This window comes from Bubalus kerabau, chromosome 3 (assembly GCF_029407905.1).
Source record: "Bubalus kerabau isolate K-KA32 ecotype Philippines breed swamp buffalo chromosome 3, PCC_UOA_SB_1v2, whole genome shotgun sequence".
Lineage (NCBI taxonomy): Eukaryota > Metazoa > Chordata > Mammalia > Artiodactyla > Bovidae > Bubalus > Bubalus kerabau.
The window spans coordinates 44,098,215-44,220,110 of record NC_073626.1 but is presented as its reverse complement, the minus strand read 5'-3'; the positions used below and the strand labels follow the sequence as shown (position 1 = coordinate 44,220,110).

The following is a 121,896-nucleotide window of genomic DNA, read 5'->3' as shown; positions in this document are numbered from 1 at the left end:
ATGGAAGGAGAGAAGGACAGATGAATGACCTCATAAACAAATGAATGAGCTACTCAGCCAGATCTCCAAGGGTCTCCACCCTCTGGGCTCACTCCATCTCTCTACTTCATTTCTACTCCCAGCCACAAACCCCACTCAGAATGGTCTGGTCTGTCCACAGACTCACCAGCCCACTGGACCTTCCCCTCCCTCTACTCTGCACCCCCACCAATGCCCCAGCCCCTTCCCACTCCTGTCCCCCTTCAAGGCCTAGAGGAAGTCCCACCTCCTCCAAAGGTTTCTGTGACAACTCAGCTCTCCGCAAATGGTTCAACTTTATTACACGATTGATCACCTGTACCACGCGGGTTAATCTGCTGTATCATCAGGTATGTCCTACGTGGTTTGTGGTCAGTGCGTTTATGTTTTTCTTGCCTCCTCAACTAGAATCTAGCTCCCAAGAGCTGAATCGTCCACAGCACTTAGCAAAGAGATCAGCAGGGCACAGCCGAGCAGGACAGGCATGCACTTGCAGATTGCTGGATACCTGGGGCTCCCTCACCCTTTTGCCCTTTTTCAGTAAACGCAGACTAGAGAGCATACACGTATGCGCTCCTCCTTCTCCTCTCCGTATCTTTCTGTTCTCCCTCTTCCCAGATTTGCATACTTGGGTGGACTCATCCACCTGAGTTGCTGAATCTGCAAAGCCTGGCACAAGTTTCAGACCAGATTTGCCCCTCTGAGTCCAGGAGTCTAGGAAGAACAGTCTAGAATGGTAGCCAACTTAGCCCCTTGCAGCAAACTGCACTTTTCTTGGTGACATGTTCAGGAGGAGGAGGGAATCATTTGGGCTGGACCTCAGAAGGGCTGCAAAGGAGGAAGAAGGCCACCGTGAAGGGGACCGTGGGATAAAGAGGTGGCAGGACATCACATTGGCAGGAAGATGGAGCCACCACGGAGACCAGCTGCAGTGTAGGTGGCCACGTGGGTGGCCAGCCCTAAAAGACGTAGATTCCAGGGACTTTCCTGGTGGTCCAGTGGTTAAGAATCCATCTTGCAATGCAGGGGGCACGGGTTGGACCCCTGGTCGGGGAACTAAGATCTCACATGCAGAGGAGCAACTAAGCCGACGTGCCACAACTAGGGAGCCCACGCGATGCAACAAAAATCCTGGGTGCTGCGACTAAGACCTGACGCAGCAAATAAATATTGAAAAGAAAAAAAAGACTCAGATTCCAGCTGACATTCCCACCTCACCCTCAGGCAGCTTCTACAGCACCCAAGGCTGAGAATGGGAACAGGAATCAGAAGCTAAGCCAGGGAGTTTTGGACTTGGTTGATGCAGTACTAGGTTCTCAAGCAAGGAAGTGGCCCAGAAAAAGCGGTAGTTTGGGCTCCCTTTCATCATTAGGAAATAACTTCGTTTTCAGCTGACTTCTTTCTGCCACTCAGTATTTATTGTTCAGTCACTCAGTCCTGTCTGACTCTTTGCAACCCCACGGACTGCAGCACGCCAGGCCTCCCTGCCCATCACCAACTCCCGGAGTTTACTCAAACTCATGTCTATTGAGTTGGTAATGCCATCCAACCATCTCATCCTCTGTTGCTCCCTTCTCCTCTTGCCCTCAATCTTGCCCAGCGCAAGGATCTTTTCCAGTGAATCAGCTCTTTGCATCAGGTGGCCAAAGTATTGGAGCTTCAGCGTCAGTCTTCCAGTGAATATTCAGAGTTGATTTCCTTTAGGATTGCAGGTTTGATCTTACTGTCCAAGGGACTCTCAAGAGTCTTCTCCAGCACCACAGTTTGAAAGCATCAGTTCTTTGGTGCTCAGCCTTCTTAATGGTCCAACTCTCACATCCATACATGTCTAATGGAAAAGCCGTAACTTTGACTATATGGACCTTTGCAGGCAAAGTAATCTCTCTGCTTTTTAATATGCTGTCTAGGTTTGTCATAGCTTTTCTTCCAAGGAGCAAGCATCTTTTAATTTCATGGTTGCAGCCCCCATCCACAGTGATTTTGGAGCCCAAGAAAACCAAATCTGTCACTGTGGTTTGACTCAATTTTCTCACCAAGGATGCAGGGCATGAACCTCAGTCACAACTTTAGGAGGCCAAAGATAATCAGGTGTTACCTTGCTTGGAAATCCATACAACGTAAGCTAAAATGTAAAGAAGTTCTTATTATCCAGGCATTCTTTCTTTCTGCTGGTGTGGATTTTTTTTTTTTTTTTCTTTGCGAGAGGGGCGGAGAGGCTGTGTGGATTTTTGAAAGCTGATTGGCTATGAGAATACAAAAATTGCTTCCTTTTGCATTGTGTAAGGTTCAGATGAAGAGACCACTTACTTCTCAGGTCTGGTGCCTGCCTTGTGATACACGCACATTGTTTTATTAGCCACCATTTCTCACCCAGGTTCCCTGAAGGACTGCAGGAAATTGCGGAACTGCTCTTGCGGTGGTATACTCTAGTCACCCATAAATTGGAAATACCATACAGTGTGATGATCGGCATCAACAAACAGAAAGGGTAATGAAAGTGAAAAGTGAAAGTCGCTCAGTCGTGTCCGATTCTTTGCGACTCCATGGACTGTAGTCCATGGAATTCTCCAGGCCAGAACACTGGAGTGGGTAGCTGTTCCCTTCTCCAGGGGACCTTCCCAAAGCAGGGATTGAACCCAGGTCTCCCGCATTGCAGGAGGAAACCAGTGAACTATTCTTGTGGCGGTATACTCTAGTCACTCATAAATTGAAAATACCATACAGCGTGATGATCAGAATCAACAAACAGAAGGGGTAATAAGGCACACCAAATAATCACTGGTGACCTCAGCAATTTTATTAACAAATTTATTTCCCTAATTGGGTAATGTATCTCAGTGCTTGACTCAAGTGCATTGTAATAGGTTTCTACACTGCAGGAGAAGGAATTAATTAGAACCATTTGCTCTCGGTTCTGCATTTACACTGTCCACCCATCTTGTAAACATTGAACCTGGTTTCCTGGGTCCTCCAGGGGCCTCTCTTTTAACTCCCCCACCCTACCCACCCCACCCCCAATAAATAAATAGAAAGCAAAGAGTGTAAGTTCACATCTTCCTTCTGCGCGGTCCACCCCCACCGGAAGCTGCACTTCATGGCCAGAATCTGGCAGAATCATCACTTCCCATAGAACCTGCCCTTCCGTGGGCAAAAATGGGGAGGCTGGAGTCTCGGTTTGCCAGTGCTGTGTCTGGGATTGTCCTTGTCCATTTGGAACCTGGGGTCAGAGCTGGTGAGATGGAAGCTCTGTCTCACGTCTCCCTGCCCCACCTACCGCTTTGAGGAAGGTAAGAGACATTACTAGCCTCTGTCTGCCCCAGGAGCCAGCAGCCCATGTGAGCAGAAAAACCATAAACTCGGGAACACATTCTTTTAGGCTTCTTTAAGTAAGATCTTTTTTTTTCCCTCACAGTTTGTGAGAGTGCAGCATGACAACAAGAAAGCGTCCTTCAGTGCAAGTGCTGCAGAATCTTGCTGTGACGCTGGCCCCTAACTCCTCTGCAGCTTTCCTTGCTCCAGAAAAGCACCATTTCATACTCACGTGCAGCCTGTAAGGGCCAGCATGAGCGCAAGATGCCAGGGTACATGCATTACCTCCAGAGTTGGTGTCCTTAGCAGCTGTTAGTATAGCCTGTCATGTGGAGAGATGGCTTTTGAGCATAGATATAATTTTTACAGACACATCTCAGGGGGGTCTAGACTACCAATAGGTCCCCTGGGAGAGCTCTTCTCTGGAAAAGTCTGGATGGGCCCAACAAGTCTCATTGTCCCTCATGAATACCTTGCAGGATCTGGATGAGGTTTTCCAGGCCAAAGATATAGCCTGGATCTGGTCCATCGTAGGTGGTGTGTTCATTCCAGGAGCCTTTGTATGTTGTGTGAGCAAAGTCGATCATCCGGACGTCAACTTTGAAGACACTGCTGCCGTGGGGCGTCTGTGGAGTCTCCTGCCCATCGTAGATGATGAGAAGAGAGCTAGAGTAGAACCGGTATGAACTCTGGCTCCTAATGACCGAGAGGAGGGCCTGAAGCTGGTGCTGGATGGGCTCCAGCAGCTCCATCCGGAAGCGGGTCCCATCGTGCAGGAACTGGTAAAGCGCTTGCCTGAAGCCCTCCACTGAGAGCTTTCTTCCATAGTACTTGTCTTTGCAGAGAAAGTGCTTCTTATCAGTTTGATAAACCTTACATTAAAAAGAAGATAGAAAATGTTAAGAATTGCAAACTTAAAAAAAAAAGAAATCACATCTGCTACAGAGGCAGCATCTCAAGAAAACTTCATACAGAAACACATTTCTAGAGATGCAGAGCAGGAATGGCTGCAGTGACCGGCAAGACAATCTTTCAGCAAGCACCAGTGCTAATTTTACACTTAAAAATGTTTTCTGTGCAAGGCGTTAATAGAAATCCAAGGTCCAAAGATCCTTCATCCTACAGAGGTGACCCTCTGCCCATGAGGAAAAGGTTTGGATCTCCTTTCTTGTGAATTTCCAATGTCAACCGCCAAATCATGATTTAAGTCCTGGCTTCTGGCCCTCTTCAAACACTAGCAAACCCAAGCCAGAAAGCTTTAGTGGGAATCTGAAATCACAGCCAATGGCCTTGGGAAGCCAAGTAAATTAAAATTTCCCCCAACAAAGTTTATGAAGTCCTTTCTCTGCAGAGTCTGAGGAAACTGTAGTGCTCCAGGGGTGGAGCGGGGTGAATTGTTTGCCTATGGAAAGACAGGCTAGATCAGGTGTGCCTGGAGTTTTCAGGTGGTGGGTGATGTTGAGGGGAGCCTGGATGGAGCGGGCTCTGCGGGCTGGTGGCGCCTCTCCTTGGCACCAGCTCCTCCCCAGTCCCCTGTCACGTCTTGGCCATCAGAACGAAGCAGATGGAGGAGAGACGCTGATGGGGGGAACAGTGGCAGCCGTTCCCATTTCATTTAGATGGCAGAGGCTGAACGGAGGCCAGTGGCTGGCACAGCCAGAGGGTGGACTTGGCACCCCTCCATCTGGCACACCTGGAAGGGCTGCCTGTACCTGGCCATGACAGTTTCTCAGGTCTTCTCTGCCTTCAGATTACATGGTATCTTTACAGAAAACACGAGTGGAAAAAAAAAATCAGAAAGATACAACAGACTTGGTGTTGCCTTTGGAGGGCTGAAGATCAGCTGCTAAATTGGCCTGTCCTAAACACAGGATAGGCCTCACTTTCCAAATAAATCAGATCAATTTCAGAAGGTTTGAGGTCCAGAGAGAAATTCCATTTACACCACAGTGCATCACACTCCATCCTCTCGAGAACTACATTCCAAGCTTTCCTAGGGACATCTGTGCCTCAAATTTATAGACTCGACTTTCAGTTTCAAGGGGTGGCAGTTTCAATTAAGGAAAGCGATAGTGTTTACCATCAAATCCTTGTCTGGTTTTGCTTAGATAGATTCTAAGAGGGAACCAGTAGAGAAAGTTTATTTCCTCCTGTTCTCCTGCAGCCCCGGCCATAAGCCACAAGAGAGCAGCAAAAATGAAGCGTGGATTCTGGGCAATAAGAAGTCAGCCATTCCTTTGCTGGGCTTTGCTGTTACGACTTTACCATTGCTAACCAGAACAGGTAATAATAAGCAGCAGAAAAGGCAGAGTAAGAAGAGAGAATGGCTGATATGGACTTGAAAAGCTGACTGCCTCCCAGCATCTGAGGAGGAGAGGGTTCAGCCTCATCATTCAAGAGAATGAGGACCCCACGGAGCACATGGGGAAGCATTCCCTCAGTTCTCTCCCAGCCCTGCTCACACACTGGCATCAAAGGTCTGCTCTCAACATGGGCAGGACTCATGTGGCCAGGGCAGAAAGTTCCAGCAACCAGAGACCCTGAGATGAGTTTAAAACTGGTGGTTTAAGAAATTTTTTTTTAATTAAATATGTAAAATTTTTAAAAATTAAAAATTTTTTTATTTAAAAATTTATTGATCTACAATGTTGTGCTGATTTCTTCTGTTTAGCAAAGCAATTCAGTTATATATATAGATTCTTTTTCCTATTCTTTTCCATTGTGGTTTATCACCGGATGTTGAATATAGTTCCCTGTCCTCTACAGCAGGACCTTGTTGCTTATCATTCTATATATAACAGTTTGCATCTGCCAATCCCAAACTCCCAATCCTTTCTTTTCCCACCCCTCCCCACCTTGGGAATCACAAGTCTGTTCTCTGTGTGAGTCCATTTCTGCTTCAGTAAAGTTCATTTGTGTCATATTTTAGATTCCACATATAAGTGATATTACATAATATTTGCCTTTCTCTTTCTGACTTACTTTGCCTAGTATGATAACCTCTAGGTCCACCCATACATCTGCAAGTGGCATTATTTCACTCTTTTTTATGGCAGAGTAGTATTGCATTGTGGAGAAGGCAACGGCACCCCACTCCAGTACTCTTGCCTGGAAAATCCCATGGACGGAGGAGCCTGGTAGGCTGCGGTCCATGGGGTCGCTAAGAGTCAGGCACGACTGAGCGACTTCACTCTCACTTTTCACTTTCCTGCATTGGAGAAGGAAATGGCAACCCACTCCAGTGTTCTTGCCTGGAGAATCCCAGGGACGGGGAAGCCTGGTGGGCTGCCGTCTATGGGGTCGCACAGAGTCGGACACGACTGAAGCGACTTAGCAGCAGCAGCAGCATTGCATTGTATGTATGTTCCACATCTTCTTTATCCATTTATCTGTCAATGGACATTTAGGTTGCTTTCATATCTTGGCTGTTGTAAATAGTGCTGCTATGAACACAGCGATGCATGCATCTTTTCGAATTACAGTTTTGTCTGGGTGCATCCCCAGGAGTGGGATTGCTGGATCATATGGCAGCTCTATTTTTAGTTTTTGAGGAACCTCTGTACCATTTTCCATCGTGGTTACTCCAGTTTACATTCCTCCGCAAATGGTGGGATTTTGACACCACTGTCCTGAAACGTGCTCTTTAAAAAAAAACCCACCATGTCCTAGATCAGGATATGTGTTTCCTTGGGGAAAGGGGTGCCTGGCCACTGCTTCTGTTGCTCCCACAAAGTGAAGGCAACGGTGTCTGGTTGGGGGACACCCTTGCCTCCAGCGGACCTCCGGGGATGCGCAGTCCCGCGGTTGCCCCGCCCCCACCTACCTGCATGCCACAGACGCGCATGCCCAGAAGGGCCGAGGTGCTCTGTGCACACCTCCTCATGTGGCGGGCCTTCTTCTCCTCCGAGGCATCGTCCCCGTGCTGCCGGGTCCCCATCTTCAGGTCTAGGATGCAGGGATGCTTGTACTGCGACACGACGTTTTCCAGCAACAGGAACCCTGGTCGCGCAGCATTAAGGAAGGCTTCCTGGGACACAAAGGCCACTTTCCCGCAGGAGGTGGTCAGCGGGCCTCTGAAGCCGGCTGGAGACTACCCCCGCTGAACCCTAGCCCTTTACCCCCATTTCTTTCACTATAGACCAGCCTGTTGTCACTATGAAGAATTCACGGCATTGACTTTGCAGGCTGCTCTCATAAGTCCATTTTTTTAGGGAGAGTTTATTAGGATGTGAGCTTCTGTTCCTTTCCCTGTTTGCTCTGAGGTTGAAATTTAAATGCAGGCATGAAATCCCCGGCAGGCCATGCCCAATTTACATTTTATGGCAGAAAATATGAAGGCTAAAACCTCCAGTCACTGAATGGGCCAGTACCTTTTGGGAGAAGTGCCTTGTTATTAGCTTCAGAGATGAGTTGCAGGAATATTAATTTCAGCCAAATAATTATCCTGCAAAAAGCTTCTTAGGGATGCAGATTGCAGATGTCTTAGTAAGTACGCAAAACCAGCCACCAGTTTGTGGAGGGAGCCCAGTGGTGACAAAGGGGGCCTTCCAAGCCTGAATATGCTCCCTGAGTTTGTGGCAAGCTGAGGGGGACAGGGGAGTACCTCTCCTAAGGGTCCACCCCGCAGGTCCCTCCCTGAGAGAGGGGCCATGCTACATTCTCACCCATCAGCTCCGTGATGGCTGTGGGGAGGATTGGGAGCATAAAAAGGAGGCTGAGGTATGGGGACCCACCCACTCATTCCCCCTGGCCCTGCCTCAGCGCGGCAATCATGTTTCCTAACTGCCCACAGAGACCCCAGCCCTGCCCATCCTCACTGCCCAGGTGGCAGAGACATGACCAGTGACCCAACAGAGGCACTCAGTTCACCCCCCCACCCCACCCCCCATCTGCCTTCCCCAGCCTCTGACTTCTCTTTGCTTTCCTGGTGGCTCAGCAGGTCAAGAATCTGCCTGCAATGCAGGAGACACAGGAGATGCAGGTTTGATCCCTGGGTCAGGAAGATACTCCGGAGGAGGATATATTTGTGCCTGAAAAATCCCCTGGACGGCGGAACCTGGTGGGCTTAGGACCCAAAGGGTCATGAAGAGCCGGTCACGACTGAGCAACCGAGCACAGCACAGCTCTCCTCCAGGGGCCAACTTGGAGGGCTGTGCATCCCACTCTCCCTGACATCCCTGTCTCTCCCCGGCCCTGCCTCAACACGGTTGTCTCGGTCACCCCCCCTTGCCCCTACCTCCCCCACAGCAGCGTGCATGGTGGGCGGGCAGGCGGGGATACGGTGCCGCTTGTTCTCCGGGTACTCGGCACACAGGCGACTCAGGTGGGCCTGGTGGCAGTGGAGACCCCACGGGTTAAAGCTTCCCTTCTCCGTCAGCTTCCCATTCGCGTCTTCCACCAGCGAGGGGACTTGGGCCTTAAGGTGGAGCTCGGACCTCAGGAGCGCTGTGGCCGGGCTGTGGGCGAGGGGAGCACATGGCAGTCAGGACCTCGGTGGCTGGCAGGGCTCTCTTGGCTGGACCAGGCCGTGGACTGCCCCTGACTACCCTCCAGGATGCCCCCCAGGACCTTGGTGCCTCCCTGCCCCGCTCAGGCCCCAGGCCCCAGGCCAAGCTAGGCTGCCAGCCTCGCTAGGTCTCTCTAAAGTCCAGAATAAGTCACACAGCATAGAGGGGGCAACCCCGCCTGGGATCAGAAGGCTGGGGGTTAGGCTGTTCTGTGGCCTCATCGGGGGTGAGAACCACAGATCCACGGTCCACCCTCTCTCCTGCCCTCTACATTATAGCTCCCCGGGTCTGTAGCAGAGAGAGATAATACACACCACTTCCTGACGCCAAGCCAGGAGGCTTAATTAGATCCGCTGCACTCCCTGGGGAAGGGAGGTACTTTCGTTGTATTAGCTCCCTTTTGTTTCCCATAAATGTTTAAAATTCCCCAGGGATGCCTTTCTTCTGAGAAAGGTCAGCTAACACCATCAGAGGTTTCGGAGACCTCTCCAAGGACCTCAGGTGCCCTGAGCCGCCTGCATCTCCAGGGCCCCACTGACCCCTCTCTCCTCACCCCGACTCGACCGCTAAGGAAAAGGATTTCCAAGAGGCATTAGCCACACTTTTTCCTTTATGTCAACTATTCTGGGGCTTCTGCTCTGCACATCTCTCCCCTCCAGATACACTCCATGGTCTCAGTGAAATAGATATTTAATTAAACAAATACACACTAAATGCCTTCTCTGTACAGGACTCGGCACGCTCACCCACTTTCGAGAAGAAACGCATTGAAATCCTCCCTCTGGAAGTGGCACCAAAGAAAATGCATTCCTTTCTTTGGTCACAGGGGTTCTGCTAGACAGAGCCCTCTTCTGAATTTGTCATTTTCTCGGCTCTGGCCCCAAAGGGAAGCCGTTGGCCTTGGCACAGGCGTGAACAGTGCTGGTCCCCGCTAGGGACACGCAGCCTGGCTTCCGGCATCCTGCCACGTGGCCTCACCTCTCCTTGAGCGAGTGTGCCCGCTGGGGGTGCTGCCACTGGGCGAGGGGGAGGGCGCTACCGCCAGTGGTCTGCTGGAGGGTCTGCCATATGGCCACCGCTGCCGACTCCGTGGAGACCGTGAAGGGCCCCTGGTTCTCAGTCAGGGGGTTGGCAACCAGGCTGAGATGGCCGCGGCTGTCCTTCTGGAGGTGCACGGTGATGGTGCCTGTAGAGGGGGAGGGGTGGACATGGTGCGATGTCCTTTCGAACCACAGTTTAATGGCAGTGGTCAACCTGCCCCCTTCCCCAGCTCCTCTCTCTAGAAAGCGCTCTGGGGACTGGCCTGACACAGATCCTACTCTGGAATGAGCCAGAGCCCATGGAGCCTGCCGGAAATGGCCTTGGGCTGATGCTGGCACGGCCCCTGCTTCGCGGCCTCTCCCTGCCCCTTCACGCTTGAAACAGGGCAGCTGCGTGCATTTATTTCATCCTCACATTCTTGCTCCTTTGGGCACAGCCCACATCACCCAGGCACCCCGTGGCACCCTATTCGGGTCCAGCCTTGGGGCATCTGAGCTGGTCCTCTGCAGAGAAGAGCCCCACCTGTGAGTGGCAGTGAGGGAAGTCGGGGTGGGGGCGGGGGGGCGCATCTCTTTCTGTCTCCTTCATCACCCTTGCCTTCTCCTCCATGTAATCATTATCTGAGCAGCTTCTTCCAGGAAGCCTTCCTCTAACAGCCTCCTGCCGCCCGGGCTACCTCTTCACCATCCTTCCCGCATCCTTGGCTTTCACACTGAGACACGTGATACACACCCCATGAGGATTATGGACAGAATGTGGTTCTTTGGTAGAAAATAGAAGGAAAAGTGAGATTTTTCCAACGGTACCTCCTAACCATCCGTATTTGTGTTTGTTTATTTTGGCCACGTCACAAGGCTTGTGGGACCTCAGCCCCCCAACCAAGGATTGAACCTGCAGTTCTAACTACTGGACTGCCACGGAACTCCCTAACCCCTGGTGTTTATAATCCAAGCGTGACCTCCTCCTCTGGACGCTGGCTGTGACAGCAAAGGACACGCGGACCCCCCAGGAACCCCTGCACTAGCCGGGCTTCTCCTCTGGGACGTTGGCCAGGCCAGGTCCTAGGCTCTGGCTGCACATTCACGGCTCTGTGGTCATCCCCCATGGACTTCTTGCTCTGATGGCAGGGTCCACGCCTCCCTCCGTGGGGCCTGGCATCCAGTGGGTGCCCAGCCTTGCCAGAGTCCCGTTGAAGCCAGAAGGTACACTTGGTCACAGCCCAGGAGACTGCCACACGAGTGGATTTATGAAAACTGGCTCTCTGTAAAGTCCTTGCTCCCCCCCTCTCCCTGCAGCCGGCGCAGTGAGGACTCCTCTTGGCTTTCTCACCTACCACCCTGCTCTCCGTCTCTCTCCACCCTGCTTTGTGCCTGAGGGGCTGACTCTGGCGTGTACCCGTGGCTTCCTCGCCTGCTAGTTGGGCCAGTGAGGGTCACCGGTGATAGACAGGGGGAGAGGAGGAGAAAGGCTGGGAGCTGCATCCCGCGGCTTCCCTCCCTGCTGCCCCATGGCTCTGCGCTGTTTCGCTGTGGCCCCCTTCTCACCAGGTCAGCTACACCATGCCCTCACTTGGCCTTTCCGGCCCAGGGGTGGCTGTAGCTTTCCCGTCCTGCTGGTCCCTGGCTGCCTCACCATCCCTAGCTGTTTCCCCTCACCTCTTTTTTGTTGGCCACGTGACATGAGGGATCTTATTTCCCCAGCCAGGAGCTGAACCTGCGCCCCTTGCAGTGGAAGTGCACTCTTAACAATTGGGCCATCAGCAAAGTCCCCCTAGTTGCTCCCTTCATCCTGTGTGCAGTTCTGCTGATAGACCCTTAAAGAATAGTCTTTATTTAAACCCCCAGCACGTACCACTCATTTTCTGCTGGGACCCTGGCGGGTGGGAGGGTTGCCTGCTATCGCATCCTCCCAGGTGTTTATTACCTCCCCCAGGCACTGGGTCACCTTCCCGGCCTCTAAGTGGTCATTTCTGCTGAGCCAGCCGCCCGGGCGGCTGCTTTCTCCACGCGCGGTCCTGCCGGGCCCTCCTGGGCTGCTCAGCGCAGACACTCCTTTGCATTTGTCATTCGCTCTCCAGGCCCATCTACACCTAGCTCAGCGGTCTCCCCAGGCCAGGCCTGTCATCTCGGGTTCTCAGAGCCCTGATTCTGCGGCCTGACAGTGACCTTCATTTCCCTCCAGTTCCTTAAAAATTCTGCTCTTCCTTAGCTCATCCCAGACCCTAGTATCCCGTGGAGCAATCGTGATGCTAACGGTCACAGCGCCCCTCAGCGTGGCATGCTGTCCTTCACCGGGATGGCCGCCTGCCTCCCTAGATGGAGCCCACCCGTGCTGTTCTTGCTGGTGAGAGCAGGGGGCTGGTGGTGGCTGGAGACACAGCCCAGGAGTGATAACCGCTGCCTGCTCTTTTATACCTACTGTGTGCCCGCATTATGTGAGTTTTATTTACTGCTAAGTTAGTGTCTAACGCTAAGCCTGCAAGGCATTGACTGTGATCCCTGAGGCTCAGAGGGGTTGAATAACTTGCCCCAGGTCACACGATCAGTAAGGGTGACGGCTGTGTGAGCCGTGACTGTGGGAGAAGGAACAGGCTGCCACACGAAGCCCAGGATCTCTCGGGAGAGTCGGGGTTGTCACGCTGTTTCCCTGAGCGTGGCTGATGACATTCCTGCTGTGTCCCCAGTCACATGTGGCTGGTCATTCTGTTCTGTGGGAGCAAACAGAGAGGCCACGGAGCCACCACCTCACGAGAGGCGATCAGTGTCAAGAAGCCGAGGACATGATGCTTCATTTCCAGCCTTGACCTTGCGGTGCTCGTCCCGGGAAGGAGCCCCCCCCAGCCCAGGCCCCAGAGCCCACCCTCCAGGTGCCAGGAGAGGGGGAGCCCCACGGCCTCTGTGCTGGTTCTTGGGGAGCTTGGAGCCTCCTGCTCGCTTGGAGAGGCAGGAGGGTGTGCCGGCCAAAGGCAAGGCCCTTTTGGATCTCACCAAGCTCAAGTTACCATCCGGCGGCCCCCCGGACTTTCCCATTTTTGAGGCTAAGGTGACGGGCCTGCCAGAAACCAAGTTCCTGGGGAGCCCTGGGCCCAGGGGGCCTCCCTGGAGGGACAAGAAATGTGACCTTCACCTGCTTCTCCAGGCTCCAGCTCTGGTCTGATCTCATCTGGTCTGAGTGTCAAAATAGATGGAGGTGAGCAGAGGAGCAAATAATGCCAAACCAGTAAAATTCAAAAGTCATTTCTATTTGTCGTGTCGTCAGCGAGACACAGCCAGACTCCTGTCTCTGCCTTCTCGCTCCATCTCCCTGTGCGCCTCTGCATGGCTCCGTGTCTCTCTCTTCCTTCCCTCTCTCAGCTCAGCTCAGGCCTTCCCTCTGAAACCTGGGACCACTGCACAGAATGTTGTACTAGTCGCTCAGTCGTGTCCAACTCTGTGCGACCCCATGGGCTGTAGCCCGCCAGGCTCCTCTGTCCATGGGTTTTCCCAGGCCAGAATACTGGAGTGGGTTGCCATACCCTTCTCCAGGGGGTCTTTCCAACCCAGGGATCGAACCAAGGTCCGCTGCACTGCAGGCGGATTCTTTACCATTTGAGCCACCAGGGGAGCCCCATAGCTCACAGCGACCTTGCAGTCTCGAGTTGCCTGTCCTTGACAAGAACAGCCACTCAGTGGGATTCAGACTCCCTGAGGTTTGGATTGTTCCTTTGTCAAGAGCCTTGTTGGCCCCAGCCTGGCCTCCAGCTCACCTTGGCTGTCTCAGACGCCCACGGGCTCCCAATACACTGCTGCCCCTGCCCAGCCAGGCGGGTGGGAGACCCCAGCCCCATCTGCTTACTCACCAGCCCCCCAAGCACCTCGACTGTGACCGCGTCAGCTGGGCAGACAGGAGCGCTCCCTGACACACCCAGAGCATCTCAGCAATTCCGATTTGGCCGAGCAGCTTCCGTGAATATTCTGTCATGTATTTATTTTTAAGCTCATGAGGACATTAATTCGCCGACGTCTGTAATATGAACCTGGCTCATCCATTCACCAGCGGGACCTAGGAGCGTGTCCTCACTCGCCCGAAGCCGAGGAGAGGAGGGACAGTTTAAAGATGCTCTCATGCCCAGGGAGTCCAGGCGCTCTCCGGGTCCAGGGAGGCTGCCCCGGGGAATGCAGTGCCTGCCCAGCACTCCAAAGCCATCAGCGTGCAGGCGTGAGACGGAAGAGGGTGGGCTCCGGGGCATGTGGTGGCCACGTCAGCAATGGCCCCTCTGTCCGGGCTGGTCCCATCAGGATGGAAAGGGAGACCCCTGAAGCGGCCTTGTGGGCACTTGACTCACTAGCTAAGTGACCCTGGGCGAGTCACTTCCCCTCCCTTGTTGGGCTGGACGGCTCCAAGCACTGGCGTCTGGGGAGTTGTCTCTGCAGGATGGTCGTTGGAAGGGCGGGGCTGGGGGCCGAGTGGCCACACTCGGGAGCCAGGCTTGAATCCTGGCTCTGTTCTACTGGCTGTGTGGCCTGAGGCAAGTTGGGTGACCTTCCTGGGCCTGTTTCTTCCCCCATGAAGTGGGGACAACGGGAGTGTCTTTCTTAGAATGTTGTCAGGGTTAAACAAGTCAATCACAGAAACAACTTCTAGGGTGTTCGGCACTGAGTAAACGCTGAAGGTTGACCAATAGTACTTTTCTTGATTTTTTTTGGGGGGGGGGTGCTGCATTGAGCCATATTTGGGATCTTATTCCCCAACTAGGGATCGAACCCATGCCCCCTTGCAGTGGAAGTGCAGCGTCTTAACCACTGGACTGCCAGGGAAGTCTTGGCATTACTTTTCTTATCGGGGGAAGGAAGAAGCCTGCACAGCCCAAGGCCCTTCAAGGGACCCTTTCTCATCCCCAGACCTGACCTTCTTCCCTCCTGCCCCAGGGGTCTGAGGGCACACAGGCCTCACTTCTGGGCCTTTTTCTCGTGTCTCCTCACATGTGTGTCTCCTAGGGTGGCACCTGCACCCTGGCACCAGACAGCCTGTGGTGTGGCAGATGAGGGGATCAGCGTTCCTCATCATCCAAGCCTCGTGTTTGGGTGTCAGGCCATCCCGTGGGCTCCACCTCACCCTCACCCGCAGCCGGGCTGCATGGTCTCCCCTGATGGACATCCTGGGCCTCCCTGACCCGGCCTCTCCTGACTTGTTTGCAATCGTAGTCTCCAAGTGAGGACTCAAATTAATCTACGGAGTTAGTGGGGCTCCAAGGTGGGGCGGGGGGTGGGTACCAGGATGGGCCCAAGCTGAGAGGGATGCAAGGCAGAGGAATGGTCTGGACAGCTGACCAGTGCCCAAGGCTCCCCAGAGTGGAGGAGACGGCGCAGGCAGACGGGGAGCAGGGAGGGCCCTGGGGTGTGGTCCTGAGACCGTCAGCTCTTACACGTCCATGCTCTGCCTGAGGTGGCCCTGGGAGCCAGTCTCAGCTCCAGTGCTGCATGGGACCAGCAGGGAATGCTGCGGGCAGGAGCGCCGCCCTCCTGAGATCCGACCACTCCTTTGCTGGCTCGAGTTCACTTGTGAAGGGACAGATGTTAACTCCAGTGGATGCTCTGACAAGGTGGGTGGTGACCCACAGCTGATGGGCAGCACCGGTCAGTGGCCCCGGAGAGCCCCCGGGGAGGCTGCGCACCAGCCGTCACCCCGTCTCTCATGTGTCTTGTCTCAGCCTCTCTGGAGGTCCTGACTGCCCACGACTGAAGCAGTGCCCAGGGCTCAAGGCCTTGGGCCCCTCTCAGTGGGTCTGAATCTGGATGCTGAATACAGATTCCTGGGCTCTGACCCAGGGATTCCGATTTACAGGTCAGGAATGGGGCCTGGGAGCCTGCATTTACACACGTGCACACACACACACACACATATCCACATATATACATCAGTGATTGTGGTAAATTTGTTTGACCCCAGATCATACTTATGAGAAACACCAATGTATTAGGTTGCCCAAATTATTCGTAAGATGATATGGAAAAACCAGAATAACTTTTTTGGCAAACCAATAGACGACCCCATCCTTCCCTGTTTTCTCCATCTTTGAAATGCAGGTGTTTTTAACTGACTTGTCTAAATGTTATCATCGCTTTCACTACAGATATTTGCATAACGAGGACAGAAGCTTAAGGTCACAGGTCTAAAATCCTTTAAAGGAGGTCTCTTCTCTGAGCATTCCTTACTTTGTGGGGCTGGCGACTGGCAGAGTCATGTCCTGAGCCCTGCAAGCCACTTTTACTGAAGGCTGGGGGTGGACACAACAGCCTGCCTCATGGATGCCAGCAGCCGCCCAGAGTGCACCCCTCCCCCCGCCACCGGAGACCGGCAAACAGCAGCCCTCCCCACGCAGCCTTCTCTCCCCAGACCTTGTGCTCAGATCCGGAACACATGCTGGGGGAGCAGCCTGCACCCTGGCTTTGCCCCCGGATGACAGTGGGAATTCTGGCTTCCCAAACACACTGTGAACCGGCTCCTCCATAACCTGTCCCAGACCCAAGGCTCCCGCCATCCGCCTGGGTCACTTCAAGGGAGGTCTCCACCCGTCCTGTGTCTACCAACCACGGTTGCAAGACCTGGGCACTGCGCACCTAAGGCACAGAGCAGAATGCCCCAAGGTGGGGTGGGGCTGGGGGTCACCTTATCCCGTTCTCAATCCCTCAAAGACTGGTGGCTTGAGCTAATTTACAGGGGATGCCAAATGGCATTACACTCCAGGCCTGGGGGCTGGAAGAGTTCAGAGTACCTGGGGTGGTGAAGGCCAGCGGCTGTGCAGAGGGGCAGGTCTCCATGGCAACCCTTCAACACACCACGGCGCTTGAGGAGGTGGTGGGGGCGTGCGGAGAGGCCGGGCCCCTCGGGGGCTGCCTGGACACTCACCTTTGTACTGCGGGGTGAAGCGCTTCATGGCCAGCGGCAGGGACTCATAGAACATCTGTTCCCGGGAGATGAGGGGCTTGCATACCGTGTGCTCATCGTACTTCATCACGCTCAGGTGCCCCCCGACCTGGTGCAGGAAGGGCTCCAGCGGCACCCCGGGGGCGTCCACGCTGTCCTGCACCACCATGCTCCAGCGTGGGAGGGCGGGGTGGCTCCCTGCAGTCCACAAGAGGAGGCGGGGTCTGGGGCTGAGGTCGCAGCTTCCGGACAGAAGGTGGGCTGGTAGCAGTCCTCAACTTTCCTTTCTCAGCCTTGGCTAGAGCACAAGAGTCTTCCTAGCTGAGGGCTCTCGGCAGTGGGGGTCCCTGGAAAACAGAGGAGAAAGGGAAGGGATGTGAGGGAGACCGTTTGGAGGGGACGAGGGCACCTGAAGTTCCCAGCCACCCCCCAGGTGTTAGATAAGACCGTAAACAGGCATTGATTTCTTCTGGAATCGTCTATTACAGGCAACTAATAACAGTTTCCGCCTCGGGGGAGCAGGACTGAGAGGAAGACTTTTCACTAAATACTATTTACAAGCGCCTTTTGAGTTTAAATATTAAAACATTCAAATAACAAACAAAAAATCCAAAAGACAATCCCTAAGATTACAAGCTTGAAGAGTGTAGCGAGCATGTCTGAACTGCTCACGTCCCATGGCTGGCCTTCCCCTTTGGAAACTTTGGTCCCAGCCCCAATGAGAAGAGAGTCCCTGCTGGTGGGGACTCACCTGCAGGGGGCTGGAGGGGTGCAGGAATGTTTCATTTTGATATAGCATATACCTAAGCTGGGCACCATCTGGGCCCCACAACATCATTGCTGTGTGACCCAGGGAAGTTACTAAACCTCTCTGGGCCTCAGTTCCCCCATCTATAGGATAAGATAACAATGATACCCACTTCACAGAGTTAGGGGCAGAATTGAGATATAAAGGCTATGAAAATGTTAGCGCAGTGCCTGGAGCTAAGTGCTTGATAAATGTGATCTATCATGATTATTTCTAGCATTATTGCCCTGGGGATCAGATTTTCTTACCAGTCCTGAGAGGGCCAGCTTTATCACGGATGCTTGCAAATGAGGAAAGTGAAGCCTGCAACGGCTTGCTGGGGCCCACCTCAGGCCAGGAACAGAGGCAGAAGCTAGGCAGGGGCTCCTGATTGGGTCCCCCACCGTCCGCTTGCCCTTCACCCTCTATGAGGTCTGGCTTGCCAGACCTTAGGCAAATGCTGGAAACTCTGGCTGGAAACTTGGCCCCTAAAGACATCCTGACTTTGGGACTTCGCTGGTGGTCTAGCGGTTAGGACTCTGAGCTTGCAGTGCAGGGGACCCCGGGTTCGACCCCTGGTCAGGGAACTAGATCCCACATGCCGCAACAGAGTTCACGTGCTGCAACTGAAGGCCCCACGTGCTGCAACTAAGAGACCCAGCACAGCCAAATAAATAAGTTTTTAAAATATAAAGATGTCCTGACTTTGTCTCAGGAGAGAGCCAAGGAGACACTGCCAGGGGAGGCTCTTGTGGCCGCATTCGTCATGTTTGTGAGGACAGTCCCGCGGTGGTGCCGTCGCCATGGAGTTATTAATACCCTCGTCTGCTGGACTCCCAGCTGAGGATGCAACCAGGCCGTGCAGTGCTGGGCATGATCAACTCTCTAACTGACCTTCAGTCCAGACCATGGGCATGGCTGGCTGCCTCCACACGCAGCAGTGCCTGTCACTTTGTCCAGGCCCCCAGCTCAGAGAAGTCCCACCATCCACTTGGATCTCCAGCGCCAGGAGGCATTGAAAGCCTCAGCCTGGCCTGTTCACGGCCCTCCACGACGATGTTCCTGAATTGGTTACTGCTCGGCAGGCCACAGAGCTCCCCTCGGAAGGGAAACGGGGTGTCTTCTGCCTGTTCTGTGCAATTGCTATGCCGGATGCATGACTAAAGCGCGACTAGGGAGTCTGGGGGTGCTGGGCAAGGCCTTGGGGTGGGAAGGACTGGGGCCTGTTAGGGAGGGCTTTCCCCAGCCCTGCTCTGAGAGCCCCCTGCCCACCACCACCCGAGGTGAGTCCTCCTTGGGATGTGCCCCAGGAGCTGAGAGAAGGAGTCGGGAGGCATGTAAATGTGAGGAGAATCAGGGATGGGTTGATACTTTCGGTCTGGTTATCAGATAAGACATCGCAGTTGCTTGGCAAACCTAATCCTCCCTGCAAACTCCTGCCGAGGCAGGAAGGAGGAAGGAAGAGAAAAACCAAGACGCCTCTTCTCTCACTGGGCTCACTTGGGTGCCAGCCTTTGCCAGCTGATCTGTGCCCAGGTCAAGGAGGCAGAGGCGCTGCTGGGAGGCAGAGGGACAGCCTGCTCGTGAAGTTCATTTATAGCCACTCCCGGAAGGAGCTGAGGCCCCAGCCCGCACAGTGTCCCCGGGGGTCAGCGCTGGCCAGGCCTGGACTCACCTCTGCGAGCCCAGCTCTGCCCAGGAGCCCAGGTGGCGTCCCCAGCAAACCCTTGTGCAGCCACCCAGGGCGGCCCCCACGCTTCTCTCCCCTCACCCGGTCTCCCCGAGGAGCCCTAAGGACATAGATGTTACCTTGCAGTGTGGTGTGGGAGGAGATGGGAACAATAATGGGAACAGTAAATGGTAACAAACACAACACAGGCATGTTCCGGGTGTTCACCCACATTCACCCGTGTGAGCCGCACGGCTGCCTGATGAGGGAATCAGTGTCATCAGCCTTTTATAGGTGAGGAGAACGAGGCCCAGAGAGGTTCAGTAACTTGCCTGTGGGCACCCAGCTACTCGGGGGAGACCAGGGATTTGAACCCAGGCACACTAGCCCAGAGCACAATCACGGGTCGTCCAGCGGAAATGCCGGGGGCTCCCGTTTCTCTACTTCGAGAGTCAGGAAATAGAGCCCCAAGGAGGCTGGGACTTGGCCAAAGTCACTCACAAGTCACTGGCTGCGATGACACAGGCACTCGGGTTTTCTTGTCCCCAGGCCTGGTTTCTCCTACCCTGATACCCTTTGGCCAGGCCTCCCCCCACCTGCTACAGTGAGTGCATGTCCCAGTGGTGGCCGGGGTCCACGTGTCTGCAGAAATCAGCAGGAGGGGTCAGGTGAGGCCCCCTGGAGCTGGGCCTTGGTACTGGCCTGCATGGGGCTTTCAAGCTGAGGGGGTGTCAGCTGGATCTGAGAGGCACTGTCCGTACCCAGAGCCTCCCCATCCCGTCACCTGCCACCCGCACGGTCAGACGTTCTCAGGGGCCCTGGCCAAACCGCCTCAGGGAGCCAGGATCAGCCAGAAGTCCCTCCAAGATGGCCCCCACACAGCAACGCAAACCCTCCTGCCCCCAGGCTTGGCAGCAGCTTTTTAAAAATGCTGGACTTGAAGCTGGGGAAAACCGAGGCCCTTCCGCTTAAGGGTCACCTTAGGGTATGGCCTGGGGCAATGGCCTAGGGTCCTCGGGCTCCTGACGCAGATTGTGGGAAACTGCGGGAAAGGGGCGCAGGGAGGACGGACCGGCGCGGGGGTGGGAGACAGAGGGGCGCGGGGAGGGGCACGGAGGGGCGCGCGGGGTTGGGGGGGGAGGACGGAGGGGCGCGCGGGGGTGGGAGGGGGGGAGGACGGAGGGGCGCGCTGGGGGAGGACGGACGGGCGCGCGTGGGGGGGAGGACGAGGGGCGCGCGAGGGGGGTACAGATGGGCGCGCGGGGCGGGGCACGGAGGGGCGCGCGGCGGGGAGGACGGAGGGGCGCGCGGGGGTGGGGGACGGAGGGGCGCGCGGCGGGGGGAGGACGGGGGGCGCGCGGGGAGGACAGAAGGGCGCGCAGGAGGGGGACGGAGGGGAGCGAGGGGGTGGGGAATAGACGGGCGCGCGGGGTGGGGGGACGGAGGGGCTCGGGGCGAGGGGGGGGGCGCGGGGGATGGGGCGGGGGGGTGGGGCGCGGGGAGCGGGATGGAGAGGCAGTGGCTTAGTCCCCTGGCTTCCTGCATGAGCCGGGCAAGTGGGTTTGCTGCCGCTCAGGGAGCCGCTCTGTGGCTTCCCCCAGGCGCTGACGCTGACCTTGGATTCCCAAGGAGGCTGAAGTTCGCATCGGTCGCTGTGGGACCGAGCTAGAGAAGGCCTCCATTTCCCCCATCCCTCCTGCCGAGTCCTAAATGAATAATTCAGGCTGACAGAGCTTTCTCAGCCGACCTGCCTTTCACCACTGGACAGGCACTTCAGTCAGTGGCCAGAGCCTCAGCCCTGAGCAGTGCCTCTGGGCCCAGGAGTTCTGGGCAGGAGTGTTTGGTGCCTGGCTCTGCTCCAGGCCCCCCACCAGCTAGCTGAGACCCCTGGGGAGAACCAAGCTTTGGTTTACCGCCACTGCCACGGCCTTCGCAGGAGCTTCACAGCCCCCTTTGGAGAGCCCGTTTCCCTGGCATCCCCAGCGCTGGGGCTTTGTTACTGCATGGGCGGTGCCCAGGACCTACTCCTGTGGCTCGGCCTGGGTGCTGGGAGGGCAGGCGAGGCGCTCGCCGAGGCAGGACCTCACAGCCCCTCTGACACGCTGAGGGGCTCCCTTTAGTGCTTTGTGGGGACACACAGGGCCCTCTACCCAGCCCAGGCCTCCTCTCGCAGACTACAGCCCAGACCTCCGGCTCAGAGTCTGTCCTGAGTGCTCCCTGGGGAGGAAGAGGCTGAGGGAAGATGGAGGAGGGGAGAGGGAGGGCGAGGCACCCCAGCCTGCAGAGTTAGAGCCCCCGCCCCGGGAGGAACGGACAAACAGCCCCAGATCCCTGTGTCCTCCTGCCCCATCGCTGGGTCATGTCCTGAATGAAATGACTCCAGGAGGACTCAAGGGGCGAATTTCTCTAGTGGGGCCCAGCCATGGAGCTGGGTGTCAAAGGAGGCCCTGGACCAGCTGGTTCACTGCAGGGGTCTGAGTGACAGCCAGCCTGCACTGGGCGGCGAGACACTTCCTGGTCTGAAAGGAGGGTCACGGACAGCAGGGCCTGCCGGTGTATTTGGCTCCCTGGGTGGGGACAGATGACAGAAGCGGTGAAGCCAGGCACAGGGACAGAGGCCACCCATCGAGCTGAGGTGGAAGAGGGCGTCGTGGCTCAGGGCTCGTCACCACAGGCCAGCCCATGTTAGTTCCTCTTCCTGGGAGACTTCGTTGTGTATCTGACTTTCCCTACAGGCTTCCCAGGTGGCGCCAGTGATAAAGAACCTGCCTGCCAAGGCAGGAGACGTAAGAGACACAAGTTTGATCCCTGGGTTGGGAAGCTCCCCTGAAGGAGGGCATGGCAACCCCCTCCAGGATTCTTGCCTGGAGAATCTCATGGACAGAGGAGCCTGGTGAACTACAGTCCACGGGGTTACAAAGAGTCAGACATGACTGAAGCAACTGAGCACGCACGCACGCTCGCAACCTCTCCCCACAGGCTAAACTGGAGTTGATTAAAAATTACAGAAGGAACACCTCGTTTAGAACTTGTCTCTTCCTTTTTAGGGAAGATGGCAGGTGAAACCACAAACTAAACTTGTAAGGGTTCAACGTGGACTAAATGAGTCACGAACTCTATCTTATCAGAGGCTGTCAGCTCCTTGTATCTGGAAACTAGTTGGTTGACTGTGGTTATTGTCAAAACTGTTCACAAATATTCTGGGTTTTTTTTCCCCCTGCAGGAACGTGGTATGACTGCACTTCCCTTGTCCTCTGAAGGCACGTCGGCCAAAACATGATGTGCTTTGGCTAACACCACGTGGAAGGGAGTGACGGATGCCACTTCCGGGAGGAGGACTTAGAGCATGCGGTGCCCCGCGTACTCTTTGCCTGGCCAGGGTGATTTGGGAAGCACAGTCACTTCCTCAGTGACGGTCATGACAGAGAAAGCAATCCAGGTTATATTAGGCACTGAGGTTTGGGGGTGTTTTTGTCACACAGCACAACCTAGTCCGTCCTGACTAATTCACCAGCTGACAGCCAGATACCCAGTATGGAGCAACCTCAGGCTTGAATACATCCTCTGTGTTGTAGCCACTCCTGTGAAGCATCCATGGTGGGGCACTGGCCTTACAACGTCTCCCTCTGTTTCTCAGAATAATTTTCAGATGGAGACAAGTGGAAGAGCTTTCCCAGGGTCCAGAGAGTGAGCACCGGTGCTGAAATTCAGCCACAGTGAATCTGTCTCCTTCCAAAGCGGATGCCGCTCTGCCCTACCATGTGGTCCCCCTTCTAAGAGGGGGGGGCGGGCACTCTGGGTCCCTCTGAGAGTCCTGAGACCTGAGTGGGGCCCAGGCTCCTATCCAAGACCCTCTCTGTGCTGTGAGCCTCAGCTGCCTACATCAGCAGCAGGAGCCCACTGGGAGCTCACACTTGGCAGGGCGGTGGGGGTGCCATCCCTGGTGGCAGGGTTCCACGAGGAGCTGGGCAGTGTGGATTCACGGTGCCACGGGTGGAAGACTCCCATCTGTGGGCCACTCAAGCCCTGACCCAAAGCCACACCAGCAGCATTATCTGCAGACTAGAAAAGCAATATCCACAGCTTGTGATCATTTCTCAAATGTATCTAAATGCTTCAGTGTTTACCAAAATACAAATTCATTTAAAGGCATTATTAAGTTCCTAGTAGTTTTTATCATCATCTGTTTTCTCAAAAAACAGATACTAAAAGTCTAATGAATATCGCAGAGGGACTCCTAGGGAACAAATTAGGTTGAAAAATGAGTCCTAGTTAGAAAGGTTAGAAGAGATATTGCTGAGGGACCGGGGCAGGGGTATGAGATGGGGGAGATGGAGGCTGGGCCTAGGGGAGCTTGAGGAAGGCATGTTTCAGGGTGCGTGTGTACAGGGAGCACAGTGAGGAAGGGAAGGACAGGCAGAGAGATGGGACCAGAGGGAGGGCCGAGTGGGGAGGCAGAGGTGGGTGCTGCTGGGGTCCGGGCAGAGGAGGTCTTACCCCCCCATCAGTCTAGGCAGGAGGGGGTTGCCTGAGAACACCGAGGTATGAACGCTCTCTGGACTGCGTCTCAGTAGATCGAAGGGGGAGAGGTGCGCTCTGGGGAAGAGATAATTAAGAAACAGCTTGCAGCAAAAGAAGACTGCAAAATAAAACGCGTCGGGCAGCAGACTCAGAAGCAGCATGGTTTATGGCCTGCCCTCTCGCCTCTGAAGCTCTAAGGTACATTTCGCAGGCCACTCAGAGCCAGAGGTTTGGTACAAGTACCACTCAATGTCTCTGTGATGCCCAAGGGAGCATTTTTTAATCTATTAGAGATGAGAGGACCCGAAAACCATTTAAAACCACTTAGGTTGGAATGGGCAGGAGCATTTTGGAGTTGCTCACATGGCAGAGTGCTGTGTATCATCTGAGACCATCTAGGCTTGGAAGGCACAAGATTATTTTCTGGGGAGAAAAAAAAAATCAAGTTTTTAAATCCATCCTAGAAATGACTCAAGGGCTGTGGGACGGCAAGCCCCACGGTCCGCACGGTCCCAGTCCGGTGGGATCAATACTGAATGCTGGGGATGTCACACATCACCTTCTCAGTTGTGGCTGAAAGATGTGGCTTTGGAGAGCATCTATTTCCCGGGGAAGGCTTGATTTCCAGAGTCACAGAGCAATACTTCATCTTCCTGACTTATTTCTGAGCTGATGTTATCCTTTGAGGGAAGATATTCTTCCCCGTCTCCTTTTCTCTTAACATTTAAAATCTCCCAGCGTTCCTCCAGCTTGAGGACCTAATGCGATTTTAATACAGCTATTATTAGTTTAGAAGCCCTTCAGCCCCTGACAAATGTCCGTAGCAGCAGCGACGATGTTCTGATCTTGCTGTCAGGGCGGGAGACACATGGGGCACAGATGACTCAAAAGCCCAGCGCTCCTGGAAGGGCTGCTGGGGCCAGCGAGGGTGGGGTGGGGTGGGCTGGGGTAGGGCGGGGAGGGCTTCTATCTTCCCAACCCCAATGGAGCCGGACCTCATGATAGCACCTTGGGACCTCGGCCCCGCCATCCCCCAGGCACGCTGGGCACCTCGCCTACAGCCCCTCCCAGTCAGGCTTGTCTCCTGGAAACTGCTGCCCCTGGAAGCTTGGATACTGGAGAAGCTTGACGGGACCTTGGACCCTCCTCCCAGGGTCTGGATATCGCTAGACGTCCAGACCACATTTTCCAGCCTCTGACACCCTTCCCCACACCTTTCTCCAAGTCACATGACCAGCCACCCGCTGAGCCAGAGATAGACGGTCTTGTCGGTGGTTACTATGGAATCTTTAGGACTCTAACAAGAGATACGTTTTTTAAGGTCAAAACACAACAGTGGGGGGTGGAACAAGCCTACATGTGCGTGCGCGCAGTCACCGTCCTTCAGGCCGAGGAGCTGAGCTGGGCAAGTGTGAAGCGTGAGGCTTTGCCCAGCAGAGGGCAGCAGCAGACGGGCCAGAACCGCCCAGAGAGGAAGCACTTGGACCGGCACTGCCTTGGCCCAGCGACTAGGGGCCCTTCTCCAACGGCCCTGAGTTTGTTCGGCCTGTCCTCAGAGAGCTGGGACAGCGGCTGAAGGGCCGGTGAGGAGCACTGCTGAGGATCAGGGTGCCTGGCTCAACTCACAGGGGAAGGACCTCAAAACCAGAGATGGGGGCCGGCCGAGGAGGTGGCTGAGCAGAGCGGAAGCGTCTTCAGCATCTACACCCCACTGGCTCCTTCCCCCGGGATGGGCGGACCCCATGCCCCCTTCGGCTGCCCGCCTGGCCGGCCTCTCCCACCTGCTCCCTGAACAAGCTGGTGCTTGATTCTCATGAGGTTGACTCCTCTTCCCAGGTGGCTGCTGATGAACGAGACAGCAACCACGCGGGAAGGACATCTTAGGCACTGTGCTTGGAGCTGGAGGACGCAGGAGCAGGCTGTCGACCACGAGGGGGTAGGGGGCCTCAGCCTGGCCTGCTGCCCCCAGGGTGTCCTGGGGCAGAGCACTGGGAGGACCCCCAGGGGCCGCAGCCCCGTTGCAGAAGAGGGGTTTCTCAGATCCCCGATAAGAAGCTGACTTTGTAGGGGCACGAGGGGGCGAGGGTGCCTGGACGCCACGCAGTGGGGCCCGGAGCCCTGGGTCTGCCTAGACTCCTGACCCCTTCCCCTCCAGGCCTCAGTCTCCCTCTTCGGAATGAGCTGCTGAGCCAGCCCTGTTCTCACCCTCCTGTGGGGCAGCTGGCCATTCAGTTCAGCCGGTCACTGTCGGGGGCGGGGTGGGAAACGGGGGTGGGGAGGGTGGGGGTTGGCTGAGATGCTACCAGACTGAAAGCGGGGGTGCTCCCCCTGCCCCATTGGATCCTCGTCTAAACAAAGCATTGAACACCATTTAGGAACAACTGGGGAAATTGGAACATGGCCTGGACGTAGCCATCCTTGGGGAGCCAATAATATCGTCAGTGGGGTGAAGCACTGGGGTTACATAAGGACCTGAACTGAGGTGCTTTGAGGGGAAATGCTGTGACGTCCATAGGTTACTTCAAAATACCTTAGCCTTAGAGAATACAATGAAGCAAATGCGGCAAAACTCAAACAAACTGTGTAAATCCAGCCGCAGAATATGCAAATGTTCATTGTGTCATTCCTTCTATTTTTTTCTTGTAGGCTTAAAGTTTTTCATAGTAAAAAGGCTAAAAAAATAAACCAGCAGCTCTTAAAAACCGTAGAAGCCTGACTCTTGCCTGGTGGGATCCAAATCTCCTGGGAGGGACCCACCCTGGATGTTTTCAAGGCCCCCAGAGAGCCTGAGGACGGTGGCAGGCTCAGGTTCAAGTCTCAAGTTCCCTGAGGGTGGCCCCAGGAGAGCCCATGGGAAAGGGGCCCCTAAAGACTGCCCCTGCCCAGGGCAGGGGGTGCCCTGGCAGTGACATACCTCCTGGCCATGTCCACGCCCTTCCCCGCTCCACCGAGGCGCCCGCGCCCGCGCCCCAGCCCCAGCCCCAGCCCCAGCCCCGGCCCCGGCCCGAAGGTGCTGATGTCATCCGGTCCCGGGGCCCCTCCCGGCTGGCTGCTGGGATGAGATGTGCCATTCCTGGGGCCCTTGCTGCCCAAAGCTCCTGGGACAGCTGCCCAGCGTGAAGGGTTAAACCCAGCGAGGGCTCCAGTCCCTGAACCTGCCCTCACAGCGTCCCTGAAGCCCAGCCCTGCCACCTTCACGCAGGAGCCCAGATTCCAGAACAACATAGGAGGGGGCCGGAGGGAGTGACTCCTGGGGGAGGGGAGGACAAACGGAGAGGATCCAAGGACAGAATTTCTATGCTGCTGAGCTGTGCCAACAGCCCCTATACCCCCAACACAGACGCACATGGACACACTGGGGCCCCTCTAGTCGGGGGGTCCACCCCTGAGTCCACAGTGTGAACAGGCCTCGCCGCAGCCCTGGCACCATCGGGGCCCTCCCTGCCCACGCTTATTCCCCACGGCAGCACTCACCGGAGCCGCACCCCGGGCTGAACTGGGGGGCTGTGCGGGAGACAGGGGTCCAGCGGAGAGCAGTCTTCCCAGTCAGTGATCGCCGGCTGGCGTGTTGGGCAAAGGCCCTTCCCAGTGCCCCAGCATGGAGAAGTCAGTGTCCACAGTAGCACTGGCAGAGCGGGCTGCCCAGACTCAGGTCAGCCCGCAGGGCTGGACTGCAGAGGCCTGGGGCGGGGGGGTCACCTGACCCTCGGGGAGGGCCAGCAGGGGCTGGCTGTCCTGGGCAGCTGTCAGCTGGTGTCGGGCTGCCCTGGGGCAGGGCCAGAGGACCTGGGAGGGAGAGGGAGGAAGGGGAGGAAGGGAGGAGGGGTCTGGAGGGATGTCAGGCCCTGGGCACCAAGGGCCAAGTGCCTCAGGCCCGTGGTTAGCTTTTGATTCCCTGTGTATGGGGTCAGGCTGGCGTGGGGCTCGTGTTCTCCCTTCCGCTCGTCTCCCCACCTCCACCCTGCTCCCGACAACGTCATTGCCAGTTTGCCCCGAGCAGCGGCTGCCAGAGGACAGTCTTGGGCAAGACATTCAATCAAGAGTCAGCTTGAGGACAGTCAGTGCTTCAGGTGTTTTTGAGGCCCTCGTGGGTACAGGATACTCGGCTAGGCTGAGCCAGGAACCTGCCGGAACAGGGCCTGAGGTCAGGGCCTCCGGCAAGTCACAGGGCAGTTCCAGGGTAAGTGGTGAGAGGACGGGGTGTGGTGTGCGTGTGTGTTCAGGGGGCGTGGTGTGCGTGAGTGTTGGTGGGGGGGCGTGGTGTGCGTGTGTGTTGGGGGGGTGTGGTGTGCGTCTGTGTTGGTGGCGGGGGAGCGTGTGTGTTGGTGGCATGGTGTGCGTGTGTGTTGGTGGCGGGGGGGCGTGTGTGTTGGTGGCGGGGGGGGCGTGTGTGTTGGTGGCGGGGGGGTGTGTGTGTTGGTGGGGGGGAGCGTGTGTGTTGGTGGCATGGTGTGCGTGTGTGTTGGTGGCGGGGGGGCGTGTGTGTTGGTGGCGGGGGGGCGTGTGTGTTGGGGGCGTGGTGTGCATGTGTGTTGGTGGCGGGGGGCGTGTGTGTTGGTGGCGGGGGGGCGTGTGTGTTGGTGGCGGGGGGCGTGTGTGTTGGTGGCGGGGGGCGTGTGTGTCGGTGGCGGGCGGGGCGTGTGTGTCGGTGGCGGGCGGGCGTGTGTGTCGGTGGCGGGGGGGGGCGTGTGTGTTGGTGGCGGGGGGGTGTGTGTGTTGGTGGCGGGGGGGCGTGTGTGTTGGGGGGCGTGGTGTGCATGTGTGTTGGTGGCGGGGGGGCGTGTGTGTTGGTGGCGGGGGGCGTGTGTGTTGGGGGGCGTGTGTGTTGGTGGCGGGGGGGGCGTGTGTGTTGGTGGCGGGGGGGGCGTGTGTGTCGGTGGCAGGGGGGGCGTGTGTGTTGGTGGCGGGGGGCGTGTGTGTTGGGGGGCGTGTGTGTCGGTGGCGGGGGGGCGTGTGTGTCGGTGGCGGGGGGGGCGTGTGTGTCGGTGGCGGGGGGGCCGTGTGTGTCGGTGGCGGGCGGGCGTGTGTGTCGGTGGCGGGGGGGGGCGTGTGTGTCGGTGGCGGGGGGGCGTGTGTGTCGGTGGCGGGGGGGGCGTGTGTGTCGGTGGCGGGGGGGGCGTGTGTGTCGGTGGCGGGGGGGGCGTGTGTGTCGGTGGCGGGGGGGCGTGTGTGTTGGTGGCGGGGGGCGTGTGTGTTGGGGGGCGTGTGTGTCGGTGGCGGGGGGGGCGTGTGTGTCGGTGGCGGGGGGGGCGTGTGTGTTGGTGGCGGGGGGGCGTGTGTGTTGGTGGCGGGGGGCGTGTGTGTTGGGGGGCGTGTGTGTTGGTGGCGGGGGGGCGTGTGTGTTGGTGGCGGGGGGGGCGTGTGTGTCGGTGGCGGGGGGGGCGTGTGTGTTGGTGGCGGGGGGGGCGTGTGTGTTGGTGGCGGGGGGGCGTGTGTGTTGGGGGGCGTGTGTGTTGGTGGCGGGGGGGCGTGTGTGTCGGTGGCGGGGGGGGGCGTGTGTGTCGGTGGCGGGGGGGCCGTGTGTGTCGGTGGCGGGCGGGCGTGTGTGTCGGTGGCGGGGGGGGCGTGTGTGTTGGTGGCGGGGGGGCGTGTGTGTCGGTGGCGGGGGGGCGTGTGTGTCGGTGGCGGGGGGGCGTGTGTGTTGGTGGCATGGTGTGCTTGTGTGTTGGTGGCGGGGGGGCGTGTGTGTTGGTGGCATGGTGTGCTTGTGTGTTGGTGGCGGGGGGGCGTGTGTGTCGGTGGCAGGGGGGGCGTGTGTGTCGGTGGCGGGGGGGCGTGTGTGTCGGTGGCGGGGGTGGGGTGCCTGTGCTGTCTCCAGGCTGGGGGAAGCAGGGAAGGCATCCTGGAGGAGGTGACCTACAGAAGGAGACCTGAAGGAGAAGGAGTGTCATCGGGTTTGGTGTGGGAGAGCATGGCGAGGGGAGAGCTCAGAGGGGCGGGCATGGGGGTGGGTAGGGATGCCTTACAGCCCTCTGTCCTCAGCTTCTCGGGAGGCTCCCGAGGGCTTCCTACCGGAGAGAGCGAGTGGGGCTCCGCTGTGTGCAGAGGGCTCGCTCTGGCCCGCTTTGGGGAGAGGGTTTGAGGATCCCAGGCAGACGGGCAGGTGCTGAGCCGCAGCTGCTGTCCTCCAGGTGCGCCCTGGCCCGGCAGGGAGAGCGGGAGCGGGGTGGAAGCCGCAGGCGGGTTCCTTAGATGTTGAGGAGGCAGGCTGGACAAGGTCTGGGGGTGGGGTGAGCAAAGGACAGGGACTCAGCAAGGGGCAGACTTCAGGTCCGAGTAACGCCGGACCAGGTATCAGGAAGGCCTGAAGTCCGCCCTTCAGGTCCCTGCAGCCAGCCTGCACTCCTGGCCGTGGTGCCTCTGAGTGCTGAGCGGCCCACTCCCACTGACCCACCCATCCCTTCTCGGTGTGTGAGCGCTTGGTCTCCTGAGGCTCTGCCCAGTCCCCTCTGCCAGCTTCCCTCTTGGCGGGTCCTGCCCCTGTCTCACTCTGGGCCACGTCCCCCACGTCCTGGTTCCCCAGGGCCCCCTCCCCCGCCTCCTGCTCTGACAAGCCCCCTCCCGCCGCCCCTCGAAGGGCTGCCGCTGCAGCACCAGGTGCCTGGCTTTCCCCCGCGCCCCTCCTGCGTTTCCCTGTGTCCGTGGAGCCCCTCTCCCAGTCTCCTTCACTGCTCACTCAGAGCAGGGGAGCCGGGGGATGAGGCAGGGCCAGAATCCCAGTCTCCTGATCCTCCTCCCAGAGGCTTCCTCGGTCCCTGTCCACGCAGTGCCTGCTGCACCCACTCTGGGGCCTGGCACATCACGTGCTGCTGGACAGATGTGTTATTGGCAGAAAGAGGGGGCTGGGGGCCCCCCACCCACCAACCCAGCCCAGCTGCCCTTCCTGCCGATGAACTCTTTTCCAGTTTCCCCCCGCGGGTCCTCCCCTTCCCCGAACAGGGATTCCTGGGGCACCCTGAGGCCTGGTTTAAAGCAGAGTGAGGATCCCAGGCACCCTCGCCCTTTGTTCCCCAGCCCAGACTGGCGAATTCCATTTCAGCAGGGAAAGCAGGTCCAGCTAAAAGGCTGGGGTCTGGTTGCCTGGCCATGACCTTCCTTCCCCACCACCCTCCCTCATTCCCCTTTCCTTCCTGGCTGGGCTCAGATCCCTGTTTGGGAACCTCACAGCAACACAGGCTGAGCAGAGGGGCCCGTAGAAGGGCAGAGGGGAGGGCCCACCATAGCCCTGAGGGGCAGATTCTAGGGGAACTCAGGGCCTCAGGAGGGTTAGTTCACCTTCCAGTGGTTTCTGTTTTTGTTTTGTTGTTGTAAAGAGCAAGATGCCACACTGACTCCTCATTCACTCATTAATTCAACAACGTTTCTGAGCACCTAGGATGTGATCTGAGACACAGCAGTGAGCAAAAGCACCCATGATGTGGGCCTTTCTGTTGCGCAATCAGAGGCCACTCTATTTCTGTTTCCGGCTGCTGCCAAGTTCTCTCCGTGGTCACTTTCCCGAAGCTTGGCCTCGCCTGCAAGATGCCTGATCCCTGCCTCTTTCCCCAGCCACATCCGGGACCCTGTGACGCTGGGCCTGGTTCCTGTCTCTCCTCCAGGAAATCAACCCTGACCAGCACCTGGCTCTTCTGTGCACCGAATATTCCAGACTAGCTCTTAGTGGCCACCATTTGGAGGCAGAAAGTGCCTGGGCTCATAAGCATGCTCCGGGCTTCCTGGTGGCTCAGATGGTAAAAAGTCTCCCTGCAGTGCAGGAAGCCTGGTTTCAATCCCTGGGTCGTGAAGGTCCTCTGGAGAAGGGAAATACTCCAGTATTCTCGCCTGGAGAATCCCATGGACAGAGGATCCCATGGCAGGCTACGGTCCCTGGGATGGCGAAGAGTCGGACACAACTGAACGACTAACACTGCTGCCATGGGCACACTGCAACCATCTGGGGCCCATCCTCAAGTCAAAGGGGTGGGCTGGTCCCTCCCTGGCTTGTTCCCCCTTCGCCCTCTGCCCACAGCCTCCCCTGACCTTTTCAGGATGCCCCTCCCCCGGCCCTTCCCTGCTGCCTGCCCAGCAGTCTATCCAGCTCCAGGTCTTGTGGATTTCAAGTCCCAGGCTGGTCCCCTCGGCTCCATCTCCATGGCTACCACCCTGCCGTCTCCCGCATGATGGTGCTATAGCTCCTCGTGCTGTCCTCCCAATAGCCATCCTCCCTAGACTAACGATTTAGAACAATTTGGGTCACGTCACTTACCTGCTTAATACTCTTCCGTGACTCCCGGTCCTAAGAAAAAAAGTCCAAATGCCTCCCTGGTGCCCAGCTCCCTGGCCCCAGTTCAACTCTGTGGTCCAGCCACACCTTGCATGGGGCCTTGGCACCAGCTGTTCCTTCTGCCTGGGATGCCCTTCCCTCATCCCTCTGCCTAGTTAACTCCTCTTCACCCTTCAGAGGCCAGCTCAAGCATCACCTCCACCAGGAAGCCCTCCCTGAGGGCTCTGATGTGGGCCCTCTCTGATGTGGGCCCCCAACCAGTACCTTTTGTACTTGCGCGATTATTTGCTCCGGCATGTTCTCCTTCCTCGAGAATGGTGACTTGGCTCATTTTGTTTGACAGTATGTGCCCAGCATGTGGCTCAGCGCCAGTCTCCTGGTGTACATGTTTGATGAATGAGTGAAGGGGTGAGCTCGTTCTGGGTCTCTGGCTCCCCCTTCCAGCCTCTTCCTCTCCCAGCTCTGGCTCTCACAGCTGGGGGTGTGTGCAGCCATGAGCCTTCAGGGATTCCCTCTCCTTTCCCTGGCCTGGGGCGTGGGGTCCTCAGCCTGGTCACTGTGATAGTTTTCCTTAGCAGCTCCCCCTGTGACCCAGTTTCCTTGCTCTGGAGACAACGACCCTTGGTGTTCCAGGACGTGTCATCACCCCTCCCATGGGGTAGACATCACAGTGCCATGGGTCCTGCCAACTCACCCAGTTTCCAGAAAAAGCCCCTCCACCCCCCCCACCCCCGCATGGGCCCCAGCTGGGCATCCCACCCTCTCCTTCCTTCCCTGCCCCTTCTCTGGTGGTGTGGTATCCTCCAGGACAAGTGTGCAGACCGCTTCCTCCACCACGCCCCCGCTGCGTGAGGAGCTCCATTTTACAGGCAGGAGCGTCGAGGCTCAGGGAGGAAGTACCCGCGGTCCTGTGAGCTCCTCCACGGTCTCTTTCTGTCTCCCTCTTTCTCTTCTTGTCAGTTAGGGCCTGGGCTGTCTTAGCTTTTTATTCACTTGCTCATTTTTTTTTTTTTCTTTGCTGTGCTATGGGCTTGCAGGGTCTTAGTTCCCCGACCAGGGATTGAACCCGGGCCCTGCAGTGAGAGGGTGGAGTCCTAGCCACTGGACCACAAGGGAATCCCTAGTCTTAGCTCTTTCTGTCTCAGGTTTTCCCTTTTCCCTCACATTCTCTTGCTTCCTTTTCTGTTTCTGCTGATACTTCTTGTTCTCATTCTGCTGTGTTCAGGCCATATGTGAGTTTACATGTGTGTGTGCATGTATCTGTGTGTATGTGTGACTACAAGTGTGTGAACATGCATGTTTATGGGAGCAGGTGTGATCCAGATGTGGGTGTACAAGCAAGTTGAGTAGGGGACAGTCTGGGCTCAACAGGAATGTCCTGATTAGCAGGCCTTTGGGATTGGGTTCTCTGCAGAGGGCAGGGGAATGGATTTTTCCCAGAGACTTGGGCCCCGAGGGACCCCACAGAGGCCCCAGGTGCCCCAAAGGGAACCAGAGAGGAAGGTCCTGGGCACAGCGGCCCTGGGCTTCCTTCGAGGCTGGCGTGTGGCTCTAGCTTACCTGCCCCCCCAGGTCTCCCAGACTCTCCCCGAGCCGCCCAAGCCCTCTGGTATTTGGCTGCCTTGTCCATCAGCTGCCGCCCCCTCCCTAGAAAGCCCAGGAGGGACCACGTGCTGAAAGACGGTGCTCGTCGCCGGCAGCTTCTCACGGTCTTAGGAAGCTGGGCGGCTGGCAACTGCCCCTGAATTGGGCCTGTACTGGCCTGACTGCCTTGCCTCCCACCCTGACCCCACCTGGGAGGGAACGTATAGCCTGGATCCCATCCCGGACTCGGCATCACGGGAGGCCTGGGCTTCCCTGGGATCCCAAACGGCTGATGAGCTATGACCTCCAGGGCTGCAGGGGCCACGACTGACCTTCCTCAGCCTCCAAGGGAACCTGAAACTTTGAGGCGACTGCACCCAGCAGGGCAGGCGCCAAACCCTCTGTCAGTCGGCTGGGCTCCACTGACAAGGTCACCCAGGGATGCCACCCGCCAGTCCCGGGAGGAACGTCAGGGGAGGTGAGAGCGTGGGGTCAGGGGTGGGGGAGTGCTAGGGAGCCCCCAGTGTGGCCACCCCCCAGCAGCAAGCTGTCGGGGGCACCTGCTCTTCACATGCACACATTCCCTCATCTCACCCTCACATCCAGGGTGGGGTTGGGGCCATTATACCCTCGGTCACAGCTGAGAAACAGCGGCCCGGAGAGGCCGCGTGAGTGGTACAGCTGGGGTTTGCACACGGGGCCCGCTCTCAGCCGCTAGCTTATTCATCAATCAGCCCCACGGTCACACCCGCTAAGGCAAGGATACCTCTCCATCAAGGAGAGGCCAGATGCCCGAGTGAGCCCCCACTCCCCCAGGCCAGTCCGGGGCCGGGTCTGGGCTGGGGAGGAGGCAGGAGGGAGGTGTGACTGGGTCCCCATGCGGGGACACAGGCAGGGCATGCGGCACGGGGCTGGTTACTTCCCCAGCTAGCATTTGGCCAGGGCTCAGCAAGGACCGCTTCCCCAGACAGCACTCAGGAGGGTGGATGCTCATGGGCTGTTAATCCAAGAAAGAGCCAGTGTGTGACGAGGACCGAGATTCCAGTTACATGTCAGGACTCTGGGGTCTGACTCCTCTGGGCTTAACTTGCATGAGGTCTCCCCGGAGGCCAACATCAAAGGCCACCAGAGGAAGGCGCCTGCCGTGCCCTGAGCCCCGGAGACTCTGCCACTGTTCCTAGAGTGGAGGGCGGCCCTCCTGGAGGGCACAGGCTGCCGCCGGCCATCTGGGCATGAGAGGAGGGGCGTGGGGAGGGGCTGCCCTGGAGTAGCCCCCCAGAGGGTGACCCCACCATTTGTGCCTTTAATTTTCACAGCTTCGTTGGTTCTGCTGGTCAGAGCAACGCTTTCCGGACAGAAGTGAAATCTCAGAACATCCGAGCTGGAGGGGCCCTCAGAGGCCACCAGCTATCATCTTTTCATTTTACAGCGGAGGAGAGACAAAGCAAGGCTGCAAAGAGATGAAAGGTCTTGCCCAGAGTCACATAACGGTCAGTGGAAGAGCCAGACTTGAACCTGCGGCCTGTGCTGCAGGGGATGGAGGGCTGGTGAGGAGCATGGATGGTGAGGTGCACACACCTGGGTTCCAGTCTCAGCTCTGCCATTTCCTGGTGATGTGACCTGGGACAAGCATCTCAAGCTCACCAAGCCTCAGTTTTTGCATCTGTGAAGTGGGCATAATTTTCTTAGGGCTATTGTGATGTTTTGATGACGTTGTACAAATAAAAAACGTTTAGCACAGTGTTTGACACAAGGTACCCCAGATGTTGGCTGTTATTATTATAAATTCCAGTAAGGCCTTACATGAATGGGCCTCTGTCGGGGAGGGGAACCACAGTGACCACATTTTCCAACTCTGAGTTCAGCTTCTTGCCCTGAAATGGTTATATGGAGACAGCAGCCCAGAATATTTGAATTTGAGCCTGTCCCCCAATGCAGGACACGTGGGTACCACTGGGGCATGTGTGAAGTGCTGGGGAGCGTAAGAAGGGCGAGGTTAATCAGCTTGCCATGGGGTGAGCTTCAAGGCATCCAAGCTGAACCCTTAAGGACACATAGGAGTCCTGGGCAGAAAAGAGAATGGAGGGAACAGCAAGGTGAAGAGCATCCATAGAAGTCCAGAGAGTGTGGAGAGCATGGAGTTCCCAGAAACCTTCAGAGTGGCTGGAGTGGCTTGGGTGGGGGGACAGTGGAGACAGGACCCCTCATCTCTCCCCCCACTTTGAGAGGTGCTGCATTTTGACTCTGAAGCTAAGACCACAGTTCCAGGCAAGGGCCACCCTTCAGAGCTAACATAATTTTTCTGCCATTTCACAGGTGAGGAACAGGAGACCCGCAGAGGGGGTGGCCTCCTGGGGACACCAGCTGCGCGGGTAGAAGCAGGTAATGGCCCCCTCTCAGGCCAGCTGTGGGTGGTGGGAGCAGGGGAGGACTGACTTGGGGAACCGGGGCTCCCGGGTGATGGACTGGTGCTGGCAGGAAGGGCCGGCCTGGGCCTGTAAGAGTGATGGGCAGGGGTGACAGCCAGGGGCAGCTGATGCACATTATTTATGGCTGCTTCTCCACGAGTCCTTCAGGGCCGTGAAGGTAATTGAATAAGTGAGCGTGAGCAAACGTGGGCGATCGTTTAATTGTGGCAGAAAATGAAGTTGGTTGCAGCTGGGGGCCGCCAGCCCATTACCGTCAGCCGTGGTTTCTGCTGAGCTGAGCACACGGGGCTGGGCGGCCATCCATCCTTGGCCCACCCCCGCCCCAGCCCTGGGCGGCCCACCCCAGGCCAGCAGGGCCCCGGCAGGCTGGTGATCGGGGAGTCTGTTCTTCGGGCAGCTGCTCCCCAGAACCCTTTCTCTGCCCCAGGAAGGCCCTGGAGGCTGCTACAGGTGGCGAGGGGCCTGGGACGAGCCGGGAGGGCAGGGGCGAGGCCTGGGCCTGGTGGCAAGAACGGGGTGGGGGGTTCAAATCATGACATTTGGCACAGAATGTCAACAGACACAGATAAAGCCCTTGTCAAGCGCCGGGCACTGTTCTAACTACTAGTTGTTATCAACTTGGGTTAATCCTCTGATCACCCTGTGAGGGAAGTGCTCTTCTTATGCCCGGATTTCACAGATAAGGAAGCTCTGGCTGCTGACTCCTTGCCCTGGATTGAGAAGCTCTGAGATTCCAGGGCGGGGGGTCCTGATGTGTGAGGGCTGCCGCGGCAGCGATAAAGGGAAATGCAGTCAGGACCTGATCATGATGGTTCCACGGGCCTCTTGGGCGTTCTCTTCCTCACCACTTGCCCTGTTTCAGTGTGGCTGGCCACCCGCTGTCTGCCCCTCTGAGCAAGACCAGTGCAGAAGCCTGGACCCCAAGTTCCGAGGCAGGGGGAGGCCCTCGAAGGCCTGGCTAGCTCACCTCCAGAGCTCTGGCCCTCTGGCCTTTGCTGCTCTGGTGACCTTTCCAGCCCTCCTAAGGGAGCAGAGAAAATTAGGCTTGGGGACTTCCCTCGTGGTTCAGTGGCCAAGACTCCACACTCCCCATGCAGGAGCCCTGGGTTCAATCCCTGGCCAGGGAACTAGATCCCACATGCTACAAGTAAGATGCGGCAAAGCCAAATAAATAAATAAAAATAAATATTAAAGAAGAAAGAAAGAAAATCAGGCCTGAGATGTGAGTAGCCAGTTCACCCTCCCCAGCAGAGGGGCAGCCACATGGCCCCAAGGTGATCCATGCCAGGAAGGCAGTCCAGCTGCCTGGGGGGCCAGGGCAGGGCTGGGGGCTGGGTCTAGATCTCGGGGGGCCCTGGGCTTCCTGCGTTTTATCTGACACTCCCACTCTGGCACCAGGCTCACTCTCATGTCGGGGGCACCCCATCTCCTCCGTGCACCCAGGCTGCGGTGGGGCCCAGCGTGGGGCAGGGCCGGATTGTCAGCCTTGAGTTGGACCTCCTGGCTGCCCTGCCTGTGCCTGGAGCTTGGCTGCCCGGATGGCCTTGGGTGGCCACTCCCTCCAGCTTCTTGTCACGGCGCCTCTGTCCTCCCTGCTGGGGCGGGTGACGTACTCATGGCGGCCGCCCCGAATTTCCATGGCCTGTGGGCTGCATGGCCGCTTGCACGATCAGCCCCACTCTGAGTGCTGAGGCATGGATCTATCGACTTCCTCCTCCCTCCAACCTGCATCCTCCACCCAGCTGTGCTGTGAGGTTTTTGAGGGCAGAGGACCCTGTCCTTTTGCCTTTCACTCATTCGTTTAGCCAGGCGGCACCTGCCACGTACCAGTGTTGTGCTGGGTTTTGGGACTTTACAGAAATGAGTCAATAATGCCCTTGCAGTTGATCCACACAGTGGAGTGAACACTGGGTCCCCAATCCCCCCTAAATGATGGCAAAGGGGGCAAAAAGAGGCGCTTTGAGGACAGAGGATGAGCCAGGGGAGGACTGCACGGGAGACTCAGCCTTGGGAGATGCAACTAACATCTAGCTATCCTCACTTTGGGGAAGGCCTGCCGTTGAAGGGATTGAACAAGGAAGACGGGATCCAACAAGGAAAAAGTTGGGAGGCCTCTGAAATGAGGCAGCTTGTCCTCCTGATGCAGGAGGATGGGCTGAAAGCTCAAGAGTCACCAGGCTCTGGGGGCTGGCGACGCCCTGCTTCTAGACCCAGGCACTGCCCGCAGGTTGGGGCTCCCACAGTCAGAACAAGACAGAGTGCCGGGAGGCCCAGCCTCAAGGCCAAGTCTGGAAGAGGCGATCTTAAAGGATGATTTCCGACAAAGTGAGGATAGAAATCAAGAAAGAAAGCAACCCCGGACCCGGCAAGCAGGGGTCCAGCGTTGGAAGGTGGTGCAGGGGAGGCCTAGGACCCCAAGGTTCTGTAGGGAGGGTCCCGCAGGACTGGTCCGATTACCAGAGGGATATGACCACCTCAAGAGGAGGGTTTTTTGTCGTTGCTGCTGTTTTTGCTGTGCCGCTCAGTTTGCAAGATCTTAGTTCTCTGACCAGGGGTTGAACCCAGGCCCTGGCAGTGAAAGCGCTGAGTCCTAACCAGTGAACCTTCAGGGAATTTCCCTGAGAGAAGGTTTAAAGTCTGGTCAGAGGCTCTGGCGTAGATTGATGACGGGAACACAGAAATTTGAAGGAACAAATAAAAAGCCTCAAAAGGTAACTTGATTAACTTTAGGAAACAAAGAGTTTTCTAGGAGAGAAAATCTAATCCTGAGACACTGCATGATTCAGATTCAATCATATCGACATGCTGTAGCAGGAATGTACGCCTGAGATGCTGATTTCATAGAAATGGTAGTAGACGTTTAGAGGTTGGGAGGGGGAGGGGAAATGGGTGATGGAGTACTTGAATCTTAATGGGAAGTAAAATTCTAATCGACAGTAAGAAATCAATAGATACAATCCAAAATAGAAAAATCGCGAATTTGTAGTATCTGCACATCAGGTAGAAGAGAGACACCCGAGAGCAGAAGAAACTGACCAAAGGAGGTGAAAGTTGGCCTGGAGGCGGGCAGGGGCGGGTTTCTTCATCAGCTGTGAAATACTGTTTGATTCTTAAAATTATGTCCACATGTGACTATAAACGTTAAACTTACTTAAAAAGGAGAGGAGGATGTTTTGCCACAATTTAAAAAGAGGAAAGGGAAGGAAGATCTAATGCACCAACATAAAGATCTAATGCACCAAGGCGGCCCCCCACTCCCACCCCCACGCCCCACCTCGGGCTCAGCTGAAACCAGCGGGGGGACCCGGGCAGGTGGGCGGCTGTGGAAGCACAGAGCCAGCTCACAGGAGGTCCCAGGCAGATTTCAGTGTGAGAAGCTAATCCTCGCTAATGGGTTAATTGCTCCACCTCTCAGATGTCACAAGGGCCCTTCAGCAGCTTCCAGCAGATTCTCCAAAGATTCACTGGCTGGAAGCAGTGACCCTAAAGCAGAAAAGCAACTCCTGGGGGACGCAGCTCCGGCACAACTCTGGGGAGGTATGGGGGGTGGGCGCTGGAGGCCCAGAGCCTTCCCTGTTCTGGATTCCATGTCACGTGCAGGAGCCGGAGAGTGAGTGCGGTGGTGTGTGTGTGTGTTGGGGCGGGACATGTGTGCACGAAGCACGCACAGGTGTGCGCACAGGAGTGCATACGAGCCCGCGGGTGTGCGTGCACGCGCATGTGTGCATGGCGTCTGCTTGGAGGGCTGTGGTCTGTTCCGTCCAGTCTCACACCCTGAACCCGGGGGCCGCCCTGGGAGACTCGCCTCCCTCCCCGGCAGGAGTCCGGGAGCCGGGGAAGGAAATCCCGGGAAATCCGCTTCCACTTGGCTCTCTGCCTCGGTCTCCTCACGTGTTTCTTCTCCAGGACTTGAAGCATTCTCTCTCTTCCTTCCTTGGACACACCTACTTGGAGGTGAGGCTCTGATGGGCTTTTATGTTTAAAAAGGACAAAGTGTTAAGCTAAAGGAATGAATTTTTAATGGTGGGATTTCAGGCCTTTTTCTCTCAGGAGAAGTTCTGTTTGTTTTGGCTTCGGTTTGGTTTTGTCAGAGAAGTTTCCCCACGTCCCTGGAGCCACTCTGAAGCCCCAGGCTCCCTCCTGGATGCTGTCGGCCAGGGCCCTCTCCCAACTGGTGCCCTGGGGTGGGCGTGTGGGGGATCATCATCTTCCTCTGGCTCCAGAATGGGCCCCAGGCAGGGAGGGTTAGGGTTAGGGTGGGCGCACGGACCCTCTGCTCTGCCTTCAGCCCGCCCGGCCCTGGCGCACCCTCCCCAGAGGGAGGCAGGGGGCATCCCAGGGGGCCAGGAGTGACCTGCACCCCCTCCCAAGCAGTGGGGGCCAGGCAGAGGGCAGCATGACCACCCCGAATCTGGCCAACAACGGTGACACCCAGGCTGGCTCCCCTTGCTCTGTCAGGGGCGGCAAGCGCCCTCTCTGTGGGGGAGGCCTCAGAGGGGCCCAGGGGAGGGATGAACCCCTCGCCCACCCTCAGCCCCCAGGGGCCCACCCAGGGGCTCTGTGTGCCCCCTCAGGCTGCAGCGGCTGTATCGGGCCCCCACCCCATACTGACTCTCAGCGCAGCACAATCGCCTGCCCTCTTGTCAGTCCTGGAGAGCAGGAAGGGTGAAGGACCACCTCTGGGGATATGGCTGAGTCCCTGCCCCTCCCTGGACTTGCTCTCCTCCTCCTCAGGCTCCTGGCCCCGGGAGGCCCGCAGCGGAGCTGGAGGAGGGCCCAGCACCAGGGGTGGGTGGGATGCCAGCACCCCCTTGGAGATCAGAACTGCTGGTCGGGTCAGCTGACCCCATCTCTGGCCACCTGAGTGACCCTCCTGGGGGACTGGACCTGGAGCTTGGGCTCCTTGGGTGCCAGCGTCACTGCTCTGGTCTCCCCAGTCTGCCCAGAGCCCCCTAAAGCCCACCGTGTGCTCAGCCACGGGACTCCTCATCTGAGGCCTCCGAGCCCTCCTTTTCCCATCCCCCCAACCACCCGGCCCGCTGGTACCAGAACTGCCCTGCAGGACAAGCCTCAGCCTGGGCCAGAGGCAAGGCCGCTTGACTCAGCAGTCCCTGCTGTCCCCACAGCCGGCGGGGAGGTTGCAGGTGCCTCCCCTCCCTGCCCAGGCATCAAGTCACAGGGCTTGAATACTTCCCAGGACAGGGAGCTCATCAGCCCCAGGCAGCAGCCTGCTCCAGGCAGAAATGCTTTGACTTCTGAGACAAGTCCTTTGTGATGAGCTGACATCTGAACACCGGTTAATTCCGTCTGTTTACACATTTTCATCATCCGCATCATTATTAATACTGTCTACATACCAGCACATTGCAGTATGTCAGCCAATCCTTCACCCCTTGTGGAGCTGGTGCGTGTCATCTGCATTATGTACTGATAGATGGGAAACCTGAGGTCCAGAGGAAGTGTGTCACCTAAGTGTGTCACACGGCCAGGAAGTCACAGAACCTGGGCTCAGATCCAGATCCCAGACCCTTGCCAGCTAGGGGTGTGCCCATACCAGTTCCACCATCTGCTTAGTTCCCCTCTCCAGCGTGTTCTTACTTCTCTGCCAGGGGCCACTACCCCACAAAGCTCACACCTTCTCCCCTAGACCCTGCAGATGGATCAACTCCTCCAGGAAGTCCTCCTGAGACAGCCAAGGGGTATGGAAGGAACCCTCTTCCCCAGGTATCTTCTAATAGAGGAAGGGAGGGGTTAAGGGGTGGGAGACAGGCGCCTTATTCAGGGTTCTCATGGGTCAAAAATCTTGGTTAAACTTTAACCAAGAGCTTGCCTAAAACAAACAAACAAAACAAAATGAAAAAAAAAACAACTAAAAAAATGAAGAGCTCGCCTAGTGTCATGCCATCTCAGTAAAGGGCAAGACCTTCAAACTCATCTAGTTCCATCCATCTATTCCATGCTAGCATATCTGTTGTGTGCCCATGTAGCCTCTGCTTACATACCTCCAGTGATGGGGGGTTCATTATCTACCAAGGCAGTTCAAGGCTCAAAATATCTTCTCCTACAGAGCCAAGGTTTGTCTCCTTGAGGTTTCTGTTTCATAGGCCCAGCTCTGCCCTTCATGGGTCATCAGAACTAGCCTAACCCTTCCCTTATGATGTTTGGAGCAAGGGACCATATTCCTGCTGAACCTTCTCTCAGCGAAACCCAAGAGAGGGGGCCAGTAAGAGATCCCTCAGAGAAAATGAGAGGTGCCCCCCAGGCGGGAGCGCAACATCCCACTTCCAGTCCTCAGCTGAGCTGCCAGAACTGTGGGCCGGACTGTGTTAGCTTTGGAGTGGAGGGTGGAGAGAGTTCTTGGACTAATCCTCCCACGTCCTCACCCCCCTACCACTTTGGGAAGTCCCAAGCCTGACTCTTGCTGGGATGTGTTTAAAGGGAGAGGCTGCCTGGGGGTGCCCTGGCCCCAGGAAAGGAGAGACGGGCATGGGGACCTGATACCAGGGGGACAGAGAAGAGGGCAATCAGGCTTGAGCTGCCTAAAAGGTACCTGCCCAACAGGACAGCCTGACCAAACCAGGCTTCAGACTCATGTGCTCTGATTCCCAGTCCCGCTAACCTCAAACCTGGGTGGTATACCTTTATTGATGCAGCCACGATCGACTTCTCCATTGCTTCCCATAGACCTGACCATAAGCCCGTGGTCCCAAAGCCCTGCTGGAATTTGGCTCCGGCGGCCTCTGCGTCCCCAGTTCTGTGCAGTCAGACCTGTGGCCCCGAGTGCTGGCATCTCGTTGCCTTCCTCCTGTGAGTTGCTATTCCTTGCCCATTCCTCCGCACATGAAGGCAGGGCACAAATAAATCAATAAAACAAAAATAAACACGTTTGTCCCTGTTAAGTTTCATCTTGTTAGATCCACCCCATCGCTCCAGCCTGTCAACTTTCCTTTAGATCCCAGCTTTGTCATCTGGCATATTTGGCACCATCCCCCCAACAGTGTGGCATCTGCAAATTTGATAAAGCACATGGAGCATGTGTGTCTCAGATGAAACCCCCTCCCCCAACTGGGTGGCTGGAGCACTCGTGCATAAGCATGTGTCCATACACGTATGTGCACACACACACTCTTCTCTCTGGGCCCCATCAGCCACCTTCAAGATCCTGGGCAGGGGGAAACCCCGGGCACCTGTGCCCCCACAGAGGACCTGGCACTCAGCAGATGTTGCTGTGCGTGTGGGGGGTTGGGACACTCTGGGGACCTCGGCACCTTCTCACCTCCCCTGGCCATTGTTCCGTCAATCTCTGACCTGCCTGCACCCTGCCAGCCTCTTCCACCAAGGTCTTGGGTCTCCTGGACGGCCGTGCGGCCCTCCCTGCCTCCCCTGCTAAACATGCAGCGCCCTCCTCTCCCCCAGGTTGTGATGGTGGCTGCCGGCGTGGAGCCAGCCCGACTGCCTGGGGTGAGGACTCCTTCTCCCCCACACCTGCTGGGCACCGGCCCTCTGATCCTTCTCTTCAGGGGACCCCAGACTTCGTCTTTGCAGTAATTGCATAGCAGGGGTAGCCAAGTCAGAAAGATCCAGGTCCTCACTGCAGAGGCCTGCCAGACACCGCTTTGGCAGAATGAAAAAAAAACCCCAAGGCCTAGACTGATTTTCCAGAATCTTCTGGTCCATTCCCTGCCTCCAGGCACTGGATGTTGGGTTGGCGGGGTAGAGGGATCAGGCAGTTTCCTCCTCCTCCCCTCCTGTGACACCAGCTTCTTGTTCTTCCCTCCAGAAAGGTGGCAAAAGTTAGTTACGTGTATTCTTCAGCTGATGCTAGGAACAAACACCGCTCGATTCCTGGTGGCTGACGCTAACATACAGTGATTTCTTACACTTATCGCACCGTGGGTCCGCCCGAGATCCAGCCTAGGCTGTTGTTTCTCCAGGACTCGGGGTTTGGCAGCACCACTGAACCACAGCCGAGGAAGAACGGCAGACCCGCGGCAGCTCTCGAAGCCTCTGCCTCCCAGCCCTGTTGTCACTTCATGTCACTGGCTAATGCAAGTTATGTGAAAGTGAAAGTCGCTCAGTGTGTCCGACACTTTGTGACCCCATGGACTATACAGTCCCTGGAATTCTCCGGGCCAGAATACTGGAGTGGGTAGCTGTTCCCTTCTCCAGGGGATCTTCCCAACCCAGGTATCGAACCCAGGTCTCCTGCGCTGCAGGTGGATTCTTTACCAGCTGAGCCACAAGGGAAGCCCACGGTCAGGCCCAATTTTCAAAGAGAATAGGGAAGTGTGATCTTTTCTTGTGGCGGGAACTTTAGCAAATGGCCTTGGTGATTCTTCTGCCCGCTAGCCGATCCTGTCCCTCAGAGGGGCCCGAGTTCCCACCATCCACTTGGATGCTGGCTCTTGAGTCCAGCGTGGGCTGCTCTTACCCTTTCCTCCCTACCACCTGTGTGCCCAGGATGCGACCCTCATCTTTCGCATTTCTGCTCCACGGTGCACATCTTGTCTTTTCTCTTCCCTTCTCGGTGTGCCACGCCTTCCTCTGAGAGGCCCTCCTCCCACTTCCTGCTTGGAGAATCCCGAGGCTGGCTACAGGCTACAGTTCACAGGGTCGCAAAGAGTCAGACACCTCCCGCCTCCTATCTCCAGTTCTGCGTGTGGGAGGCCTGGGGCTCCATCTGCAGTGGCTGGCCAGGAGGTGGGCCCCACTCCCGTCTGAGCCCTTCCCATCTCTCCCTCCCTCCAATGTCCCAGAGCAGCAGCAGCCAGGTGGGGGAGCCCTCTGAGAATGTGTGGCTGCAGCCAGGCCCTGGTGCCCCCCCCACCCCCCGACCCTGGATGGAGCTCGGAGGCCCCCTCATGCTTGCCTCTCCAGGGATTGGCTTCTGTGAGCGCATGCGCACACCTGGTGCCCAGATTTGTTTGAGCTTGTTTTTGTCACTTTGAGCTATAACACACACTCATGGGGAACTTGTCCATACTTGTATCTGTTCTATCACAAGCAACAGACCACCCAAAATGTAGTTGTGATAACATTTCATAGAAACACACACACAGAGCATGTCAAAGTGGTTAGACCTAAATAAGGTCTGTGCCTGGGTGAATAGTTACTCTCTCAAGGTCGGTTTCCTAGTTTGGACAGGGTACACGATTCTGCGGGGTCGCTGGAGGAGCTGGGTTGAAGGGTACAGGAGAAATTGCAGTACTGGTTTTGTATCTCTTTGTGAGCCAAACGATTGCAAATGAAGAAGTTATAACACAGGGACTTCCCTGATGGTCCAGGGGTTGAGACTCCACCCTTCCACTGTAGGGGGCGCAGATTTGATCTTTGGTTGGGAACTAAGCTCCCCGTTATGCTACATGGCGCAGCCAGAAAATTCAAAAAGCGAAAACTACAGACTTACTAGCTTAAAACAACACCAGGCATTTACTCCCGATCCTGCGATTTGGGCACTGCTGGAGGGAGACGGCTGATCTCTGCTCCCCTGGGACTGGGGCCCCAGTTGGGATGCTGCACCAGCTGGGGTTGGCAGGCATCTGTCTCCCCACAAGGTCCTCCAGCAAGGCAGCTGCGCCTCGTTACGTGGTGGCTCCAGGCCCAAGAGGGTGAAAGCAGAAGTGACAAGGCCCCCAACGCCTCCGGCCAAAATTAGCCAGTGTCCCTCTGGCCACATTCCACTGGTCAAAGCTGACCCAGGGCCAACCCAGATTCAAGGAAGAAGAAATACCACTTGGATGCCTGTTTTCTGGGTCCAGCGTGGAATGTTCTTCCACAAGACGGAGGAAGTGGCAGAGAACCTGTGGCATCTTTAACTCATGGCCATCACTGATGTGATGGACAGGGAGGCCTGGTGTGCTGCGATTCATGGGGTCGCAAAGAGTCGGAGATGACTGAGCGACTGATCTGATCTGATCACTGATGTGTCAGAAGCTTCTGAATTTGCCCCTGGGGGTCTGGTCCAGCCTCCTCACTGGGGATGTGGGGATGGAGGCTGGAGTGGAGGGGGGTCAGCCACGCAGAGGGGCGTGGGTTTAGGAGCAGAGCTGGACGGCTGACCCAGGGCTCACCCTACATCACCCCAAGGATGCCCCAGTCCCACACAGGACAGCTTCGCCAGCCTGGCATCACCGCTTGGGATTCTGTTTTGCACGTGCTGGTGTTTGCAATCAAAAAGTTCAGCGGCCCTTCCAGTGTGCTTAAATTAGTCCCCACGAAAACCAAATCATTTCATTTGCAGAGAAGGGCTTAATTGCAAGGGGAACGAGGCAAAGGGAATTCTGTTGCCTGTTTTCATTGAAGAAAATTACTGTACTTTCCCCTGTCTCCTTTACTAAACAGAAGCAGCTTAGAAATTGGGCTGTAATCACCAGTGATACCTCTCCTACCCTTTCTTCTCAGAGCCTGCTCAGCAATTCCCGGCTCCCGAGACCTTGCTCTGGGACGTTCTTGCCCACCCACCTGGCAGGGCAGCCTGATCCCAAGTCCTGGCGCTGGGCAGCATCTCCCCGGTTTGGCTGGAGTCTCACCTCGCCCCTGCGATGTTGAGAGGATTGCCTGAGATGTTACTGAGGCCTCGGCCCACGCTCTTGGCAGGAAGAAACACCTCATCCCTTTCTTCAGAAAACACATGAAGTGGACTTCTCTGGTGGTCCAGTGGTTAAGATTCCATGTTTCCAATGCAGGAGATGTGAGTTCGATCCCTGATCTGGGAATTAAGATCCCATATGCCACAGAGTGGGGGAAAAAGAAAAAAAAGAAAACACATGAAATCTGCTCCAAGCCCCTACTCACCAGGGCTGCAGAGAAGTTCCATTTTGAACGAAGAGCATCCCCATTAGCATCTTATGCAAATCCTAGGGCTGGTCATGTATGGATGTGAGAGTTGGACTGTAAAGAAAGCTGAGCGCCAAAGAATGGATGCTTTTGAATTGTGGTGTTGGAGAAGACTCTTGAGAGTCCGCTGGACTGCAAGGAGATCCAACTAGTCCATCCTAAAGAAAATCAGTCCTGAATATTCATCAGAAGGACTGATGCTGAAGCTGAAACTCCAATACTTTGGCCACCTGATGCGAAGAACTGACTCATTTGAAAAGACCCTGATGCTGGGAAAAGACTGAAGGCAGGAGGACAAGGGGACGACAGAGGATGAGATGATTGCATGGCATCACCAACTCAACGGACATGAGTTTGAGTAAACTTGGGGAGTTGGTGATGGACAGGGAGGCCTGACGTGCTGCAGTCCATGGGGTCACAAAGAGTCGGACACAATTGAGCAACTGAACTGAACCGAGGGCTGGTGTGCTTTAGTGCCTGGCAGAAGGTAGGGAGCCTGGGCCGTCTGCACCTTCTGTCCTTTGATGCTGTGGGCTGGCAAGTCCTTGGGGCTCGGTCCCATAGGAGGTGCATGAGGAAGCGAAATTTGTAGCACTTCCGGTGTTGAGAGAGAAATGAAGGAGAGCTGGGCCTAGAGAGTGTGCAGGGTGGGGTGCAGCCAGTTCCCCATGGGGATGGCGGTCAGGAGGAGATCAGGGTTGGGAGAGGCAAGCACAGAGCCTCAGAGGCAGCAGTGGGCCTGGGGAGGGCCGCAAAGTGTCTGGCCTGAGTGGAGGGAGGAGCAGGGGGGCAGGGGAGCCTCCAGGGTCTCTGTGAGGTCCTGGTTGTTTGCCTGGAACAAGGTGGTTCCATTCTGTTCCGGCAAACCCTCAGCAACTCAACAGATTTCCCTTCTTTGGAGAAGAAAAGGGAGGCAGGCCATCTAGGGTCACACCCTGGCTCCATTACCTTCCTGATCTCTCCGAGCCTGTCCCCCCCAGGAGCGGGTAACAACAGCACCCGCCGCCTGGGGGCGTCATGAGCACATCGCGAAGCTATGTTGACTAATTTTATCATGTCTTTTAAAAGAACTTCCTCTGCTACAGGGATACGCTGATTAGCCCCAGTTGGTCCTGAGAAGGCTGGGTCCCCACCTCCACCCCCTGGAAACACAGCACCCGGTGGAATGCTGCCCCTCACTCACCACCCCCTCCTTTTCAGAGGACCTTCTGTCCAGATCCTTTTCTCTCAAGCTTGCGCAGGGATGGGCATGCAGAGCTGACCCGGCTGCCCAAGAGATGCTGCTCCCTGAGTAACTGCTCCCCTGATCCCCGCCTTTGGGGAAGGCTGACAGGATAATGGATTTGAGTCCACACACCTGTCTCAACAAAAGGGTTTTTTTTTTTTGAGGTTCAAAGTCAATGGTGTATTAATTAAGGGGGAACAGCTGCTAACTACCTCAGTTCTTATGATAAGTCAGTGACAAATGGCTGTGTTTACCTTTTTCCCAAGCAGAGACTCCGAAGGTGGCCTGGAGGTCCTGGGTGGATGTCCACAGGCGAGATTTGTGGGGTGCACCTCTCGCTCCCTCAGCCATCAAGCTTCTTTACTGGTGCCCCCCAAGCCCGAGAGGGCCGTTCGTCCCCGAGGACAGGGCTGTGGCCTGGGGAGCCAGGGAAGGGACCAGCGGAAACTTCTCAACAGTGGGCCCCCCCCAAAGATGCCCTCGGACCCCTTCCTCAGGCAAATCCCACCGCCTCGTGCTGTTCCTAGGGAAATGAGAGATGCTGAAAGCGGGGGCTTGGCCCTTCAAAGCTGAGAAAGGCTGCAGAGCTGAGTGGAGCTGCCTGCAGGACTGAGGATGTTGCTCGCCCGCCTGGGGCCTTTGTGCCAGGCGCTCTCCACCATAAAGGAAGGGGCTGGGTGGCGGGGGCCTTTTGTTATTTCCTTTATTTTGATCTTGCTCCTGCTCTCCAAACAGCTTCACAGAAATAGAACCTGGCGTTAGCTCCCTTCTCAACTTAAGACAAAACACGGCAGCAAGGAAAATCTTGCACTGAAAATCAGAAATGGGAAGATGGGTTTTTTTTTTCCAGGGTTGTGTTTCTGGGTCCTTGATATCAACTTACCCACCACGTTTCCAGCTGATGGGAGGATGGCAGGATGGCGCTAACCTGCCAAACGCACCCATGGGGCCGGGCAGTGGAGCGGCCTTCATCCCAGGCTGACTCAGGAAGGCCCACCGCACGTGGCGCTAACCCCCACTGCTAGCAGCTCACCCGCTGTGCCCCCAGGGTACAGGCAATGCTGGTAGAGAGCGGTAGGACCCCCAAAGCCCTCCCTGCAACCTTCTGACTCCACTGGAGGGACTCCCACACATCCCGAGCTGTGTTCTCCCCAGTGGCCAGCCCCGAAGAGACAAGATTGCCATCAACGTCCACTTCCTGCTTCCCTGGGAGTCACCATCAGTGGCCGAGACACCCCGTCCAACCTCACCCGGCTCTTTCTCCCCTTCCTACGGCAGGTGCTCAGCACCTCTGGGAGCCTCTGTGGCCTTGAGGGAGGCAGAAATGGGGCAGGAGAAAGTGGCCCCCGCTTCTTACTACCCGGAGCCCAGGCATACATCTTTTGAGTTCAACCTGCAGGGCAGAATCATCACACCGTGTTATAAAGTGGAAACTGAGGGTCCAAGGTATGTGGTTTGCCTGAGGCCGCTCCCGCCTTCTCTCGCAGAGTAAGTCTCCCTGGCCAGCGCTTAATAACTCTGCACGTTGCCTCTCCTTACACATTGCTTTGAGGGGAGAGGGAAAGAACCACGGACGAGAACCACATCCATTTTTAATAAGTATTTATTTATCCAACAGTTCAGCCCTGATAGTGAAGCCTGTTGCAGTTTCTTCTGGCTGGAGCCTGCTTATGAGACCTGCTTTGCCATGGGGCAGGCGCTGGGATTCCAGGCCCGCCCATCACCCCAGACATCAGAGGAAATGAGAGAGTATTGCTCAAATGAGGGAGACTGGCGCTTTATTAAGGAAACAAAAAATACCAGTAAGACCAGAGAGGTGCTTAATGCCTTTTGGAGGCAGCTGTTCCGTCTCCTCGGCTCGTCCCCTCCCCCGCCCGCCGCGGACCAGAGCCCGCGGGGATGTGGCTCACCCGGAGGGGCCCCAGCCCTGAGCTCATCAGGCCCCCGCGAGGGTTTGGGGGCGCTCCGCCGGCGGGGAGGGCGGGGCGCGAAGGGCTAGAGCCCGGGGCGGCAGGGGGCGCCCTCACTCCCGCCCGGAGCCCAGCAGCCGAGGTTCCGGCAAATCGCCCCGGGGCGGGGAGGCGGGGTGGTCACCGTCAACCCAGCGATCCTCACCCACCGGGAGTTCCAGGCTCCGCGGGGCCGCCCAGCTGGCGGCAGCCCGACTCGCCTCTCCGCGGGGTTCCTTCCGGGAGATCACCCCAGCTGCTCAGGCCCCCCAGCCAGAGCCCTCGCGCGCCCAGACCGTGTCTAAACAGTTCTCCTAGGGTACTTAGTTCTAACTTCCAGCCCCTTCCCCTCGGGATCACAGGCCCCACCCAGCTCGAGGAGGCTTTCTCCCTCACTCCTGGGCTCCCCAGGAACACCCCGCGAAGGCACATGAGCAAGCTGCTCCCCACGCCCTGCCGCCCCAGCCCGCCACCCCAAACCACCTCCCGCGGGCGCGGTGGGCTCACCGGGTGCACACTTGCTCTGCAAGGGCTCATGGCCCCTGCGCTTTTATTTTTTCGTGAAAAACCAACCCCTCTCCTCTTTGTGCCAGCAACACTGGGTAGAGAGGATGGCCAGATGCAGAGGCAGCGGCCCCCTGGCTCCTCCCCTTGCCCTCTAAGGACGCTCACGTTTTCCCATGGAGCCCAGTCTCACACCTTTGGAACCAAGGTCAGGAGGCGGGTGAGTCAAGGCAAGTGTGAATTCAGCACCGGCAGGGCGTGGCCCTCTCGCGTCCGTCCCGGAGGGGACTGGCCTGGGAAAGGCTTATTCGATACCGCCCCCGCCCAGGGTTTATCGCTCTGAGTCAGAGAAGGAAGAGGGCTTAGTCCATCTCCACACCAGCATATCTTCCCCGGCCACGCGGTGGGACTCCGTCTGGATCCGTGATTCGTTGGAGGCCAGGAACTCCACCGCCCGGTCCCACACCCGCTTCATGCGCCTCCTGCAGAGAGGGGGAGGGGAAGCTCAGGAGGCCAGCCGGCCCAGGGCTGCCAAGGGAGGTGGGCTGTGGATGCCCTCTGTACCAAAGCAGGGAGCTCACCTAGAATTTATCTATCTGCGGGAAGAGTGGTCAGGTGCTAACAGGACTCTTGCAGAGGAGAGAAATTTCGTGAGCCCACAGAAAGGCTTCCTCAACCTTCTCTGCTCCAAAAGCTTTCAGTTAAAGGGAGCTGAAAGGGGCTGCAGCTCCCCGCGCCCACCCCAGGGGTCCAAGCAGGAAGACTTGCTAGGACTTGATACTGCAGCAGGCCCACCACCCCCTCCAGTGAGGGCTGCATTTTAATGTCTTGTGTGGGCCAATTAGACAGTGACCACTGGGCTGTTGAGTCCAGACTCCACAGCACTTCAGGGGATGGGGCTGAACTAAGCCTCCAGCGGGGGAGGCCTGGACGCTGGAGCTGCCTGTGGAAACAGAGCCACCAGGTCGGGCCATCTTTGCAGTGATCAGAGTCCCTGCTCTTTGGGGTCCCCGGGGCCCTGCACCCCCTCAGACAGCCTCCTAGTTTCTCTTTGCTCCTCTAGACCAGACAGGAAGATCCCAGGGCGGTGGGGGAGGGCTGCTCTGATGTCTACCCTTTGGTGAGACCCAGCCTCATGTCTGACTGCAGACCACTCCCCAGCACTCCAAGCATGCAGTCAATGTTGGGGGGGTGTGTGGAGCAGGGCGTTCAGCGGGGAGCGCGGATGGAGGGAAGCTCCGGAGGTGGCTCCTGATTCAGGAGGCAGAGCGGGGTCTCAGGGCTTTGTTCCCGGGGAGGTCAGGTCCAAACCCCAGGGCTGTTCAGCAGTCCTCACTTGGCTGGTCTGGCCGTGGCCCCGGAGACCGAGACCTTCACAGAGGCTCCTGAGCGGGGAGGGCCTCACTCGGTCCCTTCCCGGGCCGCCCATTACCAGGTGATGAGCAAGCTGGCCCGCGTGCCTCCCCAAACCAGCTCTTCAGAGCTCCCTCACCGCCCACAAGCAGGCCCTCCCCGCAGGGCAGCGTGCGCACGCAGGGCTGACTGATCGCCTGTGTCCCCATGAGCCAAGGGCTCGGCTGCCCTGACCGAGCACCCACCAGCGGCCTCCCCGAGAGCTGGAGGGCTGCGGTGGCCTCGTGCGGGGGCCCACTGGTCATCCTACACCCTGTCAGTCTGCTTGAAGTTCCCTGCCTGTCGCCATCCTGGGGCTGGGGTGGACGTGAGTGCGCCTCAGCATCTTCACATCTTCCAGCTCCTCCTGGACTGACAACCACAGAGCCCGGCACTGGGAACATAGAAAAGGTGCCAGCCCACGGTCTCCGAGCAGGTTCCTTACCGTCCTTGTGCCTCAGTGTCCTCATCTGTAAAGTGGGGTCCTCGCTGTTCCCCCCACCCCCCAGGACCATGCTGAAGGTGGAGCGAGAGAGCACGGCACCTGGCCGGAGAACTCAGTAGAGTGTGAGCCCACACTGAAGTGGGCCCTCCCTGCTGGCCACCTCCTGGGACTCTGGCCCCAGATTCTACCCCACCCCTGGGTTTGTCAGGGATCCATCCAGCATCTGCAGCCCACAGGGACAGAGGTCCCGGAGTCGTGCATGACAGTGGCCGGCCAACTCCTCCCATGAGTCGTGAGCCCATTCACTGCTGTGAAACGCTATTTCCAAGAACAGGTGTGTGCATTCGTGTATGGGAACTGGACTGTGTTATCTTAGGTAAGACACGTTTCTGACTGTGCATCATGGCTAATGACGTGTGAAAAACAACCCCCTCTTCCTCGCCAGTGACTGATTCAAGGAGAGATGAGTCACTGGCCAGTGGAACCTCAGAGGTGTGTCCCCAGAGGCTCCTGGAGATGCTTTTCCCGCTCAGGAGAGCGGCAGGGGGCCCACCTCCCCTCCACCGGCTACAGGGCCGGCGCTGGTCTGCCTGTTGGCCGCCACTCTGTGCCCACAGAGACCGCCCGCCAGCTGACAGCATCCGCAGAGGGCAGGAACAGGAGAGCCCCAGAGCGGTGCGACCAAAGACCTGACCGTGCTGTCCCTGACCTCCATTTGTGGAGCCCGTCAGGTCCTTCCCTGCAGAGCCACTCAGGAGGAAAGGAGACCGAGGACTCACTGTCCAGAGCACCCATCAGTATCAGCACCAACAGTGTGGCGTCTCCAGAGCAGTGGCAGCAGGGGGGCAGAGGCGGGGGATGGAGCCTCAGGCTGGGACCCGGGGCTGAACCGCCCCCGCCCTGCACGACTGGCCCGGGGCCCTCAGCGAGGTCCAAGCGGGGACTCACCGGCTCTGCGGCGGGATCAGGGTGTCGCGCACGTGCAGAATGCCCACGTATGGGTAGCGCTCCATGTCCTGCTCCCAGTCTACGTAGTGGTCCTGGACCACGTCTGCGGGACAGAGGGCGCTGTTCAGGGTGAGGCCCCGCGGTGGGGGGCCAGCAGCCCTCCCCCGGGGGCCACGCACCTATGATCTTCTTCACCATTTCATACATGGCCTGCTCCTCCTCTTCCAACTTCCGCCACCGGTACTTCAGGAGGATCAGGAGCCCCCACAGGAAGGCCAAGCCTGGGAGGGGACAAAGCGCGGTTAATCCCGCCCGCCACTTTCCCTGGCCAGGAGCCCACTGGCTCTCACGGGGCAGGTGGCTGTGCTGGAGGCTGAGGGGGTGGCGTCCCAACTGTGTGAGACCCGGGCTAGCAAGCAGGAGGCGGAGGATGGGACATGCGGGGTTGGGGGAGACAAGCTGTTCAGTGGTCATCTTCCTCCCGCCGGCTGTCACCAGAGCGGAGTCCCTAGTCCTCCTCCCAGCCTCATTCCCGGGCTTTCATCTTCTCCCTTGTGAACCAGAACTCGCGATTCATACATATATACATGCCAGGCCCTTTGTATTCGAGATGCTGCTGCCGATAATGATGTCTGTGCCTGCCCGCGTTGGGAAGGGAGCCGTGCGCACGCCCAGACGGCCTGTGATTTGTAAGCCGGCTCTCTCTGCAGAGTCAGGCAGCTTCTGTGACACGGCCTTTCGCCTTCACAGACGCCCCAAGGTCTCCGCTCAAAGGCAGCCCCTGATGTCGGGAGACTCCCCTTTGCTGCTCAGTGCCCCGGGCCTGGCTTGCTTTCGTCAGGCATCTGCAGCTCCTCAGCAGGTGCTCACATTGTTCAGGGAGTAAAATCAGGCCAAGCTCCGGCTGCGTCTTCCCTGCTGTGCGGCCTGTACTCTGGAGCCCGGGGAAGGACGGTGCCCGACTGTAGCCCAGGCCGGGTGCCCCTTCGGGATGCTGATGGCCCCCACCCTAAACCAAGATTTTCCAGTTAATCTCTGTGCGCCAGCTGCCGGGCCTCCAGAGGAAAGCTGACCAGGGCAGTGGTGGACCACGTCATCCCCGTTTCACTAGACAGACCTCAGGTTCACTGGGCAGAAATGAACTCCGTGGGCCTGGGTTTCTAGACCTTGGCTCCTGTGCTCCAAGTGTTGCTGAGCTGGGCTGCGGAGGTGCTGCAGGCGGGGCGGGGGGCGGGGGGCGGGACTTACACCAGAAGCAGAGGAGCAGCCTGGTAACAGCTGTGAGCAGGGCGCGGCTCAGGCGGCAGCCAACACCCATGCGGGGCCGCGAGGACTCCAGGCAGGCCACCTTGTCCACCGTGGTCACCAGCTCGGACGGGTCCTCCCCTTTCAACCTGAGACAGGACACAGGGCTGTAAACAGGCCCAAAAGCCCTGAGGAGCCGCTGTAGAAGCCTCACTTTCAGCAGAAAGAGGAGGAAGGAGGGGCTGGGAAGCCTCCACTTGCTGATAAAATAGACTTGTACCCTGGCTGCACTCTTCCCAGAAATTTCCCACGTTGGCTACTTAGAAAGAATAAAGCTTTAAAGACGGCAGCAGGCTTGAACCCCTGCCGCTAAAGTGACGCCCCCCTCTGTTGGGTCGTTGACAACCCCTCTCAGCGTGTGGAAGATTAAACTGTAAATTGCATTCCCACCTCCCAGCACAGAGAAATGGAGATGTTTACGGAATCGCTGGCTTTGCGAGGCATGGCGAGGGACTGAAACAGTCCGGGAGGGGGTGCTTCTCCTTGGCGACAAGGAGGCACGTCGGCTGTTTAAGTGCAGAGGCCACGGAGTGCCACAGGGCCCCGCAGCACGAACAGGCCCGGCTCCCAGAGGCCAGACCCCAGCCTCAGCGAGGGGGGCATCGGGACGCTGGGAGACGCCACCGTCCTTCTAGGAGGCAACAAGTCCCTGCTCTGGACTGCACGCTGAATGGCTGGTGCTTGAACTGTTGCGATTTCTCATGACCGACTTCCTTAAAAAATTTTTTTTCACATGGAAGCGTAGTTGATTTACAATGTTGCGTCAATTACTCTGTACAGCAAAGTCCCGCGACCTACTTCTAATGCTGGTCCTGGGGGCTGGGCTCAAACCAGGCTGCCCCCTCCAACGGGAAAAGGCGGCGTCATCATTCCTGTGTTGGCAGCTTCGGCGTGTGCTGCCAAGGATAAAAATCCGTGTTCTTTGCCTTTTCTAACACTTGGGAAAATCGCTCAGCCACTCAGGGAAGGTTTATTATGATTTTTTTTAAAGCCAACGAATTCTAATCGTGCCATGCATCCAGTTATCAAGCTGCAGGCTCAGCTGCCCGAGGGGCTTCCGCTGGCTGCACTGCTGATGGAATTAGTAATTTGAGTGGATTAGAGAGGAAGAGAACAAAACCCCAGAGTGTGCTTTAGTATCAGCAGCTGTAGCCTGAACAGAGACCTGACAAACCCTGAGGGGTGGGGGGTGATGAGGCAGGGTCTCCCCAGCAGGGGACTCCCGCATCTGCAAGTGGCTGGTGCCCCCACCGCTGGGTTGAGGAGCCAGTCGGGGGCCTTTCAGGAGGGTGAGTGCGCTGTTTCTGCAAACCATGCTCACCAGGGACAGGAACAGGCCAAACCGCCCAGCTGGAATAAAACCCGGTCTCTCCATTTACAGTTTCCATACTGAGTGAAACCAACATACAGAATCACCTCATCTACAAATGAAAATTAGCACCAAGGAAAGGCAGCACAGAAAAGTGCCTTCACCAGCAAATGGTGGGGGCCAGCAACGGGAAGGGGCACAGCCTGAGTTACTTGAAACAGGTGTAGCTGGACTGCCAGGCAATCACCCTGATGCTTGGATTTTTGCGACTCATCCTAAACTGCTCCTCCCGTGGCATCACTGACCCTTCTCCCTCCACTGCTCAGCTTCAGGCCTGGCCCTTGATGACTCAGCTGGGAGACCTGGCCTCCACCTCCGGGCCCCAGACGCCAGAGCTACTGGGCGAGGAGAGGGCCTTACTCACCAAATGCCCACGTCCTTGTTACTGCTCAGTATCCAAGTCAGCGCGGCTTCAAACTTGGTGGAGGAGCTGCTGGTCACATTCTGTGGGAGGGGGCGGGGGAGATTAGCACTCCGTCTGGGCAGAGCAGCTGGGTCGTGGAAGCCCCCTTTGTTCTCCACGTGCCCCCAAGCCTCGCTCCACTAAACGCATAGCAAACTGGTGGGATGGCAATCTGGGGCAGATGATCCCGGAGAAGAGGCTGTAACTGGAGGAGGTGATATGGAAGCACGCGTGGGAAAACGGGGCAGGTCTGCGGCAGCTGGAGGAATGCAGTTTCCTCAAGGGCCGCAGTGCCAGGCCAGAGAGCTGGCAGCTCATCTGGATGGACGTGGAAGACGACGTGGGGGCAGGGGCCCTCCCTGCGGCCAGAGCCGGCCGTGTGGCCTTGCGCAAAGACCCTCCCCTCTCCGGGCCCCAGGTGCCTCATCGGTGAAACGAAAACTGGATGAGGTGACCCCTTGGGTCTCTCTCTGCCGGCTCTAAAACCTGTAATTCTGTCCACCTGAGGCCACATCGAAAATCAAAAGGACCCGGAGCAACCCGGATGGTAATCCTAAGGGGGAAGTGAAATGGCAGGTGAAATATCTTAAATAAGCTGCTGAGAAGGGGAAAATGAGCCAGAAGAGGAGCAAGTCACAGGACTGCTCCAGGAAGGGCAGGGCAGCGGCCCGGTCAGCTGGCTGGGGGGCAGTGGGTCAGGGGCGAGCTGCCTGCAGGACGGGCCCCGGCTCTCAGCTCACCCTGGGCCCAGTCACCCCTCTGCTGCCTTAACTTCAGGGAGCTGAGCACTCAACTGTGTTAAAAAAAAAAAAAAAAATCTTTTTTTTTTTTTTTTAAGGGAAAGCAAACAAGCCAAAAAGCAAACACAAAACGAGGAAAAAAACCAAAACAAAACACAGGGCTTGAAAGATCAATACAGAACACCAGGACCTCCGGGGAATGCACGCACACGGCAGCCTACTTACTGCTATATATTCCTGGGCTTCCATGACAGGAATGCATTTGCTCTTTAGCTTCTCTGGATTTCCACATTCAAAATTACCTAGGAGGGGAAAAAACACACATTCAAACACAAAGAAGAGGTAAAAAAAATTTACCTGGCAACCGACTGAACACGGCAGCAAGAATCAAGCCATCAGCTCTGACGGGGAGCGTGTGGCCCGCCGGCCCTGACAGCTGTGGGGCATCTTCACTGTGCAGCAAGATCAAAAGCCACTTAGCTTGGATCGAGGCCAGATCATTAAAACCTGACCTGCAAAGCAGTGCAGCAATTTGCATTAAATGACTAAAAAGCTGCCCAATACCAAGGTCTGTTTGCAACTGATCCCTAAAAGGATCAGACAGACAGCTCTGGAAGGTACTGGGATGGGACTATAAATAAACGCAGCCTGGGAAAAGAAAGGCAGGGAGGCCGCTGCACTGCAGGGGTTCTGACTGGTCACAGGCTGGTGACCTAGAATGCCAGGTTTTGAGGGGCCCTGGGGAGTGATGGCCAAGGAGAAGGGGTGTCTGTGTGCTGGGACCCTGGCACGGTGCTCCAAAGCCCTCTGCTGAGCACCCTGTACAGCCGGCTCCCACTTAGGGTAGCTGGGAGCCTCGCCCTTCGTCTGGCCCAGGCTTCCAGGCCCGGCCCACAGACCAGCCCCTCTGAAAAGGCCCCAGCCATGGGGGCCTCGTTTAGCCAGATCAGCTGGCCTTGGGGCCCAGCCACAGCCCTTAGCTCCCGATCACCCGCTGTGGCTCACTAGCCAGCAGCTGCTTTACTACGAGACCCCATGGGAGCAGGGCCTGTGTGAGGCTGGGCCTTAACCCCTCACCGGCCTGACTGCCCTCAGCTTGGCACAGCCTGGGCTCCGGATGGCCAGTCTGTATGTGTCTGTGTGCTGGGGAGAGAGTGGCTGAAGATAATATCACAAAAATCCTGAGAATGAACTGAAGCCTGCTCCTCGCCCCCCAGCAACCAGATCTTCCTACTTCAAAGCTGGCCTTGTCCTTCTGGGCCCCCTGAGACTCAGCTGGCTTCTCCCATGCTCCTGCCCGACCCCAGACTGCCCTGCCCTGCCCTGCTCAGGCTGCTGGGACCACTGCCTAGGTCTTTTGGTTTCCTCCTCTCCCCTTTCGTATCCATGTTTGGTCAACAAAGCTTTAAAATGATCCTGCTTAGGCGACACTCTTCCACTCAAAGTGCTGCCTTCCTGCACCTGGCTCTCTGTCCGTCACTCCCCTGCTCCAAGCCTTCCTGCCTGCAGGATGGAGCTGCAACGGCCTGGCAACCATGGCTGACCAGGTGAGACTCACTCACGCTCCCTGTTTCTCCTTCCTCATGCAGCTGCTTCCAACCCAGACTCTGTAATTTCCTGCCTCTTTGGCCCTGCATTTCCCCAACAAATACGTATCTCATCCCACCTGGGCTTGAAGGCCTGGCACAGAGACCCCTTCCCCTGTGACACTTTCCTGGCGGCTCCAGCCAAAAGGCACTGTGCCTCCCAGAACTTCTAGCCTCTTGGTTCCCATCTATCAGCATTTTATGTCACCCCATGGTCAGGGGGGTGGATGGGCTGCCTCTTCTACTGGACCACAGGCAGTCTGTGGACAGGATCCTTGAGTCACCTTGTATCCTGCAAAGGCCAGCTCAGTGCCCCGTCCATAGCTGACCTCCAACAGGAGGAAGGGGACAGAGTATGGCCAGAGAGCCTGCACTCCTCTGCAGCCTGTCTCAGTGAGAGGCAAACCCTCAGAAGACAGCGGGTACCAGGCCCCCTGATGACAAGAGCCAGGACTGCGTATGGAGGGTGGGAGGGGGAGAACTGCCTACTGGGATCCATAGTTTAAGAGTGGAGCTCCTCAACGTCACCTCCTGGGGGCCTCGGTAAAGCCCAGACTTTGACGCGATGGATTTGAGATGAGCCCGAGATGCTGCATTTCCAGTAAGCTCCTGGGTGACGCTGACGCGGCTGTGCTGAGACCACAACCGAGTCACCAGGTGCCAAATACGCCCTCCGGCCAGAATTTACATGCCAACACCTGGGCCAAGACTGACTGTGATGCTGTGAGCCCCGACCCCGCCTCTCCTCCAGGGGCTCACAGAGGCCCCCGTGACCAGCCTGGGCCCCTCGCAGTCAGGAGGGAGGAGGTGCAGAGCTGAGGCTCACAGGCTTGGCCCCGAGGGCTGAGGGCCGAGTCCAAGTCCACTCAACCTTGACCTCCCGGCGACGGCCTTAGACAAGGGCTGGCCCTGTAGGTGAGCGGCGCCCCTTGAACCTCCTGCAGACTGATGTCTGGTTTTTGTGATGAAGACCCTTAACACAGGCACACGCCCTGAGCGGTCACCACGTCATCAGTGGTTCTGAGAGCCTCCTGGATACCAGGAGAGGACAGAGTATGACGGTGCCACCTCGGGCCTCAAGGAACACGTTTACCAATGGAAACAGCGGCGGAGATTCCGCATGGAGGCGTTTCCAGGGGGCGTCTTGGGAGGGGGTTGAGAAGGCCCTCTTCTAGAGAACGGCACTTGGCTTTCATTTAGTTAAGAAAAGACAGACCTAAGATCATTTGGAGAAATGGGGAGACTGAGGCCCTGAGATGTTAGGGACTGGTCCAGCATCCCACAGGGGGATCACTGGGGTCCGTGACACCAGGGCCCTTGAGGGCCGGACGGGCCTGATGGTGCTTGGCCCACCACCCAGACCACTTGCTGCCTGCAGAAGCCTCTGCACCTGACCGGGCCAACATGGTATAGGGACGCCCTCCAGGTTGGGAGTCCTAGACTCTGAGACGGCCTGAGGCCTGGTCCCTTCCAACACCACAGGGACCCCCAGAACATTAGGTGGAGGGCGCCCCAGAGAATGGGTGCACCTGCTGAAAGGGAATCTATGTTCTGCCCAGATGCAAGGCTTACACGGGATGTGCCTGTGGGGGATGTGGGGAAGGTGAGGCGTGGCTTCTGGGAGACAACCGCGGCACCTCGGCCTCGGCCCGCTGAGGAGGCTCTGGCCTTGGGCAGCCTACTCACCCGCCTGGATGGCCAGGAAGTTGTACAGCTCGTGCAGCAGCTCCAGCAAGGCCGCCTTCTGCTTGGCCTGACAGAACTGGAAGGGCACAGGACAAGCGGTCAGCAAGGCAGCATGGGTGAGGGGCCTGGCTGCCTGCTTTCATCTCCTCAGCCACCCTGTCAAGAGCTAGGCCGCAAGGACAGCCTCACACCTTAAAACAACGACAGCAGCAAATTCTGCCAAGAGGTGGGCCCAGGGGTAGGGTCGATAAACACCAGGTCGACTGACTGAAAAGAACACCGAGAAAACAGAGGCAGACTGACAACAGACGCGGTAACCACCAAGGGCCGACATTCCAGAGGCTCCCAGGCCCCGGCCCCCGGGTTCCCGCCGGGATAAAGGCCACCAGCCGTGGACTGCGGGCGGCAACTGTGGGCAACGCGGCACCCGGGCTCCTCAGAGGGCAAAGCCACTGCCGCATGACGCAGGGGGAGCCATCTGCTCTCCCCCTGGGCCATTCCCATCAAGTTTTTGGAGAGGCAAGTACCTATAGTCTGCCTGTGGATTGTCTACTTCGTGCATTATCTGCAAACGTTTAATCTTAGATTCTTCTAGAAATGGAAAATGTAGAGGAATCTGAACTGTCAGGAGGAACATGTCACCTGTGTGAGGAGAGGCACGCCTGCATGCCCACTCCTGCAGCGCCCGTGTCAGCAGGGGCACCGTTCAGCTGGACTCGCTGCATTTGGAACATTCCAAACAGGCTGCTTTTCTTTGAGAGTGAATGGGAGGTTGGGTGCTGTGCTGAGTGGTCTGTATGTGAACCCTGAAGCCTTACCACATCCCTCACTGTACCCCAATTTCTCAGGTGAGTGGCCCAAGGTTTAGAGACCAGAGGTGGCCACTAAGATCCCACAGCTTGTAGGTGGTGGAGCCGCATGGAGTGTGGCCAGTGGACTCCAAGCACACTCCCCTGCTCCAGTCCGCTTCCAGGTTGTCACCAGGCACAGCCCTGGACCGGAAGTCGGAGGTTTGGGTTCTAGATCTGGCTCTGCAGCTAGAGAAGAAACCAAGATCGCTTTCCTTCTCGGGCCTCACGTGCTGCCCCGATCTAACTTGGTTCTGAATACTCTCAGCGGCCGAGCTTTGTCCCCTCATGTGGCCTAAAGGCCTTGATGCCTTAACAAGGTACCAAATGATGTAACCAAGACTTATGCACAAGACTATAAATGTCCAAAACAACTCACATGCCTACTAGCAGAGTCAGAAACCCCAACTACTTTTTAAAGACTATTTAACGATATCGGCAAAGCTGGTAATTGTCAAATATAACTAAATATACAGAGATCCCAATTCTATAAACACATACATACACAGAGAGTGAAGGGAGGAAGAGAAGCTCCCCAAACATTAACGGTGATTATCTCTAGGTGGCAGAACCAAGGGTGGTTCTTCTCCCATTTTTCGAACTTGCTAAACATCTATCATTGTCACAATCAGGAAAGAAAAGCAGGAGCAATTAATACTGTTCCGAACTCACAGACATTTAGGCAAAGCAAGGCTGAAAGGCTGAAAGGACAGAAGGTACCAGACAATGCGACAGCCTGATTAAGATAACACACCCACTGCCAGCCCCTCCCCAGGGTTTCCGCAGGACAAAAGCAGGAAGAATGACGAGACTGGTAGAGAGCTGAGATGGGGGAAAAAACATCTGTCTCTCAAACCCAAATGCCCCTCTGGGTTTTGGGTGAGCTTGAGCCACAGAAAGTGTGAGGCTTTCAACAAGAAACTCACTCAAGCTGAGAAGTACCCCCCGAGCTGCCTGCTCCCATGTGCATCCTCCCCAAAGGCCGAGCGTGCCCCACGGAAGCTCAGTGCAGCAGAACCCAGCACCGAGCCTGCAAGGAGCCTGTGATGTCTGGTCTGGGACCCGCCTGGCCAGGCTGGGCACGTCTTTAGCGAGGAGTTGGATGGTGCCTGACGGCTCACACAGTGGGGATGAGCACATCCCCCACTGAGGACAACCCCAGAGGGAATCTGCCCTCCATCGTGGGTCTGACATACTCACAGGTGTGCAGGACCAAGAAACAGAAACCAGAGAGCCCGTTTCTAAACAGAAGACAAACGACTAGTATCGCCAGAGAAGTCTCACAGAAACGAAAATTTTGTTCCCATTTTTGTTTTCTGTCTTCAAAACTCTAGTTTCCCCTTCTGGCCATGTTTCTGGGCCACTTCCTTTAATCATCAACTGCAGTTTTTACGATAGAAGGCAGATTATACTTATTATGAGTCTGTTTTTATAAAACAGTAGGGAAGCAAAGATATCTGGTGGATGAAAGCAATAAATACGTGTAATAAAAACACCCCCAAATATGACACAGCAGAAGCCGAAGAGAAATAAAACCACTTGTCTGCATCAGGATGCCACTTCATTAACGTGGGCAACGTGGGCCTACGGATGAGTGTGTGCGGTTCCTCTCCCGGCCGCCTCCCCCTGCCCCCAACTGCCAGAGATGTGCCCTGAGGGCTGGGGGAGGCCTGGGGTTGCACACTTAATAATTAGACTACTAAGTCATGCCCTCTGGCAGCACAAGGCTCTGCCTGGCAGGATTTATGCCCTGAAAATTTACAGCCTCTATCTTCCCTAGACTACTACCTTACCGGTGGTGTCCCAGCTCCTTGCTAATGCCGTTTTCATGACTCGTAAATGGACGGGGCGGCTCACCTTCCCCAAGTATTATTTATAGGGAACATTAAAGTGTCACAAAACCAATCTATAGACTAAGAGAACTAACTCCACTTCAGATGTGTTTAAAACAACCCCTTGATGACATTTCAAATCAGAACAGCATTTTCAGAGCCAGAGAGGAACGACCTGAGCATGTGGAATTGAGAACCTGGCCTCCTGGCACTTAAAACGCAGCCCGCCCTTCCTCCTGAAGCCAGGGAGCTCGAGAGGCCACCACCCACTGCACCCCCCAGATAGACTCAGGCAGAAGATCAAAGCCCTCGATGCTGCGGTTGATGGGAGAGCTCCTATAACAAGTCAGGGGTTGGATCTTGGGAGCTCAAATTCTGTTTCAAGTACTCCTTCACGGCCACAATTGAGTCTGACACGTACATCACAGAACACGATACGATTCTGGTACGTTACAGGAAGCACTCCTGAAAATGATCCTTTTATGATCTTTTTCTGGGCAAGTTTACCTCCCAATGGAGGCTAACATCCTTGAGAGGAATAGCGAAAGCTAGAAAAACTCAAACTCACCTCATCTGTTTTTGTCTCACAGTCCACTGGCAGTAATTTCACTGAGACCAAGAAAAGAAACAGAGGAAATTAAAAGTGTGGGTTTTGGAAAAGGGTACAAAAAGGGATCATTCTCAAAATTCAGAGGAAGTAAAACATTACCAACAAAAAGGCGGGGATTAGAAAGATATCATCTAAATGAAGCATTTAAAAAATGTAGGCAGTAAAATGTAAAGGGGTTCTCAGTTCTGGATTAAGAATTAGGACACCTGTTTTCTAATCTCAGGGAAAAATGATTAGCCACAGGATATTGGGTAACTACTCACTTAACCACTCTGAACCTCTGGTTTCTTCATCATAACATGGGATCACTAAAGCCTTCCTAGCCTAATTTAGACTCATTGTCAAAGACAAGATATATGGTGGTTCTGTAAACTGTAAACAATGTTATGTTAAACATGTTTAATACCATCGTGGGAGGGGAATTCTACGTAAATTTCCAGTATTTATCCAAGAGCTCTTGTCTTACAGCATCTCAGCAATGAGTATGACAGTATACTGTTTTTTGACATCACCAATGTAGTTACAGTTAGAACCAGTACAGTTCCATGACACTCCTGGGTCTATTTAATTTCTCTAGCAAGTGGATAACCTGCTCTCATAGTCAAGAGATTATCTGAGTGTGTGCATAAGTCTGGGATCCCCGCGCCCACAGACTTCCTCATACACCCAAATATCCATCTGCTCCAACAGCTAAGACATAATTTAGCTTTTCCCTGCATTTTGGCTGTTTGTGCTAGGCATGGAAAAATGTGGCTGGGAATAATACTAATCACATTCATTTTTGTAAAGAATATTAAAAGCTGGTAAACTTAAGGGTCACTTTATACTTAAATTTATAAAGAAATGGTCACTCTGCTGTTTCCTATTAGCCTGGAGAATTCTGGAAGAAGCAAATTTCCCTTTTAGAAAACACACAGATCCTTAACTATTCGTTAACATACTGTATCTGGCAGATCTCATTCTGCCATGTCTCATCACAGAACTAACTGTGGACAGAGGCATGGCTGGGAATATCCTTGAGTCACAGGACCCTCTCTTAACACATTCCATGAAGGTGCTGCAAACAGTGATAAATGCCACCATTTACATCAGTTTAAACTCTTTAAAGGCTCTTGCACGCCTGTCTGAGGCAGGACTAGTATAATCTCCTCTTGACATACTGGGGGTCCCCTGGGCCAAAGAAGAGGAGGATGTGGCCTTTTAGGTGCTGCAAAGCTGGGACCCCAATCAGAACCTATCTCTGCACGGGTGACCTGGGGCACTAGCAAGAAATCAAAAGGGAGGGCAGAACTCAAAAGGAGTGGGGGTGGGCCTTCAGAGGGTTGTGTTAGAGAGCTTTCTCTAGAGAGTGAAAAGTAAAAGTGACTACGGAAAGAATGCTTCCAGCACGTGCTGGAAAGGGAAGTTAAGTAGGGAGGGCTAGGGCCGAAAATAAGAATAGGAGGAAGTGAAGACAGAAATGATTGCAGATGCAGGAATCCCACAGCTGGAGGAAGGAAAGTCTTTAAGTCTGGAGGGAAGAAGGTGGCCTGAGGTATCTAACAGGCCCGGGACGTGCGGCCTGGCGCTGAGAGGCCCGGGGGTCGTTCCGGGGACACCCGCGCGCCCAGCGCCCTCCCCTGCGCCGGCCCGGGACGTACTGTTGTCCTCCGCCTCCTGCGGCGCCGAGGGCTTGCCCATCTTCACCCAGAGGATGCCCAGGAAGACGAGCAGCAGCCCCAGGCTGGCCCAGAGCAGGAGCCGGGACAGGCAGCTTTCCAGCCGCCGCCCCGCCTCGGGCCGGGCGCGCGCCGAGGCCGCCGGGCCGGCTCTCGTCGCCCGCAGGCCCGGGCGCGGGTCGGGGCCGAGGAGGGCGGAGGGCGGCCGCGCCGAGGCCGGAGACGCGGCCCACCAGCGCCGGAGCCCGGGGCTGGCGCCCGGCGCGGTCCTGCCGAACGGCCGGCCGTCCTCGTCCTCCTCGGAGCTGCCCCGGGCGGAGGCGCGGCGTCTGAGCGGCGCGGGGCGGGCGAGGCCGCGGCTCCCGGACCAGGAGGCCGCGGGGGCTCCGAAGTCACCGTAGGCCCCGGGCGTCGCATAGGCCGGGCCCGAAGCCTCCGGGGAGAGCCAGGGCTCCGCCCGCGGGGAGGCCGCGGCGGGCCGGGCGCGCAGCGGCGCCTCCTCGCGCAGCCGGGCCGCCTCCCGCGGCCGCTCCTCGCCGCGCAGCCGGGCCTCGCCGCGCAGGCGGCGCAGCTTGTTGCGGTAGACGTCCCGGGTGGTGTCGGTGATGGGGCCCGGCTGGAAGCCCAGGGCCTGCAGCTCCCGCCGCAGCTCCAGGTCCGACAGGCCGGCCATGGCCAGGACACCGCCCCCGGCGCGCGCCACACCCGGAACTGCTCCCGCCCGCGGCCGCGGCGGAGCGGGCGGGGCTCCGCGCCATGACGGGAAGGTCAGTGGTGGCCGCCATATTAGGAGGTCTGTGACGTTCGACGTGTGGCCATGATGGTGAGGTCAGACTCGGCCTCCCAGGGCCACCATGTTGGTGAGGTCTGAGGGCGTTTTGGGGGGGGGGTTTGTTTTTGGTTTCCTTTTCTCTTTCCCATCTTGCTCACTCCTTCTCCCTGTAAGACCAAGTGTTCTTTCTCTCTGAATCCTCCACCCTTTCGTTGGGTGGAGGTATGGTGGTGGTAGTTTAGTAGCTAAGTCGTGTCCAACTCTTGCAAGCCCATGGACTGTAGCTTCCCAGACTCCTCTGTCCATGGGATTCTCCAGGCAAAAATACTGAAGTGGATTGCCATTTGCTTCTCCAGGGGATCTTCCTGACCCAGGGATCGAACCCAGGTCTCCTGCATTGCAGGCAGATTCTTTACCGACTGAACTAAGAGGGAAGCCTTAGGAGGGAGGCATGGTAGGCACTCAGTAAAGTCATACTGAATTGCTCAATGGTGCAATCAGTAAACGAAGGATCTAGCCACCACCTTACAGCCACCCCTGTTGGTGAGCCCTGAGGCAACAAAGGTTGGAAACAAGGAATGCCCACCATCTAGCAGTCATCAAGCTGCAGCCACCCTCAAGGTTCAGCTTGAGGAAACGTTGGATGAGAAAACACAGGATACTAGCTCCAGATAACTGAGGCGCATATCAAAGGAATAATTTCAGTGAGCTCAGTTTCTTGTATCTTCCCAAACATAAAAAAGTGCTAAATCTCTTAATTTGAGATATCTGGTTTTCCTTTATTGACAGTAATCTTTTGTCACGACTACCTGGTATTGTTGCAAAAACTCATCTCATGGCTTCCCCTCTTCCTCTTCTGAACAGTTTTCTCAGGCTTATCTGAGAGGCTGTCTCCTGGGTTTACAGTCCTAAGAACGTCCACGAAATAAAATATAATTTTCAACTTTTAGGTTATACATTTTTTTTAAGTCAACAATGGTGAAAGAGAAGCCCTGCCAAGAGTGGGTAGACAGAATCCTCTGCCTTTCTCTGTGCTTGGGGAGGGCTTTGTTTGGGTCGTGGAGTAGATCCCAGGCATGTTCTGGGACCCAGTACAACCTAAGGTCACGGTTGGCTGGCCTCTGTGTTTTCCTGACTTTTCACTCACTGACATAGAGCCCCAAGCGGGTGCAGGCCCTGCTCTCGGCCAGATGTTAGCTCAAAAGGCGCTCCTTCCATCCCATCATGACACCGCATCCCATCATGAGGGCAGAAGAGGCACATGCCTCTGGGCTCTGAGGGGCAGTTCAGGCCAGCGGGAGGAGGCTGTGTGGTCAGATGGTGCAATTTTTATAAGGAGTGATGGGGAGGGGAAGGGGCTTCCCTGGTGGTTCCTATGGTAGAGAATCTGCCTGCAATGCAGGAAACCTGGGTTTGATCCCTGGGTCAGGAAGATCCCCTGGAGAAGGGAATGGCTACCCACTCCAGTATTCTTGCCTGGATAATTCCATGGAGAGAGTCCATGGAGTCCCAAAGAGTTGGATATGACTGAGCGACTAACACTTTGACTTGGGTAGGGGAAGACTCCAGAGATGTAGTCTTATGTCGCCTGTGGATTTAGGTAGGGGGTTCTCAAGTCCCAACTCCATCACTAGACGTGCGATCATATCCAATCAACATTTCTAGCCTGTTGTAAACTTCATAGGGTTGCTATGAGGACTGTGTGAGTGCTAAGTCACTGTGAGGATTAGAAGATGCAATTTGTATAAGGTGCTCAGGATACTGGGCTTCCCAGGTGGCTCTAGTGGTAAAGAACTAGGCTGCCAGTGCGGGAGACCTAAGAGACAAGGGTTCCATCCCGAGGTTGGGAAGGTCCCCTGGAGGACGGCATGACAACCCCTCCACCCCCCAGTATTTTTGCCTAGAGAATCTCATGGACAGAGGAGCCTGATGGGCTCAGGCCATGGGGTCACAAAGAGCTGGACACGACTGAAGCGACTTAGCATGCACACTCAGGCACGTGTGTCATAGTGTTTGTACATAACCCATTTGTCTACAGCATCAGTGCTGTGTGGAAACTCCCACCTGGCAAGCTGTTTGATTATATGAAGCTCTTAGCAGAGAAACCCCGAAGGGAAGCACGGGGAGTAGCGACAAATGGAAGTAACACTGTGGTTCGTGGTCTTCTTTGAGCCTCCCTCTCCCTCTTTGTATTCCTTCCATATGGATCATCAGCTACCTTTTCCTACCGCTTATTGCCAGCCTCATAAGTTCGTTCCCCTTTCTGTGCCTCCAGTTCCATTCTCCCCTTCCCCCGTCTCCCCTCCTCCGAGACAGTCCCATTGCCTACCCCCACCTTGGCCCCACCCTGGGCCCCAGTGTTTGCGTTCCCACCACTCGCTCTATCATGGGCATTTATCACTGGTCACACTGGGGGGGAATGGCAGCCTCCACTTGGTCAGGCTGCTGAGATAGCCTCGCCATCTCCCCCGCTTAGCTGCTCCCATGTGGCGTGATTTCTCTCACCAAGTGTTGTTTTCCTTTCCTCTGCCTGTGTTTGCACGGAATGCCATGAATTTGATATAGTGATTGCCTAACACACATACCACATAATAGTATTTTCTTTCTTTCTGAAGCACTGTTTGCATGACAAATGAGTTGGTAACATTTGTGCCTCTCCTTGCAGCTGTGCAGTTCAATATATAAAGAATGAGCCTTTCAGCATCAATACTGGCCCTGTGTATTCTAAGAGGGCTTGAAACTGATGCTTAAACAAACTTAACGTTACAGCGTTTTGCAGAGTTACGGTCTATTTCCACACAGTGGATCTTGGGGAGATTTAAAAAGATACTGAAATGGAGCTATCCCCAGGGGTGGTCCCCAGTATGGGCTCTGTCATCCGTCCTTGTGTTTGGGGTCTTGGCTGCTGCTGCATACACCCAGGGCCAAGTGGCCCACAGCCCTCCTCCAGCCCCACCCCAGCCCTGTCTTCCCTCCAGCCTAGAACCCAGCATGTTTGCAGCAGGTCCCCCGCTCCCACCCCACACTGGTCCACCTCTGCCCCCCTGGGTCTAGCAGGACTTTGGGGTCATGTGCTACCACTTACAGCGTATTTGCTGATCATGCTTCCCTCCCTCCCACCCCCAAGAAGCCTCAGAATCTGAATAAAAAATTCAATCAGGAAAAAAAACCTCGTGAAAAGAGAAGAAAAAAACCTTAAGAGTCAATGTTCCTCCAGGTCTTGGGCCTCTGCGTTCTCCTGAACTCCCCACTCCAGTCCGCCCCCTCCCTCGATTGATAACCCTTCAGGGTCCTCCATCAACATTCTCCACCCTCAGCATGCTGTACCGGCTTCAGTGAAGTCAGTCTGGTCTGCTTTCCTCCCAGTGGCCGTCCCCCTGCTTCCGTCCCTTGGTCTCAGTGCTCCTTTGGCACCACTGCCCCGGTTGTGTCTTGAGCCGCCCTGGAGGCCCCTCCAGGCCTTCTCGGATCCGACTTTCTGTGTCTCTCCAGTTCTGCTGCTGGGCCTGTATGGGAACACACATTTCCAAGAACAGGGCAATACTGCAAAGTCAAGGGCTGTCCTGCGTGCCCTCCTTTCTCATCACTTTGTTGTGGGTTTTTTTAAATAAGGCGAGCAGCTCGAGCAGCTCAGGCTGTGGTCCGTCTTCCTGATTTATTAAAGGCAAAAGTGGGAAAACAAGCTCCAACGTCTAAATCTACTTTGTAACCACATCCACACATTTAGTGGAGATGAGGGGCCGCTCTGAGGATGCTCTGAATTCCCGGGGGGCTGCCACACTGCTTGCCGTTCCGCTGACCTCTCTCTGCCTTGGCAGAGCCTTGTACTAATAACAGCAATAAATCTTTTAGTGGGTTCCTTTCTCCTTCTCCTCCTGCAAAAAGCCCTACACACATTTATCAGGTCCTTAAAGATGCGCTGGGACCACGGACTTGCCCTTGACCCACCTTGTCCCCAGCCCCAGGATCCCTCTTGGCTATTCTGGGCTTCCTCTGGACCACATCATGGGTGGCGTCATACTGGGGTGGGGCCCCTGGGAGAGTACAGCTGGAAACAGAGGATGTGGGTGTGATTTTTGGCTCAGATTTGGACTGGGATGGCCCCTGGTCCGTCCAACACCTTGCTACCTTATCTCAGTATCCTAACCTATCTCTCTAGGTCAATGAAGGGGCAAATAATCAGAGACGTGTCAGAAAGGGATTAGTGAGCAATTATGTCAACTGCTTTTCAACATCAGCTGAAAATTAAACAAAACTCTCACTCTTCTGGCCACTTTTACCCTTTGATATCTGTGAGTAAGAGTTCCTTTAGCAGCATGAAATACATTCTCCGATGTCAATAATGAATTGTGTATGAAGAAAAATGTAATGCTTTCAGAACATTTTCTTTTGGGCTTTGTCCATGATTAGATTATACTAAATTATAGAGTACAGATATCAAGCAATTACTCTTTGCTTTTAACTATTCAATTTCGTGGCAGATCCACGTAGTGCAGTAATTATAAAATCATACCGATGTGGTTACTGAGAAAATGCCTCATCATCTCTGTCTTGTGAATCTAGGCTCAGGTCGCCCTATGAATTACCCGTGGTCCTAAGTGTAAAAGTACATTTCAGATGAAAACGGGTAATCTGTAACTCTCTGTAATTGCCAGGTATCTTGCAGGTTTTGCTGGATAAGCCTCACCAGGATGTGGGCAGAAGGGCCATCTTTGCCCTCCTGGTTCCTCTGGGCATGTCCCCTGTCTGATGCTGCTAGGTCCTGCTCTAGGCATCCTCTGGCTTTAACCAGGAGTGTGTCTCTCTTTACTTCTGTTTTGTGAAAACATGATCCTTTTGTCCTTGGCTCAGCTCAGAACCTCCCCAAGCTACCCCTCTATCCTCCAGCTTTAATTCCTTCCAAGATTGTGTCTGTCCTGTAAGCAATTGAGTCCGATCTCCTGGAAATGGAGGCGCTTATTAAAAAAAAAAAAAAAAAAAAGAATTATTTGAGCCGATGGTGAGAAATCGAACACTGGCAGGAGGAGAAAACCGAAGAAGAAAGGCGCCGACACTTCTAAAGAGGCGGCCAGGGCGCCGTGCATACAGAAGCAGGTGGTGGCTGAGTCCCCATTCTGGCTCATTACCGGGAAGCACAGCAAAGGCCGCCGAGTGAGGCTGGGGGACAAGCGGCGCGGAGCTTCCAGCGGGACTGTCCAGCGGAACGGACAGCACCGTTGCGCTTCCCAGGTGCTGTGCTTGCTGAAGCAATTCCCACTGAAAAAGATGCAGACCGGGACTTCCCTGGCCGTCGCAGGGTGGGCGGTTAAGACTTCACGCCCCCAATGCAGGGGGCGCGGGGCTCCAGCCCGGGCGGTGAAATTAAATCACGCATGCCCGGCTGCACAAAAAAAAAAAAAGGGATGGAGGCCATCTGAGGTGAAATCTCCCAGGAGTCTCATTTCCCTCCGTGGCATACGTTTCAATACTGCTGTGCAACCCTCAGGAGCTTCGAGAAAATCCCCCAGAGGGTGCGGGGACCCTGGCCCCAGAAATGGCGCCCCCTGCTGGTGACGGGGCAAGATGGGCTCACTGTCGGGGCGGACCCCAGCAGAGGGCGAGGGGAAGGCGCGAAACAGGACTAGGAGAAAGCGAGCCTTTTGTTTTTCTGCTTCTCGGAGTGCGTTACTGACAAACGGAGGAATTTAAGGGAGCTGGGAAGGGCGAGGAGGGGTCCTGGATCTGGTTCCTGCAGTCCCGCGCTTTAGAACGAGATTCCTGTGTCTTTTCCTCCGCACCCTCCGACGTGCCCTTCTGCAGCCCTCTCTCCCCATTTTTTAGCGGCTGTCTTGGCAGTGTTCCCCGGGATCTCGCAGCTGTGCTTGGGTTGATCAGTACGTGCTCACTGTGTGAGCATGCACAGTGCAGGCCCTGGGTCCTCTGTAAGGCTGGGGGAGAGCGTGCAGAGCACCCCAAACGAGGGGCCTTTTTAGGGCTGGAGTCATGTCTTCTTTCGACTATTAATCCAGGGCTAAGCCCTTAAAGTGGTTGGAGCGGGTGGTAATTCGGTGTGGGCACTGTTTAATTGCTGGTAACCTATGCATGGAAGGAGCTGTGCTTCCTATATGGCCCCAGTTTATAAATAAATGAACATCCATTAACGTAAAATTAAATTACAGTGAAATTTCCCATACAGTTTTGTTTAGAAGGCAGAAATAAGTGGGTTGGCTGTGTAATTCTGCCGCAGATGCTGGAGTGTGTAGCCACACAGTGATAATAATAATAGTAATTTGCTTTTTGCTGGTGTCCCCGTGCCCCAGATCTCAAGGCAGATATTACCACCTTGCTTTCGAAAAGGCTCATTGAGGTTAAAGGGCTGGCTAGAAGTTACCCAGCAAGGGGTTGAGTGCAGAGGCCTTAAAACGCTTTGGTCCATTAGACCTCAAGTCAGTAAACAGAAAATGGACCAGTATGCAGGAGACCTGAGTTCCAGTGCTGTTCTGTCACTGGCTCAGCATGTGGGCAAAAAATGCTATTTCTCTGGCCTCACTTTCCTCATGTAGAACAGAAGAGCCCATGCAAATCTTATTCCATGGTCTCAATAGTTGATCATAGGCACACGCTTTGCTAATATATGCACCATTTATGGCCAAACCCTCTCTGAGCGTTATTTCCCCCTTTATGGCACGACCAGAATCTGACCTTTGTAAATTAAAATAGTAAATAAAAGAGTAATTTCTGTATATTTCATGATTTATTTGCTGGTGGGGGATTTGTTTGGGAGAGGGTGTTTTCCTTCCAAATCCAGTGGATGAGCCGTGCACATTTCTGGGGCCTCTCTGGGTGGGGGGGATCCAAGTTCTGTCCACCTTCTCCCCTGAGTGGCCTGTCACTGGGCTGCTGGAGAAAAGCAAAGGTTTGCAGCTCAGAAGGGTCAGCAGATCCGTTTATGAAACTACCTTGTGAATCCGTCTGCAGGTCTGAGGAAGGAGGGGAGGTCTGGCCAGGTCTGCCTCCAGCTTTCTGTGTTGCCTAGGGCTAGGAATTTAACCTCCCTGCCCCCAAACAACACTTCCTCCCCCCTCTCCTCTCCTCCTGGGGACTAGGAGAAGAAATTAGTAGCTGTTTGTCAGATAAGACCTAGCTTTGTGCCAGTGACTCAGGCTGACCTTGACTCAGGCAATGCCAAATGGGGCTGAGACTTCCTTGGCAGAATGAAGGGTGGGGTGGGGTGCGGTGGGGTGGAAATTGCAGGCTTTTGTGGCTACTCTGCCCCAGGGTTTCCTTCAAAGTCACCATCCAGCCCCGGGGGGCGCCTGGGGAGGGAAGGAATGGATCTCTGCAGGAGAGGCTTGGGGTCTTTGTCACTTGTAATCTCCTGCCAGGCAGACGTTTGGGGAAGGGGTCTGGGGCCTGGAGATGCCGTTGGCTGGGGAATAAGGCTCCCCACCGGCGACAGCCGTCTGAGCCCCGCCTCCACGTACACCACAGCCCCTTTCCCGCGCCGCCCCGCCAACCCCCGGTGATTAGGCTCCCCTCGGAGATGGGGTGAGGTGGGGGTGCTTGCAGGAGAAGACAGCTTCTGGTTCTCAAGGGCAAAGCAGAAAAACAAATGACAGCCCCTCGAAATCCTACTGGGCTGCGCTGCAGGAGGTGAACCCGGAGGTGCCCGCCCACCCCGTACCCCCGTACCGTTCCGGGAGGGTGGCAGCACCTCGCGCAGCAGCCCTTCCAGGGTGGCCTGGTACTTTTCCAGCTGCCTGGAGTTCATCCTCATTCCAATTTCCACAGGAGCAGTCAGCTGTGAAATAAGGCAGCGTTAACAAGAAGGGAGAGCAAGCCGTTAATCCCTGCGTGCCTACAGGTGGCGGGCTGGACTGCAAGGACCACCGCCCCCCACTCCTCCCCATCCTGGGGCGGGGGATGGAAGGGGTCTGCTGGGAATTCTGGCCCCCTCCCCTCAATCTCACCTGGGGCCAGAGCCTGAGACCAGCCAGGAGGGAGGAGGGTCACCTCCCCTCCCCTGGTGGGGAGTCTGAGGAAGCAAATGCCCTTCCCCCTCCCCTTCCCCTGAATTATAGCTAACACGTGGGAGTCTTACTAGGTGCCAGGTGTCCTTCTAAGTCCTGTTAAGCCCCTCAATAATCCTATGAGGTAGAGACTATTAGAGCTCCCATTTCGCAGATGAGGAAACTGAGGACAAACAGCAGTTGAGTCACTTGCTCAAGGTCACACAAGGTTCCAAGTAGCAGAGGGAGAAGGGCACCCAGGGGGCCTGGCTCCAGGGTCCATGGGGGGACCCACAGGCTACCCTTGGGTGGAGGAGCTGTCTGGAGGCTCTCCACCTGGGGCGGGTGCAGAGCCAGGGGGAGCCAGCTGATCTCACCAGCAGCCTCAGAGCTTCTGGGTTCTGTGGTCTTGCTGCACAAGCCAGCGGGAAGACTCGGAGACCCCCTGACACTGGAGAGCCGTGGTGGAGGAGTCCCAGGCCCACTCCCCCTCCTCCTACCCAGCTCACCGGGGGCGGGAAATGGGCTCAGGAAGCCTGAGGACAGCCTTAGGGGCGGCTCTGTGGACTGAGGCTGCCAGCCCTGCTGCTGGCCCCTTGCTATGGGAACCGTCTTTTCTTTAAAATGAAGAAGCTGGACTGGATGACCCAGAATGGATCTCATGGCTCTGGGGGAAGGAGAGGGGGCAAGAGGTACCCATCCCAGCTTGGAACCCTCAGCAGCCTCCCAGGCCCTGCTGGCCTCTTTGCCCTGCCTCAGACCCTCCTGGGCCTCTAGGGCCTCAGAGCGGGGCCTCTGCACTCTTCTTCTGGGATGTTCTTGTTCTAGCTGTTTGCATGGGTGGCCCCTTCTTACCCTCCAAGTTTCAAATCAAATGCCACCTCCTCTCCCTGGGGAGAGAAGGGGGAGAGGCCTTCCTTCCTCTCCCCCGCCAGCCCCACTGTCTATCCTGCCTCCTTATTTGGTGCCTGAAATGATTTCTTGTCTCATCCTTCGTGTCTGTCTCTCCCTCCTAGGATGGAGCTCATCACCTGAGTGTCTAGTTCGCAGCACATTCTGTGATGCCTGGGGGACCATCCCCCCGTTGGGTTTCTCTGCACTCCCCCCCACCTCCCCATCCCGCGCCCCACTCCCCCACCCGGGTCTTCTGCTCACCTTGATAACTTCCTGTTTTTCTTCCCAGGGCTCCGCGGGGTCCACAGGGCCCACCTCCTCTGACCTCTGCTGTACACTCAGGGATTTCTTTTGCCCCTTGTACCTCTCCTTTTCCTAGGGGCCGGGCACAAAATCGTGTAAAACTCACCCTCTCTCAGCCACTCGTGGCCCTTTGGGGTTTCTATTCAGAGTGCTAAGGGGCCTGACCCCCCAACCTCCAACAGGCCAAAAGAACCCCCTCTCCCAGGGCGTCTCAGACACCCAGTAACTTCACATCGTCCTCGGATTTGCCCACCACCAAGTCAACCCAAAGAGGAATCCTTCCTTTGTAGTTCAAGCATCACACCCAGGTTGTTACTGTTAATTAAGTTAAGATGCTAAAAATAATGGCTGCCCTTCCTGCATATTAAGTATGAAAATGTGTTTTTCATTGCAAAGAGCCTATAAAAGAAAGACAGCAAGACGGCCCAGCCTGTGAGGGCGCCATGGGGTGGCCCAGAAACTGGAGTCCCTGGGAGGTGATTATTAAGAGGCAAGACAAGGAGATGAATTATGGAGAAAGGAGGCTGCAGCTTCTTCATAAAAATCCCAGTGCCTGGCAATTACGAGGAGGAAACCACAGAGCAGGTAAATGCCAGGCACCCTCTCGCTGCCATTTTGCCAGTTCGTGTAGCACCAAGTTTGGCTCTTTCTGTCCAGCCTCTCATCTTGCCGGGCATCCTGCTTGCCAGGCCCCCGGGCACCGGGCACCGAGGTCAGACCCGCCCGTTTCTTCGGTTTCTCTGAGGACGTTCTGGGGGTTCGGCTCCGGGCCTGCCCCGAGCAGCGGTGACGCTGGGATGGTCGGTCGTCGTTTCCGCAGTGGTAGGTGGGAGGAGGTGGGTCTAGGGGATCTGCTGCATCTCTTCACAGCCCACTGTGTCTTCTCCTCCCCTGAAGGGGAGCTGGGTCCAGCCTGGCCCCTGTAAAGGACGCTGTTCTCTGTGTCCACGGCAACCTGCCCCGGACAGAGCGTGTTGATGCAGAGGCTGCACGTCAGGGTCGTGTGACCCCCCAGAGCACTGACTCGTGTATGGGTCCCTGTTGGAGCCTCGGTTTCAGACACATGGGACACAAAAGACCCATTCCTTCATCTCACTGAAAAAGAACCTGGGAGGGTGGGCGGGTAGGGACTTCTCTGGTGGTCCAGGGGTTAAACTTCGCCTTCCAGTGCAGGGGCTGCAGGTTCGATTGATCCCTGGTCAGGAAGCTAAGATCCCACATGCCTTGTGGCCCCAAACCAAAACATAAAACAGCGTGTTGTGAAAAATTCAAGAAAGACTTTAAAAATGGTCCACATTAAAAAAATGAACAGAAACAGGGAATTCTCTAGTGGTCCAGTGGTTAGGACTCTGCCCTGTCGTTGCTGAGGGCCTGGGTTCAATCCCTGGTCAGGGAACTAAGAGCCCACAAGCTGTGCTGCTGCTGCTGCTGCTGCTAAGTCACTTCAGTCGTGTCCGACTCTGTGTGACCCCATAGATGGAAGCCCACCAGGCTCCCCTGTCCCTGAGATTCTCCAGGCAAGAACACTGGAGTGGGTTGCCATTTCCTTCTCCAACACAAGCTGTGCAGCATGGCCAAAAAAAAAAAAGAAAAGAGATCGAGAGACAAAGGTGGAAAGGCACTCAGAACTCCGTGACATCTAAGGTAAAAGGCCCAGGGAGGCGGGTCCAGCAGCCCAGTTTTCCACAGGCCCCACCACCTAGGTTCCACTAAGCCTGCCCTGTTTTCTTCTGGGTTCTAAAGTGAAGGAGGCCTTGGCCACCACTCCCTGGAAAGGCACCTGTGAACGTTTGTGCCCACCTGTCCCTGCGTCCTTCTCTCTCGGGGCCCCCAGAGCAGGTTCCCCTCTTCTCCACCAGCCCACCGTGTTTCTGCTCCTCTGAACTCAGCGCCTACACTCAGCATCACTTCCGGACAGTTAATCACGTCCTGTCTTGTGACATCCTCCCGCTTTGGTTTCTATCATGAGTGAATTTGTCATGTTGGTGCCTTGGCTCCCGAGTCAGCTCCTTGAGGATGGGAGGTTCTGAGATTTCCTTGTGTGTCTGACCTCTCACCCGGGGTGGCCCTCTGTGCTGCAGAGATGCTCTGCAAATATTTATTGGCTTGTTAATTGGAAACTTCCCCTGAAAGGATGGGCAGGGGTAGGAGAAGATGTCACCTGGGAGCCACTGACACCTTTGTGGTACTGGTGAAGGAGCGAAGGTGGCTGGGTGGATGTCTGGAGCCTGGGGTTATCTGGAGTCCTTCAGGCTCACCTCAGTGTTTCTGGCATATCTGATTAAATGTGGGTTTACTGAAGGGATGCTTGTCGTTGAGCAGGCTTGTGGGTCACCCTGGCCACACTGGGGAGGCGGGCAGCCTGGGAATATCTTACCTGCATCCTCTGGACTTCGCCGTAGGTGAAAATGGGAACAAAGGCTTCCGTCTGGGAGGCCAGCATGGCAGCTGCGTGCACAACCAGCAGGACGGCCGTGGCCTTGCGGGACAGCATTCTGGAGCTGGACAACGACAGGGAGCCTCTGTCACCCAGTGTGGGGCTCAGGGACAAACCACTGCATTGGAGACAGGCGCCCTCAGCTCTGGTCCACGCCCCACCTGGGGCTGTGTGATCTTGGGCAAGCTGCTTACCCTCTCTGGATTTGGGCCTGGTGTGGGGCTGTACCAGAGGAGCTCAGAGCCCCTTCTCTGCCCCAAGCCCCTGAGAGAGGCGGCCCTGCCCCTTGCCCACACCGGAAAAATATCATTCCACTTGTTGGCCCTTCCCTTTGTTACTGGGGAGGTCTTCTGGCATCACCTGAGCTAATGAAGCAGGAGCACCCCCATATTGCAGATATGCAATAAACTCTTAGATTATCAGCAAAAGCAAGCCCCAAGATCCAGAGAGCCCTGCCTGATCCCTGAGCCAATTAGCAGGATAAGAGGGATGGATCCAGGCCCATCCAGTCCTGCCTGGTGGTACCAGGCCAAGACCCCAGGTCTAGAGAGGAAGGGGTTGAGACCCTCTGCCCAGGTGCAGCAGAGCCGGATGGAAAACTTCAGCTTGGAGCAGAACAGAAGAGCGGGGCAGGGTCCCCGCCCCTCCGGGCAGGCACTGGCTCTCACGAGCGCCTCCCAGCTCCAGCAAGTCTAGCTGCCTGCTGGCCGCCATCCAGAAACAATCTCCTTCCTGTAACCCCCGGCCCCCTCCATACCCAGTGCCACCAGTGCTGGCAAGGTGCCAGCATAAGAGCGTGCGGCCTGTCCACATCCCAGAAGTGGGTGTGTCGGGAGTGGCTGGCGGGACCTAGACCGCCAGGGAACAGGTGGGCGTGAGGACCACCGGAGTGGAGAGCTGAGAAAGGGGCGGGGTCAGATAGGGGCTGGGGCCGGGGGCGTGGCCTGTGGGGTGCCCGCCCGGCTGATTCCTCACACTTGCACAGCGGGTCCCATTCCAAGCCGTCTCCCACACACTCCTCACACCCGCCTGGGAGCAGGTGTGATCCGGGGAGGGGGGGAGATCTGCGGAGGTGAAGGGACCCATCTGAAGGCAGTAGGGGCTAGAGGCCGGCCCTTCTGAGGCCTGGTGCACTCGGCCTCTGCCTACAGAAAAGGGAGACGGGCACCGCAGGGGGCAGAACCCCCGAGCCGGGAGGGGAGGCCGGGGGCGGCCTCTGCTGCAGCAGGGGTGGGGGATTACAGGGTTCAGATAAGGATCTTCTGGGGGTCAGCTCGGGGTTCCCACAGCCCTTGGGCAGGGGATTCCATTGGGAGGAAAGGGTTCTACCCCAGACTGGTCCCCTAGCTTCCCTTTGGGTCCGACTTCGACCCTCCCTTTGGAAAGAATCTTCCAAGGCTGCGGACTTGCCCCTTGCCTCGCCACCAGGACCCGTCTCCTCGATCATCTGAAGGCCTCCTTGCCTTCTTGCTCTCTTGCTGCCCCACCCTACGTGGTCTCTCCGTGTTGCTAAACTCCAAGAGTAAAAACAGGAGGGCTCAGCCAGCCAACACCTGCCATTCTAGGAGGGTGGGAAGGACCAGCCACCCGCTGAAGACCGCCTCTCAGAAGCCGAGGCCCCACCTCTGTTGAGGGGACAGGGCACAGGTGAGGAGGGAGGCTTCGAGTCGCAGACCCCCTCCCCTTGCTGCAGTCTCTGGGCCCCGCCCCTAGCGGAGGAGCCCACTGTATCACACGGCTCATGCTTCATTTCCTTCGTGGAGAGGCTACACATCCCTTTCCATTCCGGTGTTCACATTTAATTCATCCCATAAGAATCAATAAAAACGTTAAATAGAAAGCGAACATCCAATTGCTGCTCACTTTCGTGATCCAACTGGCAGCCGGCATGTCATTTACGTTCATTTGCGTTCTGGGCGCTCAGGGTGGGAGCGAGAGCTTTTTGACTGTTGGATGAGCTGCTGACTTTGCCTTTTTCCATCCTTGCGGCTGGGGCTCAGGCGCTTTGGCCAAGGGGGCGGCGGCCTCTTCCCGCTGGTCTTGTCTAGTCTCTCTCTCTCTCTCTCTCTCAAGGGCCGCCCCCCGCCCGGCCACCGCCACCCCCGGCTCTTTTGTTAACTTCCCGGAGCCCACGCCCCACGCCCTGGACGGCCCTGGGTACGTGCCAGGCCCTGGATTGGGTTCCCGGCCTGCAGTTGATGACCAGGTCTCCGGGCAGCTTCTCTTTTGCCGGGATTCGTATTCCCCGCTCAGCCTCCAGCCCTGCGCGCTGTGTGCGGCTTTATCCTGCGCTCTGGAAACCAGCTTGGGGCGCTTGGTCTAAAGCCCAGGAAGGTGCTGAAAGGTGACAGAGCACCGCAGGAACAGTGGGCTCACCCAGAGAGCTCTGGGCTCAGCGGCCTCGCTCACACGCCATCTCTGGGCTCAGGCTGACCACCCCCACCGCTTCTCGGGCTACTCACAGTGCACTTGCGGTCTGAGTGGGCGGGGCGCAGCTCTCTCCGCTTGTCTTCTGGGGTCTGGCTGGTCCGACGGGCCCTTATATACCTCCTGCCCTCCCTTTAGAGTCCATTAACCTTTGGCCAGACCTTTGGGTGCCCTGGGTGAGGAGTCTGGATTCCTGGGGCTCGTAGAAACAGCGGGCAGGGCTTAGGCATGTAGGCCTTTCCTGGAAGGCTTTTCCTCCGGGGGCAGTCAGGGTGTGGTGCAGGCCAGCCCCCACCCGGATGGCACCCTCCTGTCCACTTAGAACTCACCTGCTGCTCAGAGGATCATTTTAATGAAAGCGCTTTCTTTTTTTCATTACTTAAATATATAATGTTGCTGAGAGTCTCCAGGCGACTCTAGTGATCAGATTCTTTGTCGGCCTGTCAGAGTGCTGTACTGAGGAGATAACTTGTCTTCAGCTTTTCCCCTGAAGCTCCTCGTGAAAGAAAAGATGCCAGAGTGTGTGGTAGCATTTCAGCAGATTTGTGAAAAGAAAATGACAGTCCAGACCCAGGGCCGTGGAGCCCGAGTGTCTGTGGAGGGCCAGGGAGGGCATAATGCATACAAAAGGTTTGTGGCCTAAATAGGGGTAGGGGGTAGGGGCACCTATGCAGGAAACCTTTTGTGGTAATTGTGTCATCAAAGTATGTTAGAAAGTGTCGGTCGCTTAGTCCTGTCCGACTCTTTGCAACTGCATGGACTGTAGCCCGCCAGGCTCCTCTGTCCATGGACTTCTCCAGGCAAGAACACTGGAGTGGGTAGCCATTCCATTCTCCAGGAAGTCTTCCTGGTCCATAGATTGAACCAGGGTTCCCTGCATTTGCAGGCAGATTCTTTCCGGTCTGAGCTACCAAGGAAGCCCACGTGTTATCAGGTGGCACCATTAAAGACTCAAAGAGGGAAGAGGGGAACGCACTCTGGAGTCAGACAAGGCTGCCCACGCCGGTTCCTGAACATGGTGGCACCTCTGGCAGCCCTCAGGGAACGCTTGGTGCCTGTGTTCTAATCAAACCCCAGCAACACCATGAGGTTGGTGCTCTTGTTTATCCTATGTTGCTGTTTAGTGGCTCAGTTGTTGCGCCAATTCTTTCGTGACCCTACGGACTGAAGCCCACCAGGCTCCTCTGTCCTTGGGATTTCCCAAGCAAGAATACTGGACTGAGTTGCCATTTCCTTCTCGAGGGGATCTTTCTGACGCAGGGATCGAACCCGCGTCTCCCGCATTCACAGGAGGATTCTTTACCATTGAGCCACCAGGGAAGCCCTTACACCGTGTTACAGATAAGGAAACTGAGGACAATTAAATCTCTCTTCTGCAACTCTAAGGCAGGATTTCTTCATACAAAGATCAAGGCTGTACATGGCCAGGTGTGGCAGAAGCGGGGAGTGGGGGTTCGGGGGATGCAGGGTGCACGGGTGCAGAGGATGGCAGGATGGGGGTGTCTCAGAAGGTCCACTGTGTGGTTGGAAGAGGGTCAGGCCAGGACCTGAGGATGGGGCCTTTGGAACCAACAGAAGGATTTTGATTTGATGGGGGAGGAAGTTGGGGGCCCCCTGTTGTCTTGGAGGGCAGATGACAAGCGTGTGATGGTGGAGGAGCACTCAGTGTTGGGTGTAGGCGCTGGAGCGGGGAGAGGCAGGACTGGGAGGCCAGTGGGGAGGTGGCTGGGCAGACAGGGGTGAGGTCCTGAGAGTCTGGGGGGCAGAGGCCATTCCCTAGGTGAACCTCATTGGTCATTAGTGACTTCCAGAGAGGCTGCCCCAAACACCTGGGAGGGGACTGCTTTCCAATCAGGAGCCCCTACCTGCCATTCTTCAGTCGGCTCTGGCTTTTGCCATCCGGAAAAAACAGATGTTTGCAGTGCTTCGAACCCAACCCAGATATCCCCTAAACTCCCCGTTCAGCAGGGCTTCCCACCAGCTGGGTCTCTGTGTTCTATTCCTGATGCAAGGTTAGACCTCCTCTAGCATGCTGTGTTGGTGACTCACTTGTGCACTGGGTCTCTGGAGTCCAAGATTTATCTCAGAGGAATTAGAGCACAGAATGCCAGGGCTTAGAACTGAACTGCCATTTCTTAACCGTGGCCTGATGTCTCACTGCCTCTGTTTCAAGAGGGACTTAAAATAAATTATTTACTTTTAATTGAAGGATAATTGCTTTACAATATTGTGTTGGTTTCTGCCATACATCAATATGAATCAGCTATAGGTATACACATGTCCCCTCCCTCTTGAACCTCTGTCCCACCTCCCACCCCATCCCACACCTCTAGGTTGTCACAGAGCCCTGGTTTGAGTTCCTGGAGTCATACAGCCAATTCCCACTGGCTATCTATTTTACATATGGTAATGAACTATAAAGAAAGCTGAGCTCAAAAGGATTGATGCTTTTGAACTGTGGTGTTGGAGAAGACTCTTGAGACTCCCTTGGACTGCAAGGAGATCCAACCAGTCCATCCTAAAGGAGATCAGTCCTGAATATTCATTGGAAGGACTGATGCTGAAGCTGAAACTCCAATACTTTGGCCACCTGATGTGAAGAGATGACTCATTTGAAAAGACCGTGATGCTGGGAAAGATTGAGGGCAGGAGGAGAAGGGGACAACAGAGGATGAGATGGTTGGATGGCATCACTGACTCAATGGACATGGGTATGGGTGAACTCTGGGAGTTGGTGATGGACAGGGAGGCCTGGCGTGCTGTGGTTCACGGGGTCACAGAGTCGGACATGAATGAGTGGCTGAACTGCACTGAACTGAAGGTACCTGTTTCCGGGCTCCTCTCTCCATCTGTCCCGCCCTCTCCTGCCCGTCCCCCGCCGCTGTGTCCATGGGGCTGGTCTGTCTGCGTCTCCACTGCTGTCCTTCAAACAGGTTCATTAGCACCGTCTTTCTAGAGTGTTATGTTAACATATATGTGTTAATATACGATGTTTGTTTTTCTCTTTCTGACTTACTTCGTGCTGTATAATAGGCTCTAGGTTCATCCACCCAAGAGGTACTTTTAACCAAATGTCAGAGACCATGGTGGGCGCAAAGTGACCTGAGGGCCGTGAAGGAACCCTTCCCCGGGTTCCCTTCCTGGGCTCCTGTGTGAGACATGTCAGCATGTGCATCTCCAGCGCCTCGACCAGGGACCAGCCAATATGGGTCAAATCCAACGTGCCCTCTAATTTTATATAACCTGTGAGCTAAGAGTAGTTTTTACATTTTTAATAATTTAAAACATCAAAAGAAGAATAATATTTAGTGGCAGGTGAATTGATACTAAATTCACTTTTCTGTGTCTATAAATAAAGTTTTATTGGAACACAGCCATATTCCTTCTCTGTTTATAGTCTGTGGCTACTTTGGAGCTGCTTTGCTGCAGGGTTGAATAGGTGTGACAGAGACATTGTCACCCACAAGGCCAAAAATAGTTATTATCTGGACCTTACAGGAAAAGTTTGCTGACCCCTGACCTTAACAGTGTCTGGAGTGTGAAAGATATTTGATACGTAATAAATATCAGCCAGACACCACATGTGTTAGTTTTTAGATGGTCTCACAACTCCATGAAGCTGGTGTGGCTATTATCCCATTTTATAGGTGGGAAAACTGAGGTTAAACAGCTGGCCCAACATTATACAACTATTGAAACAGCAGGACCAGGATTCAAACTCAGGAGTCTGGCTTCAGAATCCACTGTGCTTTTTCACCTCTCAGTGTTTGGTGAGCACGTGAATGTTTACAGTTGGGGCAGGCCGTAACAGAGGCCAGGTACAAATTCTCCAAACCTGTGGCTCTCCCTAACCCATCTCTCTGGCAAGTCATCTGACCATGATGCAGTCCCGGCCGACTGACGGCGACACGCATATGTGGTTCTCTTGTGTTCTGAGGTTTGGGGAGGCCAGATCTGGACCCCAGAAGGACTGCAGCTGGGATGGTAGGGGGAGCCAAGCCTGTCTGCCAAGCACGGGGGAAATGTGAAGCTGTTTCCCCCCACCCCTTCACACTCTGCTGGGCCAGTCTGGGCTCCGGTCCAGAGACACCTTCACGACACTCTGTCTGAGAAATGATTAGGAGTCTGGGAACCGGAGACAGGCCTGCAGTGAGAGATGGGGAGAAGGGAAGTGCTGGAAACAGTAAATAACCCGGGATCAATTTTCTGGGCGTAAATAGCATTATCCTGAATCGCTCCTGTGATTCAATGCTTCTGATCCAAGCAATTTGCAGGGTTACGCTGTGATATCTGCAGTTTGGTGTGGAAGGAAGAAAAGTGGGGCTTCATAAAGGGCTGCTCCTTGTAATGCAGAGGTGGGGGAGACTAGTGGGAAGGGGGCGTGGGAGGGGGCTCACGGTCTGCGAGGGGGTCGCAAACAAGGTTAGCACCCGCGTCCGCAAGGACCAAGGGGCCTCTTGTCCAGGCTGTAGATCCTGAGGGTCAGCCCTTTAGGAACCAACTCAGTGGGAACGCCTGGGCTCCCCTTGCTGTCAGCTGCCCTGACCTCAGTGTGTATTGCCCCTGTCATGGTTATGCCTCAAGGATGGAGAGGTGGCTGGCTAACAAGCCTGATAACGACTCCTTTGTCTTTATCGTGTGTACCGTCTCTCCCTCCAAAGGTGCAATTAGTGGCTGTTTCTCCTGCTAGAAACTGGCCAAAAATAAAACGAAGGCATAATCTGATGTTCTTCATTCTCCAAATGGGAATTGCCCCGGATGTGCAGTGGGCCAGGCTGAGGGGAGGCATGAAAACCTAACCCGAGTCCGAGAAAGGAAGTTCCCAAAACCCAGAGGAAATGACTCAAACCGTATGTGGGCACTCGACTGCCTCATTCCCCCATGTTGGGCAGAGGTATTAGCAGCATAGCGTTCCCTCCTCATGACCTTGAAAATATTGTTTGCCGGTTACTTGCCATAACATCTTCATTAATGGCCTGGAACAGGGAGGCAACAGCATGTTAATTAAATCTGCAGCTGAGACTAAATTGGGAGATGGAGCAAACATCAGTCGCACAGAGACCTAATGCAAGGAGATGTCGGGAGTTTAGAACTATGAGCTGGAAACAGGCAGGTGAGCTGCTGGACATGTGTCATCGAGGCCCCGGGGACATGCACAGAAGATGTGGGTGGCAGGGAGGGGCTGGCAGAGAAGGAAATCTGCACCCGGGGGCCCATCAGGGGAGGCGTGGCGGCTCAAACAATGCCCTCAAAGAGGCAGAGGATGCCTTCTAGAGGATGATGGAGTTCAGGTGAGCAGAAATAGCCCGGGATTGATGAGAGTGCCAAAGCTTACGGCATCAAAATGTAAAATGAAAGGTTTCCTAAGGTCAGATGCCCAGGACAGTGGTAAGAATTAAACGTGCCCTGCTTACCTTCAGCCAAGGCCAAGGAGAGGCAAAGAACCCGGCTTCTCAAGTGTAGGAGCTGTGATTGAGGGGAAGGATAGCTGTTGCTACCCTTTCGGTTCCAAGCCCTTGATGTCCCCCCACAGAGCTGTGTGACTGGGCTCATGGGCAAAAATCCTAGCTGATGGGCATGGCATTTAAAACTAGGGCAGGCAAAGCACCGAGAGATGTATTTTAGGCAATGATTGTGCCCTGGCCCAGGAGACACAGGCTTTGGTGACCCGTGGGGGTATTTTTATAGTTTTCCTTCTATGGCTCAGGGTCCTTTTTCAGAACACCCAAATGATGCATTGAGAAATGGTATAGAGCAGACATCACCGTAGACCAAGAACCACTGGTAGAGAAATAGTGCCGGGGGAGAGGAAAACATGAACATGCAGAGGGTAGACCCTGAATTAACTTCTGATTTGTCGAGTTTCTTGTTTGTGTGTTATATCTGCTACTTGAATGAACATTCCCATATCTCTGGTCTCCCGTGGAGTCCACAGGATGCCCACAACTTGGACCCAAAACAATCCGATAAGATGCTATTCTGTTCAGTTCAGCCTCATGGACTATTGACTGTGCACAGAACCTGGGGACTCGGCTGAGTTTTACAACAGCATTCCTGCCGACTTCCCGGTCAATACATCCCCAGGTGGTTAATATACTCCTAGAAATGTTGCAGTCACCAACCTGCTTCTGGGTTCCCTTTCTATTTATGGGGGTTTATCACGAAAGCTGCTGCTGTAAAACTCTAGGAAGAAGAGGTCACATAACTTTCCTTCCAGGGACCGTGCAGGTTTAGCTGAGAGCTGGGTCTGTGAGCTGGGCGGCCATGGAGTCTGTGCCTTCTGTGAAGTGAGCCTGGTGACACTGGACCACGTTTTTACTGAATTTTATGTATTTATATTTTCATGGGGATGATGGATGTGTGTGAAGAGAAAGCAGATGACTTTGCAAGTGACAAATTCATTTTAAAGAAAGCCTGGCCTCTCGTAAACTGAAGCATGTCCTTTCTCTTCAACCCCTTCCAGGCAGGCAGCTCCCAGCTCCCTGATCCCAGGGCATGAAGCGCTAGAACAAGGAGGCAAGGACAGCTGACACATTTTCATAAATGATTAGGGAAGCCGGTGGTTGAGGAAAGTTCGTGCTCTCATGTTTAAGAAGAAGTCTTGGTATAGGTTTTATGCCGTGTGGAAGGGAGCCAAAGTCATTTCAAATGCCAGCCTAATTCAGGGTAGATTCAGGTAAAAGGCGCTAGCTGTCCAAACTTCTTCTCTTCCATTGCATCAGTGACCCTCAGTCATTACTCCCCCACATCTGCTGGGCTGATGCTCTTTGGATTTGGGGGGCTGCCAACGGCTGCTAACGGGAGGGGCGGGCCACAGGCAGCCTCTGCCATTGGCAGTTGTGGCCGTCAGGCAGGCTTCTTCTTACCAGCCCGCTCTGCAATGGCAGGGAAAGGAGCGGGTGGAATTCTGTTTCCTCTGTGGTCCAGTGCTCGGGCTGGGTGGCCAGGGGGGTCTGGGCAAGTGTACAGGAGGGTGAATTCACTCAGGAATTCAGGGGGCATTGTTCACTGCTAGAGACCTCTTTATTCACAGCTCTGGCCTCTTCGTGGATGTCCGGCTGAGCAGAGACCTGGTCTTCCCTGACGGTGAGCACGGTCTCAGGTCCTGAACCCTTGTAGTCTATGGTGCACCACACCAAAGTGAAGGATGTGCCAATGGGCAGGTCCTAAAATCCCAGTCGGGATAACAGGGCGAGACCGAGGCATGCTTGGGTTCAAACCACAGGGTTCAGGACATTGGCAAGAAAATGAATTTGGAGAGAGCAGTTCAGATACTGGCAAGCCTTAACTTCTCCTGTTGTCCTTGTTTAGTTGCTCAGTCATGCTGACTCTTGCAACCCCATGGACTGTAGCCCCCCAGGCTCCTTTGTCCATGGGATTTCCCAGACAAGAATACCAGAGTGGGTTGCCATTTCCTTCTCCAGGGGATCTTCCTGACCCAGGGATCGAGCCCAGGGGATCTTCCTGACCCAGGGATCGAGCCCATGTCTCCTGCACTGGCACGTGGAGTCTTTTCCACTGAGCCACCAGGGAAGCCCTTAGCGACTCTTTGTTGTCGCTGTTGAGTGGTTGTGTCCGACTCCTCTGTCCGTGGGGTTTCTTGGGAAGCCCTAGCTACTCTTACCTAGACCTAAAACAAGGACAAACTGCCCAGAACAGCCTGAAGACAGGGCTGTTAGAGCTCACCCTCATCCCCCCCAGGCAGCATTCATCTCTCTTTTCCTTTTCCACTCCCTGGAATATTATTTTTCTTGAAAGAGCAACAAAGTTATTGGGAAACTGCAGCCTAAAATACTGCAGGACTTTGAAGGAATACCCCCAGGTCTCAGACAAGACCCAGTCACAGAGATAATCCATTTAATCATTATTTACTCAGGGCCTGTCTTGTGAATGTTTGACTGTCAGAACTGAATTCCACCCCAAAGGAAAGCCATCCTCAGAGAAGATTTGCAGTTGTCCTTTGTAAAAAGGAGAGAAAAAGAAGGAATTTATTTAAAATAGACACGAGTTAGCTCCCAAGGGACAGGAGGCATAAATTGCAAAAACAGCTCCTATCAGACTCGAATCCTCCTGGTTTAGGATTTTACTAAGGAGGAGGGAAAATGAAAGGAGCCAAGTATCCCCACTCACTTCCAAGTCACATCAAGGCAGTCAGCTTGTGACAGGAAGATTACCTGCAGGAGGGCTTTATTTGATGTGAAAAGGGTTAACGTCATCTTAGTAGATTGGAAATTCTCTGGGTCTCTTTGGAGTGAAGAGCAAACTCAGAGCTTTTACATGAAGGGATGTGCATGGACCCTTTTAAGTTACTGAAAACAAAAAGGGGAAATGGCCAGACTCGCTTTGTGTTTTAACACACAGGCTCGCGAGGATTCTGGTCTTTCTTATTCTCAGTGTAGGGATGGACTTGCTGGGAGGGGATGGGGGGGCAAGACTGTGGACTGATGATGTAATTACAGTCCATCCCCATGGAAGCACATGCTCTGGCTGAGAAGGAGCGCACATGGCCAGGAATCAAAGCTGAACTCCATGAGAGGGGAGTAGGCCAGAGGACTCCAGGGGAGGGGACTTCCTTCAGGCCAGTCGTCAGGGAGGGCTTCCCAGGCAGGGCGGGATGGGAGTGGGGTGAGCAGGCTCTGGCTACTTGGGGGAGAGGCATGTGAGACTCAGCAACCTTCTCTGTTCCCACGCCACAGTTTTCTCCCTTTCCAACTCTTTTCTCTCATCACCACAGATCTCTGTCCTCCACACCTCCCCACACACCACCTCCACCCTCCCCAGAGACTGAGGACACATTTCAGGCCAGCCGTGTTATTGGATTTTAAATGATGCTATGGCTTTTTAATTCTTGTTTTAATTGCCTTTCCATGCAGAGCACTGAAAATGGTTGATTACCAGGCATCTGGGCCCCGGCGGTGACATTCCTTATCCGATGTCCCCTCAAGCAGTGGTGAAAAGGACAAACTCCCAGGGCCTCAGGAATGGGGTTTTCTTAGGCCCAGCATCACTGGCTGACCGTCCTCCAACCTGTGGTGGAGGCGCCAGGCTGGGCGCTGTCCGTGGTACTGAAGGCCCAGGCGGCTTCAGTTAACCAGGCTCCCTGGCCACCCCAGCTTTGGAAGGGCAGCTTTGGAACTTAGAGGGCTGAATAGTTTAAACAAATGGACTTGGACATATTTTCCTTTTCCCCTAAGGGCAGAAAAACATCGCCTGCTGCGTCTCTGGAATGATTACCCCTCATTCAAGGGCACTCAGCAGCAAAGTGAGGTTGAATGGCCCTGACAGTAGCTGGGAGAACAAGAGATTTAGAACAGCAACCTTCCTGTTGTGGGTGGGGTCCAAGAAGAGGGGTCCTGAAAAGAAGAGCCGGCCTGGCAGCCACGCCTGGCTCCTTCCCCTAGGCTCTGGCCTGGTCAGGCCCATGCCGGAGGTCCAGTTTGTCCCTTCATCATTTTCCCTCAATGCTCATCACAGCAGGCTCTGCACTGTGCCAAAGAGAATGCTCCCACTCGGTCCTAAATGACTCTCAGCTGCTTAGTGAGGCCAGGCTCCCACAGAACCACATGGGCAGATGCTGTGTGGGGATGAGACGGCTCATTAGAGGTTTAAACATTCTGGGTGTGGTGGTAACTGCGTGGTGTGGGCAGCAGGCCCTTCCCTCCATCTCATAAGCTGCCACCCAGAGGTCCTGCATGACGGCTCCAGGCCTGGGCCCAGCTTGGGTTCTATGGAGGGGCGCCCTGAAGGTACCCAGGGGGCAGTACTGCTCCACCTCTCTGGCCACTGCTCTGCATTTCTGCCCCCTTCCCCAGGGGTTCTCTGCTTCCTCCCCCACACCTCATCTCACAGCCTAGCAGTGAGTAGCTCCATCAGATGGGTCCCTCTCCATAGATGTCACACATCTCTTTCTCCACTTATTTTTCCCCTGAGAACTTAACCCACTTGAAATCCTCCTGTGTCCAGTAGATCCATGGTCATAGTCAATGACTAGAGGACTATGGGTTCAGGGCCTTGCAAACAGGAATGCAGTCCACTTCCTAGAGGGCCAAACTCTCCCTAGGACAGAGAAGGGCAGGAGGGCCACTTCCCATCCACGGGGTCTTGAAAGGAGTGATTCATAAAAAGCCAAGGAGGCCACAATCTCTTGCTGAGTCCACCTCAGCACCACCTGTATTTTTTCCAACACCAGAAAACGATTCTGTGTCTAAGGATATGGATGAACAACCGGATAAAGACACAAAACACAGGGTGGGGTCTGGGAGCTTCTGTCCCCATGGAATGGGGTGTACCACTCTCGGTGTGTATTGCGTTCACCAACCCAGAAGCTCTCCAAATCCTGTCCTTTTGATTTTTTCATGAAGGCTTCATTACGCAGGTATGATTGATTAAATCATTGGCCCTGGGGATTGAACTCCATCTCCAGCCCCTCTTGCCTCCCTGGAGTGGGGGCAGGGAGGGGCAGAAAGTGCCAACCCTCAAATCACGCAGTTGGTTCCCCTGGCAACCAGCCCCCATGCTTAAGGGTTTCCAAAAGTCACTTCATTAACATAAACTCAGGTTGGTTGAAAGCGACTTGTTATGAATAACAAGACTCTTCACCTTTCTGGCTCAGGCAGGGGGCTGTTCAGGAACAGAGGACAAAATACCAAATATTATAAAAAAACAATGCTCCCCTTGCTCTCATCATTTATGGAATCTCAGGAGTTTTAGGAGTTGGGGGTAGGGGAGGCAAAGATGTATTTCTTATTATAAATCCATATCACACCACCACTAGGGAGCACTCTCCTAAATGATGAGGGGTGTAGGGGACTTAAACAGGATGCGGTGGTGGGGAGGGGCTGAAAACCTGTTCTGTTAGTTGGAGGGGCTGACGAGAGGGAGAGCCATGGGGGAGGAAGCTCAGGAGACTGCAGAATGGGGCACTGACGTCAAGGCCCCCAGCCAGGCCCTGCCTGCGTCCCCCACCCTCACTGCAGGCGCGGGTGTGACAGGCTCCACCCCGCAGTCCCACTTTCATCTCCGGCATGTCAATTCACTGATTTAACATTTCCCCGGAATGCAGGGCTGAGTTTCTTCCCCCACTTGATTTCCTAGGGTTTGTCTCTTTCATTGTTTTTCTTCTTAAAAGAATGAAACCAAAGACAAGCACCTGTCTCTTATGCTCTCAGCTCTGAGATCCTGCAGCTGTTGGTGGTGAAGAGGTGGGGGGAGGCGGGGGGGGGGGGGGAGGAGGGAGGCGCGTCTGGGGAGAAGGGACTGGAGGGACTGGGTGCCCATGCCCACTGGGGATGGGCCTCGCCTCTGGGAGAAGATGCTGGGCCTGGAGGAGGCTTCGGCAGGCACCCAAGGGTGCTCCCTTCCAGAGGGGAGGCCCTAAGTGGCCCTGGCAACACTCCTGACTCAGAAAAAATGTGCTGCCCCCGAGGCTGGATGAGGGTCACACCACAACGGACTGGAGCACAGCCTGGGCACCTGTTGGACGTAGGATGAGCTCCTTCACCCCTCCAGCAGGGGAACTGCAGGGCAGCTGGGGTCACAAGTCACCATTTCTCTGTGAGGGGCAGCCCTGAAAGGGAACACAGAGAGAAGGAGGAGCTTGACTATGTTCTAGAAACCGACAGGTCAGCATGGTGTGGAGTGAACCCCAGGGGGCGGTGGTGAGGGGTGGATAAGCTGGGGATGAGGAAGAAGCGGAAGCTGGATCATGTAGTCCTGAAGGCCACCTGTGGGTCTCTATCATGCTTTGTCTGCCCAGCATTCATCCGCTCTTTTTTTGGCGGGGGGCGGGAGTGGGTGGGCTGAGCAACAAAAGGCAGATAGCTAGATTCTTTCTCTCTTGACTAGGTTATGGCACTTGAGTGGGTTTGGCTGACACCTCCCTCCTGCTTTAGACTTTGAGTCTCAAGTAGCCAAAGCTGGGAGGAAAGTCAGGCTCCCTCTGGGCAGTGATGGGGGATGTGGTGCCCAGCAGACTTGGGCATGTTCTGACCTGGCTGTACTACCAAAAGTGGCTTCATGCCCGTTTTCCAAACCTAGAATCTCCTGTTGTCAATTTTCTTGCCCAGGTATCTTCCAACAGAGCTTTTTTTTTCCTAATGCTTTTGCCAGGAACAGGTGATGTTATATATGAATGACACATCCTGATTGAGCCTGGACAGGAGTCTGGATTCAAATGGGGTCCACTTAGAGGTTTTAGGCAGGGGGCTGGGGGACGGGATCTGAGTTTGGTTTCTAAAAGACCATTCAGAGAGTAGATGGTAAAAGGAAAGAAAAGAAACCTGGACATCAGTTCAGAGGCTCCAGGCTAGGTGAGAGGCAATGACGTTGATGGAAACCAAGGGTTTAGGATACATACTTTGCAAAAGGACTTGGTAATAAATTGGATGTATGGACAAAAGAAACAAGGAGGGTGTTCAGCTTTCTGACTCGAGTGCTGTGCTGTGTGGACAGTGGAAGTATTTACAGAGCTGGATAAGATTGAGGAAGGAAGAGAAGAATGTCTGGGGAGGTGGAATTAATGGTTCCACGTTGAACATTTGGTAGCTCAGTTGGTAAAGAATCTGCCTGCAATGCACAAGACTGCCTGCAGGAGACCTGGGTTAGATCCCTGGGTCTGGAAGAACCCCTGGAGAAGGAAATGGCAGCCCACTCCAGTATTCTTGCCTAGAGAATTCCATGGGCAGAGGAGCCTGGCAGGCTATAGACCATAGGGTCACAAAGGGTCAGACACAACCGAGCAACTAACTCCCATACACCTTGAACATTTTAAGTGTAAGCTGCTGTGCAAGTTGTGGTCCAGGTAAAAAAGAAAAAAGAGAGAACTTTGGCCAGGTAGTTTCAATAGAGGAAACAGAATATGCAAAACCAGTTGCAGAGGTGCTGGTAGAGCTAAAACCGGAGATGGGGAAACAGCCCAGAGCTTGCGGATCGCAGGAATCTGCCCCAGCCTAGGAGCAGGGACAAGGGAAAGAGGTGATGGTACCAGCCTAGGATCTGGGGGATCAGGTAGGAGCTGGGAATGTAGGGAAGGGGCTGCCCAAGGCTGGAACTGGAACTGTGAAGGGGACAAACTGGGGAAGCTGAGGCCACAGCAGAGACGCGGCCACACCAGCAGCCACAGGCTGAGACCACAATCAGAGAGAGGGGTGCTCCTCACCTCCCCCCACCAGTCTCCAGCCAGAGGCTCTCATTGGCCGAACCTGACAGGAAGCCAGCAGATGAGGAGCCTGGGAAATGTAGTTTTCTGGGAGTAGCTGCTGGGATAGAGCTGAGCAGGAGAGGGCGGGCAGGGATCAGGGCAGGTGTCTACTGGAAATCACGGGCAGTTTAGTCTGCTTGCAGAAACATTTATGTTCATCACATGCCCTTTTCAAAGGGCTAAATCTCTAAGGAGGGGATTCAGGCATCAGGGACAGGTGAGTTGGGGGCCACGGCGTCATGGGTGTCTCTACTAGTTTCCCTGCCGAGATTGGATGTGATTTTCCGTTCCATCTTGGACAGGCCCACCTTGGAAGTCACAGCTGGCCTTGTCATATTCTAAGAAAGCCAGCCCACACTCCCGCACCCCCAGCCTCCCTCTCCAATGTCCTTCTGCCAGACTAGTCAGGAGCCTGCCCCCAGGATAAAGAGGAGGAGAAATGCGATTCAGAGGACCGTGAAGTGGTGATGGCAGCAGCCGCTTAATATGGAGAAAGGGGTCCTAATTATTGCTTGGACAAGCAGGGAAGTAAAAAGTCAATCAGAGCTCATGCGGAAGGCAGACACATGTCAGGGCAGGCTGCCCCCCTGCTAAGAACCTGGGATCCCTTCACCAGTGGAGGAGTGTCTGATTGAGAGGCAAGGAGATAGGGACCCAAGGGAACTTGGCCAGCCACTCACTTGGCCCAGAGAGGGAGCCGATTTCAATGAGGAATGGGGAGCGCTGAGCCAGCAGACCTGCCTTCTTATTTCATCTCTTTATTTCAGGGGGAGCAGGGGCTTTGGAGAGCCTAGCAGGAACCAGACTCTCGCTCTTATAGGGAACCTGCAGGGACTGGGCTCCCTTCTATGCCCACGTGATGCTCTGAGCTCCTTCCCCTGTGCTCAGGAAGCCCAGCCCTCCCCAGAACCCTCTCCAAAGTGTCCTGCAACCCATGGTGGCAGGTCCCCCACCAATTAACTGAATGGTGCCCACTCCTGGGCTCTACCTGCCACCTCCCCACTGTGGACATTTTCAGGCCAATTCCCTCCTCCCCAAACCCCACCCCTCCAAGCTCTGACAGGATCCTAATTTCCATAATATGCAAAGCCTGGCTAAGACTAAGCTGCAGAGTTTAAGCAAGATCTCCTTGGGGGCTTAGCTAGCAGTAAAGTAAAATGGGTGAGCAGGTGCCCTGATTCCGGGGTCTGAAGGCCCTGTGCCTCTGTGGACATCTCCCCAAGCCCTCCCGCTCTGGGCAGCTCTCACCTTAGTTGGACTTCATGCCCTGAGGCCCGCTCATACCCTTAATGAGTGTCTTTGGCCACAGCCCTGTAATCCAGGGCCCAGGCCCTGACCTTGGCTGGCCTGGTGGGGAGACAGGGGGCAGGGGAAGGGACACAGAGAGAAAGGGGGACAGAGAGGGACAACGGGGAGGGAGACGGGGCGGGGCGGGGCAGGGCGCGGGAGAGAGGAGGGATAGGGGAAGGAGAGAGAGGTGGAGAGGAACGCCATACTGCTTCCAGAATCGGGTGCTTCTCAGCTCCATCTTCTCATCAAGAAGAGCAGTTTGGTTGCACTTTTACACCAAAACCTGCTAAATTATTTTCCCACAGAGCAAATGAGCTCTCTTTCCATAACATGGATCAGAGCATTGTTGACAGCTTTGACACATTAGTCTGTTCCCAATTCTGGCCATTGAGATTGCAGAAATACTGGGGCTCAGCTTGGATAAAAATGCCTTTTCATGTGAACCATGGGGATCCTAGGGTCAGCCTTGCTGGGGCTGTGTGAGTGTTAATTAGACGCTGGGGGCAGGGAATCTGGTGTATGTGGAAGGTGTTCAGTAAAGGCTGAGGCGTGTCCCTATTTTGACTCGGTTACTTCAACTGTAACACAAGGAGTTGGGGGAAAAGAAGGCCAAAGAGCAGGGTTTTGGACGCCCCTCCCACCTCTCTGACCCCAAAGACAGGAGGGAGGAAGGCTTTCCCCGGTGACTGTGGGCGGGACTGCGCCCAGCTGGGCTGTGGGGCCAGGTCTCTGGTCAGTGGGGCGGTCCCTGCAGGCCGGCTGTGCAGGGCGTGGACGGCTGGGTTTCCATCTAGGTGCTCTCCATCCCTGAGTTGCTGTGTGCCCCTTGGGCAAGGCACACCCTCTCTGTGTCTTCCTTTCACCCATCAACAGCTAGACCTGTTAACCCCATCGAACCCTGCTCTACTCCTGCGTCAGTCTGAGGTTTAACGAGATGTGGATGTGAAAATGTTTTTGCAATTTAATAGTCATCTCTGCCAAGGGCAGGCCTGAGTGTCTGACTTTTGAGTTGCAAATGCCTGGGTATGTGGCACATCCAGGCCTCGTGGGGAATCTTGAGCCTCCAAACAAGTGGAGGGCTTGGAGAAGCTGCAGGCAGTCGTGCCGACCGAGGTGTGACACTGTCCTCTGCCCTGCACCCTGCTGACCTTGCCGCCTCCTCTCTCTGAGCCCCTGAGGGTCTGGCCCTGCCCTGGGCACACAGTGGCGCTTAATTACAGCTTGTGAAATGAACAGATTTGTGGGTGAGAAGCCTGGCTTAAAAATCGAGAAAATGGCCAAGGGGTGGAGAAGAAACACGTCAGGGTAGAAAGAGGCTGCTCCTTGTTCAGCTGTGAGTAGTTACTGAGAGCTTGTGGTGGGGGAGGTGGGAGAGACAAGGCACAGCCCCCATCCTTCAGGAGCTCGCAGTGAGTGATCCACAGTAAAGAGTGGGCCAGTCTGGAGGACGAAAGGACAAAGGCTGCTGGGCTTTTAATGGTAGGTGGGCTCCTGGAGGGCTCCCTGGAGGAGGTGGCCTTTGGATGCAGAGTAGAGAGTAGGGTACTTTGGAACAGCTTCTCACAGGGCCCCAGGGAGTTGGGGAGAGTTTAAGTGGGTGAGCCCCGCCCCCCACCCCGCAGGAGAGTGGCTGGGGATGCAACCCTATTCTGGACAGCAAGGGGGAAACGAACTCTGTCCCCAACCCCATGTCTGGACCTGGGTCCTTTCCTGGTGAGCCTGCTGCTGCTCAGAGGCGGGCTGCCCTCTGCTCGTCACTGTCTCCCTGAGCTGTGTTCCAGCGCAGAAGTCCAGTTCAGGGCAACTGAACATGTGTTTAAGGAGCGTCCACCGTGGGGCCCTCAGCGCTGGTCCTGACCCGCTCCTCTCTGTGGGTTTGGGGAGAGAGGAGGATTTTGACCTGGTTTCTGGCCTCAGCTTGTTGGAGGAGGGGAGCGATGGAGACCAAGGCCCAGTTACAGTCCAGTGATAGGAAGACACAAAGGCCGTGGCTGCCTGACTTTTCAAGGATAAGGATCTATGTCTGACATAGAACACTTCCGACAGTTTCGAACATGGACTGGGATATGAGAGAATTACCGTTAAGTGCAGCATTATGATTTTGTTTACAAGTGATGGGCCCTCATTTTCTAGAGATATACACTGAAATGCTGACAGATGGAATGATGCCATGGCTGGGATTCTCTTCACAATAAGAGGGGAGGGGGCATGGCTGGGGCGTGGATGCAAAGACTGAGTTGATCTGGAGGAAGGGCACTTGGGCTTTCATTAGATCCTTTGCACTTTTGTGTATTTAAAAAATTCTCCATGATACAAAAGTTTGAAAAGAGAAAAACAAGCAGCACCACTTTGTTTGAAAACAAAAACTTTCAACTGTATTTTTGGTTACCCAGTCACCATGTAGGAAATTCATGAGGATGAAACCCACCACGGATTAAGGTACGCTTTGGATGCATTTGGAATTTATTCACCACAATAGCATCAGCATGGTAGCACAAGCATGCGGAACATTAGGTTCCCTGTAGGCTGTGCTTGGCTGGCCTGCGATGCAAGGAACCTCTGATGGAATTTGACAGCTTCCTGGGGGCTGGGGTTCTTGGGTTGAGGATGGGTCTTGGGGGACTGACAGGGGTGAGGGTGACATGATCCAAGGTTCCCCAGGAGACTGGAAACTCAGGGGGCTCAGGGCTGCTTGGAGGTGTGGTGGGAGGGGCACTGGGCATACCCTGCTAAGGACCTGCCGCATGTGTGTGGTGCGAGTGCGGGGGGGGGGGGGGGGGCGCCTTTGCACCTGTGACCTGATTCCACCTGCTGTGTCGCATTAGGCAGGCCAGATGAGACTCTTCCAGGTTCAAGAAGGAAGGTGGATTGCCCAGGTCCCGCCCCCACCAGGATGCGGCTCTGGGTGCTGGCTCCCTTGCTCTTGGGACTGAGAGTTGAGGTCAGTCCAGCTCGCTCTCTGCCCACCCGAATCCTCCCTGCAGGCCGTGCCAACAGCTCTCAGCTCTCCGGCTTCTCCTTCTCCATCCTGTCTCCTCCTGTTGCTGCAATTCACGAAGCGGGGCCCAAAGGGGTCAGTGGGAGGCCCTGGCTCCCCAGGGCTGAGGATGGGGGTGTTCTGCGCCTGTCCACCTGTGCTGTGTTTTCACTGTCCTCCTGCCAGGGCCTGCCCTGCCAAGGTCTCTTTCTGTCATCAAAGGCAATGGCTGATATTCCCTGAGAACTTCCCCAGGGGTGCTCAAAAAGAGGACAGAGGAGGAGGGTGAGGGTTAACCCACAGGAATAACCTCCAGGGAGGAGGAGGGAGGGGGAGGCAAGCGGGGAGAGACAGGCAGGAGGGAGAGGGAGAAAGAAGGCCAAACCCGGGTGCGGGGGGGTGGGGGGGCTTAGGCAGCGTAGGTGGGAGAAAGAGGGATGGGGGGGTGTGGTTGGGGAGAGAAGGGTTTGGTACAGTTGGCGGCAGTGTTACCTGCTGCCGCCCAGCCTGACGGGTCACCAGGGTGGGGTTCATCCCCATTTGGGGGGGACTGGCCCGCATCCTACTGCACGCCTGCGTCCATCGGACGCCTACAGATTGATCCGCAGGTCTGGGCGCGGGTGCCTGTCACGCTGTCGCTTCCACTCAGGCACCCGCTGCCGGGGAGATGGGGAGAGGTCTCGGTTCCAGGCCAGCGGGGGCCCCACTCCCCTTCACCCACCAACTGGCAGCTTGTGGCTGATGCTCTGGACAGAGGGCTCGGAGGGCCCCCAGGCCAGGTGGGTGGTAGCTAGAATGAGGGCTAGGAAGGCCTGGGGCTGAGGTTCCTGAGGTCTCCTGACCCCCTCGCCCCAGCCCCAGCGTCCTCTCCCGGCCTCAAGGGGCCTGCAGCTGAAGCTGGAAGGACGTCTGGGGGGCCTTGCATCAGGTCAGCTGAGCCTCCCAGCTCCGGGCCCCGAGTCAGCGTTCCCGGGGCTGTCCTGGTGACCCACGTGGGCTGAGAGGTTTGGCCTGATCACCTCCACAGGGGAAAGAGGCCTGGATTTGAGGCCCTGCAGGGCCGCTAACTGGAAGTTTGACCTGAGGCCAACGGCTGCTCCCTCGGCTCCTTTCTGTCGCTGCAGGGAGGCCGGACTCTGCCAGAACTGCCCTCTGAGAGCACCGGCCCGGGGGCAAAGGGGAGGGGTGGCCGGAGCCCCTTCACAGGGGCAGGACGCACCTGGGGCCCTCTCCTGAGAGGGCTGGAGGGGGACGGGAGTAAGGACCTGCCTGGCCCCCTGCCCCTGCCGTGGCTCTGCCCTTCCCTCTGCCCATCTGAAGCCTACTCCCTCCTCCAGGAAGCCCTCCCTGATAGCACCAGCCCTTTCTGCCCCCGTTTTCAGTGAATACCATGCTGCGGGCCCAGTCCTGTGCTGGGACCAGGAGGGGGAGGGTATCGAGGCTGAGCCCTTAACTATACATATTTTGCAAAGGAATATTCTGGAGCAGGTCTCCATCCCCCCCGCCCAGGTGCCCCTCCCCCCGCCAGCTGGATCACGGGCCTGGACGTGGACCAGTTGGCTCTGGGGAGGTAGGGCGGGGTCACAGGACACACGTGGAGCCACTGCAGCCCCGTGTCTAAGCTGGAACCTCAGAGCGGGTCTGCTCCTCCCTGCTCTCTCTTCCCCAGGCCAGGTATCCACGAGGCCCCTTCTCCGTGTCCACACGCTCACTGTCCCCCAGCCCAGGACCCCATCACCCCTCTCTGGTCTCCAGTGTCTCTTTTCTGCCTCCTTCCCACTCAACCCGCCTACCTCTGAGATGTCCTTCTGAAATAGCTGAGGGACTCACCTTTCTACTTCAGCTGGAGGGCTCTCTGCAAAGTCATAGCCACTTGGCTCCATAGACGAGGACTCCTGCACCCACCTACCCCACCAGTTTTTTTCTGCCTCGCCTCCAGTGGCTTCTGCCCACCATCCTGGAGGCCTCCTGGCACCCCAGGCGTTTGGTCCAGTTCCCTAAACACCCAAGTACCTTTTTTTCAGGCTCTGTTCAAGAAGGTCCCCTTGGCTGGGTCCTTTAAGGCTGAGCAAAAATGCCACCTTCCCTCTGGCAGTGTCCCTGCTGCCTCGGGTGGGATTCATTGCCACCTGTGCTCCCATTGTGCTTGCCAAGAGCTCCAGTGAGGACCCTCCTTCTTAGGAGCATTCTGTCTGTCTCATTCTTCATCTGACTCTTCCCTGTCCAGCCAGTGGGATTCTGGGTCTTATTCTTTAAGATTTTGCCCTGCACACAGTAGGGGCATAATTAATATTTGTTAGGTTGAATAGATAATTGCAATTTGCACCATGCACGGATCACTTGTCTTTCCTTAAAAACTTTAAAAATCATCCCCATGGGCTTTTAAATATCCCTCACCATACCGAAACGGATAAATAAAAAGAAATCCCTTGTTCCCTTCTCCCTCCATATCAACATCCCCAGTGGGAGCCTGCGAAGGGATGGGAGCACTCTTGCCAAGATGGAAGTTCTAAGAGAGGGTGCCCCTTCCAGCCACACGGGCTTGTGGGAGGTGTTCTCTTGTCTGCAGGAGAGAACAGCTAGAGTCCCAGCTTGAGAGACAGCTGCAGGGGTGCTGGGGCCCCTGGTCCCGGCAGGAGTCGGGGGGGCAAGTGCAGCCTCCCTTGCAGGAGTCTGGAGCAAGACCCCAGGTGAGCTAAGGGCCTGTCTTTTGCCTCCTCAGCCTCAGTGGCCTGCGGAGGAGAGTTGGTGGCCTGATGACCAGCGTCCTCCCCCCAGCCCCGGGGGGTCCAGGCTGGGGTTGGGGGCAGGGCTCTGCCTGGGCCACTAACTTGCTGTGTGACACTTGGCAAATCACCACACTCCCCTCATCTCAAAAAGGCAGCTGCTCTCTACATGCCGTCCAAACATGCCATGCTGCTGCTGCTGCTGCTAAGTCGCTTCAGTCGTGTCCGACTCTGTGCGACCCCATAGGCAGCAGCCCACCAGGCTCTGCCGTCCCTGGGATTCTGCAGGCAAGAACACTGGAGTGGGTTGCCATTTCCTTCTCCAATGCATGAAAGTGAAAAGTGAAAGTGAAGTCACTTAGTCGTGTCCAATCTTAGAGACCCCATGGACTGCAGCCTACCAGGCTCCTCCATCCATGGGATTTTCCAGGCAAGAGTACTGGAGTGGGTTGCCATTACCTTCTCTGAGCAAATATTAATATATGAACAACAACAATAGAAATTTGCGCTCTGAGCTCTCTTGAGGGCTTGCGGTCTAGACACAGGGAATTTTATGGGAGAAATGCCACCAGTTTTTGGATTTTCAAGAGAAAGGGCAAGACCCGAAAGTGCCATAAGAGGGCTCACCCCTTCCCTGCGCAATCCCACACACTGCCTGCCATGGCTCACGTCACCGCATCTGTGAATCGAGGCAAAGAAAGACTTCGGCCCGTAAATTCAACTCTTTGGAGAGAATGGGACATAACAACCATTTCTTTAGCACCTATTATGTGCCAGGGACTATTCCAGATAGGCTATGGATAGAGCCATAAAGAAATTTGGCAAAAACAGCTGTCCTGATGGGAGTTTACATTCTAGTCTGGAGAAGCAGATAATAAGCAAAGAACTGTGCAGACAGAGTGTGGGTGAGAAGGGCTGTGGAGAGGAAGAGAACAGGCAAGGGGGTGGGATGGGAGCGTCTCTCGGAGCACAGAGCCAGGGGCCAGGGGACCCTCCTGCCACGCTTGAGCCAGGGTGAGTGCCAGGCTTTGCCCTGAAGGGGCTTCTGATGTATTTGGAGAAACACAGTGGACCGTGCTGCTCAGGGCCCCGTGGGATTTCTTCCCTGGACAGGATTCCCCTCACAAGCTGGCTTCAGACAGGTTGGGAAGGTGGGAGTCGGCAGGCTGGAGGCTTCAAGGTGGGCTTCCTGAAGGAGGTGGCATTCTGGGCTGGACCTTGAAGGGTGTGGAAACTCACAATTGCACGGGAGGGAGAGGGCACCCCAGGCCAAGGTACAGTGTGAGCTGAGGTGCAGCAGAGGCTGCTCCTCTCACCCCACCCCCATGCATGGGGTATGGGTGGGCCCAGCCCCCAACCTGAGCTCGGCAGGGGCTGCGCGCACACAGCCCTCCCTGTACCTGTGCAAACGCTGTGCCCTCCCTGTCTTGGCCCCTTTTAGAGGACTGTGGTGCCAACCTCTACCCTCGGCAGGACGCTGACGTCATTCCTTTGTCTCCTTTCTCTCCCCACTGCTAGCCTTACCCAACACAGAGCTGTTTCCAGCACAGATCCAAAGAGAGCATTTCCATCTGGGGGTTGGACCCCAGGAAGGCACAGATATCACTTCTTCTCTCTTCAAGGAGACCCCCAAACAGTCATCCCCTGATCTCAAGGACAACTCTGGTCCCCTCAGTGCCCTGAGTGGACTGGGAAAGCTAGAGCAAGGCACAGGCCTGGAGGTCCAGAAAGGGGTTCGGGAATAGTCTTGTGCTGGTGCCCTTCTTGGAGTCGTGTTATGGAACTGGGGTGGGATGGTCCAGGCCTCCCGAGCTCTGGGTCGAGCATCAGAAGCGCCTGGCTTATGGGTGAGACGGAGGTGGGGGTTTTACATCCGTCATGCAGCTCATTAGGGGCTTACAGGCAAGTCTGGCCTGCAGGGCCCTGGGGTGAAATCTGGCCCGGGGAACGGAAGGCTGGTGGACAGCTGAGCCTGATGAAGGCAGCCAGGCTATTACTTAACCATCTTGATGGGCTTTACGCTCCCAGCGGTGACATTTTTGCTGCGTTGCTTAAAAAAACAGTAGCGGCGCCTCCCCTGGTCATTTTCCTACTTTTTCCTCATAAATGAAAAGGCAGATGCTTCCCAGAAGAGTTGCAGCTAGAATCTCATTTCTCCCCAGTGCCTGAGAGCTTGGGACGAGATGAGAGAGACTGTGGGCCCCTTAGGGCTGCCTCTTCCCGCCCCGGCCCACCTGTCTTACACCCACATCCACCACCCCCTTCCCGCAGGCCATCACTTCCCTCATTCTTGTTTTCTCAGCGAGACCCCTTTGTCTTCAAAGTCCCTTAACTGCTGCCCCCTTTTGCTCTGCCCTCCCCTCTTTCCTTGTCCATCCTTCCCCTCCCCTCCTCCCTGTCCCTTCCTCTCCCCTCTTCCCTCAACCCTTTCTTCTCTCTCCCACTTTCTAGGTCTCCCTTGGTTTTGCCGATGAGTAAACAGAGACAGAAGGAACTTGCCCAAGGTCACACAGCTCATCCCCTTGGGTGGTTGGTGACGCTGCAGGTGCTCAGGCCTGGGGCTCCTGTCCGAGTCTGCAGCACGGGGCGGGGGTGGGCGATGGGCCCTTGGGACGGGGTGTCGGGGTTGCAGTGTCCACCTAGGAAGCCACGGGTCTGGCTCGACCAGACCCTGGCTCTGTGGACCAGCAGCAGTGGGGGCACCTGGGAGCTGGTTAGAAAGGCGGAGTCTCACAACATGCCCCCACCTCCACCCCGCTCTCCTGCAGCCTGGGATCTTCTGTACTAGTTTCAGCATTTTAACAATATTGCCCAGGAGAGTCATGGGTGCATGAGAGTTTGTGCCTGAGTGTTTTCAGGGAAGGGTCTACATTCCACCAGACTTGGATATATAGACCCCTCAGCCACCCCAGGTGCCCTCACAGCCTCTGTATCACCCCCTACCCCTTTCCCCCCAATCCCCACTCCCTGTCCCTCTTCATCACCAGGGAAAGCATATCAGAGTTCCCACCAGAGTCCAGAGCGGGCAGCACTGGGCAGCAGGTTGGCAGGCAGCCTCAGGGTCTCTGGAGGCTCAATTATCTGGAGGGTAAGATAACTGGGATGTCATGGTGTCCTCCATCCAGAGGTAAGGGGCCCAGCCCCCAAATCCTGGAGTCTCCCTGACTTTCTCTCCTGATCAATGATGGCTCAATGTTCCTCCTGCCCCTGAAAGATGAAGGAGGCATCTAATCTCCCTCCCCTGAGTCAGGGCTGGGTCTGGTGACTCACTTCACCAAAGGAGACCATGGAATTACTTTCTGGGACTTGATCCTTGATCACAAGGCACCTCCTCCTTGGTCTCCTGGAACACCTGCTCTTGCTACCCCGCTATTGTGTTATAAGAAGCCCTGAAAGAGGGCGGTGTGAAGAGGAGCCGAGGCCTGGGGCCAGCAGCCCAGGCGAAGCTCGCAGCCACGTCCACGCACACTTGCCGAGACTGGCTCACCTGGGCAGCGGTGGCGCCAGCGCCCCCCGTTGGGCGGGTGTGGCCGATGCCACAGGCAGCAGACTAGTCTTCCTTGTTGAGCCCTGCCAAGCTGCAGGCTCACGAGCAAAATAAAGGACTGCAGTGCTTTGAAGTCACCAAGTACTGGGGGTGGTTTGTTATGTAGCAATAGGAAACTGGAACACCCCTGAATCCAGTCTGTCAGCAATCTTGTCAGCTCTGCCTTCTAAATATACCCAAATCCAACCTCCATCATTCTTGCTTGGAAGTTTGCAAGAGACCCTTAGTGGGTCTCCATTGCCTCCAGAGCCCCTTGGCCCCTACAGTCTCTTCTCCTGCTAAAGCGAGAGTCAGATCCCACCCTTCTGTTTAACCCTCTACAGGTTCACCATGTCACTCACAGTGAGAGCCAGAGTCCTTCCCGTGGCCCAGAAAGCCTTGCCCAGAAAGTCTCTGATGCTACGTCTCCCTACCCTGGCCGCCTCCTCCTCTCTCCTCAACTCCTTCCACTCTGGCCACCAGTCTTCCTGTAGTTCTTGACCATCCCAACTTCGCTCCTGCCCCAGGGCCTTTGCACCTACGGCTTGTTGAACCTGAAGCACACTGCTTGCAGATACCCTCCTGGCTACTCCCCCATTTCCTGAGGGCTGTAGTCAAATCTTTTCAGAGGGGCTTCCCTGCTCACACTACAGAAAGCTGCACTCCTTTCCCAGGCCAACCCTGTTTTCTTCCTTCACGGCACTTAGCACTGGCATTCTATATGCTTATTTTATCATGTTTCTCCCGGCTAGAGATAACATTTCTAACATAGACTTCTTGAGAGTGTGGATTTTCGCCTGTTTGCTTGAATCCCCAGCACTCAGTGTCTGGCCTGCGGTGGGTACTCAGTACATGTTGGTGGAGTGAACGAAAGCTTGCAGTCTGGTCTGGGCTAGGGAGCCAGGCAGGGTTAGTTAGGTACTGCCAGACTGCTCTTTCTCCTGGGAACTACACTTCCCAGGGCTCCTTGCGAGGGGCTTCCGGCCCGGGTCAGAGGGCAAGAAGGAAGCAAGCACACGCTGCCCGGCAGCGCTCCAGCCTCCTCAGCGCCTGGCCTCTCCCTTTGGGTCTGGCTCACCTCTGTCCCACCCCAACCCCTTCCTGCAGTCTCTGCTGCTTGTTGAAATCTCACCTGGCTGTCAAGGTTTGGACACCACTGTACCCATTTGCCACCTCCTTCCCCAGGAGTCTACTCAGATGGCCATCTGGGAGTTTACCAAGGCTCCCCCAGGGAGTCTGCCTCTGGGGCCTCCTGGCTGCAGGTGCCCAGAAGAGGTCCAGAATGCCAGTCTCTGCCCTAAGTTATCCCCGCCCCGGCCGCCCACCCCCCTCCCCCCGTCCTCCCCACTCCTGGTGGCATTCTCTTTCTTGGTTCCCAGGGCTTTAACATCTGGCTCCCCGTGGGGTTGATCTTACCTGGAGACACTGCCAGGCCTGTCACCACTTTAAAAGGCCTGGATTTAAAAAGAGAGCCCCAAGCCCTCTTCCCCAGAATGTCTGCACCCACATTTACATCTCTGACATCCTCCCAGCTGCGAGGCAGCAGAACCTGCTTCCAGCTACTTTTATTTAGGCTTCAGAAGGAGGCTTGTGGCCGTCGGCAGATGAGGTCTGCGGGGCCCTGGAAGCAAATCTCAGCCCCGAATCTCTAAAAATAATTTTCTATTTGGCTCCGGAACCTGGTTTTGCTCTTCATCTGCCTGCAGGAGGCCTTGAGAGGGCCTAGATCCTGATGTTGTGCCCTGAAAAGCTGATGCAGGAGGTGCTGAGAGGTGGCCTGGCTCCAGTCCCCTCCCCTCCCCCATCTCCAGTAGCGATGGGGCATTGCCTCTCAGCTGCATCAAACCTAAGATACTGTTCAGCGAAAATGTAACCATTATGTTAGGTACCACAAAGAGGGAAAAAAATTGCTGCTGATTAAACCTGGGTAAGGCATCCACTGTTAAACATATCCCAGTTTTGGCGTTACTAAAATGTGAAAACAAACGTGCGTCTTAGATGAAATACAGTCCTAGCCTGGGTGGAGTCTGGGTGTCTCCCCTTCCTCTCCGCACTTGACCCTGTCTGGCTCACGTCCTCCCTGGAAAGGAAGGGGTGGAAGGTTTGTCTTAGATCCAGAGGCTTTCAGCTCCCACTCTTGCTGGGGCTGCGTGTGTGAGAGGAGACTGGGAAGTGCAGAAGGGGGTCCTGTCAGCCAAAAGCGGGAAACAATTTTCCTCCCACAGAGCCTGCTGAATAATAAAGGCACAAGCCCACGCTGCTGCCTCGTGAGCCCAGCGCAAAAAAACGGGTGGCCTCAGCCTGAGTCCCACTGATCTGAGTCATGGGGACTAGCATGTGGGAGGGGCCTGTCCTCAGCCCTGTCGGATTCCTCAGCCCTCTGTACTCAGAGGGGTTCTTGGCCCCACCAGAGGAGGGCGCTGGAGGGAGCCTTGTCCCTTGCTTCCTGAGAAGCCAGCAACCTGGAGCTGTCAACACCAGTCCAGGGAGATGGGATGACGTAGGAGGGACAGACAAGGGAGCCGGGCCCAGAAAAACTCCCGAGAGGAGCAGCCAACTGCAGCAGGAGAGACTGGAGGGAGACTGCAGTAGTGATGGAGTGGATGTCTCATCCTCTGCAGACAATGGAGGACATCACTGTGCTCCCCACACCCCCAAGGCCCCCAGTGCCTGTTCTCCAGCTGGGGAGTGTGGGCAGCTGCCTGCTCCAAGGTGAGCCTCTTTTCCTTGTGTTCTTAGCTGAAGGGAACCTCCTCCCTCAAGGTTACCTTAGTTTCCGGAGGCAGCCCACATCCAGTGACTAGTAGAGGCTTAGGATGCTCGGCCTAACACCGAGTGGGACCACCTGCAAGGCCAGCCCCGCTCCACAGCTCCCAGGGGGTGGCTGAGACCTTGGCCATGACTGTGTCACAACCCAGCTTCTCAGTCTGCCTAGTCCTGCCTCCCTCGCTTCCTGGGGGTGAGGTGACCACCAGGAAATCTACTTACAAATCTCCATCTCTGAGTCTGTTTCACAGGCCCCTGACCTGTCACAGAGACCTTGGGTAAATGAGAGGGAATTTGCGAGTTCCACTGTGAGCCCCTCCTACCCTGTGGGTCCTCTAGGCCATGGGTGGTGCTAGGGGACTCCCTAAGAGTCTCTCTCCTCCAGGTCAGTCTCAGCTCCCTGCCCGTCCACCAACCCAGAGGAGAGGCTGCAGATGCATGGACCATGGCAGGGGGCCAGGGATGCAGACGGAGCCCAGGAAGGGGGGCTCAGGGACGTCTGGCAGGTGATCTAGCTGCTGGGGGACCCCAAGTGTGGCTTGGGGTAGTGCAGGCCCCCCACCTGTGTGCCCAACAGAGCACATCTGAGCTTGTACAAAGCTAGGGGTTGGCCCGTGTGTCGGTCTATATATGATCACATGTATAGTTACGTGTACATAAATGCATGTGGGCATATCCGTGTATACACATGGAGACAGGAGAAAGCTCCTGTGTGTTTGCACCTGGCGCGCAAGCATGTGTTTATGAGTGTACATGAAGGAGTCTGTGTAAGTAGGCGTCAGTGTGTGCAAACAGGCCTGTGTGTTTATCAGTGTGCCTATGTGTGGGTACAGACAACTCACAGAGGCAGCTCGCTGCGTGTGTCATCTCCCTCACCAGCTCCAGCCTCTCTCCTGCCTCAGAGTTTCTGTCTAAGCTGTCTTGAGATCAGCTTCTTATTTTTCCCCCAATTTTTATTGGAGTACAGTTATGAGAGACCAGCCTTTTCTCTTTATGGCTCAGCCTCCTCCTAGAAGCCTTCCATGGCAAAGCCAACAGAAATTCCAGCCTACGCTGTCTTGTCATGGGGTGTTTTTACTGAAACGATTTACTTGTAGGCTTGGCTGTCTGCATTTGACTGTGTCGCCATCAGACTGGGCGCTTCCTGAGGTCAGAGCTGTGCCTCCATCATCAGACTGATGTTCCCAACCATGGGAACTGCCTCTCTCATCAGGCCAGGATCTCCCCAAAGATGGAACCTAACTATCTCCTAGATTGAGCTCAATAAGACCCACGGATAATGCCCTGAGAGAAGACAGAGAGCTGGGGACCACAGTCCCCATATCAAGCCCAGTCCCTTTCCTGGTGACCTGTGCAGGTGTCCAACAGAATGAGCTGTGGGTTGGGTGTCTGGACACCTGAGTTCCAATCTTGACTCAGTGTGACTCAGGAAAACGTTTGCTTTCTGGGGTTCAGGTACCCAATCTCTAATGTGAGTCAGCCCCAGGGCACCCCACGGCCCTGCCCTCGGCCATCACATCTCTGGGGACGTCCACCTCCAGGGTCCTGTGTGGCCCATGTCGTTTCCCCTGACTCTGGCCCACCCACCCATCCCCACTTTAAGCTTGTTAATTGACCAGCTGCCAGCTGCATCCTCCCCCCTCAGCCACGTGGAGGGAATGAGGAGGGTCAGTGGGCCACGTGTCCTGGGTTATTACATTGAATAAGCTGACAAAAGCCATCAGAAGATATATTGTTTAACAGGAGATTAAAAACCAATGAGAGCAGCTGGGGCTCTGACCCCGAGTCTCTGCGTTTTTAATTTAATTTCTTTTGCTGCTCAAATCACCACATTCTAAAATGATAAAAGTAGCTGTGTTTGCTCAAGGGTTTTATCATTAATTGATTTGGCTGAAGTTTTCCCATAAGACACATCTACTGGAACACGCTTCTCATTTTAAGCTGCTAGATTCAGTGAGAAGGGAAAGGTCAAGATTCATGGAGTCAGGGGCTGGGGTCCAGGGTCACCTTGACAAGAATCTCCCTATAGGTCAGCAGGCCCAGGTCCTATGCAGGCCCTGGCCCTTGGAGCAGGCTTCTCCCTACCCTTCAAGCTAAAGGCCAGAGTCTGCATGGTCTTCCCCCACCCTAGGTGGGTCAGAGCCTGGGCCACCCCAGGCTCTAGGGGCAGGTTTCTGGCCAGGCCTCATCTGCTAAATCCTTGCCATTCAGTGGAGATCAGACCCACTCAGGCCCCCACTTCCCTAACAGACCTTCCCCTCTGTCTGTCCCTCCTTTCCCCATCTCCACTGGGGTCCCTTCCTGGGCCGGGGCCCCCACGCACTCCAGACAGGCCTCAGCAGATGATGGCAGCTGGTCCCCGCTCTTGGTTGCGGGATCAGAAAACCTTCATGGAAGACAGATGTTTGTGCTTCACCTTGAAAGATAAGGAAGATTAAACAATTACAATGTGTTAAATTTCTGATGACATATAGTACAGGTGTAACTATCTTAACAGAACACTTGAAAATTTCAGACAAGTCTTACGTGTGAGCATGAACCCTCCCCGGTGCACATGCAGGGCCGCTGATTGAGCCTGTACCCCCAGGGCAGGAGGCAGGGGTCCCGGTAGTGACTAGAGGGCTGAAGCATGTTAGACATGCCTGGCGGACCCTACTCCACCCTTACTCAGCAGGCGGCTCTCTTGGTCTCAGCCTCCTTGTCGCGGTGAGGCTGGACCTCACACTCTCAAATTTCAGGGTTGACGTAGGGGTGGGTTGCTCTCCCCCAGCTCCAGTTCCGGAAATCCCAGGAAAGGGCTCTGATTGGTCTGATTTGGGTCACAGTGCCCAAGTCTGGGCCAATCACAGGGCAGGATCTGGGAAGAGGCTGGTGGTTCCCATTGGTCCACGTGGTGCCAGCTGTTGGGAGGGTGAAGACACCGGGTTGGGCAGGGTGGTGTTTCCTAAAGTAGGGGGATGGCAGACAGGGACATTCCCTCAGATTGAGTGTCCAACCACTGTTAACATTGGGGTGTAGTTCATGCTGATATACTTTTTATTCAAAAGGCAAACGCAGGTAAAGGGATTTAACATAAGAGGAACTGAAATAGACGCACGTGGAACAATGATGGACAGCCCCGTAAACAGAGAAGGCTCATGAAAATCACCGTGAGGTACAATTTCCTCTGGATTGACAAAAATGAAAATGGTTCTCCGTCAGGGATGTGGGAACAGGAACTCTTCACTCGATCTTGGTACCGCCACTCAGCGGCATCCTGTACAGATGAAGATGAGCCCCCTGCCACCCTCTTCTGCACATACATCCTGGGAGACAATCTCATGTGTGCGCAAAGAGACCTGGAGAGTGGCAGCATTTTATAGGAAAAAAATGTTGTCAATAATCTCGGCACTTATTAACCAGAGAAAGAATAAATACAGCATGGGATACTCAGAAATAGAATTCTTGGCAAGAGTTAAAATTAATGTTACACATTATCGAGATGGATTAGTGAACCAATGTATTATTCTTTGGGTAAAAAAGCAGGTTGCAGAGAGTCTCATACTATTTATTAACATGTAAGAACATGTACAAATATTATGTATTACTTAGGATACATTCCCGGGTAGTAACTGTTTAAAATCATGCATCGAAATGATACCAACTTTGAGTGACAGAGGGAAGGGGTTTATATAAGGAACTGGGGAGAAGTACACACAGGATTTCAGCTGCATGAGTAATCTTTACCTCTTAAAATGATCTAAAGCAAAATAAAAATGAAATGGGGATCCTTCTGTTTATATGTATAAATATATAAATGTATGTATATGTGTGTTTTGTGTCTCTCTATATTTTTTTAATGTCCTGCTGTTCACCTACCATTTTATAATGAGCATGAACACATGATTTTTAATAGCTGCATAATATCCCTCCATAGGGATGTGTCGTAATTTATGAAGCCATATCCTGTGGTTACCTGTGTAGGTTTTTTCCCCCCTATTTTTTCACGCAGCAGTGAGGGTCCTTATTCAGATTGTTTCCTTAGGGAAGAAAACTGGGTCAAAGATTTGAGCTATGTTTTAAGGCTCTGGATAGTTGTTGGGTGGAATGTTAGCCAGAACTCTCTGGGTTGCAAGGGGACAGACCAGTTCAAACGGGCTTAAGTAGGGACACTCATTGGCTTGTGTTGCTGAAAAGGCCAAGGAAAGAGGCTGCCTTCAGGGATGAGCCACAGTTCTCAGGGACTAGTCCTCCTCTCTCCGTCTTCGCCTCTGCTTTCCTCTGACTCGGGGTCATCACACGGCCCAGGTTGGCCTCCAGCATCGCGGGGCTCACAGGCTAGCTTCCTAGGGCCGCTGTAACAAATGACAACAAACACGGTGGGTTCAGACAGCAGAAATGCAAACTTTTGCAGTTTGGGAGGCCAGAAGTCCAAAAGCAAGGCCTGCAGGGCTGTGCTCCCTCCCTCCGGAGGCTCCGGGAAAGAATCCTTTCCTTGTCTTCTCGGCTTCTGTGGGCTGTTCGTATTTCTTGGCTTGTGGCCGCATCTTGGCTAGGTTTGCATATCATCTTCTCCTTTCTCTGTTTAATCTCTCCTCTGTGTGTGTCTAATTTCTCTTATAAGGATACTTGTGATGGCAGTTAAGGCCCACCTGGATAATCTAAGATAAGCTTTTCTTCTTAAGACCCTTAACTTAATCATTCCCTTTGGTATCTTTAGGTAACAGTCACCCTTTTGGCATATAAGGGTAAGGTTTACAGGCTCTGGGTATTAGAAAGTAAATATATCCTTGGAAGGGAGGCTTTTGAAAATTTATTTGGCCTTGTGGGGTCTTAGCTGTGGCACATGGGATCTACAGTTGAGGCACGTGGGATCCAGTTCCCCAACCATGGGTGGAACCTGGGCCCCCTGCATTGGGAGCATGGAGTCTGAGCCCCTGGAGCACCAGGGAAGTCCCGAAGGAAGACTTTTTCAGCCTACCACACCATCCCTACAGCCCAGGATCCCAGAGGATCTCAGGGGAGGACTCTAATTGGCCAGAAAGATTCACACGCCTATTCCTAAACTGATCACTGTGGCCAGAGCACAGAGGACCTCCAGTTGGTCAGGCCTCAGTAACACTCCTGACCTTGCAGCTGGAGAGTAGGGCCAGCCAGCCCCACCTAACCACACAGACACAGTGGTATCACTCTGGGAGGGAGGAAGGGCAGGTCCCTCAAGACTGGGATGCTGGGCAAGCAAACTGCATGTCCCTCAAGGACGGGAGGGGCTTTGATGAGTATTCTGCATAGAGATGCAGCCTGAGCAAAGGCTCAGAACTGGGAGATTCAAGGCATGAGAATGATAATAACCATCCACTTTTGCTGAGTCCTTTTATGCTCCAGATACTGTTCTCAGCATTTTGCACGTACTAACTCATTTATGACTTATGTCTCCACATGACATAGATGTGCTGTTGTTACTGCCATTTTCCCAGATGAGGAAACTGAGGCACAAAGAGATCAAGTGGCTTCCCAAGTTCTTACAGCTAAGTGTGGAGGCAGGATTTGAACCCAGGAGGTATAAGTGCCCAAGTTTTAACCACTATTCTAGAATTGATGCTTTTGAACTGTGGTGCTGGAGAAGACTCTTGAGAGTTCCTTGGACAGCAAGGAGATCCAACCAGTCCATCCTAAAGGAAATTAGTCCTGAATATTCACTGGAAGGACTGATGCTGAAGGTGAAACTCCAATACTTTGGCCACCTGATGCAAAGAGCCAACTCAGTGGAAAAGATCCTGATGCTGGGAAAGATTGAAGGCGGGAGGAGAAGGGGACAACAGAGAGTGAGACGATTGGATGGCATCACCGACTCATTGGACATGAGTTTGAGCAAACCCTGGGAAATAGTGAGGGGAGGGAAGCCTGGTGTACTGTAGTCCATAGGGTCACAAGGAATTGGACACAACTGAGTGACTGAACAACAACGAGAAGAAAGTGATCCTGTTTGGCAAGAAGGTAGAGGCTGTGTGGGAGATGGCCTGAGAACAGGTTTGTTGAGGGTGGGCTGTAGACAGCCCGAGGTCAAGCTGCGGTACTGGGGCTCTGTTTAGAAACTATGGGGCCCCAGGGATGTCAGAACAGGGGAGTCAGGGGACCAAGACGGGGCTTTAAGGGGGATGGGAGAGAGGGGGCTGATGGGGGTGGGCCATGTGGCTCGTGTGAGGATGAGGGCAGAGGAGAGGAGGGCCCAGGGCAGGGGGGTGGGGGAGGAGAGGAGGGGCCATGTCTGGAGGACACCCCAGGGGACAGAGGCGCAGGCCTCAGAGACTAGAGACCGGGGGACCCCCATGGCACCAACTGGGCAGTTGGGAGGAGGAGATAGGAGGAAGCAGCTTGGGTGGCGGGGGGGGGGGGCGCCGTTCCATCTGGGAATCCCGAGCCGCTCCTCTGGGAGGCTCCGGACCGGGGGCTGGCGGAGGTGAGCAGGAGCCCACTGGGAGGGGAGGAGGCCTCAGGCAAGTGGCCCTCCGGGATGGCCCAGCCCTCCCCACCAGCAGCCTGGGGTGGGTCCTCTCTCCTCCAGAGCTGCGGCCCCTTCATCTTCGCAGGCAGCAGTGAGCCATGGTAGCCGAACTATTCCCTAAGCGCCAGGCAGAGAGCTGCTCCACCCAGAGCTTCGGCAGAGGAGGCCGCGGATGCCAGGCCTCACGGCTCTGGGATTTGGCATCTGTCGCCTGCCGGGGTCGGGGCTCTGCAGAGAGCCGGCCACTGTCATCGTGCGGCCCCCGTGCCGGTGTGCTCCATCCCAGCAAAGGCTCCCCCTCTGGGAACCTGAGAGCGTTTGTATCACAACTGTATTTGGAAGAAAGGGACACTCTCCATGGCATGGTTTTTGAATTGGAGATGCTGAGCCCCCCGACCAAATACAGGTCAGGGAGAGATAAAGACTTCGGCTTACAGTGACTCAGGAGGGCTGGAGGGAGACCCTGGAATTCCTGAGATCCCCCCCTGCCTCTGATTTTGCCACCCAATTTTAACTGTCCTGGCTGCTCCAGTTATCTGAGGCCCCATGAGAATGTGGGCGGAGCCGGGGTCCATCTCCTGCCTCTAAATGCCCCCTGCTCCTCTTCCCCAGATAGGTGTGTGCGTGTGTGTGTGAATACACACACACACACACACTCATAGACATGGATCTCGCTCTTCAGTCCTCTGCCCTCCGTGGACAGATAAACCCTCCTGTGTTTACACAGCTTCTTCAGGAGCCAGGCCTCAACCAAGGGCAGTCAGCCCCCACTGGCTGTAGAAGGTGGGTCAAGTCAGCCTTTGGGGGCTCTGCGGAATCTAGGATTAGGCTCTGAGATCCGTGCTTGGATGCGATGGGTATTCTATTCCTTCTGGTGCTGCGGAGGCTACAAAGCTCAAGACAGACTGTTTCCCAGACTCCTGTGCACCTAAGGTTTTGGCTCATGAGACAGGTCCTGCTAAATGGATGCACCTGTATGAGGCTTGGAAGGCGGACGTGAAATGCAACCAGCCTCCTGGTCTTTGGCTGCTCGCTGACGGCATATTTCCTTCAGCTGCAGTCCTGTGTCCAGTCACCAGCTCTGCAGGAACCCAGACACAGGCAGGACGCTGATGGCAGCTTCTAAGCCCTGGGATGGCAGCTGCAGCCCCCTGCATTCCTCACCTTCCTGATGGGCCAGTTCAGCGGTGTTGTTCTGCCACTCCTGGATGCCCAGCCGGGAGCCGACTTCTACGGCACCTCCCCTGGCTTTGTAAGCACCTGATTCCCTGTACTAATTCCCTCTTTGCTTAAAACCCCAACCCTGCTTCTGTTGCCTGCACTGGACCCTGATTAAAACAGACACAAATGCACTTTCTGCTGACAGTTGGGACTTTCAGCATGAAGCTAGCAGGTCACCAGGGGCCCCAAGGCCACAGGAACTAGGAAAGGCCAAGAAAAAGTGAATCGAGGGTCGAATCTGCAGAAATGCCCACCCCAACCCCCACACCACATACACCCTCCCCCCACCCCCCACCCCCGGAAGGAGGCACAAAGGAGGCACTTTTCCCCATCCTGATGCTTCAGTGTTTGGGGTCCTTGGCCACATGTGGCCTCGCGTGGCAGGATGACTTGTCAAAACGTTCATTTGTATTCTGTGGTAACCCCCACCCTGACCTTGGCTGTCTCCCATTCAGTAGCTGGCAGGACAGCTGTTGTCTCAGGGAAGGGATGACTCAGCATAAAGAGAAAAACAAGCGCTCCTGGCCCGACTTGTGAGTTTTGAAATCGCAGCCCTCATAGGGAACCTGAAATGACTCATGTAGTTGACAGCTCAGGAGCTGGGGGGCAGGTGGGTGGCACACAGCATGATTCGCACCCCTCCTCCGCCCCCACCACGCAGTTCTCTGGACTAAGGACCTGGTGGGGGGAAGGCAGAGGCTTGGGTCCCTGAGAAAGAAGAGTCCTGAGGTCATGCGTGGCCATTCAGCTCAGCTCTCTCTGCTGTCCGATTGGGCTGCTTAGAGTCCCAATCCCAAATTCCTCCAATCTGACTGGCTTAGCTGATCTTTTCCAAGTCAAGGCTCCAAGTCAAGGTCAGTGATCAGGTTATGAGAAGACAGCCTGTGGGTCTGGTGACCACCTCTGGTCTAAGCAGCTATGGTCAGGTGCTGAGCCACATGGATGGAGGCATGGGTAGCGCACCTCAGAGGCTTGGCAGGGGCTGCAGGTGGGGGCCCAGCAGACACACCTGTTCCCAAACACACTGCTTCCTTCACAGTCAGTCAGTCTTTTAAGGTGGGGTCTGAGCACCATGGGGCTTCTGTGTCTCCTTCACCTCACTGGTCCATAATGGAGTCACTGCAGTGTCCCTGCCAGGATCTAGGATTTTGGCCAGATGCAATGTTTATTTGCTTTTGAATGTTTCCATGTGGCAGAACATGACTGCTTTGTTTAAGCATTCCGGGTATCCCAGCAGCAGATTTTCAGCCCCAGTTTCTGCTAATATAGAGTTTTGAGGCTGTAAGTTTGAGGCTGTAACCTGAGTGTGCCATGCCTCAGTTTCCCCATGGGTAAATGTAGCCACCTCTGGGGAGACTGATGTCCCCTTCACCAGCATAAACATGCTGCAGAGAAGCCCAGAGCAGACCCTGTAAATGTAACCCTCTGGGGAATGGGGATCCCAGTTCTTTTCCCTGTCTCTCCCCACAACCCAGCCCCCAGCCCAGGGCCTCCCACACTGTCCTCCTATAACCAAGGTGGAGAGAGGAGGCGCCTCCTGCGCCCCAGGCAGCGCAGAGAGGGCCAGGCTGGGGCAGTGAGGTGCTGACGGAGCCTTTCCCCCATGATGGATGGCCCGCCGGCTGGAGCCGCAGTTCCAATTTGCTCCCCATTTGGACAGACGCTTTACCCACAATTCAACTTGTCAGGGCCACAAATCACTCTGTGCAATCGGACCAAGGAGGCGGGGAGGGGGCGGGTAGGGAGACGGGAGGCGGGCACAGAGGAACCTGGGCTGGGGAGAGGGGCCACGGGGTTGGGGTGCTGATGGTGGGAGGTTTGGCTGCATCCTGGGCCCTTTTCCCTCCAAGCCTGCCTCCTGCAAGCTCAGCCACCCCACAGCTCCAGATGACCTGCTCCATATTCAGTCCTAACCTTGCCCCCCTTCCCTGTTCTCTGCCCAGGTGTCCCCTCCTCCTCCTGAAATAAGTACAGTGAACACCGTGCTTGTCATCGTCCTGTCCCAAACTGGCCCTTGCCCAGCTCAACCATACTGGCTCCATTATGCTTAGACATCTCTGGGGCCTTCTGCTGCCTTCCATCCCAGCACAGGCCGAGCCAACTCCACCTTCAGGCCACCAGGAGACTTAGGGCTATTCATTTGTTCACTCCTTCATCCATTCTGAAAACACTAACTGAGCATTCACTATGGCACAATGATGAGCCAAACTGTGAGCCCATAGTCCATGGATGGCGGAGGTTAATTGAACAATTAGAGAGGTGTATACAACCTCAAACTGAGACAGCAGCTGAGAAGGACATAGAGGTGGTGGGTCTGCCAGGTGTCAGTCTCTCTCCACACTCTTCTTTTAAAGCTCTGCGTAGTCTCACCTCCTCCAGGAAGCCTTCCCTGATTGCCCATCCATGCTGCTGCTGCTAAGTCGCTTCAGTTGTGTCCGACTCTGTGCGATCCTGTAGACGGCAGCTTACCAGGCTCCCCCATCCCTGGGATTCTCCAGGCAAGAATACTGGAGTGGGTTGCCTTTTCCTCAGCACCACATGATGAGTCTCTGGGTTAAAGACTTCTGGTGGTGTCTTGTCTTTCTGTAAAGCCTCCAAGGGTGAAGACTTCCTTAGTTAGGGGTCTGCCTACTTAAGCAGGGTTTGGATATCAGGACTCAGTTCTGATGCCTCCTCTTCCAGGAAGCCTTCCTCAGCAACTGTCTTGGGCCTTGAGCCCCTCTTGTGACACCCACCACACCCTGGACTCAGAGGCTTTGGAGCTGCCCCTCTCACCTCCACTGGGTACCTCTGGGGCATCCAGCTTTACTCTGTAAATCCAAAGATCTCTCCTCCAGCTCTGCTCCTGCCACCCCCTCCCCACCCCCTCACCCTTAGCCTCCCCCTACCTCTGCCCACTGCTAATGATGATGTAGAGGCAGAGAGGACAGGCTTTGATCTACAGCCGCTGCCTCCCTCCATGATGGATTTCCCAGCCTCACATATCACTTTCCCAGCTTGGTCACAGTGTTCCTGGCTTCATCTTGTCGAAAGAGCCTGGGGCTGCTGTGCTTGGAATAAACCGGAAAGGTGACTCTCCCCGTGTCCCCGGTCAGCCAGGTCCTGGGAAGCAGCAGGTGGTGAGGGAGTCAGGCCCCGCTGATGGCAGGGCTGGGTGCCTGGCAGGCCTGAGGGGTGTCTCAGTGCTGACTCATCAGTTTACCTCTCTGCAGAATGGGGAGAGGCACTTCTCCTTCTCGAGGGACTAAGACTTGCAGGGGTGAAGCAGAGAGAGAGATGTGTGAGTGCTGGCCAGCTTCCCCGAACCCGGGGGTCTGGGAGGCAGAGGGGGTCGTCACCCTTCTCGGTGGGGCTAGAACGTCCCAGGGGTGAAAATCGTATAGAGCCGACCCACTTTCAGCCGCTGCAATATCTGAGCATCTGCTTTCAGACAAAAACCGAACAGGGGACAACTGTTCTCGGTGGAGAGGAACTCACTCCAGGATCCTCTGCGATGCGTTTTCCTGTTGAATTTCAACGAGGGTTTTTCCGCCTGGCATTGATTTATGCTCCCAACCTTTCAGGCACTCGTGGCTTGTATAGAGGGAGGACGGTGCACATCAGAGGCGGGTCTGCTGAGCTGATCTCAGCCGAGATCCGTCCGCCCACCGGATACGCGGGGCGGGAGCCGGCGGGGTAGGGAGGGGGCTGAGCTGAGCGCGTCCCTCAGCACCCCCATCCTCCACGCGCTCAGGTATCTGCCTCCCAGAGTGTGCTGTTCTGATACAGAGATCGGGGTTTGGATCCTGGCAACAAGCCAGTGCTTCTAGGAGGGGGGAGAGCCAAGCTGCTTCCACCCGCCCGGCCTCTCTCCTCTCCTGTTCGTTTCAAGGCCCTGCGTTTTGTTGGGGCGGGGTTTTCATCTCCCGTCTGGTTTCTCCGCTTCCCACAGGCTTCTCTCAATACTCCCTCCGCTGTGCAGGCTGGCTGGTCCACCCCTCAGCCCCGCGCTTCACCCTCTTCACGTGCCCAGTGCTGTGCGCACCAGCGGGCAGGAGCTCAAAGAGCAAGAGGACTATAATAGGGAGGGGCGTTCGTAGCGGACAGCCCCAGGCCTTGAGAGCTCCTGCTACGCCCACCCTCTCCAGGGCGTCTGAGGCGCTCTTCCCCTCTGCCTCTTCTGGTCTAGGGGTGGTCACCGCTCCCCACTGCCGCCAGCGCCCAGGCGTGCACCCGCTTGATGGTTTCTGAGCCCGGTGTGCCCCCTCGCAGATCACCGCGTTTGAGGGACTGTTTGCTTCCTCCCTGGTCCTCCCGTCTTTCTTCGGTCCGTTTCCCTTCCTCATCTTTTCTCTTTTTCCCCTTGTGGGCCTCATTCCTGCTGGGAAGAGGCTGGTGGCCCAGTGGGACCCGGAGTCCTGGCCAGGCATCGTAAGGCCCTTCAGTCACTTGAAAGATTCCGAAACTCAGTTATAACTGATACATCCAGCGGCGTCAGCCCCGCGGGGTATCGGCTTCAGGTTAATCAAACCCTTAGGAAGCAGATTTAGAAAACAGACCCCTTCCCTCAATGTTTCTAACTCAGGGTCACATACTCAGTGGGATGAACATTTCCAATTATTTGTCCAGGACACGCCCTTCAAGGGGGATCCCAGGGTGGAGAGGAGAAATTTGATCCTTGCATCATTTTCCAGAAAACATTAATCTTATGAAATGCCTTTTGCAAAAGGAGGTTCCATGGTCAAATTTGTTAGAAAAACTCCACATTCTATAAATTTCCCCTATGTCTCCTTCTAGCAGAGGCTCTGCAGTGCCCTGAAGTAAAGAGTAGCTTGTTCAATGTATGTTTGGCCCACTGTCCCCAAAGTTGGATCAGGAAACCAAAATCCTTTTTTCTTTCTTTTTTGCCCCAGTGACTCATTTCCTGAGCCCTAGGTTCTACAGAACACTCTTTGGGAAACCTTGATCTCAGGCCCAGCATGCGTGGCTCTGTGCTACAGAGCGTTTCTTATTTAGAGCAGACTTTGAGGCTTAGAAAAGACAGAGGAACCAGAGATCAAATTGCCAACATCCGTTGAATCATAAAAAAAGCAAGAGAGTTCCAGAAAAACATCTAATTCTGCTTTATTGACTACGCCAAAGCCTTTGACTGTGTGGATCACAACAAACTGTGGAAAATTCTTAGAGAGATGGGAATACCAGACCATCTTACCTGCCTCCTGAGAAATCTGTTTGCAGGTCAAGAAGCAACAGTTAGAACTGGACGTGGAACAACAGACTGGTTCCAAATCGGGAAAGCTGTATATTGTCATCCTGCTTATTTAACTTATATGCAGAGTATATTATTCGAAATGCCGGGCTGGATGAAGCACAAGTTGGAATCAAGACTGCTGGGAGAAATATCAATAACCTCAGATATGCAGATGACACCACCCTTATGGCAGAAAGTGAAGAAGAACTAAAGAGCCTCTTGATGAAAGTGAAAGAGGAGAGTGAAAAGTTGGCTTAAAGCTCAACATTCAGAAAACTAAGATCATGGCATCCGGTGCCATCACTTCATGGCAAATAGATGGGGAAACAATGGAAACAGTGAGAGAATTTATTTTTTGGCTCCCAAATCACTGCAGATGGTGACTGCAGCCATGAAATTAAAAGACTCTTGCTCCTTGAAAGAAAAGCTAAACCTAGGCAGCATATTAAAAAGCAGAGACATTACTTTGCCAACAAAGGTCTGTCTAGTCAAAGTTATGGTTTTTCCAGTAGTCATGTATGGATGTGAGAGTTGGACTATAAAGAAAGCTGAGTGCCGAAGAATTGATGCTGTTAAACTGTGGTCTTGGAGAAGACTCTTCAGAGTGCCTTGGACTGCAAGGAGATCTAACCAGTCCATCCTAAAGGAAATCAGTCCTGAATATTCATTGGAAGGACTGATGCTGAAGCTGAAACTCCAATACTTTGGACACCTGATGCGAAGAACTGACTCATTGGAAAAGACCCTGATGCTGGGAAAGATTGAAGGTGGAAGGAGAAGGGGATGACAGAGGATGAGATGGTTGGATGGCATCACCTGCTCGATGGATTAGCGTTTTCGCAAGCTTTGGGAGTTGGTGAAGGACAGGAAGCCTGGTGTGCTGCAGTCCATGGGGTCACAAAGAGTCAGACATGACTGAGCAACTGAACTGAACTTGAGCTGTACAGATGAGGCTAGAGTCCTGGCTCTGGTTTTTTAGTGGCAGCCAGGTTTTGGAAAAAGCACTTAAATGCCAACTTTTAAGTCTAGTTTCTTCATTTCTAAAAAAGGAAGAATCCAGAGCTCTGAGGAGGATTCAAGGTGATAATCATCTGTAGGTTGCAAGACATGATTCACGTTAAACAGAAAGGGGGACTTATTGGAAAGATGCTGAGTGTCTTCTGGGTTCCCCCGGGGGGGAGTGCAGCAGGAGGGTCGAGACCCAGGAGGTGAGTAGTGACCTTGGCGGTGTGCACACTCCACCCTTCATCCCTCTCTGCACATCCGCTTCCTCTGCAGACCATGTTGATGGCTTCCAGGGAGGTGGGGCTGGCTGTGCCCACTGGCAGCTCTCACGGCAGTCTCAGCTCCTGTCATCACTTCCTTGCAGGGGTCTGGACTAGAGGACTGCCCCTCAGACAAATTCTCTCCCTGGAGAGAGAGCCTCGGAGGCTCAGCCTGGTAAGTGTCCTCTCCCGTCCAATCATCTGTGGCCAGGGTGCTGAGGTCACCCTGGTGCTACACTCCATGGCCCTTCTGTTTCAGGAGTGGTTCTTAGCACACGTGGTACAGCAGATGTTGTGTGTCCCACAACACATAAAGTGCTTGAGCACTGCCTTTGAGCCACCATGAGTGACACGCCCGCCCTGGGCGGCCGGGCCGGGGTTGTGGGTCCTGGGGAAGACATCAGGGGCCCTGCAGTCTCTGCTTATTTCTTGCGCCTTTCCTGTGAGTCCGAGTGCCACTTCTGGCGGGATCTGTGAGATGCGCAGGTTCCTTTGACTGTGGCGAGGGTAGCCATCTGCGGGGAGGGGAGATGAGAAACCGGCTGTGGCCTTGAACAGTTAAGGTGCACTCCATTGGAACTGGCTCCCGGTCTTGGGCTTCATGAACTTATTAACTTTCGATAAGGTGTATTCGCAGACTACCTTAAATCTGCCATTTAAGTTCAGGTGCTTACTTGGGTATGCCCCAGACAGTGTGAACAGCTCACAGTAACAAGGTTTTTTGCCACAGGGCACAACATAGGCACCTAGATGCAGGATCACTCCAAAATAAAAAGAATAATAAAAATAAAAAATAAAGTGCTTGAAAGCAGGGTAAATACTCAGTAAGTGAAGCTGGCATGATTAAGCAAATTCTGTCTCTGGCTGAGGAAGGAAGTGGAGGTTAGCAATAACAAGGGCAGTCATCCATCTAGGAGAGTTCCACTCACACACCTCACATTTCCATGTGTATAAAATCACCTGGTCACAGGATACAAGAAATGGAACCCTCCACCTGCAAAAAAAGAAAAAAAACTCCAAGG

General features: G+C 55.4%; 3 protein-coding genes and 4 long non-coding RNA genes across 26 annotated transcripts; 3 read left to right on the top strand and 4 right to left on the bottom strand.

The window, feature by feature from the left end:
• Positions 1–219: 219 nt before the first annotated feature.
• IP6K3 (inositol hexakisphosphate kinase 3) lies at positions 220–27,599 on the bottom strand. Its single transcript, XM_055571685.1, has 7 exons — positions 27,233–27,599; positions 16,764–17,128; positions 9,813–10,020; positions 8,608–8,783; positions 7,151–7,326; positions 3,800–4,199; positions 220–3,649 (listed from the first exon to the last, which is right to left on the bottom strand). Exons 2-7 carry the CDS (start codon positions 16,948–16,950, stop codon positions 3,630–3,632), a joined length of 1,167 nt encoding a protein of 388 aa, XP_055427660.1. The 5' UTR covers positions 16,951–17,128; positions 27,233–27,599; the 3' UTR covers positions 220–3,629.
• Positions 27,557–37,377, top strand: LOC129646038 (uncharacterized). The gene is made up of 3 exons (XR_008711661.1): positions 27,557–27,938; positions 33,916–34,083; positions 34,922–37,377. It is a non-coding gene; the product is annotated as an uncharacterized LOC129646038 (long non-coding RNA).
• Positions 37,378–49,641: 12,264 nt separating this feature from the next.
• LEMD2 (LEM domain nuclear envelope protein 2) lies at positions 49,642–66,086 on the bottom strand. Of its 2 annotated transcripts, XR_008711660.1 has the most exons (10): positions 65,353–66,086; positions 63,671–63,711; positions 60,423–60,498; positions 57,376–57,452; positions 56,372–56,451; positions 54,582–54,727; positions 53,513–53,614; positions 53,334–53,436; positions 52,147–52,334; positions 50,896–51,030 (listed from the first exon to the last, which is right to left on the bottom strand). XR_008711660.1 is itself a non-coding variant. In XM_055571684.1 (9 exons), exons 1-9 carry the CDS (start codon positions 66,041–66,043, stop codon positions 50,880–50,882), a joined length of 1,467 nt encoding a protein of 488 aa, XP_055427659.1. In that variant the 5' UTR covers positions 66,044–66,081; the 3' UTR covers positions 49,642–50,879. The 2 variants fall into 2 exon arrangements, 1 of the variants encoding a protein (XP_055427659.1); XM_055571684.1 differs by lacking the exon at positions 52,147–52,334 and having other exon boundaries at positions 49,642–51,030; positions 65,353–66,081.
• Positions 66,087–69,280: 3,194 nt separating this feature from the next.
• MLN (motilin) lies at positions 69,281–78,652 on the bottom strand. 17 transcript variants are annotated; one of them, XM_055571682.1, is made up of 6 exons: positions 78,522–78,652; positions 77,705–77,828; positions 75,286–75,399; positions 73,814–73,922; positions 73,291–73,437; positions 72,857–73,021 (listed from the first exon to the last, which is right to left on the bottom strand). In XM_055571682.1, exons 1-6 carry the CDS (start codon positions 78,575–78,577, stop codon positions 73,011–73,013), a joined length of 561 nt encoding a protein of 186 aa, XP_055427657.1. In that variant the 5' UTR covers positions 78,578–78,652; the 3' UTR covers positions 72,857–73,010. The 17 variants fall into 17 exon arrangements, 1 of the variants encoding a protein (XP_055427657.1); XR_008711647.1 differs by lacking the exons at positions 73,291–73,437; positions 75,286–75,399; positions 77,705–77,828; positions 78,522–78,652 and adding exons at positions 74,223–74,314; positions 74,640–74,654 and having other exon boundaries at positions 72,857–73,018; XR_008711653.1 differs by lacking the exons at positions 72,857–73,021; positions 73,291–73,437; positions 77,705–77,828; positions 78,522–78,652 and adding an exon at positions 69,281–69,648 and having other exon boundaries at positions 75,286–75,616.
• Positions 75,496–78,529, top strand: LOC129646033 (uncharacterized). Of its 3 annotated transcripts, none has more exons than XR_008711657.1 (4): positions 75,496–75,635; positions 75,724–75,912; positions 76,804–76,971; positions 77,730–78,529. It is a non-coding gene; the product is annotated as an uncharacterized LOC129646033 (long non-coding RNA). The 3 variants fall into 3 exon arrangements; XR_008711658.1 differs by lacking the exon at positions 77,730–78,529 and adding an exon at positions 77,071–77,494; XR_008711659.1 differs by lacking the exon at positions 77,730–78,529 and adding an exon at positions 77,187–77,491.
• A 17,395-nt stretch (positions 78,653–96,047) lies between the features above and the next one.
• LOC129647644 (uncharacterized) lies at positions 96,048–104,495 on the top strand. Its single transcript, XR_008712405.1, has 5 exons — positions 96,048–96,158; positions 97,073–97,118; positions 97,505–97,620; positions 102,834–102,886; positions 104,253–104,495. It is a non-coding gene; the product is annotated as an uncharacterized LOC129647644 (long non-coding RNA).
• A 4,347-nt stretch (positions 104,496–108,842) lies between these two features.
• Positions 108,843–109,461, bottom strand: LOC129647643 (uncharacterized). Its single transcript, XR_008712404.1, has 2 exons — positions 109,201–109,461; positions 108,843–109,090 (listed from the first exon to the last, which is right to left on the bottom strand). It is a non-coding gene; the product is annotated as an uncharacterized LOC129647643 (long non-coding RNA).
• Positions 109,462–121,896: the final 12,435 nt, after the last annotated feature.

Excerpts from the sequence above, each read along its gene's own strand:
- MLN (XM_055571682.1), bottom strand. The coding sequence starts at position 78,577 with ATGTGGACAGGCCGCACGCTCTTATGCTGGCACCTTGCCAGCACTGGT. Across the intron at positions 77,829-78,521 it reads GCCAGCACTGGTGGCACTGG|CTCCAGAATGCTGTCCCGCA; the intron begins GTATGGAGGGGG and ends GTCGTTGTCCAG. Across the intron at positions 73,923-75,285 it reads AAAAACAGGAAGTTATCAAG|CTGACTGCTCCTGTGGAAAT; the intron begins GTGAGCAGAAGA and ends CTTATTTCACAG.
- LEMD2 (XM_055571684.1), bottom strand. The coding sequence starts at position 66,043 with ATGGCCGGCCTGTCGGACCTGGAGCTGCGGCGGGAGCTGCAGGCCCTG. Across the intron at positions 57,453-60,422 it reads CTTCCTGGCCATCCAGGCGG|GTAATTTTGAATGTGGAAAT; the intron begins GTGAGTAGGCTG and ends TTCCCCTCCTAG. Across the intron at positions 54,728-56,371 it reads AACAAGGACGTGGGCATTTG|GTTGAAAGGGGAGGACCCGT; the intron begins GTGAGTAAGGCC and ends GTCCTGTCTCAG.
- IP6K3 (XM_055571685.1), bottom strand. The coding sequence starts at position 16,950 with ATGGTGGTGCAGGACAGCGTGGACGCCCCCGGGGTGCCGCTGGAGCCC. Across the intron at positions 10,021-16,763 it reads CTTCACCCCGCAGTACAAAG|GCACCATCACCGTGCACCTC; the intron begins GTGAGTGTCCAG and ends CCCCCTCTACAG. Across the intron at positions 3,650-3,799 it reads CCTCATCCAGATCCTGCAAG|GCTATACTAACAGCTGCTAA; the intron begins GTATTCATGAGG and ends TCCACATGACAG.